This window comes from Sarcophilus harrisii, chromosome 4 (assembly GCF_902635505.1).
Source record: "Sarcophilus harrisii chromosome 4, mSarHar1.11, whole genome shotgun sequence".
NCBI lineage: Eukaryota > Metazoa > Chordata > Mammalia > Dasyuromorphia > Dasyuridae > Sarcophilus > Sarcophilus harrisii.
This window is the reverse complement of record NC_045429.1, coordinates 356,313,554-356,455,270: the sequence shown is the minus strand read 5'-3', so window position 1 is coordinate 356,455,270 and position 141,717 is coordinate 356,313,554. Positions and strand designations below refer to the sequence as shown.

Below are 141,717 nucleotides of genomic sequence, written 5' to 3'. Positions count from 1 at the left end.
TTTTATTTTAATATTTAATGATATATTATACATAATTATGTATTATATTTTAGTATAAAAGATATTAATATATAAAATATTATAAACTGTTGAAATTTAAGTGACTTGCTTTATTTGATGAAGCAAACTGTTAACTGAACTGCTACCTAAACTTCGGACCCTTGCTTAGTCTTAACTGTGAAATGTTCTTTGTTCAATAATCTTAATAATTATAAATTTAAAATGACATGTTAGGAAGATGTACAAGAGCTTGAAGAGACTGTCCATTTGGACATTTTTCTCTCTAAAGAGAAATGCTTAGGTTAAAATTATCATGTTAATAAAGTGCTTCTGCAGCAGGCTTGTGCTTAAAATGCAGAGTACTGAGTTTTCTTTTTACATTACTAGCATTACCAAGTGCCCTTCTGGGCGGGGCACAACAAATGGATGAGACACATCCTTGCTTGAAGAATTCCAGATCAGTTCACCATTAAATTTAATCCAGCAGGTTGATCCTCACCTACCATGGCAGATAATTATAAACTCTAGTTTCTTCACCTTCTTTAGTTCCTCTGACTTTTCAAAGCTTATAAACTCATATTCTAATCTTTTCCTTCTCTAAGGTCAGGAAGGAATGAATATTATCAGGGACAAATGATACAGTAGGGCCATGCATTCACAGACACATGGAAGTCTGTGTGTAAATAATGTGGCTAGTACTGTCCCTCCTTCCCTCCCTTCCCTCTCTCTCTCTGTCTGTCTCTGTCTCTTTGTCTCTCTGTCTATCTTTCTCTCTGTTTGTCTCTCTCTCTCTGTGTCTCTCTGTCTCTCTCTGTGTCTCTATCTGTGTCTGTCTCTCTCTCTCTGCCTCTGTCTCTGTGTCTCTCCCTCCCACCCCAGTTTCTGTCTCTCAGTCTCTCTTTGTCTCTATTTCTCTGTCTCTGTCCCCAGTCTTACAAAATTCTTCCTCCTCCTCTGGAAAGAGAACGTGGAAGAAAACAAGCTTTCATCTCCTTGTGCCTTTTACGAGTGTACTCAGTTCTGGCTCTGCACTCACTTTACATGCTTTTTATCACCTTGTGGTAAGCCCACAGGAAATAATCAGAGAATACCTTTACATGCTCTGAAGAGAGGAAATAAGAGTTACTTTTCCATCACACTCTACCAAAGGCTCATCTGGCTCACCAAACTTACATGGTTGATACTGAGAATATTGGGAATGTTACAGGGACTACACCCACATTAACCACAGTTAACAGAATTTAGGTGAAGTTTCAACGAACATTTTATTTACCACTATTGTTCACAAAACAATAGTCACTTAAATCTGCACACCCGAGGGAATCATTTTCCTAAAATTGTTCAATCTTTTATTAACTATTCTTTCCTAAGAAATTCTTCTTTCCGCTAAGTCAAAGGTGAACTCAAAATACTTCCTCCAACTGAATTAACCAAAGACAGCTTCCTTCTCTTGATGGGATGATTATCCTAATCATTTCTAGAAGGAGTCTTTCCTGGACTGATTGGGCCCACCCTTCAATAGCTGGTTAGGTGTTGATAAAGATGTTATTAAAAAGATTTCAGAGTAGGCCATTGTTTGGGGATTGATAGTTAAAGATGAATAAGTTTTCTTATTCAGGAGGTTCCAAGAACTCAAAGAATTGTTCTAAAGTTATTTTGTAACATATTCCCTAAGGCACTCCATCTCCCAATTCTGACCATTTTCACCAGCTGTTCGTCCTGTCTGAAATTCTCTCTCCTTATTTCCATTTCCTAATCTCTCCTCCTTCCTTCAAGTTCCAACTGAAACCCCATTCTCTTAGAAAAGCCTTTCCAACTGAAACCCCATTCTCTTAGAAAAGCCTTTCCTGATACCTCTTAATTGCGAGAGCTTTCCCTCTTCAATAGAGCCTGTATATATCTTGCTTGCACTTAGCTGTTTCTCCCTCCAAAAAAAAATCCCCCAAAAGCAAACCCAGGTTCTGCTTTCAAGGAACTCAGAGTCAAATGTCTGTGATAGCAGAATCCCACAATTGGAAGGAGCCTTGACTTCCTGCCTTAGTTTCACCTAGACAAGCACATGCTCTCAGGGTCATATGTAAGAAGCCATCATCCTTGCCAAAAAGGGAAAGGGAGAAAGACTCCCCCCTTCTCTCCCAACCCAAGAATTTGAAGGAAGCCTCCAGGCGTCTTGACACACTCAAAAGTTTGGGTTTCCAGGCCGGTGTCACAAGATGTCTCAAAAGAATTTGCAGGCTTGAGCCCATCTCCTAGTCAAGGGACAAAGTTCTATTGCAATTCAGGGGTCCTCAAACTACAGCCCGCGGGCCAGATGCAGCAGCTGAGGATGATCCTCACCCAGGGCTATGAAGTTTCTTTATTTAAAGGCCCACAAAACAAAGTTTTTGTTTTTACTATAGTCCGGCCCTCCAACAGTCTGAGGGATAGTGAACTGGACCCCTGTTTAAAAAGTCTGAGGACCCCAATTAAGTAATTATAACACCATTAACAAAAAGCGGGCTGGAATTCTAGGGGAATTTCAGCAGAGAAACAGAAACATGGAGATATACTTATCCAGCTTTCAATCATAGATATGCTATGGCCCATTAAGTAGGAAGGGGTGGTTCTCCGTTGACCAGATTATTACTGACAAAATACCAATCAACAACGAATTGTGGAATGGTTTTATTCACTATTGTCTCGGGAGTTTGATCTGTGGGAGTTTCCTGAGGCAGAAAAATCTAGAATCACTGACTTATTGCCAGAATAGAAGTCCCCCTAAAATCAGGGAACCACAAAATTGTATTACATCACTACCACCTGCCCAGGCCACTAGGATAGAATTATCTCCATGGGAAGTGCTTCAACCTGTACCCATCAATCAATAAGTATTGGACTTGGAGTTAGAAAGACCTGAATTGAAATCCGGACTGTGACATAGGAAGTTAGAATAAGACAATTTCTAGGTAATTGATCTTTTATTAGTTATAATTAATAAAAGGAGTCAGTGGCACTCTCAAATGCCAAATACCCCTCATGGCCAAGGGCTTACATGCCCTTGGAAGTGGGGATGCTCCATAGGGTGGCATTTAACTCCAATTGTTTAATGAGAAGTATGAATATTATGAGAGGGGGGCTTATTCTAATGAAAAGGGGGAGTTTAACTTTAATCTCTCTGACTCACAGACCACTCCCATCCTCAAGCAATCTAGACAAAGAATCTATTTCTCCACTTAGCCCCACACCCAAACCAGAGAAGAACACTGGGTGGGATCTGGCCAAAACTGAAGGAAAAACTAATCCAATTTCATTATCAACAATGTCCTTCAAATACAGATTACATTAAAGGAATGAGAATCACTCCTGTTACACAGATTCAACCCAGTGATTTAATTTGTCAGGGTCTTTTTGAATCCTAACTTTGTCACCAAACAAGTTAGCAGCTTCTCTTAACTTTGGGTCATCTACAAACTTTAAGTATTTATGCTTTTATTCAATTTGATGAAAAGCATTAAACAACGAAGATTCAAAGATAAATTCCTAAAGCATCCCACTAAAGATTTTCTCTCAAGTTGAAGTACTAGATTATTCTTTTAGTCTGGCCAATCAGTTAGTCAATAAGCATTTATTAAATACTTGTGTGGCTGGTAACATGCTAAGCATTGGGGACACAGTGAAAGACCCAAAATATCCCTGCCCTCAAGGAACTCACAATCTAGTGAGAGACAAAACATAAATAAATATACAATCATACAGAGGAAATGGAAAGTAATCTGATAGAGAAGGCACTAGCATCTGAGAAAACGGCAAAAGACCTCCTGTTGAGGGTAGGATTTGAATTCAATCTTGAATCAAGCCAGAGAGGGTAGAAGAGGAAGGTGAGGGAGCAGAGCTTTATAGGTATTGGTACCAGCCTGCACAAAGGCAAAAAGATGAGAGATGGAGTGTTTTGATCAAGGAACTGCAAGTAAATCTTTATAGCTAGATTTTAGAGTATATGGAGAAAAATTAAGGTATAAAAAGACTGGAAAGGTAGGAAAGAATAGGTTATGAAGGGCTTCAAATGCCAAACAGAGCATTTTGTATTTGATCCTGAAAGTAATAGGGAGTCACTGGAATTTATTGAGAAGAGTAATGTCAGATTGCACTTTGAAAAAAATCATTTAATGGATGAATGGGGAAATTATTGGAGTAGGAAGATACTTGAGGCAGATAGAAGCACCAGGAGACTATTGAAATAGTCCAGATGTGAGAAAATGAAGGCTTGCTAACATTGGGGAACAGTGTCAGAGGAGAGAAGGAGAAATATTCCAGAGGTATTGCAAAGGTGAAATCGACAGACCTCCATAAAAGCTTAGATGTGGGATGGGGATGGGGGCATTTGAGATACAGGGAGGATTCCAGGATGACTGCTAGATTGCGAGACTGAAGGACTAGTAAAGGGCGAGTAAACTAGCCTGCCACAATAACAGGGAGAGTAGGAATGGGAGGGGTCCCATTTTGGACATGCTCAGTTTCAGATCATCGGCTGGCCTTCCACTTCCAGGTGACTAAAAGGCAATTGGAAATGAAAGATTGGAGACTTTGGGACAGGTAAATTTGAGAATCATCAGCATAGAGATGAAAAATCCTTGGGGGCTGACGAGCTCACCAAGTGAGTGAGAAGAAAAAAAAAAAAAAAAAAAAAAAAAAAAAAAAAGGGAAAAGAGGTCTCAGGACCAAACCCTGACGGTTTCTCCTATTAGAAAACATCATCTCGAAGAGAATTCAGCAAAGGAGGTAGAAGAGGAATAATCAGAGGAGAAGAGTGGACACTATTAGTTTGGATAACCTAGGCAGAAAGACTATCTAGATGAGCATAGTAGGTCAACATTTTCAAAGACTGAAGAGGGCAAGAAGAACTAGCTCAGGAGAGACATTAGAAAAAGGGTCATCAGATTTAACAATTAGATCACTAGTAACTTTGGAGAAAGCAGTTTTCAGTGGGATGATAAGGTCAGAAGCCAGGTTTTAGGAGATTAAAAGTCAGATTTGGGACCCAGTTATATTATGAAGCCAGCTTTCTATCTGCTATAGCACAATGTATAGCATGCACATCATATACCTCCCAATCCAATCTGACAAGGAGAAAGAGAGGGAAGAGAAGGGAACAAGCACTTATTAAGTACTATATGCCAGACACTGTGCACTAAATGGCTTAAAATTTTTATTTCATTTAATTTTCAAAATAGTCCTGGGTGGTAAGTGGTGTTAGTATTCTTGATGTAATGTGATTCTGTGGTCCCCTGACCTTGGGGAGGCTTCTGTTCTAATGGGTCAGTGGTCCTGGGTCTTCTGGCTTTGGAATCTGCCTCAGGAAACTACCTGTCTGATTCTGACCACTCCTCAGTCAGATAGCTTCTGGCCTCAGGGAACTCCCACAGATCAAACTCCTAAGACAATAGGTGAATAAGACCTCAATCCACCCTTGGGCTGTAGAATTAACATGTCAATGGTAGACTCCCTAGCCCTGGAGCCATAGAATTAACATATCTATGACTGAAAGCTGCCTAAGCTATCTCTTTACTTCAGTTTGTTGGATTTCCTTACAATTCAGTCCACTTGGTAATGGTACATTACTTTTTTTTTTTAATCTTTTATTTCATTTTATTTTTCTTAAATTTTAATAGCTTTTTATTTACAAGTTATATGCATGGATAATTTTACAGCATTGACAATTGTCAAACCTTTTGTTCCCCCTACTTCCCCCCACCCTCTCCCCAAGATGATCGGATGACCAATACATGTTAAATATATTAAAGTATAAATTAATACAAAATAAGTATACATGGAACATTACTTTCAATAAACTTTTCCCCTTGACTAGGAGATGGGCGCAAGCCTGCAAATTCTTCTGAGGCACCTCAGGACACCGGTCTGGGACTTTTGGGGGTCTCCCTTTTCAACCTCAACATCCTCATTTTACAGATGAGGAAACCAAGGTTAAGTGGCTTGCCCAGAGTTGAGCAACTAGTAAGTGTCTGAAGCTGAATTTGAATTCAGGTTTTCCAATCCCAGCACTCTATCTACTGACCATCCAACTATGTCTCCTATGCACGAGAAACTGATAAATGATAAAAAATGCAAAAAGAAAACATCTGTTCACATAAACTGCTTATAGTATACTGAAAGAAAAACAACATGGAAATAGGCAAATATAGACCCAATAATTTGATGGAGGGAACAACAAGGGAAATCAGTAAAGGCTTCTTGTAAGAAGTAATATATGAGCTGAGTTTTGAACAAATATAAATAAAAATTTTAAGATAGCTAGGTAGTACAGAAGCTAGAGAAGCAGGTCTGGAAACAAGAAGACTCCTTTTTATAAGATCAAAACTGGCCTCGGACACATACTAGCTGTGTGACTCTGGGCAAGTCACTTAACTCTGCCTCAGTTCCTCATCTGTAAAATGAGGTAGAGAGGGAAATGATACACCACCCCAAAATCTTTGCAAAAAAAAATCCAATTGGGGTCACAAAGAGTAAGACAAGACTGAAATCACTGAATAGCAACAACAAAGATTCTAAGAGTCAGTTTGCAGAAAAACCTCTCAGGAGAGGCTCTGTGCTCCCTCTTACTTATTTTTTTTTGGGGGGGGGTTATAATATTCCTGGGAGTTTTCATCTTGGAATCTCTTTCAGGAGATGATCAGTGGATTCTTCTTGTCAGGAACCAACACCCCCTCCTTTAACAATCTTTGTTCAGGTGGCCTTCTCCCCTCCCCAAAGGCAACTGCACTCTTAGTTAAACACACCTGTTTGAAGAAGAATGCTTTTAGAGCACAATGATTCGAGGGGTCCCAGGAAGAACATTAACCACAGAGCACAATGACCCGAGGGGTCCTAGGAAGAACATTAACTACAAGGACCATGTGAATTTTGACACAGAGATAATGGTCTCACGTAGCAGTATAGCAAGACCCTTTGCATGAATAAAGTTGAGCCGTGACAAAATTTGCTCGGTCTCCCTCCTCTTTCTTGCCCGTTTCTCTTTCAGGATGGGTCCCCCTCGATCCCCCGAATAACTGAGTCCCGCTGGACTGGACATCTTCTCATTTCTATTTTACCCTCTGGTTCTAGAATATCAAGATAGTTTTCATTGGTAATTTCTTGAAAGACAATGTCTAGGCTCTTTTTGGTCATGACTTTTAGGTAGACCGATAATTTTTAAATTCTCTCTCCTGGATCTATTTTTCAAAATCAGTTGTTTTTCCAATGAGATATTTCATAATTTTCTCCTATTTTTTTTTTCTTTCTTTCTTTTTGGCTTTATTGTATATTGATCTCTTATAAAGTCATTAGCTTCTATTTGCTCAATTCTAGTTTTTAAGGAATTCTTTTCCTCAGTGAGCTTTTGCACCTCCTTTCCTTTTGCATCATTCTCAATTCTCTTCCTAATTTTTCACTATCCCTCTTACTTTTCAAAATCCCTTTTGAGCTCTTTCATGGCCTAAGACCAATTCTTATTTTCTTGGAGGCTTTGGCTGTAGGAATTTTGGCTTTGTTATCTACTTCTGAGTAGGTGTTTTGATCTTGTCACTACAGTAACTTTCTATAGTCAGAATCTTTTTCTGTTCTCTGCTCATTTTCCTAGCCTGTTACTGGCTTTTAACTCTTTAGGGTTTGTTTTGTTTTGTTGGAGGGAGGTTGGCTTTTAATTCTTTGTTAAAGTAAGGCTCTTTTTTCAGGGTGGAGCATGCATTGTTCCTAGCTTCAGGGATTTTGTGCAGCTGTTTTCAAAGATCCTTTTAAGAACCTGACCTAAAGTACTCTTTTCTGCCCTGGAACTCTTAATGCTGTAAGATCTAGTGTGCTAAGACATCTTCTTCAGCACTGGTAAAGAGACCTGTGAGCTGAGACCTCCAGAAGCTATAACTTCTCTAAGGGGAGAGGATGAGGAAAACAGATCCCAAGTGTATAAAACCCTTAATCTGCTGATGGAGGAAGTCATGAATGAAAATGAAAAGCTTTGCAGATTTGGGGAGGTTAAACATCTCTCACTTGATATTGGAATCCAGACCCAAGGCAAAAATATCTTAAGAGCTTAAAGTCAAAATAGGGTTACCTTTTTCCTTTATTAAAGTCACAGATGGAAGCAGCTGGCTGGTGGACTGAGGTCAAATCCAGCCTCAGACACTTATTAGCTGAGTGATCTTATCCAACCCCAACTGCCTTACCAAAAAAAAAAGTCACAGATAAAGTGACTTCAACCTAGATGTTCTCAAAGAAGTGTCAAGATGGACAGGAATTACAACTTTAAGAATACTAGATTTACCATTCTGGAGAGCAATTTGGAACAATGCTCAAAAAGTTATCACACTGTGCATACCCTTTGACCCAGAAATGTTCCTACTGGGCTTATATCCCAAAGAAATCTTAAAGGAGGGAAAGGGACCCACATGTACAAAAATGTCTGTAGCAGCTCTTTTTGTGGTGGCAAGGAACTGGAAACTGAGTGGATGCTCATCAAGTGGAGAATGGCTGAATAATTATGGTATATGAATGTTATGGAATATTATTGTTCTGTAAGAAATAACCAGCAGGATGATTTCAGAAAGGCCTGGAGAGACTTATATGAACTGATGCTGAGTGAAATGAGCAGGACCAAGAGATCATTGTACAAGGAAACAAGACTATCCTATAGTCTTAATTCTGATGGATGTGACTCTCTTCAACAATGAATTGATTCAAAACAGTTCCAATTGTCCAATAATGAAGAGAGCCATTTACACCCAGAGAGAGGATTATGGGAACTGAGTGTGGACCACAACATAGCATTTTTACTCTTTCTATTATTGTTTGCTTGAATTTTTGTTTTCCTTCTCAGGTTTTTTTTTCTTTCTAGATCTGATTTTTCTTGTGCAACAAGATAACTGTATAAATATGTATACATATATTGGGTTTCACATATTCACATATATAACACATTTAACATGTATTGGACTACCTGCCATCTAGGGGAGGGGGTGGGGGGAAGAAGAAAATTTGGAACAGGTTATACAAGGGTCAATGTTGAAAAAATTACTTATGCATGTTTTGTAAATAAAACATATAATAATAAAAAAAGGTTGGATGCTTTATAAAGCCAAAAAAAAAAAAAAAAAAAAGTACTGGATTTAAAGCGGAGAGACCTGGGTTTGATCCTAATTTTTCTGGTTACTACTTGTATCTGAGCCTCAGTTCCTTCATTTGTAAAATGGAATGTAGAAGATGACCTACCACCATTTTTTCCAGTTCTAAATCTATGATCCCATATGATTAAAGTCTAAAAGTCCATGCTAAAATCATGGATTTAGCTTTCATGGTCTTGCTATGAGAAACTTCTAAAGGCATCTAAATACATGGTCTTCCTTTTGGCCACAGAGTTCTATGGTAAATCAATGCATTTCCTCCTTTCCCTGGCCACCACTTCAGGCCAACTCATCTTGCTGCCTGTCCCCTATAAGGCTTGGGATGGTGGACAACATAGTCATTCCCTCATTCCATCAGAGAAGAGAGAAGGAAAACAGCTGAGGGACACAGTTCTCATCACAGTCAAAATAATCAGCTGACATTCCATTAATCACAAGATGTAGTACAGCCGGAGGAAATAAACAGACTCGCATATATGTAAAGATTTCAAAGAAGGGTTAGATGAGAGCTACGATGGGAAATTAGGAAAGTTTGGGTGGACAATCTCTAACCTTTGAGAAAAACTTCACAGTGAAAAACTGCCAAACACTGCTTACAGAATCCCTCACTACCCTATCAGACCCAGAACATCAGAGACTAAATGGTCTCAATGGACCCAATACTTTCTAGTGCTACACATCGAGGCAATGTGCTTGTACTTGTAGTGAATTTGACAGCAAGTTTAAACCAGTATTCAAATTTTCCCTCTGGTACAAGCTACATGAGTCTGGGAAAACTGCTTAATTTCTCATTACCTACAAAAGGGAGAAAATACCACCTGTATGTCTGATCTCTTGTGAAAATCAGAATGAGAATGTGTGCCAAGTGCTTTGTCAACCTTAAAAAACACTATGTAAATGTTGGTACTCTACTAAAATTCCACAGGTTGGCAGCAGAATGATGAAATTTTTTCAGCCACAGTTCTCAAAGACCACCCTCTAAATTATAGAGGGTTTCAATCTGTCTCAATAGGTCACTAGAAAATTATAGCTCCTTTTAAATATTGAAATAATACATTCTTATGTTCTCAATTCATCAAGGTTTTTTGTGTCTTTTGGGAAAAACCAAAATGAGAGGTCCAATTTGGTGTTTTGAATGTGTGGGTGAAAGGAAGAACAGAAAAGGTAGGTAAATAAAGGAAAAAAGATAATTGGATACTTGGGAAGGGAACAGGAAGGAGAGAACAGAAATGCTGGGGCCGCAGGACAGTTTACTTTGGACTTTCTGGCTTATCTCTTACAAGGTATCCAACCCACTCTCTCCATCTCCCCCCGGCTTGTCTTCAGCACAATGCTTCCTATGCCTACACACAGAAGCTCTGGCTGCTTCACTAACATTTGCCTTGTTCATTCTCTACAATGGTCACAATCGTTACCAGTCCTTGATTGGTAATAGCTTAATCAAACTGGCATTTCTTCCACCCCCTGGCCACTGCTTCAGGCCAGCTCATCTCTTCCTGCAGAAGGTCAGGTCTGGAAGTAAGACTCTGGTGCAAAGAGGGCAGTAAAATAACAGAGCTGGGAGAGGAAAGTCCCACAAGATGAGGGATAAGTTAACTAGCATTTGGGAAAGTCAAGATCCGGGAGGCTGTCAGATCAGCTGAAGAGTGTCTGTAACGTTTCTTCCAGGAGTAACACTCCTACTTAAGATACCAGATACAGTTCAGACCCCACAGGGGGAAGAAAGCAAAAAGAGAATTACCTTGGCCACTGTAATCAAATTTAATCTCTTCTACCCTTGCCTAGATCTGACTTAAAATCTCTTTTCTATCCATGGCAATATCCTTTCACTGTCTTGTTAAAATACCAGAAAAAAAAGACTCAACACACTTCTCAGAAACAGTACTTTTATAAAAGGCTTTCTCTTTATACCCATAAAATGATACAATTTTGCAAGTATAGAAATGTGTCATAAATTATATGGAATGTTCCTTAATTACAGCTCAATGCAACTTAGCACTTCCCCCCTCCCTAAAAAAACAAGAGAGAGAACCAAAAATAATACATAACTGTGTGTGCACACATACACACACACATATATATATATATATATAGACATATATATATATATAATATATATATATATTAGACAAACCAAACATGAAAAAAAAAAATCATTTCCTCTTTGGTATAAAAATCCACCTCTCGCCTTGAGAGAGACACAAAGACAGACATGATGTAGTTTGTAGACTGCATGACTGACAGGGCCATTCTTTTCCAGACTCCATCCACTCTGGGCCCCATTTCCCTTTGCTTTATAGGCCCCAAACCAAATCATTAAAATCCACACCTCCCTCAGGGAAGAGAAGGGGCTTTGCTCAAGATTGTTTTGGTAATGGAGGAAAACTCTCCTTATGGGTGATGAGGGCACAGCACAAAGGGACAGAGCCAGATGGCTCTTGCAAACCTGGGCTCTGTACATGCAAGCCCAGGCCCAGTGAGCTCTTTCCTGGAGCTTGGCCATTGTGGGTCCTAGAAAATCTGTGATGAGGGATGGGGACAAGAAACAACCAAGGAAGTAGTTCCTTCAGAGGCTGCTGGGAGGGGGCAGGGCAGGACTCAGACCTAGGGCATGGCCCAGCCATGCTTCTGGAGGGTAGGGGGGGGGGATCAGGGATCGCCTAATTCATATTTGGGGGAGGAAAGGAGGAGTGGAGTCACAGGGTCAAGTTCCCTTTCTTGTGTTCTCCACAGAGATTGGGACAGAAGCCAGACTTGAGTATTGAAGGAGGGAGTTTAACTACAAAATTTTTTGGATCTAAAATTAAAGAAAAACTCACACCCTTTTCTTCTGGGCCAAACTTGTTCTTGGCTGGAGCTTAAAAAAAGACTCAACTCTATTCCCTGCCATCACCCAGGCCCCAGGGAGCACTGACTGCCTGATGCTAGAGCACGAGGGTGCTGCACTTGAACCCCAATTGAGGGAGAGGAAAGGATCAGTAAGTCCCCTCCAGGCTGCCCTGAAAGTGGCCTTTTCCCACAACTGTCAAATCTGCTAAATGGGCTAAACCCAATGTCCTGGGACAAGGGCTCCTATGGCCGTGTCTCCACACCTTCCTCAGGAGTCAGGATACCAACCAGAACATAGAAGTCACCATAAAGGCCTCCTGCACTCGGCAAATAAGAAAATAATCCAAACCAAACACAAACAGGAATCTACACATGAAACAAGACGGGTGAGGGGCCCCAGGCCCCAACAGCTTCCGGGCTTTCCAGCAGAATACATTCTTGTGTAATTCAGGAGCAGGGAATCTTGCGGTCCCCTCCAAGGAGTAGGAGTACAAAAATAAGGAGATTTAGTGAGTCCCACATTCCCCTTTCATCTACCCAACCTGTGGACTCCCAGGCAGAGTGAGAACGGCTCTCTTTCTGTAATAGTCCTCTTTTTTTGGCTGTTTTGGGCTCCGTGTGTGTGTTCCCTATTGAAACTGGTCCTTCCTGACCCCAATCCTGCTCTCATATCTCCGTCTCTCCACTGGCTACTTTTGAGCCCCCCTCAGCTGAGGATTTTCTCAGCCATTCTTGGTGGGAACAGCAAAAAAGGAAGGGGAAGAATGGTAGTGAGAGACCAAGAGGGATCACCACCCAGTAAAGGGGAAACTGGAAACAGATTCTCAGGAACTGTTTCCTTAGGGCCAGGCTGGTGCCCAGGGGCTAAGTCCAGCACCCAGGCAAAGGAAGTCTCCGCACGTCCCTGGTCACCACCACAGGGGCATCCCAGGTCACAGCCCCTCATCCTTTGAGGGGCTTATCAGCACCCCCACTAGGGCTGCTGGCGCTGTCACTCTTCTTCCTGCGCAGGGTCTCGATCCAGCTGGAGCTGGAGCGCGTGGTGAAGCTAGAGAGTGCAAGAGAACTGAGGCGCATGTTTTTCCCAGACATGATGAGCTCCCCAAAGCCCTCCTGGTGGGAGAAGGCGTAGCCTGAGCGCCGGGAGCCTGTGCGGCCCACTCGCCGCATGCATCGGTGCTGGGCCTTCTGCTTCTTCCTCACTAGCTGTGTGTAGCGAACCTAAGGGACGACAAGGAAGGAGAGAGGGTCAGGACTCCTCCATTAAGTGAATTTAGTAATTAAGTGAAGAGAGATGGGAAAGGAACAGAGATGGGCCAGCGCCTACGGCCAAAACTCTGGGCAGGCCTGCAGAAAGGCAAACAGAATTCAGAGTGTCTAGAGTGAAAGACAACTGACTATCATTGAGCCACCCTGATCCCCAGCAGCCTAGACACTGGGGCAGGGGGAGGCTCGGCCGGCTTGCCTCTCTTTCGTGAGCACCCCACAGCCTTTCCACCCAATGATGGCTGGTCTCTCACCGTGTCTGAAAGCTCAGGCTTCAGGTCCAACTTGAGGAAACGGAAGGCCACCACGGGCATGATGCAGACCACCGTGGTGAGGACAATGGTGAACCAGACTGTGGGCTGGGCCAATGTGTTCTGGGCATTTCCTATGAAGGAGAAAACCACCATCAGCCCAAGGGAGCTCTTCTGGCCTCCATATTTCTATTGTGATCATCTTGACTCATAATTCCAGGATTAGCTCCCTTATTCCCCACATCCAAGGAGTCCCCAAGTCCTGGTCAGTCTTCCTCTGCCATTTTTACACTCACCTTTTCCTTTCCATTCCTATGGTCACCACTCCATTTACAATAGCTTCTCTTACCCGTATGCCCTTTCCCCTCTAATCCATCCAGCCACATTCATCTACCTAAAGCACTGCAATGATCAGATTCCTAATCAAAAACTTATAAGGACTTTCCTCCATCAATGAGTAATAACTTGGACTCCTGCTCCCTATCCATCCCTTGCCTGATCCCACCTCTGAGCCTTTACTCAACCACCATCTCTGTCAAAATCCTACCAATCCTTCAAAGGCCCCTTAAAATGTCAACTCCTCCAAGAAACTTTTCTTCATTTCTCCAGCCAGAAATCTATCACTGTTTATTCTGCTACCATCTTTATTACAAGCTGTACTATAATGCACCTCTTTGTGTGAATTCTTCTCTTTTTTGAGACTGTATATGAAAGTATATGGAGACTATATATGAATATACAAATGCTGTCTTAATTATTTGTACATCTCCCAGAATACCTAACATACACACTGCATGACACAGGGCCGGCAAATGATAAGTATTTAACCAAATTAATTATAAAAGTGATAAGAGCAGACATTCTGGGGTCCTTAGTTGGGCTAACCTTAGGCAATATTGAGCTCCTTTACTTGCTCACCATGGGGCTCAGGGACTCACCCACAAATCGGAACTGGTTGGGAAACATCTCAAAAAGCCCCTTGCTGTGCATGGCGAAGAGGATGGCAAAGTAGACAGCTAAGCTTCCCCAGATGAAGAAGTGGTTGATGGCTGTCCAGTAACCTGTATCCAGTCCAATCTGGTAAGGAGAAAGGAGATCAAAAGCTGAAAGGGCAACATGGACTGCAGACCAGGAGAATGACCCTGGATGCCCAGAAGGATATGTGCCAAGGGAGCGTGCCATGAGAGAGCCCAGGCAGGAAACAGACTGAGCAAGGCCCACCTTCTCCAGGGCAAAGCATGCTGGGATGCTCCTCACCTGCACACTGACCACAATGACCAGGGAGGTGGCCACCGTGACGGCGAAGGACTGGTAATCAGCCAGCTGGGTGCCGTCGTCCCGCGTGGCTTCGGCAAACACCCCGTAGGGGATGAAGAACATGAGCACTGATGTGTAGATGCCTTGGGCTATGCAGATGAAGAACTCCCGCTTGTTAAAAAGGAGGTTGAGCTGGCCGGGTTCGTAGAGTTTGGGGTACTCCATGCTCCGCTGCTCGGGTACATCCTGTAAAAAGGTGACTCGCGCTGGGACCAGAGTTTAGCTTAGAGTTTACAAGGAAAGGAGGCACCCTAAATTCAGCCTTAGCGTCAGTTAACAAAAGCCCCAAGCTGCCTCTTTTCCTCCCTCCCAGATGGATTTAGTTTGAAGTCAGCTGCACACCAAGAACCCTGGCATAACCAATGGTGACCAGGAGACACGGTCTCAGCTAATGGCCCCAGAGTAGCATGCACGTGACCTCCCGGCCAGGCGGGCTCCCCACGACCGGCAGGCAGGCCCACTCCCCCCGAATGACAGGAGGGCCCGCTCTCCACATAAGCAGGCAGGTGTTGATATTATGTCACATTCTTCAATTGTGAGAATTATTCAGGGAATCCCTCTTAATCATTCATACCTGATCAAAGACGCCCATGGCCAGGACTGGGAGCGAGGTGTACACAATGTTGTACAGGGTGATGAAATATTGATCATAGACGGTCTATAGAAAGGGAGAGACGGAAAAAGGCCTTAGCGTACAGGGACTGAGGGATGAGAGGGGACCACGCTGAAGGGAGGGCACCAGCGCTCCCTCGCCAAAGCCCGCCTCCCAAAGCACTCCATACCTGGGCCGAGAAGCCGCAGAAGAAGCCGAACCAGAAGTGGACCATGGTGAAAGCAAAATTCTTGTAGAAGAAATAACAAAGGAACTTGCACATGCGCAGATAAGACCAACGCCCATGCACCAGCAGGAGGCGCTGCAGGAACTTGAACTGAGAGAAGGAATAATCGGAGGCCAGCACGGCCTGGATCCCTTCCTGGCCGCTGATCCCCACTCCGATGTGGGCGGCTGCAGAGAGAAAGGGTGGCAAGGTCGAGAAACGCCCACACCGGCCCAGGCCTTCCCTTGCCCAGAGCTGGAGTCGGGCAGCCAAGCAGGACTCCAGAAAAAGGAAGCATCAGCCAAACACCCCACACCAGCACCAGGCCCACAGTCTTTTTTTTTTTTAATTAAAGCTTTTTAAAATTAATTTTCAAAATACACGCAGGGATAATTTTCAACATCTGCACTTACAAAACCTTGTGTTCTGAATATTTTCCCTTCCTTCCACCCCTCCCCTAGACAGCAGTGATCCAATATGTTAAACATGTGCAAGTCTATGCATAGTCCCACAATTATCATACTGCACAAGAAAAATCAGATCAAAAAAAAAAAAGATGAGAAGGAAAACAAAATGCAAACAACAAAGGACTGTGCTGTGATCCAGTCCAGACACTCACTCTTAATCATGCTGACGTCATTGGCGCCGTCTCCGATGGCAAGGGTCACGGCCTTCTTGTACTTCTTCACCAGCTCCACCACCTGAGCCTTCTGCAAGGGAGTCACCCGGCAGCAAATGACTGCTTTGCAAGCACAGGCCGTCTCCAGAAACTCCAGCTCCATATCCGCTTCCAGGGCATGGGCCTGGGAGGCAAAGGACACGTGTCAGATGCCCCTGATCCTGCCCGAAAACTCACCTCCTGCCCAGCACCACCAGCAATGCCCTCCCAAGTCCTAAGGACAGGCCAGTGGGCGAAGGCCTGCGGAAAGCTCCCAGAACGCTGGGCAGTGACTTTTCCGATGACCCAAACTGCTCAGGAGAGCCTCAGGTCTGCGACGTGGGATGGCATCCGTACCAGGCTATGGCCGTTGATGACCAGGGCATACTCTCCAGCGATGGCCTCCAGGACAGACGTGAGCTTGGAAGAATCGAGTTTCTCCTGGTAAGAGAAGCCATTGCCTACTGTGCGAGATGACTCCATCATCTTCTCCCGGGCTTTCCTATGCAGAGAAAGGTCAGACCAGGTTGAGCACATGCATTTACCAATGGAATAAGAACTTGGAATTCAGTCTAAACACAACTTTGACTGGGGCAGCCTTGTGTCCACTCCCTCACCACTATGGAGTGGACCATGCCATTCCCACCACCACCTCAGGCTTCTCACCTGAGTTCCTCCCGCACCTCCAGAACAGTGTGTCCTGTGACAATAAACACTTCTGTCATATCATCTGTCAGCATCTTGCAGGAGTAGCCAATATTCACTGCAGTCTCTAGCAAGGGAGAAACTCAGTATTTAATAGACAGAAAGCACCGAGCGTGAACAGAATCTCTATTGTCCTGAGAAATAGGAAGGGGATATTCAAGGAGATTTAGACTCATTAGGGGAATTAGCCTGTTTTAAGATCTATAGACTCAATGTTTATTTCACTAGAGGGATCAACTCAGCAGAGAAGAAAAACATAAACCACAAACCTTGAATTAAACAAATATCCAAGACTATTTCCCACAAGGTCTCACCTTGCTTATCTCCAGTTAGCACCCAAATCTTAATATTGGCCAGAGTCAGAAGAGCAATTGTCTCTGGAACCCCTTGTTGTAACTTATCCTCAATGGCTGTTGCACCCAGCAGCTGAAAAAAACCACAATTGAAGAGGGCTGAGGTCTCATCAGTGTTTTCCATCCACAGTTCCCAGATCACAGGTCACTACGCCCCATACCATCATGTCATTTTCAACTTCGTCATAGACACTGGCCAGTCTGTCCTCCCTGCTGTCCTGGGCCAAGCTGGCTCTGAGTCGTCTCTCTGCCCATTCCTCATAGTATTCTTCTTCCAGATCCTTATAGGCTAGGACCAAAGTCCGGAGACCATCCCCTGCATATTCCTGAGAGAGAAAAGCAGGACTCAAAACCTTTGGCACTTAGAATGATGCTAAGAATTGACAGAAAGTTAGAGCCCCCCTTACTCACATTCAGATGATCAGTGGTGGTATTGAGCAGTTCTTGGTTGGATGGGTGAAGTCTCTCCAACAGGATAGTGTCAGCTCCTTTACAGTACAGACGGATCTTGCCCTCTGGATTCCGTACTATAATTGGGAAAGAAGTTCCCAGAAAGTTCAAGCAGGCAGATGCTCCCATAATGTCCTCTCCTGTATTCTGACACTATATTCAAGTACCCCTTGACTTAGAGGGGGCACCTGCTCGGAAAGCAGGATTTCACCCACTCCAGGATGGAACCATCCTCAGCTCTACCCCAGGCTCCTGACCTCACCTATGACTGACATGCGTTTGCGAATATTGTTGAAGTCCAGAATGGCCAGGAGCTGGTAGGTAATGGCTTTGCCCATCTCATGAACGGTGATTGTCTTTGGAGTGCGTGAACGGAACACGAAGCCAAAGTTCCTGGCTGCAGTAACCAGTGCCCCCTCATCTGGAGACTGGGCTTTGTAGTATAGCTCCCCTGAGGAGGACAAAGCAAGGTCAGCCCACATACTCGCTCGTTCAAGGCCCCGCTCACGGCAGAACAGAAACCCCAAGGAAAAACCAAGAAGCCCGCTTGCACAGCTAAGTCAGCTCCCTCCTCACCTTCGTTCTTTTCTTCAGACATGACTGTGTGACATAGTGAGAGGAGCCTAAAGAACTCGTGAGTATGGGGGTCTCCCACCTTCACTGCTTCCAGCAGGCTCGGGTCCCAGAACAAGAACTTCTTGTCAGCCAGGGGGTTGAAAGAGAAGTCGATGGGCTCAGGCCTCTAGAGCAGACATAAGGTGAGCATGAGAGCAGCCACATGGTTCACAATCTGAGACATTGCTCCTCTGAATTCCATGAAGGTGTTGTCCCCTAACCTCTGCCTAGTCACTATGTACCTCGAGCTTCCTGCCAGCAAGCCTTGTTATTTCCCCCTCGGTACCTGAAGACAGGCCATTAATGAGGACGTAGGGACTAATCAACCTTCCCATATTATGTCCCAACAATACTTGCCTCTGGATTACTCTTAGGTCTAACAGTCCATACATTTGAATCTTGTCCACATTTAATGACTATTAGAATAAAAAATGAGACCAGGCCCTACCTCTCCCAACTCAGCCTTGTGTCCCAGGACATCGAAGACATCACCTGCCAACCACACACATCCCAGAGGAGAGATAAAGAGAGCATTAGAGATGGTATTTCAGAACAAGGGACTGGGGTAGAGGATGGAGAGAGGCTTTCCATCATGCACATGGATCCCTGAAGCTAAATCTTTCAAAAAGAATTATTACATCATAAAACTAATACTAAGAGCAACTTGGTCATTCCTACTGACTTTGAAGGAGCCCTTCCATATTCCACCCAACTCACAGCATTCTCCCCATAGACAGCTCATTCTTTATCATATCCATGCTTCCCAAAAAGCCTCTCACTCTTATCAGGTCCATACTTAAAATAAAACAAAAAACAAATCCAAAGGATGGCCATTGTGTTTAAGGTTAGTGCAAGAAGCAGTCACTATCAGGACTTAAGCTCTGCAAAAACATCAGCTCCTCTCATGCTGTGGCAGCAGCTCAGCTATTAAGGGCCACTACAGCCGGGCAGCCAATCTACAGGGCACATCAGAAAACCCAAGGCCATATCCCGGAGACTCACAAGGCCCCTTTGCAGCAGGCCGAAGGAACTGCCTATAGATCCACCTGGAGACTCAGAGTTCAGCCTAGAAATGCCACGGGGTGGCCAATTTCTCAGGCTTCCTACCAGACAGCCAAGGAACTCCCCACACCCAGGAGCTAGGACCAGGGCAACAACAGGAATAGAGGATAAGGGAAGAAATACTCACACCACCCACCCGCAACGATACTTAAAGCTGACCTTTCCATGGGTCTTCACTGCAGCCCACAGCAGCAGTAGTTGCCCAATCAATGAAAAAAACCCTCTAGTCGAGAGCTATCCCCAAGTGCCCTCACTGCCCCACGCCCCAAGGCTGCCAGGGCCTCACCGTAGCTTCGCCCGTAGATGGAACACTTGTTGAAGACCATGATATTCTGTGTGAGGGTGCCTGTCTTGTCAGAGAAGATGTACTCCACCTGACCCAGCTCCTCATTAAGGGTCGTGGTGCGCGCCTCCGCAGGCGTCCGCCGCTTCACACAGTACATCTTCTTGTCCCAGTTGATGAAGTAGCTGTGGCCAAGGCGGATCACTTCCACACTGCATGGGGAAAGGGGGAGGACAGAGAGCAGACTAAGCTCAGGACAGGATGAGGGCAAAGGAACACCCCCCACATGAACCACAGGGCATTCATTAGCTGCAGACATCTGCCCGGGGAGAAACAAGAACGATGCAGGAACCTGGGAGCAGGAGGGGGAACAGTGCCCAGGGATGGGGTTGGCCACTTAACACATGGCAGAGGAACCACTCCAACCCCTGCCCGCGAGTCTCTCTCCAGACATAAAAGTGGAAAAGACCAGAGCAGGCAGGAGGACCACAGGTAAAGGAGGAGGAGAGACTGCTAACTAGAAAGGGAACTTCATCTTACCTCAGGGCTAAAAATGACAGAAACCATGCAGAGAAAAAAACAAGAGAAAGTATGAGAGGGAAGAAAGCAAAGAGAAAAACAGTGAGGTTGTTGGGCATGCCAGGGCAAACTCATTGTGGAAAACCAAAAAGAAGATTTTGGCCAGGATTCCTTGCCCTCCCAAATTAAGGCAGGAATCTAAAACCTGGTTTTAGAACCCTACACCTATTCTGAAGCATTCTGAAATGAAGAGGTAGGGAACAAGAAAACTTAGAGGTCAATATCGCTCAATATACATGTGCCAAGCTGTGGAGATTTGTTGTTGTTGTTGTTTTGAAGGGTGATATGGTTCTTTATCTTATCAAAATGTGTTCACATCTCTGCATATGGGCAATTGGCATTTTCAGAAAAAATCCAATTTCTACAAAAAATTGAGAACTACAGAGATACTGACTCATATCATCCTAGTACTCTACTCCCATCTCTGATTACAGAACCTATCAAAATTCAGTTAAAATACTAGGAAAAATCTGGGTATCAATGAAGTCTCCTAAAAATAAATACTATGGCTCAATTTATCAAACATACCCTCCACCCCAGTTCAACCTGATGAAATTTGAAGAGAGGACTTTTTCTTGACCAGGATCAATGACTAATCTTAAGCCTAGAGGTTTAATGATGAAATATACCTCTCTCTTCTCAATAGAGGTGGAAAATGAGGTATACAGTGTCATAAGTGATCAATTTTTCCATTTTGCTTACACATACTTTTTGTAGTTAGAAGGAAAGTTTATTCTGGGTAGGCTATCAGAAAGAGAGCAACATGAAATAATTTGTTTTACACCTCTGCAACATATACCAACATACACTACTACATATATCACCAGTGATTTGAACAACTTCAATCCCTTTCCCTAACTTCACCAAGAAAGAACCTCAAAAAGAAGGAGCTACTATTTGTTAGTAGCCATGGAAATGAGTATGAGTCCAGAACTCAAACTTAAAAGGCTCTGGTTGAGCAAACATTTGAGTAGCATATACAATCATCCCTCTTCATGTTATTTTATATAGTATTTTGATTTTTAAGTATTTTTAAAATTTATTTTAATTTAAAAATTTTTTTTTAAATAGCTTTTTATTTACAAGTTATATGCATGGGCAATTTTATAGCATCAACAATTGCCAAACCTTTTGTTCCAATTTTTCCCCTCCTTCCCCCACCCCCTCCCCCCTAGATGGCAGAATGACCAATACATGTTAAATATGTTAAAGTATAAATTAAATACAAAATAAGTATACATGTCCTAACTTATTTTGCTGTACAAAAAGAATCAGACTGAAATAGTGTACAATTAGCCTGTGAAGGAAATAAAAAATGCAGGCGGATAAAAATATACGAATTGGGAATTCCATGTAATGGTTCATAGTCATCTCCCAGAGTTCTTTTGCTGGGTGTAGCTGGTTCAGTTCATTACTGCTCCATTGAAACTGATTTGGTTCATCTCATTGCTAAAGATGACTAGGTCAATTAGAATTGATCATCATATAGTATTGTTGTTGAGGTATATAATGATCTCCTGGTCCTGAGCATTTCACTCAGCATCAGTTCGTGTAAGTCTCTCCAGGCCTTTCTGAAATCATCCTGTTGGTCATTTCTTATCGAACAATGATATTCCATAATATTCATATACCACAATTTATTCAGCCATTCTCCAACTGATGGGCATCTACTCAGTTTCCAGTTTCTGGCCACTACAAAAAGGGCTGCCACAAACATTTGTGCACATACAGGTCCCTTTCCCTTCTAATTTTTTAAAATTTTAAATTGTTTTATTTAAATTAAATATTTCAATCTATTGGCTCCTTTATTTTTCTCAATACTTCTGTTAAGTAGGTAGAACAAGTATTATCAATCTCACTTTTCAGGTGAGAAACCTAGTTCACCGAGATGTAATAAATGACTTGCCTGTGGCCACGTGGCTAATGAGTGGCACAGTAGAACTAGAACCCAGAGCTCCACTCATTTCTGGGTTCTCTAAGTCCAGGTTCTTCCTTACTTTTGGATTTCTCATCAACTACACCACTGCCAGAATACTAGTATATGGAAGTTAAAACCGTTCTGATGAGTTAAAACAAAAGGGAGCAGACCTTTTAAAATGCTATCTGCAAAACTGCTTCCAGATAAATTCCCAAGTCCATGGTAGTTAGCAAGGAAAGGTACAGAATCCTAAGTTTTCAAGATCTGAAAGAATCTTGGAGATCGTTTTGTACAAGCCCATCATTGGAAGTGGACCAGACAAGTAAAAAGACTCGCTCAGCTTCACAATGGCAGACAATGATAAAGTCAGGATGGGAATCCAGGCTTCACGGTTGCGCATCCAGTACTCTTACCTTTCTCTGCTCATTCTCACTTCAATCTACTTTTACATGACTGGTTTATTCTAAAGAATTGCTATCATCTATCATTTCACTCTTACAAACTTTCAATGGCTTCTCCAAGCCTGCTGAATAAAGTAACGTGCCTCAGAACCTCACAGCCGATCCCACAGAGACCCTAATGGGTCTCACCTATCTATCTAGGTTTATCTGTCTCTACTGCCCCACCTATCTTCCATGTTCTTGGGATATGCATTATGTGAATAAACTTTGCTCCTTATTGAGCCTATTCACGCCATGATTCCCCACTCTTTGAATACCTTCAATCTTCACTTCTGTCATAACCCTACTCAGTCTTCAAACGCCACCTCCCCCAAGAAGCTTTCCCTGCCCCCTCCATCTAGAAGTGGTCCCTTCTTCCTCTGAATTCCCACGGCACTTTTCTTTACCCCATTCGTGCTCTGTAATGCCACACACCAAAGCTACTCAAACTTTGGTAGGTTAGGGCCTCCTTAAGAGCAGACACAATGTCCTAGAAGGACCCCATTAATCTGGGGTAAAGAATGACAGACTCATAAATGGGAAGAACTGCTGAGGGGACTCGTGATCCTCCCAAGGCAGAGAAAGCACATACCTGACATAGAGTGAAATGGGCACCACAGTGTTGAGGATGATAATGTAGGACCAGAAGGAGAGAAAGCCGGAGAAAAAGGCACTGTCCACCGCCTCGTCCCATGGCAGGTAGACCTGGAAGCGTGCTCCGACCTCGTACTCCCAGATGGCGTTACCGATAGCCAGGATCACTCCCATGCAGACCAAGAAGCCAAAGATCTGTTGGAGACAGGAGGGGGCTCAGTCCTACTCGGCAGAGAGAAGTCACCTGACTGCCATGTCACTACTCCTAGCTAAATGCCAACGAGGGTGAAAGGCGGCACTACTTTCACTCCGACGATCCCGCAAATAGGGGGCAGCTTCCCCGCTTACTTAGGATCAATCTGAAGTTCACAAAGCTGAAAATGTTAAAGAGTGTTCAAGAGCCACCAGGGGGCGATCCAAATCCACTGAGCGCTAATTTCTGCCATATTAACTCGGGCGAAGTCTGCCAATGGCCTGATCAGGACCAGGGTGGAAGCTCCCTCACCACAGAACTTGGCGTCAGGCTCCCTAGAGTGTGTCAGGGGGAGGCAGAGGGGCACAAAAAAGGGAGCAGCACTCAGATTTCTAATGAAGCAAGAAAGAAGTTTAGAAACTGCCAGAATTAAATCCAAAATTTTCCCTCTGGGGCATTATCCTAAGAAGGAGTAAAAGAAAGACCCCATTATTCTCCTCTAAAATAGCAATGTTTTCTACATGACTCCTTCCCCAGTGAAGGTACTGTAATCAGGCAAAGAGAAAAGAGTCCTTAAGGACCAGCCCCGTCTCTGGCTGAAAAGCTGCCCTAGGGCCCATGCCATCCTAGGTTGTCGGGCACACAGCTGGCATCCAGAGGAGGAGAGACACTGTAACTGTGTTGCTGATTTGTGCGTGTCACTAAGGTTCTTAGGACATTTTTCCAGATCTAAAAGATCCTGCAATAAACACAGGCTTTGGCTGGATGTCTTGCCGATGACTTTTAAACCACAGCTCAAAATTGGAATGCTGACTATGAAAAGGAAATCCCAGAAGAGCCAAAAGCCCCAGAAGTGTCCAGCCTTACCCAGAGCACCAGCGTATTCATCAGACGGTCAATGCTCGTCCTCTTGAACTTTGTCCTCCCACTGTTTTGCATCAACTTCGTATCAGGACCTGAAAGGAAAGGGTAAATTGGGAAAGTTAAATGGGAGACTTTCTGCAAAGATTCTGCTCTCATTTCCTGAATGTAGAACTTTAGCAAAAATCCAGGCAAATTCATTGCTAAAATCTGGGTCTGACATCTTTGGCTTTATACATTTGATCAGCCTCAATGTCTTTCCTGCCACATACCTCAAGCACTACACTGAACTCCTAACTGCCTCTCACTCAATTCCTTGGCTTTTGGAAGTCTCACCTGCAAAGATGACCAGCCCAAAGCACCACTCAGTGTTTCGAAGCACACAACCCCGAAGTAGCATGTTCTGGTTGCTCAGAGGGAACTTGTTTTCCTTCCAATAAAGGGTGCCACTGAACTTATCCAACTTGTTGTTGGGGGGTTCACAGATAACTTCACCTGAAGCGAGGAAAACAGTGTTACTGGCCCAGCCATGGTTGACATTCCAAGAAGCAAGCAAACTGGGGGAAGAAAATAGCCTAGTGTTAAAACTCCAAGCCTCTCCCAATACGCAGCACAACAGTAGGAATCTATAACGTTTTCATCAAAAAACCTCCAAGTGATAGAGCTCAGTGGATATACCCAAAAGCTAAAAATATTAATAATGAAAAAAGAAAAAGAAAGAAAATATTGAAACAATTCCCACCAAACCACCCAATTCTGGCCAAAGACAGGCTCTCCTAGTTCTACTCACCATCAAATTTGGCTAGCTTATTGATGTCCCCCAGTTCTGAGGTCACAGGAATCGCCTGTCGTACTTTCATGTTGGTCTCCCTGGAATGATAATTCCTCAGAATTCTAACTTTCTTCTCCCCTACATTCTGCCCATGGGCACCACAGAGGGTCTGACGACTCAACCCTGTTTCCAAAACCCCTCTCATCCCTCAATTCCCAAGTAAGTATAAACTCTAAAACTAAGAACAACTAACCAAATATTTTTTAAAAGCACAATAACAATAGAAATGTGAGGTTTGGAGTAACACATTTTGATGCTACTTACCCATCCAATTCTGCTGTCTCTATGTAACATAATCCATGGGGTTCACTGCTGGAGAGGAGAAGGAGATCCGCCTGGAGAAAGAATTTCATGAGGAGCTGATGGCAATCCTGCAACCCCAATAACATCATCTCCTGCTCTCAACTTAGATTCTATTGCAAAAAATTCTGGCTCCACTCACATTCTTGGATAGGGGAAAAAAATAACTTCATGGGGAAAAAATATAGAAGTCCCATTCAGAAAATAATTCTTCTATTTTTTTTTAAGAGGGAAACATTCAGCTAGTCAACAAGTAAGTATTAAGCATTTACTATGTTCTAAGTTCTGTACTAAGCTCTGGGGATACAAAGAAAGGCAAAAACAAAGTAAAGCTAGACCAAAAAAATAGTCTCTGCTCTCAAGGACCTCATATTTTAATGAGGGAGATAAACATGAAAATAATTAGTTACATGATTTATCCAAAGTAGATGGAAGGAAATCTCAAAGGGAAAAACACTAGCAGCTAGGCATGCCAAGAAAAGCTTCCTGCAAAAAACGGGATGTGAGACTGAGTCTTGAAGGAAAACAAAAGATGGAAGTGAGCATCCCAAATATGAAAGTCAGGCAGTATGAAGGCATGGAGATGGAAGAGGAAAGTGTCATGTACAAAGAACAAGTAAGCTAAAAGAACTGGATCCAAGGGCACGTGAGGGTCAGGGAAGGAAATAAAGGATAACAACTTATATTTAGAAGAAATGAACATTTTTAACCTATATTGGATTGTTTGCTCCCTGTGGGAAGAGGTGTGGGAGAGAGAGGGAGAAAAATTCGGAACACAAGGTTTTGCAAAGGTGAATGTTAAAAACTATTTTTGCATGTATTTGGAAAAATAAAAAGCTATTAAAATAAAAAAAGAAAGAAAAATAAAAGAATTTCAGAATTAAAAAAAAAAAAAGAATAAGATTTAAAAGGTAGGAAGAGGCCAGAGGAGGGGTTTTAAAAGCCAAACAAAAGAATCTATATTTGATCCTTAAGATAACAGGAATCTATTAAGTGATGACCAGGTCAGATTTGTGCTTTAGAAAGATCACTTCACCAGCTTAATGCAGATTGGGCTGGAGTAGGAAGCAGGGGAGGCCAATTAGTAGGCTACTTTAATAATCAGACAGATAGGTGATGAGGGCCTCAACTACAGTAGTAGCTCTGTGAGTGGAAAGAAGGAAACATGTGAGAGATGTTGTGAAGGCAGAAATAATAAAACCTGGCCCCAAATTGGACATATGAGGGATGAGAATGAAGCGTTTCAAAAGTGACCCTGAAGTTATGAGTCTGGGTGACTAAGAGAATGGTCACAAGAAAGTATGGGGAAAAGGGAATAACTAGAGGCAGTAGAGATAACAAATTCAGTTTTGGAAATGATGAATTTGAGATGTCTATGGGATAATGAGTTTAAGATGTCTCATAGGCAGTTGTTAATATTGGGGAGGACAGTATAGACATTAAGGATGGTTATATAATCTGAGTATTATTTACATAGAGATAATAACAGAATTCATGGGAGCTGATGAGATCACCAAATAGGAATATAGAAGGGAGAAGAAAAAGAGCCCAGGACAGAGTTGTGAGGGATACTTATAATTAGCAGGTTTGACATAAATGAAAAACCAGCAAAACACAGTGAGAATCATGAGAGCAATGTCCAAAAAACAAAAACAAAACAAAGCAAAACAAAACAAAACCCAGAGGGTATTCAGGAGAAAAAAGTGATCAATTGAATCAAATGCCACAGAAAGATAAAGATAGATCATGGGAATTGAGGAAAAGTCAGTAGATTCATCAATTACGAGATCAATAGTAAAACTCTGAAGAAGACAATTTCATTTGGAAGAAGCTAGATTACAAAGGATTTAGAAGCAAGTAAAACAAGAGGAAGAAGAGACATCAAGTAGACAGTTTTCTCAACTAGTCACTAGTTTTTCCAAAATGAGGAAAAGAGATAACAGGATTACAAAGAAATAATGGGATCAAGAGTGAGTTTTTTTTTTTGTTTTTTTTTTAAGAATGGAGGAAGACATAGGCATGAAGGCACTAGAAATGGACCCAGTAAATAGGAAGAAACTGAAGGTTAAAAAGAGAGGGGACAGGATAATGGCGGCAATTTTCTGGAGAAGATAGGAAGGGATTGGATCAAGGATGTGAAGGGAGTAGACCCCCTTTTCCATGCAAGACTAGAGTAAAAAAGAGATAATAAGGAGGAACTCTTAGCAAACAGCCTTAATTTTTTCAGTGAAGTATGAGACATGGTTCTTGGCTAACAAAGGGAGTGACATGAGACATATGAGGAAAGACTAAAAGATTTAGAAAAACTGCTGTGAAGAGTGGGATAAAGTATTGTGATTGCCTTGTTACAGTGAGGACTCAGTTCAGATTACAAAAAATAAATATGTAGTGTACCCAATTTCATGATTTCCTCCAGCTCTGTTCAGCAGCACATGAATAGAAGCAAAGGAAGGCAGATGGTAGGAGTAACTCAGGGTTGAGATTTGGCAAAGCATGATCAGCAATGAAACAGGGAAAGAAATTCAAAAAGAGAAGTTAGTGTAAAGTTGAGTTGGTTCTCCAAGAGAGATAGTTAGCATTTGTTAGCATTTAACAAAGCATTTTATAACTATCTCATTTTATCCTAGGAGCCCTGGAAAGTAGATGCTTTTATTACCATCCCCAATTTACAGAGAAGAAACTAAAGCAGACAAGATTACACGATTTGCTCAGGGTCACACAGCCAGTAAGTGTCTGAGGCTGCATATGAACTCAGGTCTTCCTAACTCTAGGTCCAGTGCTCTATCCACTAGTGGGGCCATAGCTAAGGGAAAAGGGGAGCATCCTAGCCACTGAAGGCATCCTTAAATAGAGTAGCCATGCTATTCTGCTAAGGATTTCAGAGAATCTTACATGCCCAGAATGTTATCCAGTTTCTTACCGCCACAAACTGGTTATTTTCTAGCTTTATTATATCACCAACACAGACATTCATCCATTGTTCTTGCTGAAGGCTGCAGAAGACAAAGAGAGAGAGAAAAGCAGCATCAGAGACTAGACTAGTTCTTAAAGAAACACCATCTATGCCCAGATCCTCCTTCCTTAAGCAGGTACTTACATTCCACTGATCAGCACCTGAGACTGCCGGTTATTCACCTGATTATCACTTTTGTGGCGGAACTGAAGAGAAAAGAAAGGCTTGAAATGAAGGAACCCCATAACCCCAGCTCCTTCTTGCCTCCCAATGATCACATTAGATAGTTTTTGGTGATAACTAGAACAAAGACCTCCCAGGATAACACCATTTGTCCCAGGTAGATATACTCTGAATGAACCAAGTCAGGCCTGCCAAGGTATCCGCTAACTTTTATTGGGAGGAGGGCGTAAAGAACAGAGGATGGAAAACAACTCACATAATCATCAGTGGCATCTTTCACAGCTGTGATGGTAAGGACAAGAACCAAAGGCACAATGGTGGTGAACCAGGACAAGGAGGAGATCTGTGGGATCAACTACAAAGGAAAAAAAATGTATTCCTCTTCAGTTGCCTTGCCTCACTCCTCTCTTTTCCTTCTCTACCTTCCTCTGCTTTTCTGAGGTTAGTACAGCATACAGTACAAGGATCACTCACCTGCAGAATGAGGAGGAACAAGAAGTAGGTATTGGCAACTTCCTGGAACTGTTCAAAGAGGTTGACAGGCAGGAAGGTGACAATGTTGTACTTGGAGGTCTTGATGCAGTTACTCTGTGGCAGGGAAAGGGTGGGGGGAACAGATGAGGTGGCTGCATCCTACCCTGCTGACATGTAACTGAATGCTTGAGCAGCATGTGTGTGAAGTAGCTCAGGAAACTGGCCCGCCACGGCCCCAGAATCCCAATGGAAAGACGCGCACCCCACTTGGGTTCTTTCTGTTGGGGGTGGGGGGGAGCAAATGCACTGTAGAGACTGGGACAAGGTCACTCACCGCGTACTGGAACTTCTCATTGTATTCTCGGTCATTGGCCCGGGCCCGCCTCTCTTCCTCTAAGCAGACACAAAAATGAGTGTCAGCAGAGACAGCTTGAGACCCAGCCTCCTATTTCATCAGCCCTACTCCACTTTATAGGGGTCTACTTCCTTTTTTTTTTTTTTAATTAAAATTCTTTTTAAAAATTTTTTACCCATGCATGTATCTTGTAAATAAAGGGTTCTACTTTCTTAGAACACATGCCTCCTTTTGCTTAGGAGAGTTATAACAAGAGAGTTAACTCAGATATAGCCCCCGTTCCTGGAGCAAAGAGCCATCTCCACAGCACTGCACATATTAGCCACACTGCACAAAATGTCAACACAGCCTTCTCTTTTCATCAATATACATTTAAACTGCTGCCACTCAAATTCTTTAACCCCTATTCCCTCTGCAGGGCTCAGCCAGCTGAAAGAAAGCTATGGGGAATCCCCCAGCTCCCCTGGCACCTTTGATTTAGTCATCTTATTCAAGAAGGGGTGGGAGGTGAAGAAATAGTCCCTTTTCCCTTTCTTGACTTTCCCTACTATAGCTACAGTTCAAAGCACTTCCCCTCACTAAATGAGGGCAGGGGAAAGGCACTAGATGAACAGGAGGAGAGTCATAGTGCCCCAAGAAACTACACCACCACTGCCGCTGCCGCCGCTGCTGCAGTGTCCCAGCCCCACGTGCAGTCTCCCCAACAGGAGCCACTGACTGTCACATGTCACCAAGACTGGCTCCTTACTGGCCCACGATGACATCAGCTTATTTCAAAGCTCATCTTCAAGTCCGAGGGAGGGGGGGAGAGGTCAGGGATATGGGTCATGCAGACTCAGACAGGGGCTTGGGGGGAAGGGGACGGCGAAGAAGAGGATGAAGGGAAGAGGAGAATGCAGTCATGGCAGTTATACTCTAGCTCTCCAGCTATAAACCTCTGTACGCTATGCTCCCTCTCTTCCACACATACCCTAAATGATGTTTACCAAAAATATGTCCAACATATAATTATCCTAAACCCTTTCTACAGTTCTTAAATAGATTTTAGGTGTCAAAGGGAACAGAGCAGTCCCCCAAACCCCAGTCCCACTGAGTTGTAGGATTAACCATGCATGATCATCTCAGTTCCAATTTATACCCAGGGGTTACCGTGACCCTCAGGTTAAGAGAGGGAGGGAGTACAAGGGCTTTTGCTCCCTTAGTCAGCGATTCTGGCCTTTTCTAAACCTGAGAGAGACCTAAGCAGGAGGGAGAGGGAGGGAGGGAGGAAGGAAGGAAGGAAGGAAGGAAGGAAGGAAGGAAGGAAGGAAGGAAGGAAGGAAGGAAGGAAGGAAGGAAGGAAGGAAGGAAGGAAGGAAGGGAGGGGGAGGTGTATTGGAACACCACCTGCAGAACACACTGCAGTGGTAAACAGCAACTAAAAATTCCTCACCTCCTCAGCCCCAATCTTAGGGGTTCCTTTTCCTACTCAGCCACTTTCTCTCAACAACTTCCCAATAAAGTCTTCCCTTTTTCTGTCCCCTTGAACTACGGCTATCTGGAACTCTGTTAGTTCTGAACCACTGCCCCCCCATCATTCCCCAAAATAGCAGGGAAAAATAAAGTAAGTAAACTAAGAGACCACAGTACCAGCCAGCAATCCCAAAGACCTGGGGGGCGAACTTTAGAGAATGAGGTGATTGGGAAGGTCATGGGGGTATAAGGGAGTGAAAAGTCATAAAGAGGCAAGGAAAAGGAATCTGAGGGGAGGTATAGGAGAGGGCTAGGGTTAAAGATGTGGAGGTTTGGGAGGAGGAAGAACTGATGCGTTGGGGTCAAAGTGATGGAGCAATGAAGGGATTAATAATATAAGACTCACAGATATAGCATTAGGTGCAGAGAGTCACAGAAATGTGTTAGGGATAGGAGGAATAAAGCAGGGGAATACAGACCTTGTAATGCCACAGAAAAGAGAAGAGGAAGGGGTAACAGTGACAGAGGAAGAGGGGGTGGCGGCAAGGGATGAGTGGTCACAGATCCGGAGAGTGCCACAGTGACAGAATGGGGAGACCAGAGACATGGCATGGAAGGAGCCAGAGGTGGGGTGGAGGGGGCCACAGAAATGAGATGTGGAGGTTACCGAGATGGGACAGGGAGGTCACAGAAATGGAATGAAGGGCTGCAAAGGTGGGATGGGGGGGTCTGAAAGAGGGGGTGGAGGGTCAGAAAGAATGGAGGGACCCACATGGCATTGAGGGGTCCAGACTTAGGTTGGGGAGGATCACAGAGATGGAAGGGGGGGTTCCACAAAGATGAAGTGGAGGACCAGAGAGATGGAAGGAAGGTCACAGAGATGGAAAAGGAGCTCCAGAAAGATGGGATGGGGAAGTTATAGAGAGGGAATGGGGGAGCTCCAGAAAGATGGGATGGAGGACCACAGAGATGGGATGGGGGACACACCGGTGGGTTAGGGACTCACAGAGTTGGGCTGGGGAAATTGCAGAGAAGGGATAAAGAGGGTCCTCGAGATGGATGGGGAGCCAGAGACGGGAAGAGGTCACGGGGGCGAGCAGGGGAGTGGGGGAAGGGGCGGGAAGACATCCTGGGGAGGGGGAGGGGGAGGGGGTGAGGAGCGCTCCCTCCCATTACCTGTCCCCCAGGAGGGCTTCTTCCGGCTCCAGGCGGGGGGCACCCCTGCCCGGGACCACTTCTCGGGCATCTCCTTGGGGACCGTCATGATCCCGGCTGTGGCGAGGGGTGCAGGCGGTTCGCGGGGCCCCTCCCTCCTATCTCCTTAACGGAGAAGGAGGAGGACGAGGCGGCGGGCAGGCGGCCCCCCCGGGAGGAGAGGGAGCAGAGGCCGCTCGGAGGGGAGCCCCGGCCGCCGGGAGCGCGCCGCACCAGCCTCCCCGGCCATCCTCGCGGCCGCCGCGCTCGGTCTCCGCCACCGCCCCCAGCACGCCCCCTCCCCTCGGCCCCGCCCCCAACCGCCCCCAGCTGCGTGGGAGGAGGGCAGCGCGCAGGCGTGCGCGCTCGGAGCCCCGCCCCCCCAGCGGCTGCGGGGGGAGCCCGCCCGCCCGCCAGCGCGCCGCGTAGCCTACAGCGAACGCGCCAGCCCCCCCCCCCCCCCCCCCCCCCCCCCCCCCCCCCGCCTCCCCCCTCTCAGGGATCTGTCAGTAGGCTCCGGGACCGCCGGCGTCTCCCAGGGCAACCGTTTCTAACCCGCTCCGGCTCGGGGAAGCTCCCTCCTGCGGGGCGGGGGCGAGACGGGAAGCCGGAGCAGAGGAAGACGGGGCGGGGATGGCAGAAGGAAAGGAGGGAGCTTGGGGAAAGTAAGGAAAGAAGCAGGGACCCAGAGAGACCGCCTCGTTCCGCCGGGCATGGAACAAGCGGCGGCGAAGGAGGGGGAAAGTGCTGGGGACCCTGGCTGGTCGTTCACTCCGGCCTGCAGCCGCAGAGTAACAGCACCTCCTCTCCGCGGCTGGCGGGAGCATCAAAGGAGTCCATAAAGTCAGCTTAGCACGATGTACGCCATCGATTGTTGGCCACAGGGTTTCAAGCGAAAAGCTTTTATCTAAATCAACTGATCCCACCACCTCATTTCACCGACGATCAAACGGGTTCAGAGTGATTTGGGGTAGTCTTGCCTGGGATGCGAACCCGAATGTTCCGGTTGCCCATGCAGCGTTCTTCTCGCCGCCCTTCCTCCCACAGCAGCAGGAAGTACTCCCCAAGAGGCAGTCGGGAGCCCTGGGGTCCTTGTCTCCAGTCCGCTAGATTTGTTCCCCTAGGGATGCTCAGTACACAGGAACACAGCATTCATGCTACTAATGCCTCACGTTCCTTTAGAGGAAACTGAGACTTATAGGGTGACTTGAAACTCATCCAGTCATTACTTCTGCATCTGTTATGTGCTAAGGTAGTTGTTTAGGGGTTTGGGGTTTTTTTTTATTTTTTTAATTTTAGGATCCTAGGATGGGGAGAGGTCAAGCCCATAACAACTGGCTCCATTTCCCTTTGGTCTCCTTGTTTACTTACTCCCCTTTAAGCCCTGGCAACACTCCTGCAATGCTTTCAAAGAGTGATTCCCGCCCCATCTTCCTTACCTGGGGGTCGCTTTTTTGTACACAATGCCATCTCACCCACAGCAGTCCTGGCAAGCCCATGGGAGATCCTGCAGGGAGGAAGGTGGGGGGAATACATCAAGATAATGACATCTAGAACTGGATGTCCTCTATACATCATAAACTCTACATGACCAAAATTGAATTCATAATCTTTTCCCTCAAGCTCTTCCTGCCTCTAAATTTCTCTCTTACAATTGTAAAATTATCTTCTAAATCCAAAAGATTGAAACCTAAGTATCAACTTTCATTCTTCACTAAAACTCCCCACTTCCAAACTGTTGCCAAAGCTTGATTTTATCCTTTAACATTGCTACAATACTCTTTTCTCCTGATACAATCACCTCCCCTGGTTTTGCACAGACCTTTATCTCACTCCTGAGATATTGCAGCAGCTTGGTGGTTGATGTGCTTGCCACAAATTTTTCCCTTATTCGAGTTAGTGCATGCTCAACTTAGCTGTTAAAGTGATTTTTCTAAAGATCTAATCCTCCTTCCCTCCCTCCTTAACAGCACACACACACACACACACACCCTCAACAAACCTAAAGGTCTCCCTATCACATCCAGGATTAATTATAAAATACTCTGATGGGTATAGTCCTTCTTACTTTCCACACACACACACACACACACACACACACACACACACACACTTTCCCAATCTTCCACCTTCCACCACTGTATAGACATATTCTGCAGTCCACTGACACTGACCTCCTTGTTGTTCTCAAAGAAGACACTCCATTTCCTGACTCTGGGTATTTTCACTGGCTGTTCCCCCTGCATGGAATGCTCTCCCTCCTCATTTCTGTCTCCTGGCTTCCTTCAAGTGCCAACTAAAATCCTACCTTCCCAGGAAGCCTTTTCCAATCCCTATTAATTAGAGAACTTTCCTTCCATGGATTATTTCCTACTTATCTTGAATGTGGCTTGGTTGTATACAGTTGTTTACATGTTATCTCTCCCTTTAGATTGCAAACTTCCTGAGGACAGGAATTGTCTTTTATCTTTCTTTGTATCCCAAGCACTTAGCTTTGTGCCTGGTACACAGCAGGTGCCTAAATCAATGTTTACAGAAAGATTGACACACCATGGATTTCCCCATCCCCCCCCAATACACACATTTTCAAATCATGTCATTATCCCTTAGTCCTTTAAGAACAAATTCCTCCTCAAAAATCTCTTCTGCTGACCCCTTTATGAACTTTTAATTCAGTTAGTTAAACACTTATTAAGCACCTCCTCTTAATAAATACTTAACAAAAACTATGTGCTTTTAATTCTAACTTGTATTATAGTTACTGTTTACATTCTCCTTTCCTATTAAATTATCAATTTTTTGAAACAGGGACTTTTTTTTTTTTAATTTTCAAAATAGGTACCCCTGGCACCAAGCACCAAACTTAAGTCACAAGTTGTAGTATTAGTTCACTAAATCCTGGTTTCCTCAGCTCCAACCCTTCAACCTATACTGCTCAGTGATCTCAGAGAATAATGATGGTGCTTACTACACCTCCATCATTTCCCTCTGTGCTAATCTTGGTGACACTTCACCAGATGCCCCAGATGCCAAAAAGCAAGATATCCTCCAAAGCACTCAGACTCTCCATACATGTGTCAGAGAAATCTGAAGGGTGTATTTTCAAAAGCAGAGTCCCACAAGGAGAAGCGCTGAGGAAGCTTTCGAGGATATGCCAGGAAGCACCTGCCAGAGTATCCAGAAGAGGGTAGGACCTCTCCTTCAAGCCGCAGCTTCCTTTCCTCTCAGTCCAAGAGCTCTGGTTGTTACCTCCTCCCAAGGCTGTCACACCAAAGGTGTGGCTCTCACTTCCTGTACAAGTAGCACAGAGAATCTCTTCCTCTTATAATGGCTAATGGGTTCTCTTTCTTTTGGTTGATGGAGAAGTCTCCAAAGTTCTTTCAGAGAACTACTCCCTCCCCCCAACAACATCTAGTTTGAGAACATGAGTGCACTTTATTCCTGCCCAAAAAATTTAGGACTAGGGTAGCTAGTGAGACCTTTCTGTTATGCTACTTTTTCCTTCTCTGTATCCCAGAGGTTAAATTGGCTTGTCCACCAAGGGGCTGTTGGAAGCATCTCCTCCCTAAAGAAGCCTGGTCCAGAGAAGGTTGCCAACCTAATACCTGCCCCTTTCACCACCTCCTTTTCCTAATATACCAAGGTGGAGGTTTTCCCTCCTTCTCGGTCTTGGAGACACACCCCACAGCCTGTCAGCCCCAAGAGATACTAATTGCCTGTCTACTCAACCTATGTAATTACAGACTCTGGCTGAAGCCCCAGTCACACACATACCATGTTCTCTCTAAGCTGGCTCAAAGTCCCACCTCAAATCCTAAATCAGGGATCAAGTTGGCCAAAAGTTTTGCCCTGCCCCATTTCCTAACCTCAGAAACTAGGGGTGTCTAGCTCAAAAACTATAAGAGATACAGCCTTTATGCACATTTTGGAGATACCAACCCCACCCAGTCTGGGGAATGACTCATGGGTGGGTGGGGTGATGGGGCTGAGGGGAGAGAATGGAAGTGAGAATAGGACATCACGAGGTTCCTGTGACTCCATCAGCAATCTCAGACCCACGCTGAGGTTTAAGTGCAATTCGGAGACCACTATCAGACCCTGGGGAGAGAATCCTTTGGGAGATGGTTAATGAAAGAGACAAAAGTCCTCTCTGGAGCCTCGGATGCCTCCTATTCCTGCCAAGAAAATTGTTTCAGCCTCTCAGACTCAGGGGAGAATCAGAGTGGAAAATTAAACTCCCAGCCCTTGGGAGTCCTCTCACCCCAACTCCATCCAGCTTCAGGGACTCTACACACACCTGGAAGAGATCACGGGAGAGGGGGTCCAGACCTTACCTTCCTCCCAAGCCTAGTCTCTGGATTGCTCAGGGACAAGCCTAGTAGCCAGATTTTCCATCTTCCCCCCCCCCCCCAAACCCTTCTAGAGACACCCACCCTGTATAAATAGCTACCAATGGGAAAGAAGCTGGGTTGCTTTGGGACTGAGAGGGAGAATAGTTGGGATAACTCCTCTTCTTAAGCCAAGATATCACCCTCCCTCCAGACAGAGCCCCTCTCTCAAATCTTTCTTCCCTCCTTTCCAGAGGATTTTGAAACAAAAAATCAGGAATATATCTGAGTGTACCTGGGTTGGGGCGGGGGGGAGAATGGAATCCAATCCATTTCCCCAAGTCAGGAAAAGAGCCCTGGAAGTTCACAGCTCCCAGTTTCATCGCTGGCCAAAAGCTGCTTCTGACCAGCTTTACGCTTTACAAGTGAACAAGAGCTTCATATACGGGAATTTGCCCTCCCTTTCCCATCAGTTCTGCTCTTTAAGCTTTGCGGCCCCGCTCTGTCTCCGTGGCTATTCTTACACCCGCTACACTCAAAGACAAAGTCACCCGGACGGCGCCAGAGCCCCTTTTGGCCGAGCAAAGCCTCCCCTTTCCCGGTGTTTTTCTTCAACACCACTTGCCCGCACTCTCAGCCCCAAATCTCTCCTCCGCACAGCGCGCTTATCTCGCGCGCCCCTCCTCCAGCTCCCGCCAAGCCCTTCCGAACTTCCACAGCTGCTCCCACCCCCCACGTCCCACACACATCTCACCCACCCGGCCGCGGGGGGCTGCCCTTCTCCGCTTTCGCCCCGACCCCGACCTCGCCGCTCCTCTCCCCTAGCCCGCGCTCCTCGGCGGCCCGGGACGCCGACCTTCTCCTCCAGCTTTATTTCTCGGGCCCATCGCTCTCTCCCCTCTCTGTGCGGGAGCAGGACTCCCGCCGTCCCCTCCGCTTTCTCCTCATCACCCGCGAAGCCCCCCGGCCCCCTCCCTCTCCGTGCCCCGGCGCTGCCCCCCCGCGGGGCTTCGCCGCCCCCTCACCTCTCCTCAGCTCTCAGCGCCCGGCGCCGGCCCCGGTGGCCCTGTCCTGCCCATGCCGGGGGCTGGGGCGGGGAGCGCTCGGCTCCCCGCGGGCTCCCGCCCCCCCACCCCAGCTACAGCCCAGCTCCCCCTGGGCCTCGGGCCGCTACTTTGTGTCAGTTTCGGCCACGGCGGGGCGGAAGTGACGGAGAGAGGGGGGGCGAAGAGGGGGGATTTGGGGAGCGGGAGATGGGGGGGGCGGGAAAGGTGGACGCCGCCATCTTTGTGAGGGGCAAGGAGAAGGTCTTAACCCTTGATCCTCTGCAGCCTTGTGATCCGATCCCTTGTACCACCACGGGTCCTCCCTCCCATCCCCTCTCTCTCCCTGTCCCGGTTAGGGAGAGAGGGGCGGAGAGCGATGGGTTAGATTTGGGGGTTTGAAGGACACGAGAAAGCAGCAGAAAACTGCTTCTAGAAAGCCGCCGGAGCATCTCTTTCACGCCGGGGAAGGGGGCGAGGCTAAGGGAGTGGCGAGTGAGGAGGATCTCCACTTACCCCTCCTGCTCATGCCCTGCGGAGCTGCCCCGTGTCCTGCATCCCTCTCGCCCCAGCGCATCTTAGTGCAGTCCTTCTTTTACAGGGAGAAACTCCCAGGATGCGGGGCCTCCCGTGCCTCAGTTTCCCCCATCTCCGGGCCTCGGGTATTGGGAAGGGCGGAACCCCATAATTAGCCGCAGAGGCGGCACCCAGACCGCTCCTTAGCTGGCTCACTCATTCCCTCTTCCCCAGGTCTTCCAGTGTCGGGGACAGAGTCCCCCACCCCTAATTAATCCTTACGGTGTCTGAGTCAAGGGGAGGGCCCCAGGGGCGGCAAGAAAGGATACTCAGATGGCTAGAATTTATCCAGGGTTGAATAGAATTGGGGAAAAGACTCCGACTAATGACGCTTCCTCGGGCGCGCAGCATCCCGCACTCCACGTTTGTTTTCCAGGATGAACTGCCCTTCCGTCTTCCTGGCGTCCACCCGGTATCCATCCATCTGCAGCTCGTCCTCGGGCGGCCACTGTTAAGTACCGACTCCACTGGGGAACCCCCACCCCGCCCTTCACAAGCCTTCTTGAGAAGCGGCATGTGTTAGTAGAGAGAGACTCGAGCTCGAAGACCGCAACTTATTGGGGAGTTCTGCCCAAAGCCAAAAGGAGTATTGTCTCCAGTGAAACTGCAACTGTGTAACCATTCAGCTGTTGGATAGGGTCTTCCTGACCAGTCTGAACCCGTTTTCCAGGCTGTGATCACTCTTCTGCCGAAGCTATTCTACTCCAGAACCTTTCCTCTTGCCTCTCACCTGAAAGATCCTAGTAGCCGGCATCCCTCCCGGGTCTACCTTCTCCAGCCCAAGTTGCCATCCAATTGTCAAAATGATTTTCCTATTGAAACAATTTGAACACCTCAGTTCTCTGTTCCCTAATCTTCAAGGGCTCCCTGTTACCCTGGGATAAAATATAATTTGCTTTGTTATTTTAGGTTCTACAGTCCTGCTCCAAACAACCCTTTTCCTCCTTATTTCATACTAATGCCCTCAGCTCATCAGGACTTCTAGTTATCTCAGACTTTGACCTCACTCTCTCGCTTGCATACATTCCCAGAGACTATCTCCCATACCTAATGCATTCTCTTCCCTCTAGGCCCAGATTGCCCAAAGTGCCACTTCTTCCACCAAACTCTCCCGCATTCAAACCTCATTCCCCCCAGCTCCCAAGTTAGAATCCATGTTTCCTTTCTTAAATTTCCCCAAATGTCTGAATCTCTTCCCTTATCTCCTATAACATTCTATCATATATCATGCTTTCTCTTGATCCTATTGTAAGCAACTTTGTGGTAAGAGACTAATTTTCAACTTTGTACACCTAGTGCTTAGTATTTGTATTACCTAGTGCCTAGTATTATAATGCTCTGCAACATAGTAGGTGGTGATAATAATTATTGGGAATATTTCCAAAAATCACAGAATCTCAGAGCTGGAAGGGACCTCCTATGTCATGTAATCCAGTCAATCAACAAGCATTTATTAAGTGTCTTTTGTGTGCTAGACACTCTACTAACAGACCCTACTCTCAAAGAGCTTACATTCTATCAGGAAAGATAACTTGTACATGTATAAGTATATACAAAAAATATTTTAAATACATAAAAGGTAGTTTGGAGAGAGAAGTTTGAGAATAGAGGTGATTCAGAGAAGACTTTAAGGCACTTGAGCTGAATTTTGAATGAACTCAAGGATTCCAAGATGTGGAGATGAGGAAGGAATGTATTTTAGGTATAGGGAACAGCAAATGCAAAGGTTGAGATGGGAAACAGAGTAATACATGTTCAAGTAAGGCAGTCCAATTTAACCAAATCTAATTTGTAAAATTGAAAATAGTAGAAGAGATTATCAAGTTACTTTTAGTTGCTGTTGGCGTTTGGATATAGACGTATTTGTTGTAAATACCATCCAATATAGTTTTCCTTGTTGGTTTTTGTTTTAGGGGGATTTGTTGTTGTTTAAATATCTGAGGTAACGTTGGAAGAAGAAAAGTTATCATGAATTCTTCTCTGAGCAGGTGAGATGAGACATGAACTTCAATTCAGAATCTTTCTTCTGGGGCAGGCTCCAAATCTTCAGGATGATGCAAACCCACCAGCAACTGGTATGTGGCAGTGCCCAACACAGCACCTACCATGGGAGCCACCACAGGCACCCACCACCAACCATTGCCAGCACTGTAGAAGGACAAAAAGGGAGATCAGGAAACAGGTCCCCTATCCCTTTTTTCCTAGAGGTAGGATGGTGACAAAGTGACACCAGACCTAAAGTTAGGAAGATTCATCTTCATGAATTCACATCTGTTCTGAGACACTTATTAGCTGTGTGAACATGATCAAGTCACTTAACCCTATTTGCCTTGGTTTCCTTATCTGTACAGTAAGTTGGAGGCAGAAATGGCACATCATTCCCATGTCTTTGTCAAGAAAACCCCATATGGGTTCATGAAAAATAGGGAATGACTGAATGACAATAACAAAGGATGAATAGGGAAAGTAGGATGAGAAAGAGGAGAGGAAAGTACATAACTATGCTCTGAAAAGGCAGAAGTGTGGGGACAGGGTAATTTGGGTCAATTTTTCTAGGAGATGGAAAGAACATAGTCTAAATTGTGAAATCCAGATTCTGAGAGTGACCCACTTCTTTAAGGTTTGCAAAGCCTTCATGTATGTATATATATATATATATTACCTTCTTTGATCAATAAAGGCAACTGAGACACAGAGCAGCAAAATGGCTTGTTTAAGATTATACTGTCAATGAAGTGGTAGGCAGTAGAGAGAGGCCTAGAATCCAAGTGTCCTAAAATTCTGATACCTGAGACCCTTCCATTCCATCCTTTCAATGATATGGGAAGTAAAGGAGAAAGTGAGCACTAGAGAAACTGAAAAAAAAAACAGAGACTCTGAAGAGAAAACAGGAAAGAAGTAGGGGAAGAGAGAGAAAGAAAGAGAGAGAAGAGAGAGAGAAAGGGAAGGAGGGAAGAAGAGAGAGGAGGAAAGAGGATGAGAAGAGATGTAAGATAATCTCAGAAAGGGAGGCATTAGAAGCTAGGAGATTCAGGAAGGATCTCCTGCAGAAAGTGGGATCTATCTTGAGTCTTCAGAGAGGCCAGGAGAAGGAGGAGAGGAAGAAAAGTATTCCAGAGATAAGAGACAATCATTGCAAAGACATAGAGAAAGGAGATGGAATGTCATGTGTGAGGAACTGCAAGTGGGTTGGTGTAGCTATATTGTAGCTTTCATAGAAGAGAATATAGTTTAAGACTGGAAAGGTAGGAAAGAGCCAAATTATGAAGTGCTTTAAACACCGAAAGTCTTCATATTTAATCTTAGAGATAATAATATAAAGTCTATAGAGTAAGAAGGTGATATGTTCAGAATTATGCTTTTTAAAAATCATTTTGGTACCTTGTAGTGGAGAGAAGCACTGGAGGAAAAGGACAAAGAAAAACAAAAAGAAAGAGGGGGAAGAGAAGGAGGAGGAGAAAGAAATCTCTCATGAGGGCCTGAGAAAGAGACATAAAGGAAATATCAAGAAATTATAAAAATAGCAAGATTTGTAAAGTCCATAAGAATGAGAAATAAAGGATGATACCAACATTGTAAACCTGAATAACTGGGAAGATGGTGGTACCTTGTATGATAACAAAGAAGTTTAGAAGAAGAAAGAGTTTGGAGGAAAAATCTGAGTTCCACATTTTAGATATGTAGAATTTGAGATTCCTCCAAGACATGGAGTTCAAGATTCCATAAGTCAGTTGGAGATAAAAAAAAAAACCAAACAAACAAAAAAACCTGGAGCTCAGAAAAGGGAGCTGCATGGAGATGATAATAGATTCCTTGGTAATGGATGTAGTCACCCCAAGACATAGTATACAACAAAAAGAGAAGAGATCCTAGGACAAAGTCCTGAGGTTAATGAATATGGCATGGATGAAGATGGAGCAAAAGATGCTGAGAAGGAGTAGTTAGATAGGTGGGAGGGGAACCAGAAGAAAAAACCACAGAAATCTAAAGAGGAAGGAGGTGATAGAATTATCAGAAAGGCCATTAAGCAGAAAGGCCAAGAAGGATGAGGGTTAATAAAAAGTGGATAGAGATGGCAATTAAGAAAGAAATTATTGGTAACTAAGGAAAGAGAGTCTCAGTATGGTGAAGTTGGAAGGTTACAGACTTAACAAGAAAGGGAGAAGAGAGGAGATGGAGTCACTTAGTATGATGGCTTCCTCAATAATTTTAATTGAGACGGACAGGAAAGATATAGGATAATAGATTTGAGACAGTGTAGGGTAGTGGAAGGAAGACAGAACTTGGAGTCAAAAACCTGGGGCAGCTAGATGGGGCAGTGGATAAAGCACTGGTCTTGAAGTCAGGAGGACCTGAGTTCAAATCCAATCTCAGATACTTAAGCTAGCTGTGTGACCCTGGACAAATCACTTAATCCCAATTGCCTCTTAAAAAAAAAGAAAGAAAGCCAAATGGAGTCAAAAGCCATAGGTTCAAGTCCTATTTCTCCCACTTAGTGGCTGTGTGACCTCAAGGAAATGGTTTTTCACCTCTCTGAGACATGGTTTTACCAACTGTAAAATGGAAACAGCCATATACTATACTTCACACAGCTTTGAGAAGATCTTATTAGTCACTTATAAAAAAACACTTTGTAAGGTACAAAATACTATGTAAATGCAAGTTAGTATTTAAAAAGGGAAATATTGGGGCAGGGATCACTGACCTAAAGACCTCAGGTCCCCAGCCAGCCACATAGGTGAAGAGCCGAGGTCCGAGGTCCCGAGCAGGGTTCAGTGGGTAACCGCAGTTGGCACCCATGGAGAGGCCAATGGCCAGAATCAGCAGACCAATTGCTACTGGCTCCAATCCTGCAGGCACTCCCTTGTTCTTGGTGTCTATAATGGCAAAGATGCCCACAATCAGCATAGCAGTACCTAGAATCTTGGGAGAAAGGTTACCCTGTTAGATGCTCCAAGGCTCCCTTATGACCACCCTTACATATCTTTCAAGCTCCATCCATACCTCACACCCCTATCTTTCTATATACACCCCACATTTTCACTTTCCACATCCCCCTTTGATTTTCTCCTTGGTTGCTTAGGATATACCAAGGCAAAGATCAAATAATCAATTCATGTTAGGATAGTAGAAAAGGTCCCAGGAAAACAAGGACAGATAGGAGTTGGAGGTACTAAAGAAAGGGGTAGGAACTTGGGGGATGCTGGAGGAGAGGCTGAAGAACATTGGATAATTCGGTGTGGTCCCCTGCTTCTACTCCCACCTGGTCCAGGAAGCCATTTTCCAGGGACAGATAAGGGGCTGGATAGGTGGCAAAGATGGAGGCTGTCTCCTTGGGGCCAGTCACTGTCAGGTTTCCACCAGTATAGTTCTGGAGAGCATCTGATTCAGAGAGTGGAGGCAATGGACATTCAACTTGAGCTTATTCCTATCCATGTACAGAGGGAGTTTTCCCATTTCCACATGTGAACTGGTTTTCCCATCTCCATCTATAGGGTACCTCCCCCATTATCTGGGCTTCCCTCTTATCAATCCTGAGTCTTTGAAAATGTTATTCTATACCATAGTAGAGGACATATGTTGCTCCCGAGGCAAAGAAGGCAGAAAGTAGCTGTACCAGAATATATATTGGAAATTTGGTCCAAGGTAGGCGACCCATTAGGCACATGGACAAGGAGAAAGCAGGATTCAGGTGGGCTCCTGAGGGAATAAAGGTTATGTCAGGAAGAAATAGAGAAGTGAAACGAGCTCTAGAATGATTTGGGAAGGTGATGTATGCAAGAAGTTAGCATCCCCTCTCCCCCAGTGAAGGTCTCTTTTTTCTCAGGAGGCAGAAGGATTCAGCATAAGAAAAGAGAAATGGAAGCTAGAGCTAAGGAGAAAACAGGGAAGATCTTGGGAAGGTGAGATAGGGAAGCTAGGCAGAGTAGGAAAGGTTGGAGAGATCCAAGGGCATACCAGAATCATGTGAAGTTTCCAATAGATAATATCCATGAGTCAGTGATCTGGACATTGTCTACTTCCTGCCACTCCTCCAATCTGGTACCTCCTCACTCACCTGAGACATTGCCTCCCACATAGATGGCAATCGTTACAGCCAGGGCGCCTGCCAAGAACATGGTGAAGAAGTTGCCTTTGGATTCATCACTGGTAACAGCCTGAGCCACTGCCCCCTGTGTGATGATCTGATGGAGAAAAGTAAGGAGAGAGAAAATGATTGGAAAGAAGAGGCAAAGGGAAGGAATAAAGTAAAAAGAAAAAGGGGGGGGGAGGGAAGGATTAGGGAGAACAGGGAGAGAAAGAGAAAAGGTAGAATTGGTGAAGAGGGGGAGAGAAAGAAAAGAGATATAAGAAGAAAGAAGAGAAAGAGAAGATTGGAAAAGAAATTGGGAGAAATGGAGGAAATCAGGGAAAGGCCAACCTGTTGGGAAATTGGGAGAAATAGAGGAAATCGGGGAAAGCCCAAAGGTTGGGAAGGGGAAAGACAGGGATAGTAAAAGAGAGGAAGGAGAAAAGAGCCAAGGGGGAAAAAGTGAAGGGAGAAAGGACAGGAAGAGGAAAGAAGGGACAGAGATGAGCAATGAACCTTGCAGTTATAGGAGATAATCAGAGAAATTTGAAAAGGTGACAAGGGACAGAAAAAGACAAAGAGAAAAAAAGAATAGAAAAGATGGGGACATAGAGTCATTGATCAGAGTAAAGATTATTTCTTTCCTCACCCTCCCTTCCTCCTGATTAATCCCATTCAGCCCTCTTACCATAAGTACAAAGACACCCAAAAATTCAGCCAAGCATTGTCGCACTAGAAGATTACGGATTCGGATCCGGGCCCTAACCTTGGCCAAAAATGTGAATTGAGTCATGGTGAAAGATGTCAGTGGGAGTTCTAGGGGAAAATCTCCCTGTGGCCACCGATCACTTAATCTATTTGCTCAGCTGAGGCTCCAAGGCTACACAAATAGTCAAAAGATAATAAAGAGACTTTAAGACCAATTAATTTCTGTGCAGTGTTGTTGCTGATAGGGGGTGGGGATAAGGAAAGCTTTCTTCAGCCTTGCATGGACTACGAGCCTAGATTAAGCTAGGCTTTCTCCTCAGCAGATTCTCAGATCTCACCTATTACAGGAAGGTTACTCTGGGGCAGCAGCATCTGATAGTGGAGCCAGTACTTGGTGATACCAGATCTGGGGTTAAGTCTCAGCATTCCCACTTGCTTTTGACAAGTCTGTTAATCTTTCTGAAATTAGTTCCCTTATTTGGTTGGGAAAGGACAGGAGAGGAAAGAAGGTGAGAGAGAGGAGGAAGAAAGAAGGGACAAAGATGAGCAATGAACCGTGCAGTTATAGGAGATAATCAGAGAAATTTGGAAAGATGACAAAGGACAGAAAAAGACAAAGAAGAGAAAAAAAGAATAGAAAAGATGGGGAGATAGAGTCACTGGTCAGAGTAAAGATTATTTCTTTCCCTGAGACAGTTGGGGTTAAGTGACTTGCCCAGGGTCACACAAATAGGACAAAGTGTCTGAGACCGGATTTGAACTCAGGTTACCCTGACTTCAGGACTGGGGCTCTACTCACTGAGCCACCTAGCAGCCCCTTGTTCCCTTATTTGTAAAATGGAGATAAGAATACTTGTTCAATTTATCTCATGGCTTTTTGGGGAGCAAAGTATTTCAAGAATCTGCTGTTGTTCATTCATTTCAATCACGTCCAACTCTTCATGAGCCCATTTGGTGTTATCTTGACAAAGATACTGGAGTGGCTTGCCATTTCTTTCTCCATCTCATTTTACAGATCAGGAAACTGAGGAAAACAGGGTGAAGCGATTTGCTCAAGGTCATCTAGCTAGTAAGTGTTTAAGACTGGATTTGAATTCAGATCTTCCTGTGTTGTTTTTGTTCTTCTTTAAAATAATATGATGGTTCTCTCTGGGAGAAAGCCGGTTTCTTGGGGAGGTTTTCTGGAGGCAGCCTTAGTTTCAGTTACAAGTAAATAATCACCTAAAATGCAGCCAGCTAATACAATGAAAACATTTATTTTCTCCTTCCAAGTCTTGTCTCTTTCCTTGGGCCTGGTTAGCTCAGATGCCTATCTCTCTGCTTGGTTCCAAGAGCTCTTGCAGATTGTCCCTTGCTTACACCTCTGCTCTCTCTCCTTGGTTCTAAGAGCTCTTGCAGCTTTGTCCTTTGCCTCTGCTTTCTTCAGCCTCCAGATGGAATGAATCTCTCTTGCCTCTGAGAGAGGACTTCTAGCTCTCAGTCTCCCAGAGTGCTGAAGCTCCGACCCCTGGGAATGTTCCCAAGTAAAAACTTGGAGTGGGCTCACTGAACCTCTATTTATGCTGCTTCTCCGAGAGTGGAATTGTGGGATATCTCCCAGCATGCTCTCTGCCCTAAGAGCTTCAAGGGAGGTGTGAATTCAGATATCTCATACTAAACCCTGAAATCTCCCAAACGTGTGAACTCCAATGAGTATTTAAATACTTCTTGCTTATAAGAGCTCTCTAAAGGTGTGAACACAAGCATTATTGTCTATCAGTTGTACTTAGTACCTTGTTTCAAGTAATCATACTGAACCATGCTAAATTAGATAATTATTGTCTCTATTAACTCTAATGACTTAACAATTTGTAAAATTCCAACGTCTTCCCAATTTCAGACCCAGTCTTCTCTCCACTGTACCAGCTAGCTTCTCATATAAATGGAATTCATTGTTATATCCTGAGACCCCAGCAAAAATGGAGATTGTATCTGAATCTTCCATTTTATGTACGTGTGGGTGTGTGTGTGTGCGCTGTGCAACTTATCAAAGGCCCCAAATATTTTGGGATTCAGACTCTACATCTTCAATCCCCTATATAACTCTCAGATCTTTTGCTGGCTCTGGGGTTATCTAGAGGATCTTCCTTGGCACTCTTGTCCAAAATGCTTTTCCTCTGTACCTACATCTCCTGGTTTTCCAGACTTTTTTCAAGTCACAGATAAAAGCCTACCTTCTACAAGCATTTCTTAGTTCCTCTTAATTCTAATGCCTTTCTTCTGTTGATTACTTTCAGTTTATCCTGCCTATAGTTTGTTTATACATCCTTGTTTGTATGTTGTCTTCCCCATTGAACTGTGAACTCCTCATGAACAGGGACTATCTTTTGCCTTTTTTGGGGGGAGGAGGGACATCCTCAGGGCTTAGCACAGTGACTGATTATTGACTGAGGTCTAAATCTTGTTTCTCTTCTTGCCTTTTTTTTGCTAATTAGGGTCAAGTGACTTGCCCAGAGTCACACATATAGGAAGTGTTAAGTGTCTGAGGTCACATTGGAACTCGGGTCCTTCTGACTTCAGGGCTGGTGCTCTATCCACCACACCACTCAGCTACCCCTAAGTCTTGTTTCTCTTAAAACTCTGAAACAGGTTTCAAATGGTAACTCAAAATCTCAACATAGCAGAAACCAGATCCATTCTGTTTCAGCCATATTCTTTTTTCCTCAATAGTATTTTATTTTTCTGAATACATATATAGTATTCAACGTTCATTTTTTAAAGATTGTGTTCCATGTTTTTCTCTCTCCCTGCCTTACTCTCACCTGTCCCAAGAGATCAAACAATCTGATATAGCTTAAACATGTGTGATTCTTTTAAACATATTTCCACACTTGTCATGTTATGTGAGAAAAATCAGACCAAAAGAGGAAAAAAATGAGAAAGAAAAAGCAAACACGCAAACAACAACAACAACAACAACAACAAATGGTAAAAATACTATATTTCTATTCACATTCAATCTCCATAGTTCTCTCTCTGGATGCAGATGACATTTTTCATCAGGAGTCTATTAGAATTGCCTTGAATCATCACATTGCTGAGAAGATCCAAGTCCATCACAGTTGAACACATAATCTTGCTGTTGTGTACAATGTTCTCCTGGTTCTGCTGACTTTCCTCAGTATCAGTTCATATAAGTCTTGCCAGGTTTTTCTGAAATCAGACTGCTCATCATGTTTTATAGGACACTAATATTTCATAACATTCATATACCACAACTTATTCAGCCATTCCCCAACTGATGGACAACCATCAGTTTCCTGTTTCTTGCTACTACAAAAAGGGCTAACACAAACATTTTTGCACATGTGGGTCCTTTTTCCTCTTTTATGAGCTCTTTGACACTGCGGATCAAAGGATAGGCACAGATTTTATATCCCTTTGGGCATAGTTCCAAATCATTCTCCAGAATGGTTGGATCCGTTCACAATCCCACCAATAAAGCATTAGTGCCCCATTTTTCCCACATCCCTTTCAACATTTATCATTATCTTTTCCTTTCATCTTAGCTATCTTCAATCTGAGATGTGTGAAGTGGTACCTCAGAGTTGGCTTAATTTAATTTCTCTAATCAACAGTGATTTAGGACATTTTTTTCATATGAATATAGCTGATTTTAATTTCAAATTGTCTATGTCCCCTGACCATTTTTCAATTGGGGAATGGCTTATATTCTTCTTCTTTTTTTTTTTCTTTCGATGTGAAAAGCTCTTATTTGTTGTTGTTGTTGTTGTTGTTGTTGCAAAAATTTTATTTTGTTTTGTTTTTGAAAGCTTTTTATTTTCAAAACATGTGTACAGATAATTTTTCAACATTGACCCTTGCATAGCCTTGTGTTTCAGATTTTCCCATTCTTCTCCCATCCTCTCCCCTAGATGACAAGCAATCCAATATATATTATACATGTTAAGATATATGTTAAATCCAATATATGTAAACATATTTATACACTTCTCTTGCTGCACAAGAAAAATCAGATCAAAAAGGAAAGAAAATGAGTAAGAAAACAAAATGCAAGCAAACAATAACAAATTGAGTGAAAATGTGATGTTGTGATCCATATTCAGTTCCCACAGTCCTCTCTCTGGGTATAGATGGCTCTCTTCATCACAAGATCATTGGAAATGGCCTGAATCATCTCATTGTTGGAAGGAGTCATGTTCATCAAAACTGATCATCGTATAGTCCTGTTTTTGCCTTATACAATGATCTCCTGGTTCTGCTCATTTCACTTAGCATCAGTCCATGTAAATCTCTCCAGGCCTCTAAAATCATCCTGCTGGCCATTTCTTATAGAACAATAATATTCCATAACATTCATATACCATAACTTATTCAGTCATTCCCCAAATGATGGGCATCCACTCAGTTTCCAGTTTCTAGCCACTATGAAAAGGGCTGTGACAAACATTTTTGAATCTTATTAGCTATATGACAATATCTATCTGAGCCTCAGTTTCCTCATATGTAAAAAATGGGGTAATGATATCTGAAGTACCAACTTTATAAGGCCATTATGAGATTCAAATGAAAATATGTAAGAGCAATAGATGTTCCTAATGCCTTCCAGAAGGAGGAATGAATCATTGAGAAAACTTGGGATAGGTAGGAATTATATACCCCACATGATTTTTTTGCTGGACCCAAGGTCAGGAAAACCTAAATTAAAATCTAGCTTTCAAGTCACTTAATCTCTTTTGCCTCAATTTCCTCATCTGTAAAAGAGGAATGATAATAATGGCACTTATCTCCCAGAGTTGTGAAGGTAAAATCAGATAATATTTTAAAGTGCTATGCAAATCTTAAAGCATTATATAAATGCTAGCTATTGTTATTATCATGATCACCATCCCCCACCCCTGAAAAAAAAATTCTTGTCTACCATTTCAGCCCACTCTTTCCATCTTACTGGCAAGGTAAGAGGTCCCCTAACTTCCTACTGCCGGCCACTTGCTGCTGGCCATGGCTGAAGAAGTTATTGCTATTGCAAAGATAGGCATTCCAAAGGATGGGCAGGGGGAGATCCTGAGATTTGCAGACAAACATACACACATGAGGCAAAGCCTGGATCAAGGCTCTATAATGCAGTGTGGTTCAGGGTTCTAAGGCAATCCCAATAGACTTTAGACAGAAAATGCCATTTGTATCCAGAAAAAGAACTAAGGAGACTGAATGTAAATCAACACTTGCTAGGTTCCTTTCTTTTTTCTGCTTTTTAAAAAATCTCTCCCAGCATTTTTCCCTTTTGCTCTGTTTTTCTCTCCCAACACAATTCATAAAACAATGTATATTAAAAATAAATTTAAAAAAAATTTTTAAGGTTATATAATGACCTGGAAACATGGAGCCAACAGGACAAGAGTGAGCATTGTAGTAGTAAAATAGAGTAGGATCCAGGAGAGATCAGCCGAGTAACTGCCTCAGTTGAAACCATCGAGCAGATTGGGCCAAGAACTCAATTCCTATCACCAAAGTTTCCTCCTTATTTGGGATGTCTTCAGAGTCATTTTCATCAGGTTCCAAACAATATGCTATCCCTTCCCTTATTTGTTGCTATCTACTTGATAGAGGTTTGGGAAGGCAGACAGTTGGGTAGAGAAACTTTTTTACAGGTTTGCTGTGCTCGTTTATCATTACTTTACCATATGTTAATAGATCATAAGAACACTTTTATTATGTCAATTATTGTAGAGGGTCACAGACAGTGGGGGAACTCTGGGAAAGTTCAGCCCAGAGGGAACCTGCTGACCACATCTGGTTTGACTCCCCATCTCCCCTTGGGGCATTTCACCCTTCCTGAGAAGTGGGTGTGTGTATGTGTGACCACCTGTGTTCTACTTGAAGCAAGGGATACTTACAGTAAGGATGTATATACACATCAGTAGCAGGGGGCTTGTAGTTAGCACTTGGGCAGTGTGCTGTAGTGATGCAGTGATGTCATGATTCTGTAGTTAGCACATGCTCAGTGTACTGTAGTAATGTAATCACTTGAAATAAACAGACTGCATCTTTGACCATCCTTGTGGGTCTCCTGCCTCATCACTCCTCCACTAAGATCAAAGCCTCGGGCTGGTCCTCCAGAGAGCTAGTCCAGATGGTGTATTTTGACACCCCAGCGTGGGGGCCCTAGGAAGCACACTACAAATCATCTTGTAGATGTATATAACCTATGCCAGATTGCTTGCTGTTTTGGGGAGAGAGGTTTGGGAGAAAGGGAGAAAGAAAATATCTTTGGAATTATTTCAATAGCAGACAGGATGCTGAAATGATATGTACTACTTCCTGCTCTCTTGTTTTTTAAATATCTTCTGTTGGGTCTCTATATTCCAGAAACTTTTCCATTTAGTTTTAATATTATGAGTGTTTTAAAATCAATGTTACATCCAGGTAGTTGGGGCAGTATCTCTGTCTGTGATAATGACTTGGTTCTACTACCATTTATTCGATGAATTCTCAAAGATCTTTTGAAGTTTATATATATATATATATATATATATATATATATATATATATATATATATATTTTTTTTTTGTATGAGCATTTGTCATGTACTTTTTTAGGAAAGACAGAAAGTTTCTGATGTATGATTCTGACCACCAGGGTATTTTGTGGGTGCTAAATTTTCACCACTTTCAATGAGATGCTACATAGTTGCTATCATTTCTTTGCACTAACTGCCCTAACCAGTAAGTTCAGGATTTTAAGGATAAGGCATATGTATTTCTGTTGGCAATGACCTGATATGGAATTGCCATCATAAACTCTTCTATTTCTATAAATAAACACACTATTCACCTGTTTATTTGATATTTCTTTGTCAACATATTTTTAATTGAGTTCATGTAGATGTCACTCACGAAGGACTATTTTATCCATTGTTTGTATCTTGGATAATTGAATGATTAACTGATTAATGAATGACCCATTTCAGAGTCTCCAAATCTCAGTAAATCTATTGGCAGCCTTTACTATTGTTTGGTGAAATAATAAGTATTTGTTCCAACTGTTCTATAAGTTTTTAACCTGTTTATCTTGATGTCATATTTACTTATAACCTACTTTTTAAAGCTCTGCCAAAAAACCTGGAAAGGGAACAAGGAGAGAAAAGGGCAAGGCTTCTTGCTGAAGCCTTTTCAGCATTCTCCAAACTCTGATGTCATTTCAAACCTGACCTAAGGATAAACTTCCCCAAGTTCCTTTGACCTTTGATGAGGTTTGTGGATAAGATAAGCTGAAGCCAAGATAAGCAAACAAGATGTGGAGGGACAATCATGTTGACCTTGGCACACAGTAGGGAAGGGCAGAATTAAGGAGCTAGAATGATGTCTCAGCAGGAATTTTTATGTTGTATTCTGTCATTGTGGATTAAGCCAAGCACCATCAGACATCATTGCTCCCCAGTGACAAGGATGCAGCAAGATAGATGTTGTCACCCTCATTCATTTGTACCTCAGTCTTCTACTTGATGTGTTCTCGTATTTAATTTTATTATCCCAAAATTGAAAGTACTGTAGGGTGTGTTTGAATATTTCCTTTCTAATTAATGCTGTTATAACTTCTTTCTCATTAATTAATCATCTGTCTTGAACCTTCATGCCAATTCATAAAGTATTATTTATTAAATAAATTGTAAAAAATTCATTTTCCAATAGTAGTCATTTATTTAAAATTCATTAACAAATAAAAATAATAAAACAAAATAAAAGATAATTATAATATTTTTCCTATGAGAAAAATTATAGCCAGAATTGCCCCGATTTTTTTTTACTATAAAGGGATATGATTTCATTTCCAGAAATTCAGTTCACTCTAGATACTGATTAAAGTCTCTTATGATTTTTTTTCATATTTCCCAAGCTAAAAATTACATTCAAAACCTATCTCAGGAAACGAGATAGATTTGAGATTGGTTACTCCTTTTTCCTTGTCATCTCTTCAGTCATCAGAGAAAAAGTCATTCCAGAATATACTATACTTACCAAACCTTCACAAACTCTTTAATTTTATAGAAATCTGTTTATAATTTTTCTTTGTAACAACTATTATTTCAATTCTGATAAGAAATTTTTCACTTTCTTTCTCCCTGTATTTTCCACAGTCCTCAGAGAATCTTATATTTAAAAAAAGACACACATTTTCTTACCTCAAAAGGGAGAAGCCTTGTACAGCAAAACCTTTTTCAAATGATTCCCAACTTCCAGCATAAATTACTATATTAAGTAGTCAATATGCCAGAGCCAGACCAGCTACACCTGTGCCTTAAGGTTCTAGGAGAAAATTTAAAAAAAAAAAGTTCTAGGGGTGTCCTGGGGAGCAGGGACAGATTGTCTTTCTCTAATGCCATTTGCTCAAATATGATTGGTTCTTCTCCCACTATTAAATATCATTAACTGGGTAGACCTTAATTCCATTTAACCACTTAATATCACTTACCTGTTACAAATGGACATTTACTTCAAAGATATAGCAAGAAGAAATGTATGTACACACACACACACACACACAAATATATTTCTCTCCGTATCTTAGATGCAAACTTTTCTCTATTCGTCTTCTATTATTCAGGAAGAATGGGTTCCCTCTTCTCACAGTCCCTACATAGCATTAATCTCACCAACTTCACATCTCAGTGTGATATTAAGTACCACATGAAATCATGTTTCAGTTAACAAGACTAGGTCCTAAATATCCCTGTGGACAGTCACTCTTGGCACCTCAGGGCATTGATGCTGAGCAGGCTGCAAAGCCTACCCAGACAGTGGAACATTGGTATCTCATTTCCCTCCAGCACCTTTTAAAACTCACAAGTCACAATCTCCAATTCCTTACCTAAAACAAAAGAACAAACACCAAGGCAGGCAAAGAACCCAGGCCTATATTCAAAAGTGAGGGATCCTCAAGTCTTCCCCATTAGTGAGAGTCAAAGAGATCCAAAAAGAATGACTATGATCCAGTAAGGCCTTTTGAACCCAAGTTATACAGACCATCAATCAGAAAATATTTCTCTGATCAACAGGAGGATTTCAGAAAGGCCTGGAGAGACTTACACGAACTGATGCTGAGTGAAATGAGCAGGACCAGGAGATCATTATATACTTCAACAACAATACTATATGATGACCAGTTCTGATGGACCTGGCCATCCTCAGCAACGAGATCAACCAAATCATTTCCAATGGAGCAGTAATGAACTGAACCAGCTACGCCCAGAGAAAGAATTCTGGGAGATGACTAAAAACCATTACATTGAACTCCCAATCCCTATATTTATGCCTACCTGCATTTTTTATTTCCTTCACAAGCTAATTGTACAATATTTCAGAGTCTGATTCTTTTTGTACAGCAAAATAACAGTTTGGTCATGTATACTTATTGTGTATCTAATTTATATTTTAACATATTTAACATCTCTGGTCATCCTGCCATCTGGGGGAGGGGGTGGGGGGTAAGAGGTGAAAAATTGGAACAAGAGGTTTGGCAATTGTTAATGCTGTAAAGTTACCCATGCATATAACCTGTAAATAAAAGGCTATTAAATAAAAGAAAAGAAAAGAAAAGAAAATATTTCTCTTAATTTCTTAGTTAGAAGATTAGAAAGTTACAGAACCTTTATGGATTCTCAACTTTCTTCAAGGCACTACCGCATGAGGAAATGCTGTCAGAGGCTCCAGGTACTTGTGCTGGTACCAGATACACTTTCCCTGCAATATTTCATTAGGCTCTTAAAAATAAAATAATGGTTCCAAATTATTCTCCAGAATGGTTGGACCAGATCATATCTTGAGCAACAGTGTTATTCCAACCATTCTGGAGAACAATATGAAGCCAGGCCCAAAGGGCGATAAAACTTGTATCTTCTTTGACTCATCAATACCACTACTAGGTTTCTATTCCAAATAAATCAAAGAAAAAAGAAAAATTTTTGAACAAAAATACACATAGTAACTTTTTTGTGGTGGCAAGGAATTGGAAAATGAGAGAATGTTCTCCTCTATTAGGGGATGATTGAAAAAACGGTGGTGTGTGATTGTGATGGAATACTATTGTGTTTTAGGAAAAGTCTGGGAAGATTTGAACTGATAGAAAGTGAAGTGAGCAGAAGCAGAACATTGTGCACAAATAATAGCAACAAAGTGATGATATATTCCCCAATCGATAAATGGTCAAAAGATATGAAGAGGCAGTTTATAGATAAAGAAATCAAAGCGATCTATAGGCACATGAAAAAAATACTTTAAATCACTTTCGATTAGAGAGGCAAATTAAAACAACTCAGATACCACTTCACAGCTATCAGATTGGCCAATATGACAAAAAAAGAAAAGTAATAAATGTTGGAAATGATGTGGGAAAATTGGGACATTAATGTACTATTGGTGGAGTTTTAAACTAATCCACCTATTTTGGAAGTATGCTCAAAGAGGAACCAAACTGTGCATATCCATCCTTTCATCCAGCAATACCACTACTAGATCTATATCTCAAAGGGATCTTAAAAAAGAGAAAAGGACCTACATGTGCAAAAAATATTTATAGCAGTCCTTTTTCTGGTGGCAAAATATTGGAAATTGAGAGTATGCCCATCAATTGGGGGATGGCTGAACAAGCCGTGGCATATGAATGTAATGGAATATTATTGTGTAATAAGAAATGAACAGATCATCTGATTTCGGAAAAAAACTTGAAAAGACTTATAAACTGATGCAAAGTAAAATGTGCACAGTATCAGCAACATTGTGTGATGATCAGCTATGACTGACTCAGCTTTTCTCAGCAATACAATGACAAAGGACAAAGGATTCATGAAGAAAAATGCTGTCCATAACCAGATATAGAAATGTTAGACTCAAAATGTAAAGCAAAAATTATTTGTCTTGTTGTTTTATTCTTTCTCATGGTTTTTCCTCCTTTTGATCTGTAACTAATATGGAAATATGTTTTACATGATAGCACATGTATAAATTATGTCAAATTGCCTACCATATTCAGAAGGAGGGAGGGAGAAAAATTTAGAATTCAAATACTCGTACAAATGAATGCTAAAAGTCTTCTTGACACATAACTGGAAGGGGGATAAAATAATATTTATTTTTAAAAAGCAAAAAAATATATATATGATAATCAACTGTTAAAGATTTAATGGAAAATGGAGCCAAGATGGCAAAATAATGCCTGAGACTCACTGGAGCTCTCTCCCAAACTACTCCAAATTCCTTTAAATAATGTCCCTAACAAATTTTAGAGCATTAGAACCCAAAAAAGACAGAGTGGAACAACTTTCTATCTGAAGAAAACTTGGAAGGTCTGCAGGAAAGTTCCAGATTGTCCAGCACAGTTTTGATGCAGGCCGGGCCAGCACAGTTCCAGCCCCACCCAGCACCAGTGGGTCTTGGGCTTCAGAATCAGCAGCAGGACTGACAATTTCCAAACCTCTCAGCCCAGAGACACCAAAGATAACTTGGAAGGTCAACAAGAAGGCTTTGTCTCATTGGGATTAGAGGACCTTGGCAGACCAGAAAGCCAGGGTGGTGGGAAAAGTGACAGCAGCTTTCTGAGGCCCTAAACTATAGATAGTAAGGGAGTGGAAATGGTCAGAAGGAAATCTCTTTACTAGTATTGAGGAAGGGCTGTATTGCTTTAGCACCCAAGAACTTATAGCAACAATGGAGCAGAGACCTTCCTCACAATTTCAGGGCAGAAAAAAATGGCTGGTCACTCAAATACACTTCTCCTTGGATCATAACATCTTGAAAAAACTGAAAACTTAAGTCCTCCAGAAGGATCTTTGAAAACAGATTCATAAAACCCTAAAGCTTGGATTATACCCTCCACCTTGGAAACAGAGCCCTACTTTAATAAAGAATTAAGAGCTAAATAATGGACTGGGGAAATGAGAAAATAACAGAAAAAAGATTCTGAGCAAAGAAAGTTATTATGGTGACAAGAAAAATCAAAGCACACACTCAGAAGAAGATAACAACAAAGTTAAAGATCCTACATCCAAAAGCCTACAAGAAAAATCAGAATTGGTCTCAGGCCATGGAAGAGTTCAAAAGGGTTTAAAAAATCAAGTAAGAGAAATCATGAAAAAATGGAGAAGAGAAATGAGAATGATACAAAAGGAAATATAAAAATCTAATGAGGATAAAAATGCCTTAAAAAGTGAAATTGGCCAAATGGGAAAGGAGATACGAAAGCTTACTGAGGAAAATAATTGCTTAAAAATTAGAATTAAGCAAATAAAGCTAATGAATTTATGAGAAATCAAGATACAATAAAATAAAACTAAAAAATGAAAAAAAGAAAACAGTATGACAACTGACCTGGAAAATGTACCTAGGAGGATAATTTTAAAATTATTGATCTATCTGAATGCCATAATCAAAAAAGGAGCATAGACATCATTTTTCAAAAATTTATTAAAGAAAATTGTCTTGATATTATAGAACTAGAGAGTAAAATAAAAACAGAAAGAATCCACTGATCACCTCCTGAAAGAGATCCCAAGATGAAAACTTTCAGGAATATCATAGCCAAATTCCCAAACCCTCACATCAAGGAGAAAATATTGCAAGCATCCAGAAAGAAACAATTCAAGTACAGTGGAGCCATAATGAGGATAACACAAGATTTAGCAGCTTCTACATTAAAGGATCAGAGGACTTAGAATATGATATTCCAGAAAGCAGTCAGAGCTCTCTGGATCACCTACCCAGTAAAACTGAATATAATCTTTTAGGGGAAAAGGTGAATATTCAATGAAGTACAGGACTTTCAAGAATTTGTGATGAAAAGGCTAGAGCTGAATAAATTTGATTTTCAAATACAGGATTCAGGAGAAGCATAAGGAGGTAATCAGAAAAAGGAAATCATAAGGGATTTAATAAGGCTTATCTGTTTACATTCATAAACAGATGATATTTGTAACTCATAAGAACTTTCTTATTTTGGAACTTAGAAAGAGTACATATAGACAAAGGGCACAGGTATAAATTGAATATAAAGGGATAATATCTAATAAATAAAATAAATAAAGGGATGAGAGAAGAATGTACTGGGAGAAATGGAAAGGGAGAAGTGAAATGGCACAAATTTTCTGTCATAAAAGAGGTAAGAAAAAGATCTTAAAGCAGATGGGAAAAGGGGGAGGGGAGGAGAAGTAAGTGAACTTTATTCTCATCAGAACTGATTTAAAGAGGCAATAACATACAGATTCAATATAGAACAGAAATCTATCTTACCCTGCACAAAAGTAAGAGGGGAAGGAAATGTGAGAAGGGGAGAGGATGATAGAAGAGAAAGTATATTGTATAAGAGTATATTGTCAGAAGCAAAATACTTTTAAGGATAGGGTGAAAGGAGGAAAAGAGTAGAATAAATGGGGGATATACAGTTAACAATCATAATTGTGAAAATAACTTAGAAGGAAGTTTCTCTGATGAAGGTCTCTTTTCTCAAATGTATAGGGAACTGAGTAAAAAAATAAAAGGCATTCTTCAGTTGATAAATGATCAAAAGATATGAATTATGCCCAAAGGGCTATCAAATTATATATATCCTTTGACCTAACAATACCACTACTAGGCATGAATACCAAAAGAAATTTAATTTAATTTTTTTTCTCACATTAGTTTTTTATTTTTTTAATTTATTTTATTTTTTAATAACTTTTTATTGACAGAACCCATGCCAGGGTAATTTTTTTACATTATCCCTTGCACTCACTTCTGTTCCGATTTTTCCCCTCCCTCCCTCCACCCTCTCCCCAAGATGGCAAGCAGTCCTATACATGTTAAATAGGTTACAGTAGAGCTTGGATATAATATATGTGTGCAGAACCAAACAGTTCTCTTCTTGCTCAGGGAGAATTGGATTTAGAAGGTATAAATAACCCGGGAAGAAGAACAAAAATGCAAGCAGTTTACATTCATTTCCTAGTGTTCTTTCTTTGGGTGTAGCTGCTTCTGTCTATCCTTGATCAACTGGAATTAAGTTAGATCTTCTCTTTGTTGAAGAAATCCATTTCCATCAGAATACATCCTCATACAGTATCGTTGTTGAGGTATATAATGATCTCCTGGTTCTGCTCATTTCGCTCAGCATCAGTTCATGTAAGTCTCGCCAATCCTCTCTGTATTCATCTTGCTGCTCATTTCTTACAGAACAATAATGTTCCATAACATTCATATACCACAATTTACTCAACCATTCTCCAATTGATGGGCATCCATTCATTTTCCAGCTTCTGGCCACTACAAACAGGGCTGCCACAAGCATTTTGGCACATACAGGTCCCTTTCCCTTCTTTAGTATCTCTTTGGGGTATAAGCCCAGTAGAAACACTGCTGGATCAAAGGGTATGCACAGTTTGATAACTTTTTTGGGCATAGTTCCAAATTGCTCTCCAGAATGGCTGGATGTGTTCACAATTCAACCAACAATGTATCAGTGTCCCTGTTTTCCCACATCCCCTCCAACATTCTGCATTATCTTTCCCTGTCATTCTGGCCAATCTGACAAGTATGTAGTGGTATCTCATAGTTGTCTTAATTTCCATTTCTCTGATCAATAGTGATTTGGCACACTCTTTCATATGAGTAGTAATAGTTTTAATTTCATCATCTGAAAATTGTCTGTTCATATCCTTTGACCATTTATCAACTAGAGAATGGCTTGATTTCTTATAAATTAGAGTCAGAAATTTAATTTTGAAAAAAGGAAAAGGACCTATATGTATAAAAATTTTTATAGCAGCTCTTTTCTCTGGGTAAATTGGAAATTGGAGGGGATGCCCCATCAATTGGAGAATGGCTAAATAAATTGTGATATATGATTATGACTGAATGTTATTGTTCTATAAGAAATGATGAGCAGGATGCTCTCAGAAAAACCCAGAAAGTACTCCGTGAATTCAAGCAAAGTAAAATGTTCAGTATAGAAAGTAATAGCAATATTGTGGGATGATCAGCTGTGAATGACTGCTACTCTCTACGGTGATCCAAGACTACTCTGAAGGACTTATGATGAAAAATGCTATCCATACCCAGAGAAAGAACTGATCATGTTTAAATACAGATTAAAGCATACTTTTTTTACTTTATTTTTCTTTAGGGGCTTTTTTGGAGGGGAAAGGGAGATCTATGTTTTTTTTCACAACTTGACTTTTATAGAAATGTTTTGCAAAACTTCATATGTGCCTTCTTAATACAGGAGTGGAGTGGGGGAGAAGGAAGAGAGAGAATCTGGAACTCAAAGTTGTTGTTTTTTTTAAATAATAGCTTTTTATTTTTCAGAACATATGCAAGGATAGTTTTCACCCCTGCAAAATCTTGTGGAAACTCAAAGTTTTGAAAACAAATGTAAAATAATGTTTTAGCTGTATCCAGGAAAAATAAAAAATATATGTTAAATTAAATTTTAAAAAAGACTTAAATGATGATCTACAATGATCCACAATAATTCCAAGGGAATAATGATGAAAAATGCTATCCTTCTTCTTTATGGTTAAGAAAAATAAAATAGTTGTTTCAGAAGCAAGTTGTAGAAATTGGGAACAGAATCCAGAGGTGACAGCAACCATCCAAGATAAAGGCAGGTACAGGGTTGTTAATAAGCCTGACAACTTTATTTTCAGGGAGACTGAGGGAAGGGTCTGAGAGCTACTCTCAAATGTCATACTTTGTTTCTTGACTTCTGTTTTTTCCCATTCCATAGTGAAAAGCTGGACGCTGGAGGAACCAGAAACACTTTTACTTCTCCTTCCCCTGTCCCTCTGATGTCACACTATGGCTGATTATAAAAGTATTGTCTTTCCAAGTGATTTTGTTTTAAGAGATTTCTCAGTATGGGTGTGATGGTGTATTTTAGAGCAGACAGTCATTCAATCCAGTGATAATTCACTTTATTTGAATTCTGACAAGGAGATTAGGGATAGAGTGAGAATATCCAGAAGGAAGCTGATTTAACGTTTTAGACTGGAAATTTAGAAACCAAATTTTAGATTTGTTACTGTGAACTGGATCAGAGATCAAGCTGCACATTTAAGAGGATAGTGTCTCAAGGCCAGAGTCATCCTGAGACATGAGCTGGTCAGCGTGCATCATGTGCTGCTAAGGAAGCAATATGCAAGTAACTTTTGAACACATTTTAGCTGATGTGGGTACCATAAGAAAATTCTGCCCCTAAGAGAGGAGTAAGCTGAAAGAAAGCCTCGAAGGAAGAAGGAGAGGAATTTCCCCACACTAACCAATTGGCAACTCATTGTGTTTTGCTCACCAGTAGCACCTGCTGTATACACGTGTATATTAAGTGATTTATAAGATGTTTTGGCATAAAAGGAGAAAACACGAACAATTATGTAAAATGTAAAAATTTTTGTACAAATGAAACATTTAAAGTTAAAGGAGAAACAATCAAGTGGGAGAAACAAGTTTCTCTGATAATAAAATATATAAGGAACTGATTCAAATATATAAGAACAAGAACTATTCTCCAGTAAATAAATGTTCAGAGAATATGTGAATAGGTAGATTTCAAAGGAAGAAATCTAAACTATCATTTGTAAAAATGCTCCAAAAATCACTAATAATTTTTGTTATTCAGTCATGTTCAACTCTTCATGACCCCATTTGGAGTTTTATTGGCATAAATACTGGAGTAGTTTGGCATTTCCTTCTCTAACTCATTTATAGATGAAGAACTGAGGCAAATAAGGTTAAGTGATTTCCCCAAAGGCACAGCTAATAGGTATCTGAGGCCAAATTTGTACTCATGAAGAGGAGTCTCCTGATTTCAGCCCTGGCACTCTATCCGCTTAAACAGGTAGCAGCTCCAAGAATTGTAAATTAAAGAAACTCTGAGGTTCTTCCTCACAATCATTAGATTGGAGAAAATGACAAAAGTTAGACAAATTATAGAAAAATCTAAAGTAATGTTGGCAGAGCTATCACTTGACCTAACCACTCTGGAAAGTAATTTGGAACTATGCTCCAAAAAAACCAATAATAATAATCACTGCATTGTGTAAAAAATCCTTTGATCTAGTAATATCATTACTAGTATTATGTCCCTTCCCCCAATGATAAAAAAAATTTAGGAAAAGGATCTATATGTACAAAAAATTGGAAAAGAGGGTTTTCATTAATTGGGCAATGACCAAACAAATTATGGTATATTAATGGTATATAGTATATGGTATGATGTGATGAAATGTTAATGTGCCATAAGAAATGATGAAAGGGATCATTTCAGAGAAAACTGAGAAGATATGTATAAATGATATAGTGTAGTAGAACCAGAATAATTTCTAAAAAGACCACTAGGTAGTGCAGAGTATGGAGCCCAACACCTGGAATTAAGAAAACTTTCAAATCAAGCCTCAGATTTTTAGGCAAGTCACTCAGCTTTTGTCTACCTCAGTTTCCTCATCTGCAAAATGAAGAAAATAATAGCATCTGACTCCCAAAGTTATTGTGAGAATAAAATAATATTTGCATTTTGCAAATCTTAAAAGTATTAAATAATACTAACTATTATTATAATCAACTCTCCTGGACTCTTTTTTTCCTCTACACTATCTTGTATGGTGATCTCATCAGCTTTCATGGGTTCAGTTATCAGTTTTGTGCAGATGACCTCCATATCTATATATCTAGCCTTAGCTCTCTCCTGAGTTCCAGTCTTGAGTGTTTTCCAACTGTCTTTGGAACATCTCAAATTAGACATGTTTTAAGTATCTAGGGTAGCACAGGAGTGCAGTGGATAGAGAATTGGGCCTGAAATCTAGAAGAGTTATCTTTATGAGTTTAAATCTGGCCCCCAGATACCTGGACAAGTCACTTATCCCAGCCTCAAAGCTGGAGAAAGAAATGGCCAAACAGTATATCTTTGCTATATTCTGCCCTGATCGAACAAAATATGGATTATTGTGTTCCATAAAACATATTTTATTTTATTGAGGAATATGTTTATTTATTTTTATTTAATTATTTAGCTTTAATTTCATTTTGCTTATTTTCAGTAGGGAAGTAACCCTAGGCATTAAATGAATCTTCTATATGGGAATCTGTTGAAGAAGAAGTAAAGCTGATTGACAGCTATATGACCCACGAGAATAACTTTTGACTAGATGTCAGACTGCAGTCTAACACATATTACTGAGTTGCACAAATCTCAAATTACTTGTTTTTTAACTTTTTAAATTTTTTAAAGATTCATTTTAAATTAAAAAAAGAACATTTCCATGTATACAGCAGAACATAAAAGGATTCAGTAAAATAAAAAAATTTCTGTTTAATGAAAATCTATGTAACAAATCCTACACATTATTTTCAAAGCATTGTTATATGCCCAGAAGAACATGAGGGAAGATTAAAAATATGTAATGATAAATTTACATTTCAAGAAAGCACATATGATATTATATTCATGACTGTCCACCCTTTCTTTTTTTCCTTGTAGGTTATTCTTTTGTTCTCTGCTGTTGCATTTTTTGTTTTATTGTTTTTTTCACCTTTTATCCCCAAGCAGGCCTATTTAAGCACATATATATATTTATATGTACATACATACACATACACATATTACATATATCTATATACATCATACATCTAAACAGACATATATGCATATATACATACATACATCAACATGCATCTAAAACAATACAATTTTAAAATTTGAGATCAATGATTACTAGCCCTACTTTTTTCCTAATAAATTCTACTCCTGACCCTTGTTATTGTGTTTGTATCAATCTCTTATTTCCTTTCTCTGCTAACTCTTCTACTTTAGTAGAATTGCTTTGCTATTACTAACTTCCCCTCACCCTTTCCTTCCCTCTATCCATTCCCCTTAGTCTACACATTTTCTCTCATTCCTTTAATCTAAACACCCTTCTGTATCCTCACTCTTCCCCCTTATTTCTTTATAGGTTTTGGAGGGTGCAATGCCATTCTTGGCTTTTTTTTTTTTTTTTTTTACTTCACTGTTCTCCTCTGAAGAAGAACCCTGGTTTTCCCTATGGATCCTCTAGCTTCCCTTCAGCTCTCCCCTCTGACCTGCGACCCCAAACCAAGTGCCTTTCCTTCATCCTCCTTCAAGTGCCTGCAACCAGCAGCATCCCTGCCTCCCTGCCTCTGCACTCACTAGGTGTGCGGGTTCCTTCTTACCTAGGGCCCTATCTGCAGCACAGTTGGGTCAGACATTCCTGATCATCAGAGGTTCCCTGATATTGCCAACTCAGAACCTTGACTCTCCATGCTATTCAGTAGGAGAAAGTTCCTATGGTTCTAGCTGAGATTACAGCCAAATCCAGCCAGAACCAGGGCTTCCTGCTTGCTTTTTCTGTAAAGCTTGGCCGGAGTATTTACATTTCATACTGGTAAAAATACCTGAATATTTCTTCCAATCTTCTTGGGTTTTTCCAGGAGGGGCAATCCCTGTTCTACCCCAGGATTTTTTGTTTTTCACTCGTTTGTGTTCACTCAGAGGCACAATTTTGCATCGAAAATCTGGAGAGCTTGGAATTTTCTGACCTGCTGCACAATCTTCCACACACCCTACCCCATTCTATCACAATCATATACCACTGATTATTTAATCATTCCTTAGTTGAAAAGCATCTATCTTTTTAGTCAGTCTAATAAGTATAAGATGATATCTCAAAGTTATTTTAATTTGCATTTCTCTAATCAGTAATGATTTAGAGCATTTTCTCATATAATTATATACAGTCTTGATTTCTTTAAGAAATTATTCTTATCACTTGACCATTCATCAGTTAGGGTATGACTTGTATTTGTATAAATTTGACAAAGTTCTCCATATATCTAAGAAACAAGATCCCATCTGAGAGATTGTTTATGAAAGTTCATACACACACACACACACACACACACAATTTTCTATTTTCCTCCTAATCTTGGCTACATTGATTCTATTTAGAAAGAACTTTTTAATTTAAAATAATCAAAATTATCCATTTTATGGTGCAACAATGTTCTCTATCTATTGTTTCTTCACATATTATTCTCCTTTCTATGAGCCTGATAAGTAACGTGTTTCATGCTCTACTTTTCTTATAATATCTCCCTTTATATCTCAAGAATCCATTCTGACCTTGTCAAATGATTCAATATATTGATCTATGCCCAATTCCTAAGATTGTTTTCTAGTTTTCCCAACAATTTTTTATTAAAGAATTCTTATTCCCCAAACTTAAATCTTTGTTTGCTAAACACAAAGTTACTATAGTACTTTACTAGTATATGTTGAATATCCTTCTGTGTCTCATTAATTCATCTCTCCACTTCGTAGTCAATACCAGAAAGTTCTATTGTTTCCATTTTATAGGTAAATTCATTCCATTCACATTCTAAATTATAATTATATGTCATGTATTGCTCTCCACCCTATTTTTCCTCACTATCCTTCTCACCCCATTTATTCTATACCTCCTCATATGTCTAATTTACTTCTGCTTGCTACTCTGCCCTAGATTCCTTAATCTATCCAACCCTCTAAAAGTTCTTCCTTTATCCTTTCCACTCACCCTCTCACTTTAAGCTTGTTATAATCCACCCTCTAAGATTCCTTCCTATATCCTCTTTCCCAACCTTCTACCTTAATCTACCCATTTTACTAAGAGTTTCTTCTATATTTCTTCCCTCCCTTCTAATTCTTAATCTACATGCCCTTCTAAAAGCTATTCCTTTATCCTATCCTGTCATTCACTTCTTTCTAAACTTAAAAGTTTTTTATATCCTTAAAGATATAACCTATGTTCCTTCCCTAACCCATTTCCCATAAGATTAAGGTTCCAGCAATACCTACCCTCCCCACCACTTCCTTCTTCTATATCAATTCTTCATGCCTCATTTGAATTAGATAATTACACTTTTATCTCTATGCAATTCTATTTTTTTAAGAATCACTCCATCATATAAAACTCAGTCCAAGCCTTTCTTTCAAATTATACAAATAATGATGATAGTTATGAATACTGATAACATATTCACATATAAGAAGTAAACAATTTGAGTTCCTTATAATTGGTCTTTGATGCTTAGTTTATATTTTTCCTGGATCTTATATGTCAATTTTTCCATTAACTTCTGCTGTTTTTGTCATAAATACCTGAAAATCTTTCAGTTCAATAAATTTCTATTTTTTTCATTCATGATTATATTTAACTTTGCTGAGTAAATTAACCTTGGTCATAATCCTAGCTCTTTTGTTCTTTGAAATATAATGTTCTAAGACCTACAGTTCTTCAACCTGTTAGTTCTTATGTAATTCTTATTGTAGCTCCATGATATTTAAGTTATTTTTTTCTTGTTGCTTATATTTTCTCTTCAACCTTGGCACTTTGAAAGTTGGCTATGATATGCCTATACATTATCCTCCTGGAGTCACTTTCAGGTGGTAATCAGAGTATTTTTTCTATTTCTGCTTTGCCTTCTATTCAATATTTCAGGGCTATTTTCCTTAATAATTTCTCATAATTTTTTTTTTTTTTTTTTTTTTTTTTTTTTTTTGCTGAGGCAATCTGAACTCAGATCTTCCTGATTTCAGGGCTAGTGCTCTATCCACTACACCAACTAGCTGCCCCTTAGTCTGACTAGTCTTTTATTGTCTCTCTTCAATCTGTTCTCTAGATTAGTTGTTTTTCTCATGAAATGTTTCATATTCTCTTCTATTTTTTCATTCTTCTGAGTTTGTTTTATTCTTTTTTCTTGGTGTCATTAGCTTCCTTAATTTTTTCTTTAAGGTTTTTCTCTATTTCCAATTGGTTAATTTTCTTTTCATTTTTTTCTTTTTTTTTTTTTTTTTGCTGTCATAGATAACATGCTAATTGTTTTTGCTGAGGCAGTTGGGGCTAAGTGACTTGTCCAGGGTCATACAGCTAGGAAGTGTTAATTACGTGTTTGAGGCCAGTGTGCTACCTAGCTGCTCCTCACAATTTTCTTCATTTTTTTGGGTTGCCTTTGATTTTTTCCCCTTAACTTTTCTTTGATCTTCCTTATTCTATTTTTAAAGTTCTTCTAAAAACTTTTTGGACTTGTGACTATTTTATGTTTTTCACTGAAAAGGGAGGTTTTTCAACTATCTTTCTCCAAATATGAACCTAAATTTTTTGTCTCCATAGTAGCTATCTATAGTTCTCTCTCTTTTGCTTACTCATTTTTATTTTGGTTTTTAGCTGCTATTATTATAATTAAGTTCTTGTCTAAAGATGTAGAGAATGAAGCCCTAACCTTCAGGTCCTTCTAACTGTTATTTTCTGAGCTCTATCTTGGGGCCAACCTTGAGTACTCCTCTCTACTCCTAGCCCATGACTAAGGCCCCCAACATTTGCCCTCCAAATATTCTTGCCCCCTGCTGTCCCTTTGGTGACTACAACTTCAACTGTCTTCTTTGCCTTGGATCCAAAACCAGGGACTATGCAAGTCCCTACAGCCAACAGGTATTTCCTCTTCCGCACTCACTGTGTGCTAGCTACTTCTCACCCAAACTGCAGCAAAAGACCAACTCTAATAAGCACAGCTGCTTAGCATCCCTCAAGAGTGACAGGTCTTTCAATTTTCTCCTATTCAGGACTCTCATAGGTCTTTCTGTCTTCTATGCACTTGTTTACAGTTCTCTTCCAGGAGGCTCTGCAGTGTTACCGGGCTTTTCACAATTAGCATGTTATCTATGAACAAGAAGTAAACCGTTCATAAAATCTCTCTTTTACTTGAGCTCTGCATTGTATTTCCTCTGTTAGCACCAGTCCTGAAGCCAGGAAGATCAGAGTTCAAATCCAGCCTCAAACACTTATTAGTTGTGTGACTAAGCAAATCATTTAACTTTTATCTGCCTCAGTTTCTTAATCTGTAAAATGGAAATAATAATCTCCCAGGGTTATTATGAGGAACAAATTAGATAATATTTATAAATCATTTTGCAAATCCTAAAGTACTCTATGAATACTATTATTATTATTCATGAACTATCAAACATTCTGATATATGCCTTAATTGATATTAATGATCATTCAATAATCATTGAACAAACTTATAATTGTTATATCATTCAAGTAATCTTAAATGTACTTTTTGTACATTTTTTTTTATGTAAGGATGAAAAACTCTTGTTGAAAAAGACCCTTTAAGGCAGCACTTTTCTCAACCAAATCAAATGCTTTTTCATAATCAACGAAGGCAGTAAAATCTTGTATTCGCTACATTTTTTAGTCAATTGCATGATAATAAAGATGTGGTCCATTGTAGAATATTCATTATAAAAGTTTACCTGTCAAAATGGACAACTTTGATTACATTAAATTTAAAAGTTTTCACAAACAAAACCAACAGAAACAAAAATAACATCATTTCTAAAATACAAAAAGAACTGTGTCAAATTTATAAGAATTCAAGTCATTCCTCAATTGATAAATGGCCAGAAGATATGAACAGACAATTTTCAAATGACAAAATTGAAGTCATTTATAGTTATATGAAAAAATGCTCTAAATCACTCTTGATAAAGAAATGCAAATTAAAACAGCTCTGAAGTACCACCTCACATCTCTCAGGCTGGCTAGGATGACGGGAAAAGATGATAAATGTTGGGGGGATGTGGGAAAACTGGGACACTACTGCATTGTTGGTGGAATTGTGAACTGATCCAACCATTCTGGAGAGCAACTTGGAATTATGCCCAAAGGGCAAAAACTGTACATACCCTTTGATCCAGCAGTGTTTCAACTAGGCTGTATCCCAAAGAGATCTTAAAGGAAGGAAAGGGATCCACAGATGTAAAAATATTTGTAGCAGCCCTTTTTGTGGTACCAAAGAATTGGAAAATGAATGGATACCCATCAATGGAGGAATAGCTGAACAAGTTGTGGTATATGAAGGTAATGGAATTTTATTGTTCTATAAAAAATGATGGACAAGCTTATTTTAGAAAGGCCTGGAAAGATTTATATGAACTGATGTGAAACAAAACAGGCAGAACCACGAATACATTGTACACAATGACAACAAGAATGTGTGATGATCAACTATGAAAGACTTGGTTCTTCTCAGTAGTAGTTCAGTGGTCCAAATTTTGGACTTTGGACAGAAAATACTGTCTGCATCTAAAGAAAGGACTAGGGAGACTGAATGTAAATCACCACATGCTATGTTAACTTTTTTTTTCTGCCTTTTTTTTTATCTCTATGGTTTCTTTTCCTGTTTGCTCTGATTTTTTCTCTCCCAAAATGATTTATAAAACAATGTGTATTAAAAATAAATAAATTTATTAGAAAAAAATAAAAGTTTACCTGTTTCCTATTAATATAATCATTAAAAAAACTCATGAGGAGAACTGGGTGACATTTCCAGTCCATAGGCTCATTTCTGCCTGAACTCCGTGAATATTGACCACCTCACTGACTTCTAACACTAGCAAGAAGTTTATTTTCAATTTGTTAAACAAGAATATAGCCAACATTGCACCTTCTGCCAATTCATACTATTTTGTCAAAGAAAGGACTAGAAAAAAATTTTGATGATCCAAAAAATTGGAAAAATAAATCAGGCACTGCACATACTTTGGAACAGTGAAGCTACAAGAGTAAGGAAGATTTACATAAATTTTGGTATGTCCCACTGAAAGAAATATACTAATATTAAAAACTAATAATAAATATACTAATGATAAAAAACACATTAGAGCTGGAGGTCAAAGGACAGAGATTGCCAATGCCAAATCCAAAACACTGAGAAAAATTGTCATGAATGTTTAAATAAACATGTTCAAGAAAGAGGCTTTTGAGACTTCTTCAGACAGACCAAGAAAGGCTAAGACCAGGTGCCTAGGAAAAAAAACATATTTGGATATATTATCTGGCACAACAAGAAGTGGTACCAAAGAAAAAAGCACTTTGCATATGCCTTTTGTGGAATAGTTTGTCAGAAGCTTGAAAAGCTTTACCATTAGTGGTAAAGTGGAGAAGAAAAATTTAAAGAGAAAGAAAGAGAAATTGCTTCAAATTTTCCACATGTCTGTTGAAGCTCAACACTGAATCCCAACCAAGGATATAGTGAATTCTTTCTTTTCTTAGTTCTATTTCACCCTAGTAAAGTCAAACTTTTTCATTTAAGTTGTAACTGAAGGCTGGCTAGAAAATATGTAAATATAAACTCATGGTAATTGCTTTATTTAAAAAAAAAGAAAAAAAGTATCTCAACCTTATAAGGTTTGAATATTCCTTCCTAATTCTGACATATGGCTGTGCTCTTCAATGTTCATGACTAAATCTTAAATTGTATTCTAATTTCTAAGTGCTTCTTAATTTCGTCCTGCTATGTAACCCTAAGCAAGTCACTTCACCCAGCCTCAGTTTTTTCATTTGTCAAATGACCTAGAGAAAGAAATGACAAACCATTCCAGTATCTTTGCCACAAAAACCCTAAATCATTATTTCCAAATTAGTTTAGGAACAGTATCAATCACAAAGTTTTAAATGGGATCATGAAATTAGACATGAATGAAAATGATAAAAAAACAACTACTATTTAGTTTTGCAAGAAGGAAGTACAGATATAGGCAACAAGTTTGACTAGTCGATTAATATCAATCCTACCAATCACTTGAAAATCAGTGTAGTGATCAAAGCTGAAAACAGTTTAATGAAAGGAAAATACTTAGAAATAGTAGATATTTAAACAATATAAAATGCTCATAGGAGCTGATGCTTTACAAGGAAGGAAAAAAACCCCAAAAAACCCAACCATTTATTTTAAGTTTTATGACCAATTACATAAAGCTTTAAATTTTTAAGCTTTAAAAAGCTTTAAAATTTAAGTATAAATTGAAGTATGCAAAAATGTATAAATATTATAGAAGAGATGTTCACTTTTGTTCAGGAGTATACTAAAGCTGTGAAACAAAAGGGATCCCAGGAAAGACCTTTTTTGTTTTTGTTTTTGTTTTATTTTCAGAACTGGCTTCAAGACCATTTCCTTGAAACCTTGAAACCATTTTCCCAGTTTTCCTCCTTGTGCATATTCTTGCTTAGAAAGTCACATGTGTTGAAAGGTACCACATGTGAAATCAGGAGAAAGAAACATGTAAAAAAAAACAAAACCAAAAGTTACTAGCTAATTGCTTTTTTTTTTTTTCAAATCCTGTTTCCAGCTTTTAAAACCTCATAGTTGATACTGTCCTTAAACTAACTTGGAAATGACCAACCACTAGTAAGAAAAATAATGTTGTTTTTCAGTTAGGTCTGGCTCTTCATGATCCTTTTTGGAGTTTTATTACCAAAGATACCAAAAGTGCTTTACCATTTCCTTATCCAGTTCATTTAACAGATAAGGAAATTGAGGCAAGTAAAGTAATTGCCCTGGGTCACACAGCTAAAAGACATCTGAGGTCATCATGAAGATTAATTTCTCTGACTCCAAATCTGTCACTCTGTGAACTACCCAGCTGCTCTAAGGAAAATATGGTGTAGGGTAAAAGGAAACAATTTAAATCTATTTTCTCCCATGTTTTTACTCTAGGCTAGTCAGATAGAGGTAATCACTTAAATTGCTTTTCTTCATTTCAGGCTACAGAGATTGCTAAAGACTTCCATAGGGGCCCATATTCTGTCATATTAATTAAGGATACATATACTTAAGTAAGTATGATCAATGGCTTGGTATCAACCTAGAGACACAAAGTAGGTAGGATTCTGGGACTAAATGTTCATATTTACATTTATTAGAATCTAAATTACAGGAGAATTGAGAAAAAATTTTAAATGCTGTGACACATAAAATTGCTAAAATCCTTAAACATCAAGAAAATTAAATGAATTATTAGAAATCAGAGAAGTCATTAAATATAAAATTTGCAAAAGTGGATGTCAGAAGTACATGAAATTGCCAAACTGCACAATCAGACCTAAAGAAATGAATGAATGGCAGAAAAAGATCTAAGAAAAATGGTAAGATGAAGGAATCTAGTTTACATCATTAAAAAATAGCTAGGATACTGGAGTATATTATCAGGGATATGACATGTAATGATTAGAACATTAATAGAGAAGCATATCCAATTTGATATTAGATTATCAACCGATAGATTGATAAAGACAGGAACAGAATTGTTTAAAAAGAAAGGAAAAGGATTGAAATAGAAGCCAGAGATAATTAGTATGAACAAGAAGAGTTTAAAGAATGATTTTACATCTCTTCCAGAAGATAATGAGCAAAGAGCTTTGGGTTTTTTTTTTTTTTTTTAAGATATAGCCTCTAATGAAGTAGAACTTGAGCAAGCAAAACATTTAAATGTAAGAAAGATTTAAATGTTGCATATAATTAATCTAACAAACTATTAACAGATTGTGTGATTTCTGTATCCTTTAAAAGGGTAGATTTTAAACTAGTCTGTTGCATGCTTTGTGTATTATGGTCACATCTTAAAGTTGCCTGTGCCAACTCTAATCTGAAAAGAATCTATTTTTTAAAATCCCTTGATGGATGTGTACAAGTCTTTTAAAGATTTTTTGATAGGAAGATAAACATAATATTTTCTCAATTACCTTTTTTCAATGAGATCTTCCTCTCCACTCCACTCCCCCCAAGACTTTTGAGTGTCTTTCCCTCCAGATACTTTGTGAATCAATACACCAATAGTCAGTAAGTCAATCAATATTTTAAGCATCTCCTCCCATGCTAACCTTCACAATTATGTCACCTCCAATACAGTACACTCATCGTCCAATCTAACTGCTTTCCCCGTCTTTGTTCTCATTGGTGCAATTTCTATTTCCTCTATACACCTATCTAGAACTGTGCCTTTGAGGGTTTTTTAAAGCATTTATTAAGTGCTTACTATGTTCTAGGCACTGTGCTAAACATTTTACAAATATTACCTTTTAATCCTTATGACAATCCCCAAGAGGCTTTTTATAATTACCCTCATTTTAAAGTTGAGAAAATTGACACAGAGATTAAGTTGCTTGCCCAGGGTCACAGAATTAGTAAATGTCTGAGCTGGGTTTAATTCCAGGTCTTCCTGGTTTCAGACCTAAGGCTCTATTCATTGAGCCACATTGTTGCTTTGCTCCACGTTACATACTCCCTCAAACTGGATTTTCATTGGCCAGTCCCCCTTTATATATACTTTGGGACCTTTGAATTCCAAATTGGTTGAGAGAGATAAAAATCACAGAATCTGAATATTTGCCTATATATTAAAATTTGGTTAATAAGGGGGACGTGGGAGAATCTTATCTTTTTTTTTAAGTGTCCATGGAGAAAATTTTGTTATAAAATTCTGAAGATTTTTTCCATTTTTATTATTTGCTACCCTCTTCCCATTTTCATTCTTAAATGCACATAGGATAACTTGCCTTAGTTGAATATCTTGCTAAGCTTATCCTATATTGCTTTTCTGCTTTATATTAATACTGCTCACCATCATTTATCAACTTAGTCATAAATTTTGACAAATGAAATTATATTCTAAATTTGGCTTTTGGTGTTTTTTGACCACCATCTCTTCTTGGCAAGTGAGTTGTTGATTAACAAGTGTTTTAAGGCTCTTTTTATCTTCTTGCTATGACAACCAATTTACATCAGTTAAACTTCTGTATAAAATTTATTATATCAGTCATTTCTACTATTACCTTTTATTATCAGTAGTCTAGATAACTCATTATTGAGTTGTTCGAGGTATGTGCCATATCTTTTTCTCATTTTTATTATTCCATCTAGTTTTTTTGTTTGTTTTTTACTAATTCCGATTCTTTAATTCTGACAAGTTGGTGGGTTGGTTGTACATATTTAACTCACCCAGTAATTGTAGAGGGCCAATATTGAATAAGTGCATGAACAGCAAGAGTCTGGTCCAGCTCATACTTAGGAACTCTGTTAGGGCAAACTATTCAAACTATATGGGCTCACTATCTCCCTAACAATTGTAAAGATATACTAGGTAAATTCAGGATAATATTGATGGAGAAGGCATGGGGCAGGAACAAGGCATTTTAACTATACAATGAATCAAAGATATATTTGGTAAAATTAGGACAGGAACAAAGCATTCTTTACTATACAATGAATCAAAGACATACTTGAGGTAAATACATTAGTATGACAATTTCTGCTAGTTATTGATAAATATCACAACTATTTACAATTTTGTTGATGCTGATAAGCTTCATAACTATGCTATTTACAATTCTGTGTTGATAAGCATCTTGGTATTGACAGTTAAGGTGGATATAGAAATGCTCTGGAAGCAATTTTGAAACACTAATTTAAAAGGTATATAAACACTAATACTCAGATTAATAAACGGAGACTGCAAAGCATTATCTTCTACCTGGCCTCAGATACTCATTCACACTCTCAATATTTCACTGGAGGTGAGCTCCAACAAGTAATAACTTCGCTGCAGAATGGAAAAAAATGCTGAATGTTGAGTCAGAAGACTTGGTTTCTAATCCTGTTTTTAGTACTTACTACCTCTGTGACTGAGCAATTTATATAATCTCTCTGGACTTCATCTTTAATTGAGAGTATTGTGTTAGACAGCTTCTAAAGTTCTAGCTCTACTCTTCTACCAATAAAAAATCTTTCATTGTCTGCTAAAATGCAATACTTTCCATTTTTTTGTGATGGCATTGTGATATGCTCACCATAGCTAGTACTTGCCAGTTCTTTTCTCAATGAAATTGTTCATGATATAAATTCACATGTTTTCTGTACTGTCAACAAGTCATTGCCTTTGCATAATCCTTCCTGACCCAAGCTTTCCATTGTATTCCTCAACTATTCCCAATTTTTCACTGACATCATCAAGTATCAAGGTGTATGTTGACTTAATTTGTGGGTTATTAGTGTGTTCTTTGTAAAATGTGTTTACATCTTTATCCTCTACAACTAACTTTGGTGCATAAATTGCAATGTTTTTCATGGTCATCTTTTTGCAAACACTATAATACTAAAGTATTATAATAAAAATAAGCACTATATATATGTGTATATATACATACATATATACATATGCACACACATATAAAACTATAATACCATAAGCACTATAATACCAAATGGTTAAATTTTACAAAATAATTCTTATTGTCTCTGGTATAAAACCAATTCCTCCAATAACTTTTTTTTTTGGTGGGACTTTTTGGTTGTTTTGTTTTTTGTTTTTTGCTTTTCCAAAAAGCCCCAGTGTACCAGCCTTCCAATTAGTTGCAACTCCGTTTTTTCCTTCAAGCTTCAATTATACCAAAAATGTAAAGATGAACATGATTCAGCTCCTTCAAGAGTACAGCCATTCACTGGTCATATATAGGACAAGGATCTCACATTTAAAATTCCAGCTTCTAAAGTTTATAGACATCTAAAAATTGCTCAATTATAAGCATTCTCTTTTTCCACTACATTTCTGCTCTGCCAATGTTTGTAGATGATGTTTATTCATTCATATATACATTCAATCTGTCACTGAGGAATCTCTGCAGAAGACTGAGGACCATTTTGTTTTTTTATTTTATGGGTTGCCAGGGTCAAAGAATTCATCACCTGAATTTCCAAGGCAGCCCCTGTAAATAAAGCTAGCCTTCACAGTCCTTCCAACCTTATTTCACCAAAAACAAGATTTTACATCACCTGGTATTTTCCAGCAACAAAACATTTTCCTCACATATTAATTATTCAATTATACCCTGATTACATGCCTACGCAGGAGATGGGGCAGGCTAATTTCCATTCTGTATGACCACTTCTGGTAACTCTACATTTATGGGAAGACTGTCCCCTAACCCTCACTGACTTTTTTAGTTTAAGAAGTGATAAGCTAGTCATGATGACTCAGATGTAATAACAAGTGATAAATAAGGGAAATTGATCCTAGGTTTTATTGAGCTCAAAATCATTCTGATACAGAAGGGGAACTGGGGCAGTATTATTATGGGGATGCTCTTATGGCTTCTCTTCCACCTTCCACTCTGGCTCTTAAATCTGATTTTCCCTGAGTATGGACCACAACATAATATTTCCACTCTTTCTGTTCCTCTCTTTCTTGCTTGCATTTTTGTTTTTTCTTCTCAGGTTATTTTTACCTTCTTTCTAAATTCGATCTTTCTTGTGCAGCAAGATAACTGTTTAAATATGTATACCCATATCGTATTTAACATATACTTTAACATATTTAACATGTATGGAACTACGGGGGGGGGAGGGGAATGGAGAGAAGGAGGGGAAAAGTTGAAACAGAAGTTTTTGCAAGGATCAATATTGAAATATTACCTATGCATATGTTTTGTATATAAAAAGCTATAATTAAAAACACTGATTTAAAAAAAAATCTATTTTCCCTGTTAAACCTTGTCTCTTCTCTAATCCTTTATCCACTACATTCCTTCATTTTTAACACTAATTGCCTTATCTAAGAGGAAGTATGCTCCAGTGAAAAATAAGTTAGATTTACAGTTAAAGGACCCAGGTCCACCTAGCGAGCTACATCACTTAACCCCATAGGGTAACCTTGAACAAGTTATTTCCTTTCTGCACCTATATTTCTTTTTATGTAAAAGGAAAAAATGGATGCCTGAAAGGAAGGCAAACTGCCCGGCTCCCAAATGTTTATTCCAGTAAAGCCCTGAACTTTATGCCAGTCCAAATAATCAAGAAATCCAGTCAGGAACTACCATGACTTCTTATATCCCAAAACTGCACAGAAAAAAAGCCCAAGATCACTGCCCAACTAGAGTCATCTCAGGACAGCCTCCCAGGGAGGCCAGAGAAGCTCTGAATAAAGAGGCAGCAAAAGCAGAGGGCTCCTTCAGGGAGGTCAGAAAGCCCCAGAATGAAGGCCTTAGAGGCTCAGAGAGCAAGAGCCTGGTGGCAGCAACCAGCAAGGCAAGGGGACACTGCAGCTAGCACTCTGGAGACCCATCTCGGAGATGTCAAAGAAGATCTTGAAGATCCAGTGTTCTGCATTTCAAAAACCAAGTATACTGACCAGTATACAAAAATTATCACAAATCTAAAGAGTCCCCCCCAAAGAGAATGACAACTCTGTAATAAAGATCCAGAAGAAAAAAATAGATTTTCCACAAGGATTATATGAACATTTAGAAGAAATGAAACACTGAATAAGGAAAAATGAAATCAAAGCTCTGGAGAAAAAAAATTGAAAGGAGAATAGGTTAGAAGAGAGAATAATAAGCCTTACCCAAGAAATGAACTCCCTAAAAACAAGAATAGACCAAAGAGGAATCAATTGTACCATGAGACAGCAAGAAATACTAGAATATTAAAATGTTTAAAACAAAAGTATGATAGCCAAGATGAAAAATAAATGACCTAGAAAGTGGGCGAAAGAGAGAGAATTTAAGAATTGTTGAACTTAGAGGACTGAAGATCAAACACTACACTCACCTCTTACCAAAGAGGCATTGCAGTCACATATATTTTTGGATGTAGGCTCTAGAAATTTGTTTTGCTGGACTGCATATATTTGTTGTAAAGTTTTTAGTTTTGTTTTTTTAATTGTTCAAATGGTGGAGGAGTAATGGGTAGAAAATTAATGCCTATAAAAAGAAATATTTTTTTGGATTAGGTAAAAAAAATTAACATTTTAATAAAAACTTAAGTTAAAAAAAACTTTTTACTAAAATTTACATTTTAGTAAAAACTGTACTTCAAGACATAAATGAAAACTTCCTGGATCCATTAGAACCAGTGGACAAAGCAACACAATTGACCAACTACTTCTTGAAGCTACAAAAGAAATACAAGATATGTCATAGACAAGATAGAAATACTAAAAACATGCAGAAAGAAGTAGTTCAAGTACCAAGTGATTAAAGGCAATTATTTAAAACCTGGAAATCTCTACAATAAAAGAGGAGACTTTGGAATACAATATTCCAAAAACCAAAAGAAATAGATTTATAACCAAAAATAATTTCAAAAAGCTCAACACAATACTAAAGAGGAAAAAATGGACAATTTAAAATTATAAGATTTAAATTTTAAGCATTTCTGAAGAAAATAAGTAGAAACTCTGAAATGCAGAAATGAGTCCAGAGAAACATAGAAAGGAAAACTTAATTTTTAAAATTAGAAAGAGCTGTAGGATGATGCAGAGCTAACAGTGCAAGAAAAGTATCCCTACAGAAATTTAATGTCTTCAAAGGGTTTTAAGGGAGTTAAAATAAGAAAAACAAAGGCAGTCAGAGTGAATCAGATCTGTTTTGAGAGCTTAAAGGAAAGAAATGAGAATAAAACAAATCTAGAAAAGGCAAAACGAATACAGAAAGGAGGAAGAAAGGGATAGAACTTCCTATTTTGCATGTTTGAAAGGCAAGGGAATATACAAACATGGAGGAAGAAGTGGATGAACTGTGTATCATCTCTCATTTTTATATTAAATGGAAAAAAGGAGGGTGAAAAACATAGTTTGGTATAGAAATATATATATAGAAATACATCAAATTCAACAAGGTAAAAAGTAGGGCTAGAAGAGTGGTTAATACTGTTTTAAGAGCAACTAATTCATTTTGACTATTGTACACAATTTAAAAAATAAAAGACATATGGGGAAAAAATGCTACCTGCAAAGAAAATACTCACAAATAGAATGTGCAGAAAAAATTTACATATATGTACACACACACACACACACACACACACATACACGAATATCTATTTGTGCCCAGCCATCTTTAGGGCAGTGGGAGTTTAAGAGGGAAAAAAAATCTCATATACCTTATACCTGGGAGGGAATAGCTATAAAAAAAACAAACTTCTAGCTTTAAAAGGGAAAGTAAAAAGTGAGGGGATTGGGGGAGGGAACGAAGAACTAGAATCAAAGGAATACTTTAAATTGCCTCCTAAACAATTGTAGGATGGATCAACAAATTGTGACATATGAACCTACAGGAATATTATTGTATTGTAAGAAATAATAAAAAGAAGCAATTCAGAATTCAGAAAATCCTGGGTAGTATGAACTGATAGAGTGAACCAGGAAACCAATTTATTTTATTTTTCCAAATACATGTAGTTTTCAACATTCATTTTTAAGATTGTGTCCCAAATTTTTCTCCTCTCCAAGACAGCAATCTGATATAGATTGAACAAATGCAATTCTTTTAAACATATTTCCATATTTGTTATGTTTTGCAAAAAAAATCAGACCAAAAGTGAAAAACCCTGAAAAAGAAAAAGCAAATAAAAGATGAAATACTATGCTTCAATTTAAAACTCTCTGGATGCAGATCCCAAGTCTATTGGAATTGCCTTGAAACACTATATTAAGAACCAAGTCCATCATATTTGATCATCACATGTTACTGTGTACAATGTTTTCTTGGTTCTGCTCACTTCACTTAGCATCAGTTCATGTAAGTCTTTCCAGGCTTTTCTGAAATTAGCCTGTTTATTATTTCTTACAGAATAATAATATTCCATTACCTTCATAACTTATTTAGCCATTCCCCAATTGGTGGCCATCCACTCAATTTTCAGTTCCTTGCCACTACAAAAAATTTTTGCATATATGGATCCTTTTCCTTCTTTTATGATCTCTTTGGGATAAACTCAATAGCAAATCTGATGGATCAAAGATAGGCATAGTTTTATAGTTCTGTGCTAAACTGAGAGATATGAAATGGTACTTTAGAGTTATCTTAATTTGCATTTTTCTAATCAATAGAAATTTAGAGCATTTTTTATATAACTAGCAATGGCTTTAATTTCATCTGAAAATTATCTGTTCATATCCTTTGACTAATCAACTGGGAAATGACTTGTATTCTTATAAATTTGAGCCAGTTCTCCATATATTTTGAGGTCTTTATCAGAAATACTGGCTGTAAAAATTGTTTCCCAGCTTTCCGTTTCCCTTTTAATTTTGGCTAGGAAACCAATTTATACCAGGATATATTATAAAGAAAAATTCTGAAAAACTCAAAAAATCCCTGTCTTCAGAGGACTTATAGATGAAATTTGCTATCTATCTCCTGATAGAGAGGGGTTGAACACAAAGTGCAGAAATAAATACTTTAAGATCAAGTCATTGTGTGAACTCATTTTGCTTGACTATACTTGTTTCAAGAATTTTGTAGTCTTCTTGTTAATAAAGGATGAGGAAGAGGTTAGCATTAATAATGCATTAAAAAGAGAGCCATTAAAACTTTTTTTTTTTTTAATGAATGCACAAGAGAGGAAGAATTGACAAGGACAATTTTGCAGTTAATTTATTTTACGCTTAAAAGGACAAGCAGTGTACATGGAGATTTAGGATTTCAGAGACTCCTTTTCACAATCTGCTATGTGTATGTAGTGTTCCAGGTTAGAGTATAAAAATAAATAAAACGAAGAGGTTAGTCTAATGGCCTCTGAAATCTCTTGAAACAGCTAAAATGGAATAGACTACCTCCCTTACTTTCTTTTAAGTCATGGGTCTCCTTCTCTGAGGGTCTTATCAAATAGCCGGCATTTGATAACATACTAGTTACTTCTCACTAAATGAGCTGGATTAGGACTGTTATGATTGTTTAAAAATATTGATCCTGACAACTTTATTTTCTATTGAGGGATTTTCTTAACTAAGAACACTAATAATTCATTCAAGTACAAGAATGCAGGAATATTTATACTTGATTCTCATTCATTATGAAGTGAAGACTGATCAAAGAAAAACAAAAGGCCAAGCTAGGCCTAGAAGAGTTAGACATACCATGAGACTGAGGCAATAGCATAAATAAAGATTTTATTTGGGAGGCAGCAAGGGCAGGGGAGAAAAGTGTAGGGTACCTTTTTCTTTATCTATCAGCCCCCCCCACCCCCCCAGAATACCCTCACTGTGGCAGGAAGAGCAGCTGAGCCAACTAGTGATGTCAGGAACCAGATGGCAATGATTGGGGCAAGGACGGGAGGGATGGAGTCCTCCATGGTATCAACTTGGGACTACCAAGATCGGAACCATCGTCCTAGGAACGAATCCAGGAAGGAAGAGTTGTCCCCCAAATTTGGAGGCCGTGGGGTGCCTGAATCTAGAGGAGAATGATACATTCAGATAGGAAGGCATAAACCAGAAGTGCTCAGATGGGAGAATCCTGTATTCCAGGAACACTGGCCTGTTTGCTGTTCCCTATAAAGTACTTTTTACCTCCCAGCTCCAGGTCCTTGCAAAGGCTGATCCCCTGGCCTGCCCGAGTTCATCACTTTGATGAATAAGTGTAGGTGCTTTTATTCACTTATCTGTATAGATGTGGTTTCCTTTAGAATGTAACCCCCCTTAAAGCCCTCGACAAAGCCCAACACAGTATAAGTGCTTAATAAAGGCTTGCTGAATGTATTTAATTTAAGAGGGAAAGGGAAACCAGGATAAAGCCCGACAGAGTAGAATAAAATTGGGGAGAGAGAACAAAAGAACAAAAATTAAGAGGGGGAGTCAGAGATCAATCAATTCGGCTTCTTCAAGGGGTTCTCACTGCTGCAAAAACTTGGGGATGGTCTCACCATTGCTTCTCCTTCCCCACTCACCATCTCTAGAACTGCTATCTGCTTCTCGCCGGGTTACTGTGGTTTCTTTGCGGCCCTCACTGTCTACGACAGTGCGTCGCTCCTCTACTGTCTGTGGGAACAGCCACCCCACTCATTCATAATCAGAACATGGCATCTTCCATAGACCCCAGCCCTTTATGGTTTCCCCACCCCCAATTCATCCCATCTGGCTCACCCCATCTGGTCCAGTTATTTTGGTCACGGACACACTTCTGAAGTAAGATTTAGGCTGGGGCTGTAGGACTTGACCCAGGCCCTCCTGGGAGACCTGGGAATCAAGATCTGGTAGGGGAGAGAGATGAGTTGTTGAAAAAAGTAAATACACAAGGCAGGGAGGGGGAGAAGAATTAGATACTCGCGAGGCAAGTTGGAAATGTTCAGCATTTCCAGAAGCAAATTTGAGTGTGAGGGTGAAGGTAAAAACTCACAGCAGGTAATCAGGGACCCCTTATGGCTCTCAGACTTACCCTTGTCCTCTCTCGGTCTAGTATCAGGGGTCACCGGCCACATGTCATCAAACTGCAAAAGGAGCCACAGCTGATGAAAGGAGCGCCTTCTGAAGAGAAGTAACCCATCCCCTCCCCAGCTCCATCATCTGCCTGGTCCCACCTTCCTGAACTACCCTGTCTACTTAGGTGCTCACTATGATACGGTGACAAGGACACTGGACTGGAAGTTGGGTTTGAATTCTGGCCCTGCTGCTGACTATTTAACGGACCTTGGAGAAAGCACAAGGCCCATAAAGGGCAGTCTAGGTGATCTCCGAGGTCCTTCATTGACCATGCCCCACTATGGTCCCCACTCTGCCAAGCACTGCTCCCCACAATCCTCTCCTGCCCCGTGGCATGGCACCCTGGCCTAATGTGCCAATGTTTGAAGTTGTTTGCCCAAACCTCCAGTCCTCCAAAGTGTGTGTGCTCTGGTCCCGAGTCCCTTTGGCAGGGGTTACTGGGTCTGCAAGGGCAATGGGACTCACCCCTCGCAGAGGCCTCTTGGAGTCCCAGTCTGGGACTCCTTTGGGAGACGAATGCCCCTGATCACTGTCCGATCCCCGATTGAAAATCCTAGCCTGGTGACTATCAGGATACTTGAGCATGGAATCCCGGATGGTCTCTCCCTCCCTCCGCCTCTCAGTGGGGGGCTCTGGCTCTGGGCCTGGGAGCTCTGCAAAAGGGAAATGGAGACTCAGGGCTGGCAGGGGAGAAGCCTCCCCTCAGCCTCTCCTTTTGGCCCCCTTACTCTCTCTCCCCCGGGGAGGCCCCTTAACCAAGTGCAAGGAGGAGGAGGGGGCGGGGCCACACCCACCAGGGGGACGGGAGGGCAGGGTCCAGGCCCCTAGGTCTCCGAAAATACGGTTGAAATCCCGAATCAGTTCGTCAAAGCCAAAGTTATCGTGGAATCGCATCTCATCTTCCGAGCCAAAGCCAAAGCCAAAAGTGAAGTCCTCGGAGGAGCTGGGGCCTCCAAACCTGGGGCCCCAGGGGGCCCCCCCTCTTCCTTCCTCGTCTTCATCTTCGTCATCCTCTTCTCGAGTCATCCCTCCAAAGAAGGGATCCCTAGGTCTGGGAGGCAGAAGGAGAACCACAAAGATGCCGACAGGAAAGGCACCAGCAGCTCTGGGAGTCAAGGGACTAGGGGGAAAGGCTGGGGATGGGGCCGCTGGGAGGCTGCCCCGCCCCGCCCCCAAGCTGGCCACTCTGCTACAGCTTCCGGGAAGGTAGCGTCCGCCTCGGGCGGGCAAGCCCTCCCCTCCCCCTCCCCCACCCCACCCCCGCCGCTTAGGGTGACCTGGTGACCCTGAAGAGCCGGGGAGCAGGGGAACGTGGACGTGCATGCAAGTGTGTGTGCGTGTGCTTGTATAAACACTGAAGTGAATGCTGCTGACACCGAAACCGTCACTGCCACCTCCCCATTTCCCCATCTATTGGGATACTTGGGCCTGGAGTAAGATATAGTTGTTGGTGGAGGGAGATATTAGGGACCGAGGCCCAAATCGGAGGGCCCACTATTACCCACCCCCCGCTTTACCCGTCTGGGTCTCATGTCACCTCTGAGGCCCCGGGAATCCGAAAAAGCCCCGGAAAATGTCGAAAAGGCTCATTCCTCAAGCAGAACTCCAGTTTTCTACGTCCTGGAAACCCCAAGCCCCTGCGGGCGCCAGACGGCGGAGCCCCGCCACACTGCCGGAAAGTGACCGTAGGTCAAGGAAGGCTGACTCAGCCACACTGCCGGAAAGCGTGAGGGCAGCCCGACCGCGCTATGGAAAAGCGCAGCCACCCTACTGTAGATCGACATACACTCTAAAAGGTAGTTCCGACACCGATGGAAAAGTGGTCATACTGTCGTAAAACGAACGTGAGAGTGGGCTTATGGGAAAGTGGGAGAGGCGGACCGGCAGGAGGCGGAGCCCGGAGACGATTGGCTGGAGGCTGACGGAAGCCGGATGAGGCCGAGCCGAGGCGGAGGAAGACTGGCTTTTACTCCCGTGAGATCCGTGGTTTGATGCGGGGTGGTGGTGGCGGCTTCTCGATTATGAAGGTATTGGGAGACATGCTTATAGAAGCAGAATCCCTGCCTCCTCTTCTCTGTCGGGTCCTTTAAGGGTCAGTCCCCTGGGGAGGGACCGGCTCAGCTCTAACTAGCCGGCACTACTCTTCCCCCTTCTATCCACGCCCCCTTTATCTGTACCGAAAACCCTAGGCACCAAAGCCTTCCGAGGTGGAGCCCCGAAGCCCTGTGGCCCTGGAGGGGAGGAGGGCCGAAAGCAGTCCGTGCGGCGGGAAAGCTCGGAGCTCTGGGGTTGGCGCTGCGGAGCTCGGGCGGAAGGAAGCGGGCTGGGGCTCAGTTTGACCAGAAACAGTGCCGGGTCTCGGGCACAAAGCTATCCCGTTGGCACCTCCCCACGGCCACCCACGCCCCGCCTAGCTGCCCCAAGCGCTGCACGGGAAGCTTGGCACGCCAGGCCCTCGGGGAGAGCGGAACCAGAACAAGGGAAGGGGCAGCCTCCTCCGTGGAAGAGTACGGGGTATACTATGCAAACGAGACAAAAAGCCTCAGGACCACGGGGCCTCGCATTGGCCGAGATCCAGGTGACCACCCCTCAGATGCCTGTCAGCTCGGACGTTCTAAAGTTCTGATTCTTGCCAGACTGGTACGTCTAAAAGCAAGATGGACAGGATGTCTCTTCGAGACACTTTCGATGTTTACAAAGGCAGATGCGGAGACATGACACGGACTTCTTCCGTCCTTGCCCCAATTATTAAACTTTGTAGGAATAGGAGGATGGCTCCTCTTTGGCCCCTAGAGTAGGGTAGATCCTGGAAGGGGAGCAGTGATGAGATGGAAAGGGAAGTTGGAGATGGGTGGTGGCCAGGCGAGGGGTCAGATGAGTTTATTGCTATCTCCCCCTCCCCGTTTCCACCCCTTTACCTAAACAAGACCCCCAGTGGGAAATGTGGGAGAACAGGAAGAACTGGTATGGTTCTTTGATCACACCACACCAAACACAAACTGGTTCTGCCAGTGTCGTGTACCCTACTCCTGGATAATTCCCAAGCAGTTTGTTTGGAGCAGCCCATGTTTCATTGCTTTTCTGTCTGAAAACATTGTTTCCAATCCAGTTTCTCCCCACTGCCCTTCTCACTCCCTAGTTTAACACTAAAGGTGAGGTGCTTCTGAGAACTGAGCTGAATGACTCTCAGGGTCAGGAAGAAGGGGACACCGGCACATCATAGTTAGGAGTTGTTAAAGGGCGAAGAGTTCATTTTATTCCACTGCCTTCGGAGCCTGCTAGTGGAGGCCCAGTTGGTACAGTAATACTTATTCACCCAGCTGGTCATCAGGGAGACTGAGGACATCCTAGACGAAGCAAGAATGGGCAGAGGCTGAAGGTAGAGGTTTTCTTTTTATATATACAAGACACATTAATCCATTAAATTTGAGGACACAGTACAAAAAAAAACCACTTCAACTAATTCATCTGACAATTCTGTTCATATTCATGACTTTTTTGTTTTGTTTTCCTAATAATAAAAAGGGAGACTTAGGACTGTTGGGCTGATGATATCTATTTGGAGTCAGTCCTCTCCCCCAGCTACTTCCCACCACCAGGGTGAGTAGGAAGAGGAAGAGGAAGGCCAGAGCCCACAGCAAAGAGTTTCATAATCTTGAATGCAGGGGTAGTGTGGGGAGAGAAGAAAAAAGAGAAAGGAAAAAATACAAATCCTATATTACATACAAGAGGATAGGTAGGAGAGGAAAGAAATGGGCCTTCAGAAGTGAAGCTGAGGCCTGGGGCAGGCTGCTGGGGGGCAGCAGGACCCTCCGCTCCACGTGCTTTTGTGTTGTAGCTGTTTCCTTAGGTGCCAGGCTGAGAGGCCCTCTCGGCAGGTAGGGGGGCCAAGGAGGTGAAGAGAGCCAGAGCCTCAGTTGGCCCCCCAGCTGTAGCTGTTGTAGGCAGACTTGCTGCTCTGGGGCTTCTGCGGGATGGAGCTGGTCTGGCTACGTTGCCCGCTGCCCGTCTGCAGGGGAAGGGATATTGGGGGGGAGGGGAGGAGGGAAGGGGAGGACAGGGAGGAGAAAGGAGGCCAGTTAGCAGGGACCTTTGGGTGGGAAGGCCTGGGAACTGTCATGTTCCTCCATTTCTCCTCCTGCCAAAAGACCATTCAAAGGCTACACTTTCCCTTAAACCCTTAATCCAAAGAAGTTGTCTGCATAATCGGTGGAACCTTTGGAAGTTCTAGTCCCTCTCCAGTCAGCAAAAGCATAATTCTGATTTCAAGACAAGAAACGGCAGAGGGCAGGATACCTTCAAAGCTCATCTAAGAGACTAAATTAGTTTCTGATCATTCATCTTGCCCCTCTAACCTCACCAGAAAGGTCAATCATCTGGAAAGAGCTTCTCAGATGAGCAGTCAAAAAAGTTAGTTTAACAGATTTTGATGCCTGTGACTAATAGCTGCCTTAAAAACAAAGGAGCACTGCTTTCTGCTGTGGAGACGGGGAGAGTAACTAACAGAAGGCTCCACTACTACACCTCTTCCGCCCACATGCCTCCCCCTCCAGGGGGTCATTGGACCCTTATATATTTAGCAGGATAGAGCAGGGAGACATGGCTAAGGCCTCCAAGATTCAGATGCTTTCCCAAGAACCCTATCCACTCTAGTAGACAAGTGCCTTCTACAGTTGGGAAGAGAGAAAAGGAGAGGAGGAGAAGGGAAGGGGAGGCCGGAGAGCCCAGCAGGGTGTGTGAGTGTGTCTATGTGTGTCTGTGTATCCCGATTTGTGGCCGCGCAATCTTTCTTCTCCTTGATTTCCCCGGGGCTGTGGCAAGTGGGGTTTGGGACTGGCAGGGGGTAGGTATAATTATATCATTCAGAGAGTTTCATTACCTGCTCCTCCTGCTGGCGCTGGCAACAGAGAATCATCTGCAAATATGGTAGCTGAGGCAGAACCAGGATATATGGAAAATAAAGGGACAAACTTTGACAATAGAAATCCATGGTTAGAAGGGAAAGCTATAGTGGCAGGACTGGGGAGGGGTGGGGCACGGTCTAGGGCATGGTCTAGGGCTACTGGGAAAATATGGGGGACAAAGTGTGCCACATTGGGGAGGGGACTCAAACCCCCTCCAGATAACCTATCGGGCTGAGCAAAGAGCTCCCCAACCTGGCCCCCTCTCTGTCAACTCCCTTGCCGGCCGCTTGTGTCGTGTACGCTTGTGTCTGTGTGTGTTGTGTGCCCATGGCCGGCGCTGGGGATAGATGGGGAAAGGGAGGGGAAGAGGGAAGGGGGAGGCAGCTTTTAGGAGTGGTAGGGAAAAGGATCAGTGGGGGAAGAAAGACAAGAGGGGAATAGTGTGTTACCTGGCCATCCTGCTGCAGGTGATGGTGGAGGATCTGGGAGTGTGGCTGCTGATGGGGGGTCAGGATGTGCATAAATGGGGCTGGCGGATAGGCAGCGGCTGTGGCCGGATTGATGGGCCCTCCACTCCCCAGGGCTGAAGGCAAGTTGAAGGAGGCAGCAGGAGTCCCAGAATGAAAACCTTGTTTCTCAAAGGACTGCTGTTCAGGGATGGGGGAAAGCACAATGGCATCAGCAGGGCCATTCCTGACTACTTCCAATTCTCAATACTACAAACTTCATCCTTCCTTCTTGATAATTCCTTGAACTAGATTGAAAACTCCAAGAGCAAGATTTCCACTGTCTTTTATTCTTGCATGTATACAATGTAACTACAAATTAAAAAGTGCCAGTGACACTAAATGAATTTAGGATTGTTATACCTAAAGGTAGGTATGATTCACAACTGATTTTTAGTTCTTAGAAGAAATAGTAGAATAGTTTGAAAATTCTTGGGTACTAGAGGCCTTGAAAATGGATATCTCCCTGAAATCCTTCATAAATTATAATAAACTCTTGATCAGCTGCCATCATAATGGAACAGTAAGAAACCAAATCTGTGAATAATCTCAAAAAGCCTTACTAAAATCCTACTTCTCTCCTACCATTCACTTTCTCTACTCGTCCATCTTGGGAATGACGGGGACCAAAAACCAAGGTGCCTTGTGAGGGCCAAAACAATCCATTACTGAGCTGGCTACTCATTTTTATATGTCATTTCCTCTCTTCATTCTGAAGCAGGGAGAGATAGAAATGATAAACCTATAAAGATAGGGAGATATCTTTTTTAAGATCAAAAGCCCTTATCTTAGAATCTGGGTCTCTTGATACCTAGACCAAGGCCTACTCTGTTGTCAAAACACAACATCTTCACCAGCAGTCTTTCTCTACCTCTGCTGAGTGAGCTAAGGACCTACCTGAGTTTTGGAGTACACAGAACCCGAAATATCTGGCACGCCTGTATTACTGGAGGTGACTGATACACCTGAGAAAGGAAGAAATAGATAGCAGGATTAACATAGCTAACTGTCCTTTTTCCCTGGTCCTTGAGTCAGTGGAGGTGAAAGTTGATTGGTAGGGGGAGGTCAAAGTGAAGGTATCTGAGGCTTTTCCAACTAAATTATTGCATGGGAAGCTTCAGTCCAGTGCTAAACAGTAAAAGCCATGATAAAAAGGCTTCTTAAGAATTAGCTTGGTTTGTTCCTGGGTGTAGGGTAAAAGGCTGATAATCCAGCTTCCAGTGAAGCCTACATCCAAATCAGAGTTAACACAATTTCCAGGACCATCTGTCCCAAATCCCAATAGGAATCCAAAAGCTTTTAAAAGTTAATTTAAAATCATTTTGCCCTTCCACCTTCCCACACCAATTATTTCTACTTCAATAGGCACCAAAACAATATCCAAACACCAAAGGAAATGCTGGGTCCTAGAACCATATTGTCAAGGTAAATGCCAAAACAGTAGAGGCCAACTTGGATCTATAGCCAGTCTCCCTTACCTGACCTCCATGCTCACTCAGAAGTCGTCACAATCTCAATTTACACCAATTTTCCCAGAGGCCTTAAAAGTCTCCTAGAGATATAAATGAGGCTGGCACCCAGATCACTATGTAGGCAATGGCCATAGAAGTCACTATCCACATGGAATAGAGAATCCAAATGCTATTTATAGTTCTGTCATCTCAGTTGCCAGTTTTAAGTCAGATATCCTGTCTTACATCTTCCGACAGGAAGTCCCTCCTACTGCCACAGTGCCAAGGGAATCAGAGAGGGATACAAACCATTTTCTACAGTAATCAAACCACAGTTGAAGATCCCTCCACCTGTTATCCTTATACATAGTTCACATTCTATCTCTTGACATTGGAGGTACTCATTCCAGACCTATAATAGAAGTCCTCCTTTACATTCAAACCCATCTTGTCAGCTTCCAGTAATCTCAAAATGGAGGCTGTATATATCAACTGAAACCTTTCGAGTAGAGAAGGGGAAATCCTAGGCAGAAAATCCTCCCCCGTACAAGACCAAGCTCCCAACTGACAACAAATATTTCCTGATTTTCAGGGTAGCCTCCATTCTCTATCTCAAGGCACCACAGATATGTTAAGGGGGGAAAAGGACAAAGAGTACTGTCAGTAGTTAGTTTCTTTTAATCCCTAGGTGTTTCTCTTGGCTAAATTTGTAATGGAAGCAAAATTTCTAAGGTCTCAGTCACAAGGACTTAAAACTTGGAGAAAAAAAAAAAAAAGTATCCATATATATGAGGGCAGCATTGGTACTAGATTAGATAAGAGTAATTTTAGAAAACAAACCCGAATTCAACACAGGTTTGCCTTTACTAGAGATAGCTGGCTGATAATGCTAGGGGGAGCCCTTGGGAAATCAGGGGTCATTGACATAACAGAACGAAGGGCTAGGCTTTCCATTTGTGGGTGGGGAGAAATGTGGGTCCTCTATAACATTTTGTCTTATTATTGGGGCCAGAATTCCCATGATAAATATCCTTGTGGGGAGAAGAGGCAGAGACAGAGAAAGAAGAAAATCCTCAGTCTCACAGCTATGAAGTAAGGAAATAAACAACTAGAAGGCTCTTCAGTCCAATTCAGGGATTAGGCAAGATCCTTTTCAAGATTGCAGATGCCCTTCTCCCCAAAGGAACATTTATAATCATATCATTATAGCGTGAGAGGCTATCAGAAGAAACAGTTAAGAATACATCTTCCAGGAAGTATGGTTAAACCTCAAGCACCTATGATTGGGGAAAATTGACCAAATCTCCATAGTATATCATTTAAGGGTTCCAACAATCAGAAAAAGATCAAAGGAGAGGTAAATGGCTAGGTAACTTGATAGCCAAGAAGAGAAAATTGGGCAAGAGACTATTTAATGAATTTGACATCCTTTCTCCCAAAGAAAGGTCTAGCTCCACATACAAAATGACTCCATCAAAAAGAAGGCTGATATGTGCAAACTGAATTGGGAAGGGAGGCAAGGAAAAGACACTGACAAAACCTTACCCATAGGCCCTTGGTTTTATCCAAAATCCATGAGGACCACTAAAGAACCATGTGTCCTTGAAAGAAAAAAAGTAGAGTGCCCTACCTCTAAGTAGAGAGGATTCATAAAGGGACCAAAACAAAAGTTAAGTGGATACTAATGACCAAGTCATATCTGAGTCAACCCCTTGGTCTTCAAGAGGCAGGAATAGCAGTTAAGTCAATGAAAACATTTCCCCCAAACTCTGGATCCCCAATGCCAGTTCTTCTACCTTTCTTAACATGGGTACCTCAATGCTACCCAAAATGCCTTGCCTTAGAGTAGAGACAGAGAGGGATTAATGGAAAAGTAAACAGAGATTAAGCTTGGGAAATCAGGAGTTCCCTATAAATTTAACTTTCCTCAATAACCAATAGGCTGGGAACTGAGACTGATACCCTCCTTCCTGAGAAGGCCACCATGTACCAAAAAGTTAACCAGTGGCTTCTCTGGCTGTGCTGGGGTTTAATTGACAAGATCATCCTTCCACCCTTCCATCCCCCATATCCACAGCACAATATTAGCTCCTGTTGTCCAGAGAGACATGCACGGAAAGAACGCCAGAGTTAGCTAAAGAAATACCACAGTTTATTGAAGACTACAAATATTTGTTACAAGTTGAAACTACATGCCTTCCAGAAATCAAAAGCGACAGCGGGTGTGTGCATTGCGGCTTCGGAGGCGCTGCACCGCTTGTACTCGAAACGGTTAAGACGGGGTCAGACACACTGGGGAAGGGGAGGGGAGAGGGGCAGGTTCAAAAGCCCAGAAGGTATCCACCAACTCATTCCCCCAAGCCACGAAGGCCTTGGCCTCAGCTCAGCAGGCTCTCCTCAGTGGTCTGGTTTCTGAAACAAGACTTCAGTGCAAATTCACACACACACACAAAACACAGCCCCCAGCCATGGGCCAAATTAGCTCTCAGCCGTCCAGAAATGCTTGTAAGGGGGTGGATATTTTCTTCCTAAAAGGAATCAGATACATAAAAATAAATGAATTTAAGAGGTTGATGAGGGAAGGGGAATGACCAGAATCCCCTATGGGGTTGGGGAAATGGGGCTTCTGGAATAAATCACACCAGGTCTCCACACTCTTGGGTTAGGTAAAGGGGGAGGAGGGAAGGGATAACAATGCTGCCCCCACTCATCCTTGTTTTTTGTAATCAGACATGACCATAAAACCCCACGTATCTTGTTCTCTATTTCTGACCCTGGCCCAGACAGTATCTACAGCTAAAGCTCTGATGATAGGGACAAGGGTTTATAAACCTCCTCACCAAATCACACCTCTGAGGTGTGTGGAGTGGAGAATCTCTGTTCAGTACAAGGGGACAAATGGGCTTAGAACCTGGTTCAGGAGGGGCACGACGGGGCTTCCCCAGAAACAATCAGCCCTAATCCACAATATAATCCAAGTCACACATTACAGCTTCACGCCTCCACCCCACTAGTAGCTCCTGAAGTACCCATGTGTCCCGTCCCTGTTCTTAAAAAAATCTGGGATAGTTTACCCACCTGGTGCCCAAAGAGAAGGGGAGAGCACAAAAGCTGCTGCCTCCAGATTATTCTGGAGCTGAGACTGAGCTGAAGGCTCTAAAGGACTCATAAGGAGGCAAACCCCACTCCCACCAATGCAACATTCTCCTTCCCATACACAACTGAACCTGCAAGGCTGCTGAAAAGAAAGAATAAGACTGAATCTCTCTTGACTCAGAATTTCTGAGGGAGTTAGAAAATCAGTCAGGTGCCAGGCAGAATGTCTTTTACCCCAATATCTATTTCAGGGACCATCACCACCTCCCTAATCTACCTTTTTTCTGAGTTGTTAAAGAGCTGTCTCCCCAGCACAGAGATGCATAACCAGGCTTGTGCAAAGAAAACGGCCATACAATTGAAAGAATCATTGAAGATACAATTCTCCTGTCTCACTTACCCTTGTTCTCACTGTATTACTTACTACCTCACCCTCCACCCCTAAACTTTCCTCAGTATTCTCTTATCTAGGAATGGAAACCACAGGAAAAACCTAAGCATATAAAGAGACTAGTGCTAGCCCAGTTAGTCTCCTTAGGACATAATAAATCCTATGTACAATGAACTTTTAGCCCCTTCAACTTTACTGATGTCACACAAATTGCCACTTATCTCCACTGACATCATCTCAAACAAGTCTCAGCTACTTTTGCCCAGCAGCCCTGTCCTACCCCAACACCCCACACTACTGCCAGGCATGCTATCTGACAGTCAACACATGCCCTGAGCACTGCCCGGCTGCAGACAAGTGGGCATTAGAACACAATGCTAAGTTTTCTTGCTGGTGCTGAACAGAGACTGAAGGCAGCTAAAAGCTGCCAATGTCTACCATTTCTCCCTCATAGGTTTCTTCACCCCCAACCATTACCCCTCCAAGACTACTCCCACAACCAATTCCCCCTAAACAGCTAGACATCTAACTGGCTTACCAGTGTTGTATCCATGAGATCCATACCCACTTGGCTGTTGGAAAGGGGTGGCCGATGCGTTCACACTGACATTCACACCATGCTGCTTGGAAGAGGTAGGAGCGACCTGGAAGGGAAAGGGAGGGGGGCCTCAATGACCTTATGAAGATATCCTTGCACTCTGATTCTGTCCCATGGGACTAACTCAGAGCTGTATATTGGTCAGCTCAATGGGGGAACTGAACTCAGTTAAGCAATGTGGGATGCTCACTTTTACTACCTGAATGAAAGTCTTAAAAACCTACTAATGCTATCAGTGATGAATGGTCAAGTAAAGGTAAAAGGGGAGAGGGAATATCAGGCTAGCAAAATGTCTACAGAAAATAATGTCTACATGAGAATACATTTCTGATATATTCTACTTAGAGATAAACAATCATTCTCTTTTCCACTGCTTGGGATTCCCTCCCCCCATCCCCCAAGCTGTGGGGTCAGGAATGCCTTCCTACCTGCTAAGAATCTAGCCAATGTACTGGAAAGTCAGGGTGAGTGATTATGGATCTGGAAACCTGTCCTCTAAAGAATGACCAAGGCAAGGTACTCACAGGGAATACAGCAGGCCCATACTGGAAGGTGCTGGGGAGGCCCGGGACCCCTGTGTAGTATGGCAGGCTGGTGTAACTGTAGCCAGGAGGCAGCGCCGGGTTCAGGAATGTCTGCTGTGTGGTGTGGTGAGTCTGCGTCTGATTCTGCTGGGGCTGTGCCAGAGTCGTGGCTGGGGCTGGGGATGAGGCATCTCCACGGCCGAACTTTGAGAGGTCACCTGTGCCAAAAGATACTTAATGTCCACGGGGCCCTTTCATCTCTTGGGCAGTGGAATCACATGTTTCCAGGATTGCCTTTTCAAAGCTGTAAAATCTCAGTAATAGATGAAATAACTTTTGTGCAGTGTCACATTTTTGTTAGTGGGTGAGCTGGGAGGAAAAAACAGGTTTTCTGACTTTTTTTCAACTACACATGCTGGGCCTGCTGAAGACCCTGTAAAGTTTTCACTGTGGATCTCTGGGTACCAGTGACTTAGACAGGTATCATTCTCTCCATCTGGAATTTTTATCTGCTATACTTTCTTCTTTTCCCAGAGATTAAATTCTGTCTCCAACACTCCCAAATATCCTGAGCAGACAGCAGGCATTTGTCAAAACCACAATCACATTCAGAAAAATTTCCTGAACTCTTACTATGTGGAAGACACTGCAGAGGAGTTGATGGTAACTTTGCAATAGCTAGCACAGTGGGCAAGAGTAAGGGACCTCCCAAGGTACCTTCCCCAAAATTCTGCACAGCTCTCTTCTGCTACACTGCCACTCTGAAAATGTGGTTATTTTAGCACTTGTTCTCTAGGTATGTGCCTACAATGAGTTATCGATCACCTGTGTCTCAGAGAAGCTAGTTTCCCTTTCTTCTTTAGTGCACAACACATTTGTTTAAGACATACTTTTATTCAAGAGAAGAGGCCAATGAAGGGGATGAAGGATAGAATCATAAAAGCTACATTCACACAGCTCTTCATGGCTACAAAGCACATTACATGTATTCTCTATGGAGACTTAGCCCTGTCGCCAGTAGGGAAAGACTCTTCTACATAAAGACAATAAAGCTCAGAGATCAAGCAACTTTTCTGTATCACTCAGCTAATGATCACACTCAGACTTCTAAGCTAGCATGTCAAGATTACAGACCAGAAAAAACAAAGGCCAGGGAAAATGGATTTTTAACAGCTAACAAGACTGCCACCAAAAAGAGGACAAGAAGGAAAAATGAACTCATGAAATTTAAGAATAGAAAGTGAGAGTCAAAGTATTTTCTCAGAAAAGCTGGTAAACATTAGCGTTACAGATATAACAGAAAAAGCAGAGAAGAAGCCTCAGCAACAAAGCCTGTTCCACTAGGAGCCAAAAGATAACATCTTATATTTTTTCCAACCCCTTCTTGCTGCTGACAGAACACCCCAAAGAAGAGTTCTATAAGCTCCAACATCACGTTCAGCCCCAACCCAGTCCTACCAGAGTAAGGGTTGCTGGCCAGGCTACCATCCCTCCCGGTCAACGGAGTAGTAGGTGTAGGGAACGGGATGCTGTAGTAATCCTAGAAAACAGAACAAGGAGGTTGAAAATCCATACCTTAATCCCCATCCTAGTGATCCTCAATAGGTTAGAAACAAAATGTTAGAGTAATGTATATAGCCAGCCACCAATAGTGCTGGCCGGCCATAGATCACAGAAGCTCTGTTTTCTCTGGCACACACTGTCCCCCCTGCTTGACTATTGGCAGAGTCAGGCAAGGTCTACGGGAGTGCCCATTTAAGTTGCCCAAGTACCTACAAGTATTTTTTGTCCTGATCTATCTCCCATCTCTGCTGAAATCCTCTCTTCAAAAGTCATGGTCAAGATTATTCTCTTGAACAAACAGATACTGTTCTCTGGGTTTGCCAGGGGAAAAGTAAGGCACCCTAAGGGCCATAAGAAAGTGCTTAAGTGAGCACTGAGGATTGTCAGGTAGGGGGGTTCCAACTTGACATATAATTTTAATTTTTTTACACTAAGAAATTACCTCTTCCCCCAATTCTCAGCCTCCCTAAACAGCTTCTTTTGTCATGATTGTATCCCACATAACTCACCAAGGGGAATCTTGTCTGAAGCATCTGCAAGTCGTCATAACCATACACTTGTGGCTGAAAGATACAGAAGTATCTGTGATGAGGGAAGGTTTGTCACTAGATCCTTCCTATACCATACTCAAATATGGTAAGAATAGACCAAAGAAAACAAGTCAAGAGAAGCCAACAGCCAACTTCTAAAGAGAAACGTCCCTTCTCCCCTCTATACAAAAGTACCTTTAGAAGACCAGAAAAGAACACGTTGGATTTCTTCCATTTTTAAAGGGGAAAAAAACAAAGGCCAAGGTAATTTGTGCAAAAAATCCACTCATCAACTTTTATCCACCTTTTTCAAAATCTGGCTTAAAATCTCTCTCCTGAAAGCTATGAGTTGGTACTAAGTTTTTGTTTTAGGTTTGTTTGGTTTTTTCCCCCACTGGTAGAAGCTTTAACATTCTTAAAGTCAGGAAAATGCATCTGTAAAGTCTTCCACTAAGTTTAGAGTCAACAACCATAGCAAAGAATCTTGAAAAACTGAATTCCAAGTTTACCCTGAAGTGTTCTAAAGACATGAGAGGAAAATAACTTTTCTCCAGAGAAATTGAGAAAGATACCAAATTTATATTCACACTACTAAAAAGCCACTCCAAGTATGGATGATGGGATAGTTTGACTACACCCCATTTTTCTTCCTTGTTTTATGCTGTAAAACCCAAAAAATTAAACTCCCTAGTTTATATGTGGTTCCAACAAACTCATATCCACTCTGTGCAGAGTCAAAAAGCAAAAGGGAAGAGAAAAGGAGAAGGACCATCTTACTTTTCGGAGATACCCCTCAAATCCCACTTACCGGGTAGGCATGTAACAGCCCTGGAGCCATGATATATGGATTAGGCAACAACGGTGGGACCCCAGGAGGAAGATTGGGGGGAGCTTTTCCTGAAAGAGAAAGGACACTTCTAATATGATAAATAACCATTCCTTTTCCTCTTTACCCTGAAGTCTTACTACCCACTTCCCAAGTAGGGTTACCTGAAGTTGTGGCAACTGAACTTCTGGTTGAGGCGGTGACGGTGGAGTTACTGCCCAGGCTGAGGCCTAGACTGCTGCCACTATTTAGGCTGGATGAGACGCTGACCACAGGGGGAGGCGCCGAGACTGTGCTGGATGCAGTAGAGAAAGTGCTGGAGGAAGAATGGAGACTCGCCTCACTTTCAACGCTTGTGTGCTACAAACAAAACAAAAAACAAGAGATGGGGAAGAAGGGAACACAAGTTGGCACATTAGGTAAAAAGTCCAAGATCCTGCTACTAACCAAGCAATGAACTCTGGTCAGAAGAGCTGGGAGATTACAAGAGTGTTCTATGCCAATATAGTAGGGGGAACAAAACCCTTTTCAAACCTGAGCTGTTCCTCTAGCTGAGACCTGTTCCTCCAAAAAACAGAGTAGGAAACTGACACAACCAATATGGAAACTTCATACAAGGTACTGAAAAGCTATGCTAAATTAAGCAAGTAATATTAAGACCTTAAGATATCATTCCTGATGGACAATATTACAGTCACAGCATTATGGCTTCCCTTTTTGTTCCTTTCTCCTCTAACAAGAGACAATGGGGGTGGGAAAAAAAGGATCTAATAATAACTCATAAACAAATTCTTTTAAGCTTCTAAATATCATGATAATTTGAAGATAAAGAGAGGTAAAAGAACTTAACCTCAGGCCACACAATAAGACATCAACAGGAATTTTAATTCAGATCTTTTGATCACCAAATTGTTCTTGCTTTCATTATACCACAATCTAAGCCAAGGATTTGAAAAACCACCTTTGTCCAAATAATTAACTCCACCAGACAAAGACCAGAAGATGAGTATGTGGCCCATAAAACATCGTTCATATCCAAGAGAGTCCTGGAACACAAGGTGCTGGGTTATCCCATCACATGAAAAATAGGTGTCATCAGGTCAGAAATGAAATGCCCATTCAGATACAAGAACATTAAGAATTAGCATGATTTAATGGAAAAAGCACAGATCTGATCAGAAAATCTGAGTTCTAACTGAAATATATGAAGGGGCTGTCATGTGGAGGGGGATTAGATTTGTTTGTTTTGGCCTCAGATGGCAGAACTAGGCAGAAATTACAAAATACATTACCAAATTTAGAATTAATTTCAGGAAAAACTTTTTAACAATCAGAGCTACCTGTTAAGTAGAAAAAGCTCCCTTGAGACATGCTAGGTTCCCCTCTCTACTGTCTTCAAGCTGAAGCCAAACAACCCTCAGTCATATGTCTTCTGTTAGGGATTCTTTTAGAGCATGAATTAAGACAAGATGCCTGCTGAGGTTCCTTCTAATTTTTAAATTCATTTTTTCTGAAATCCTAATTTTTCAAGTAGCATGACCTTGGGCTAAGTTCCTTAACTACTTTGGGACTAAAGTTTCCTTATCTATAAAATGAGGAGGTTGGATTAGAGAAAGTCATTAATCCTTTAGAACTCTAAATACTATGGACCTTTGACCTTAAGGTACAGAAGAGAAAACTATCTTCATAATCACAAGAATGGCAAAAGGATCTTAAAGCCCAGTATCTTAAATTTAGTCAGTGAATCAATGTTTATTAAGCACTCAGTATGTGCCAGGGACTATTCCAAGCACTTAGAATGCAAAAAAGAAAAAAACAGTTCCTGCTCTCAAGAAACTAATAATTACTTAGGCTTCCCAAATGTAACAATGGGTTGGGAGTTTTAGAGATTCCCAATAAATTCAAATTCTTAGTAAATTTAGCACGACTGAAGGGTTAAACAGTAGCAAGCACTAGACAAAGGCATCAGAAGGTCAGCTTTGCTACCAGGCAACTTAATTAGCCAGTTCAGGCCTCAGTCCTACTAGTTGAGTTCCAGAATAGATTGAAAAAGGATATTTGATCCTGCCATTTAGGGGAGGGGGTGGGGGGGGGTAAGAGGTGAAAAATTGGAACAAGAGGTTTGGCAATTGTTAATGCTGTAAAGTTACCCATGTATATATCCTGTAAATAAAAGGCTATTAAATTAAAAAAAAAAAAAAAAAAAAAAAAAAAAAAAAACCTATATTCAGAGATTTAAAAAAAAAAAAGAAAAAGGATATTTGAAAGGCAAGCCTGAAATATCTACTCAAATCTTTCTCTCTAGGGAACCTAAGGATCCTAAAATTTCTGTTTAACAGTCCAAAAATGAAGTTGAATTAAAAATCAATGCCCTTCCTATTTTTTATTATTATTTCTGAGCAAAGCTACCTTCAGTAAAATGCTATAAAAAACTGATGAGATTCAGTTATCAGACATTCCAAATCTGGCCTCCATTTTAATTGTTCAGATATAGATATAATATACATGCCAGGCCAAGAGAAAAGGAAGGCATTATATAATGGTAGTAATCACTTGAAACTATAGTGAATCATAAGGTCATATAGTCTCTGGGGTATCTCCTACCTCTGACACTATGACCTTATGATTTAACTTCTCAAGACTACAATCAACTAAGTTCAAGAAAAGGTATCCATTTGCACTTGTAGAGAGAATTCCCTGTACCAATAAAATCATAGGTTCAGTCCAAAAAAAGGGATAACAATGCTTTTAGAAATTTTGGGAGCCATCCAAAGTTATTACAACAACTATAGCTCAGTGGCACAGGACAGAGAGCTGGGCCTAAAGTCAGGAAGACTCATCTCCCAGACCTCAAATTTGGCCTCAGACACTTACTTAGTAGTTGCTGGACCTTGGGCAAGTCACTTAACCCTGTTCACCTCACTTTCCTCATCTATAAAATGAGTTTCTCTGTCAAGAAAACCCCAAGTGGGGTCACAAAGAGTCCACACCACTGAAGCAATTCAACAATTACAACACTGACTTATAAATGTCCATGGTTGAGGTTTAAACCATTGGTACACCACTCAAATTATTATCAGGTTCTATTCTCTCACTCCCTCGCTTCACTTTCCATCATTCTGTCACTTCTATTTTCTTGTAGTCTCCTAAACCCTTAAGAAAATTTGTAAGTTTGTTATCCTGAAGAAACGTTCTTCAATATAAAAATTTGGAAATCAGATGTGGGGCTAATTGGCCTATTTAGTTCCACATGCATTTAACTTAATGCTTATTATAGATAAAATACCTTTTTTATGCACATATTTATTAGTTTTATCACCCCCCCCCCCCAATTAATCCCATATCTTAATGTTTTGGCTTTTGACCATTTTTATTTCATAGGAGTTGACTAAGGTCACAAAATAAGTGTGTATATGTGGGGGAATGAAGAATTTTCTCCTAATAGATGATAAATATAAGAAGTCTTGTTCCCCACCTACAGCATTCAACTTGCACTCACCAAAAGAGTTGATGTTGAAGTGCGCCCAGAAGATGATGATGACGAAAGTGTATTCTGTTGGGTAGATAATGTGCTAGAAAGATACAGGGAAAGAGAAAGTGTTTTTAGCCAAAGGACTTCAACCATCTATTTCTTCTTGGGATTCAAAAATCAGACAAGGTGTCATGAAAAGGGGAGGAAGAGGGAAGGAAAGAAGAAAACAAGAGAGCTACCAATTATTCCATTTGAAGAGATCAGTAAAACAATTAGTTGCTGAAAAATGAAAGAAACACTTTTTTATCTCCAATGTTCTTAAGTCATCTTATTACATCAAAGCCACCAGGACTACAGAAACCTATAGAAATAATAATGGCAACAATCACTGATTTACATAATTTTAGGATTTTCAGAATGTTACAAATTAGACTAATGTTCGGGCTAGCTTTCTGGAGGACCTCAATGGAGGAGTGCAGAAGGCAGGAGAACTACCACAAGGTTGCTAAAAGATAGAATGTCTCATTTCCAGTCCTTCTTAGCCCTTATATACTTTAATACAATTACATCATTACAGCATACTGAATATGTGTGAACTAGAGATTACATCACCATACTAAGTATTAAGTATATATGTGAACTAGAGAACCATCATCTCATCAATTCCACTGAGTTAACAGCTTATTTAAAGTATACTTCTCCAGAGTTCTGCCCCTCTATAGACTACCTTCATTTGACCTTAATAAGATCCTTTGAGTAGTAGATGTTTAAAACTCTTCCTGTCTTCAAATCAAATACTCCATATGCCAGCTATTTAAGTACACCTGTTGAATCCCAGAGGACTACAGTAATTAGCAGTATCCCCATTCACTCACCTGCTGTGTTGAGTGGTGGTAGTATTTGGAAGCTCCTCACTGTGGCTCAAGCTTCCCAATGCAGATGAGTGCTGATTGGCTGTGGTCAGCAAGGAAGCTGCAGATACTGTATCATTGAGAGGGGGGATGCTGGGAGCAGAGGGTGAGTCCGATTTCACCGCAGGGCCAGTAGCACCTAAGAAGAAAGGAAGATTGCAATTTTAGAAGCCCTGAAGGGAGAAGCAGGAAAGAGTAAAGACCTTAGCCAATATTCAAAACTGCCTCAATTATAAGCAAATAAAATTAGTAATAACAGTTCACTTTGATTTCTATAGAACCTACTTTTCTTTAAAAACTCCAAATATTAAGGGGCATCTAGATGGAGCAGTGGATACAACACCAGCCCGGAAGTCAGGAGGGACCAGAGTTCAAATCTGTCCTCAAACACTTAATACTTCTTAGCTGTGTGACCCTGGACAAATCACTTAACCCCAACTGGCTCAAGGGGAAAAAAAAAAAGCTACTCCAAATATCTGGAAAATTATTATTTTCATATCATCTTTATAAGGGGAGAGTATCATTATCTCCACTACAAAAAAACTAAGGCAAAGGAATATTTAGGACTTGCCAAGATCATTAAGTCAGAACATAAGGACTAAAACTCCTGACCCCTGACTTGGAATTTTTTCAATAGACTGTAATGTTATTATGTACTAAAATGATTTGCAGATATTTTACAATGAAAAAAACTTGCATTTTAAATAAGATTTATGAAGAACCCTTCCAGTAAACATTTAAAAATATTTGTAAATAAAAAAAATTATAAAAATCTACTATTACCAAATGAAGTCAATTTTTAAAAAAATTTCTATCATTAATACACTGTGTCAGAATCACCAGAAGGCAAACTCAATAAAACATTTATCATATGTGTATTTCTTTTATTTCTGAAGTGGATGTTTATTTTTACTGTCCATCTTAGTTAAACATTTTTACTTTCTTTTCCCTTCAAATTCTTTGATTTTATTCACATTTTTGCATAAAACATAGTTTAAAAAAAAACCATTAATGGAAACAAATTCCTTCTGTTAAAACTGATAATCAATTGATTATGTATTACATGGTAGCACTGGTTATGCTTAAAGACTAATTCTACATGTTTGATTTATAGACTTTTTTATAAGAGAATATGAGACTCATTTATTTATACTCAGTATCCACTGAATCTCTCTTTTGGGCTGAATAAATATATGTTCTAAGCAAATGAAAAAAAAAAAAAGACTAATTCTATATGAACAAGAAATTTTATTCTTTTACATCGTTCTTCATCAGTATCTAATGATTTTCTGTAATGATGGAACATATACATATTATACGTATATACATATATGGACAGCAAAACAGATGGGCTGTCAGATCTGCTATGTCTGCTTATAAAAACTCTTTTTCATGGATAGCCTTCTAATAGCTTTGTGAAGTCCAGTTTGAGATAAGTTCATCATACAGATACTAGAACAGAGGTTACAAAATAAAACAAAATACCTTTAATTAGAAAGAACACTCACCTTCAACAGATTGTGTGGTCTGTAACTGTGTGGCCTGCACAGAGCTGAAGCCATTCTGGAGCAAAAAATTGATAGAGATCTGAGTGAGTAGAGCAGGTTAGCATTTGCCCAGGCTTATTCTCTATCAGCAAGCCTTTTCTTCAAAAATTCAGAGGAAATTTACTGGATTTAAATAATTTAAATTGAAGGATTAACACTCCCCACACCCCAAAAAAAAAGAAATTTATGGGAGTCTTAGAGGATAAGATATATGTGCATTAAAGGATAGCAAGTGATAACCCCCAGTCTACTAAGGAAACCCAGAGCCCTAAAATAAGATGCTGGAAAGACTTACAGACCCAGATCAATGATCCTTAGGGGGAATGTCTATGGAAGTAATGCAGTTCAGCCAAGCCATTAATTTGGCAGCCTGTAGATCTGGCAGTCACTCCACATTTCCTCTTGCATACACTGTCCCCCCCAACTGGCCATGAGGCAAAGCCAGTTGAGGTCTACTGGTATGCACCTAGCACTCTAGCAATCAGATATCCCAATGAGATGGGGCAGGCACTGGACTAGACACAAACCCTGCTCCATCAGCTGGGATCTTTACATTTATTCCTCCAGGGAGAATGATTCTTTGGTGCCAAGAGAACAGTCAGCTGGGCTTGGCCCAATCGCAGAAATGTGCTCTCCTTTCCTGCTTCTGCCCAGGTGCTCCCCAAGGACCCTCTGCAGCATTTGTGGCAAAGTGAAATGTTGAACCATGAGGGATTTTGTCCCCTTGTTCTCCCAACCACCTCCCAGGAGCTGCTAATCAACCTACCTTTGCCTGAGTCAGGTCCTTCTGAGGAGATGAGGAGATGGAGTTGGGGTACCGCCGAGTCTGTGTGGATCTCTGTTCATAGAGCGGGCCCTGAGCACTGTTTTGGGAGGTATAGGTTGTCGACTGAATTGGGCCGCTCTGATAGCCAGACTCCTGACTCTGGTTGGATGAAATTGTGGATGAAGACTCACTATATGGGATAAACAGAGAAACACACAATCATGTGTGGAATAGATCAAACTTACTAATAGATCAGGGTTGTCAGGAAGGATCCTACTAAGATACAGGATCAATTCAATTATAATAAAGAAATCCTGTACCACCAAGTTAACAAATCTAAATCTCCACCACTGCCTCCTGGCCACCACTTGGATACAACATATGTCTACAATACCAGTAGTACAGGCAACAATATAATTCAGAAAACCCAACTAGAAACTTTGAGTAGACGACTTTACAAAGGAGGCACCCAATTGTAAAAATAATAATAAATATTATTTATTTTAAAATAAAAAATAAAAAAAGAAGGACCTTATATGTCCAAAGTTCAAACTGTGAAGCTACAGAGAAACTTCTACAACCTCGCTATCATTTATGCAGTTTTTTTGTGGTTTGCAAAGTAACACATTATCTCCTTTGATCTTTAAAACCACACAGATTAAATGCTATTATTATTATTATTATTTTTTTAAACAAATGAAGAAACTGAGGCTGACAAGTCAATTTAAGTGACTTGTTCAGGGTCACATAGATCTTATAATTACGATTTAAACTAAGCAAGATCTGAGTTATAAATCCATTCCATCAACTATGTCTTCAACTTGCAAAGTACTATGCTATAGTCTTGCAAGTTCCCTGACAAGTACTCATCCAGCTGAAATTTACCTCTCTCTAATTTATACACATCTGGTTCTAATTACACCAAGCAGAAGCACTTTCAATATTAAACCACTTCCTGTTCACTCAATAGCTAAGTTACCAGAGAAGATAAATTATTTATCTGTTTTGTCTCTCTGCTCCTTGAGGAGATAAGCTCTTCCAGATCTTTAGTTTTCACACATTTTAGGAAAAAAGAAAAAACCATGAAAAATCTGAATGGCAATAGTGCTATCCAACATGGATACCCCAATGAACCCCAGATAATGAATCCTAAACAGTGGATTCATCTTCTATTACTCAACTTAAACAAACAACTTCAATATCACTCAGGACTCCACTAATTCAACAAACACTAAATAATATAACTTTAAATACCACAGAAAGGGCATCCTTGAGATGATCTAGTTTCATTCCCCAGGAGCCTCATTTTGCCCAATATTTTATTCAACTTCATTCCTTACTTTAGGCCTCCAAAGTTTAATAGTCAAGCTGCTGGTTATCAATGGGGGAAGAAGTCTTTTTACATCTGTAAAGTGAATGGTTTCAGGAAGACAAGCTCATATAACTTTAAGGTTTTCTGTTACATACACTAACCACTCTCCTTGAAGTCTATAAAAAGATCCAGGAAGGAATCTACTTGTTTCCTCTGGAGCACACTAGCTTCACCCAACTCTTTTTCCTGATCTCTTTATTCACATCTTTTATGTCACTTATATTATGCAACTGTACTGGCACCTATCCATATTTACCATGTATGTATCTTACATTAGTCCCCTTCCCCACATACCCACTTAAAATAGCACTTAAGTGGGGAAGGGAACAAGCACTTATATAGGACCTACAATCCAAAAGGCAATCCTGTAATATAGGTGCTTTTTGAAGTAGGTTGAGGAAACCGAGGCACAGGTTAAGGAACTTCCCCAGGGACACACAGCAAGTGTCCTCTTGAGTATGAATTTGAATTCAGGTCTTCATGGCTTTAGAGATGCAAGGTCCTAACCCCCATACCACCAGACGCTTCCAAAAAGCCAATTGACAGCAAGCTTTTCTGGTGTTTTGAAGCTCATACTTACCATATCATCTGAATTAAGTCTGCACACTTACCAGGAGTCAAATATGCACATATTAATTACTACTTCCTTAAAGAAAATAATAAATGATCTTGATAGTGTTGATTTAAAGCACCATGAACATAAGAAAATCAACAATAAAATACACAAGTCTCTCTAATTTCTGATAGAAAACATATCCTTAATGTTTTCTTCCCTAAATAAAACAGATTTAGGCTAGTTTTGGGTCAACAGTCTCAAAAGTGACATGAACCTAAACCACAAGAGAGCAGGCAGCTCTATATTATACCTTGCAGTGCTGGTATAGAGACTGCTTGGAGTCTGACTTGAGGAGGCGCTCGTGGTAGGAGTGGACTCATACTCTGAGAGGACAGGCTCTGACCCAAACTGTAATGCCCCAAACTGCAGGTTTAGCCCTGAGATATCCGCTGAGCCAGGCATCTCCACTGCCAGAGCAGGAATCTATAGAAAGACAGGAAGGAGAATGTGAGATTTAACCTTTTTTATATTGCTTTATAGTTTTTTAAAATCTCACTGTCACATATTACCAAATTAAAAGATATGTAATTGTAAATTAGTCCAATGATTCTGGAAAAAACTTTGGAACTGATAATCAAATGATTAAAACATCCTATATCTTTTCATCTAAGCATAAGGATTAAAATAATAATAGCTAACACACACATACACACGCACAGCTCTTTAGAATTTAAAAACATTATATATGTTATCTCATTTGATCCTAATCACAATTCTGTGAGGTTGATGCTATTATCTTTTTTTTCCAGATGAGAAAACTTTGGAGGCTTTCAGAGAGTATGTAAGTTGTTCAAGTACTGCCTGAGACTAGATCTGAAATCCAATCTTCCTGATTCTTTATTCCAGGTTTCTACTAATTACACCCTCAGGTAGCTCCCACTGTTCAGCATAAAGCAAAACATTTATGTCAGCACCTTTTATATTATCAAAAACTAGAATTAAAGTAGATGTTTATTAATTAGGGATGGATAAGTAAATTATGGTACACAAATATTATGAAATATTCTTGTGCAGTTAATAAGCAACAAATATAACAAATAATGACAACTTTGGGAAGTCTTGTAACTTAATACAAAATGAAGTAAATAGAACTAGGAAAATAATATGCACAAAAATTATATTGTAAATGCAGTGACACCAAAGTGAATGCTGGGAAATGATAATAACAATAACCAATCTCTAAAGAGATTAAAGAATGCCCTTTCCTCTCTTCTCTGCAGTTGGAAATCATAGCTGTGAAATGTTGCTCCTAACTTCAGAGTTTGTTGATGTGTTGAAAATTTTGTTTCTCTCTTTGCCTTAGTTATAAAGGATGACTCTCTAGAAAAGGAATCAGGGAGGGAGGGAAAACAAAGGCAATGTAAAAAAAAAAAAAAAAAAATTGATAAAATTTAAATAAAAATATCAAACGAAGGCAACAAGTTAAGGATGTAACCAAGTGTTCTGTGACTTTTGAACACAATTTGCATTAAGTGAGTGCCAATGATGTAATAGGATTCTCTGGTCCCCGTCCCCTAAGCTTTAGGCGGGGCCTGGGTCAGGAAGCCCTGAATCTTCTGGTATAGGAATCTATCTCAAAAAACTCTTCTGATTTTGACCACTCCTTAGCTGCTAGCCTCAGTAAAGTCCTAGGATAATCACCATCAGAGATTGCTCCTTAGCCTGGAGTCACAAAGTCAAGAAGTATTCCTTAAGCTATAGAAGATGGGATAAAGCTGTGCTCTGTATTTCAATGCTTTGCTATTCCAATCAGGAATCTAGCCCACTAAAAATTCTTAGTGTCAAAATAAATTTTTTTTGGCCAACTTAACTTGGAGACTGGGACTGCGAATTCTTTCTCAGTACTGCAACACTGACCTGGAGTCCCACAAACTCTGTTAGGGTGTCTCATCCTTCAACACCTCTATCTACCTTAAAAGGCCTACATAAAACTATGCCAGGTCCCATAATCCAAAGTACCTTTGAAGTCAAAGAGGCCTTTTTCTTCTGCTGCTTCAGTTTCTGCTGAGCGGGCTGGGGGCTGGAGGACTGGTTGTCTGAAGAGCCCGGGGACATCTGTGGAGCTGAGGTGGACTTGCTCGGCAATGGAGAGGAAGGGGTCGGAGGTGCAGCTGTGGAGGTGGTCACTGCAGGTGGTTTTTCCGGCAGGAACACCTCCATCATGGTTGAAGATGGGGTGAAGGCCTGGCGCTTTGTAAATGGGCTGTGGACTGTTGAATCACTTGGGTTCTTCAAATCTGATGGAGAAAAATGTATATGTGTGAGACCATGCAAAGGATACAGAACAAATTCTAAGAAAACTTGTCTAGAATCCTAGATTGTGTTTAAGGGGTAATCGGCACTTTTTCAATGCAGACTAAGAAGTTGGTTTCATTCTGATTGGCACCATCATCATTCTAGGGCAGAGATATAAAACAGAGAAGCTCCTTGGGGCCGATTCTTTTGTCAAGTCAGAAATAGTCCTACCCCTGGTTCTGAACTATCCAAAGTTGGAAATATTTCCTTTTCACAATCAACCCAGGTGAACCAGAAGAAATTCTGTGAAATCTCCTGGTCAATGCAGGACCTCTAGGCCAGGATATAGGAATCCATTGAATCAGATAAAATTAAGATTTATAGCCTCATAAATTCCTGTAAGTCCCGAACTGCCTGGGCTCAATCTATCTGGGAAAGGGAAAATTAATGTGGGAAATGAGTCATTTGGCTGCCCCTTTCATCACCCCACCATTCATCTCTACCTACCCAACGGCAGCAACATTCTAACAATAATGACTATAACCTCCTGTCTTCCCTTACCATACTGCACCAGCGATGGGGATTGTGTTGTAGAGCCCATGTCCCAAGAGGAAGTGGTGGTGCTCCCACCCGACTGAGAGTGCTGAGCTGCCAACTGGGCCAAAGCCTGGGCTGTCTTGAACTGCTCCAAGAATTGGGAGCCTGTGGTGCTACCACCTTTAGCTTCGCCGACATCACCAAACCCCTTTCCTAGCATGCTCACCTGCAGATCAAGACAGAATCACAGAAGTTCACTAAGGAATTCACATGGAATTACTAGCTTAGAGTGACATAGGCCAGATGAGTCAAGCCTATATTATACCTTCATACCTCCTGCAGGGAAAAATGTCAACGGCTGTTTTTATAAAACAACCAACTTGATTATCCATGATAATGAGGGACAAAAAAACCACAAATAACTGAAAATAAAATACCATTTTAGCCAACAATGCAAGACTCATTTCCACTTTTAGTTTTTTCACAAGAAGCCAAAAAAGACATCTTGAGAGTTTCTCCTCTCTGCCCCTAAATAGATAAGATGAAGAGATCATGAACTCTACACTGGTAAGTCAAATCTTATGGCTTCAGTAATAGATGTGATCAGATGTTTTTACAACAGAATAGATGCCTGAGTCCAAGTCTTATCAGCTGTCCAAGCTTATACTTCAAAATTTATTGTTGCCTTGTGGATAAAAGAACTAGTCTACTGATTATGCCCAGATAAAGCTGCCTTCAATCCATTCCAGACAATCAAGTTGTCTCATTTATTCTAAAAGATTTCTAGGGAAGGAAATTTATCCCAAACTTCCTTTAGCATTATTCACCACATAATGCAGTCTTCCTCACACCTAGAATTTATTAGGCTTCAGCTTCACTTACAATTTCTCTTACTCTACCTCAATCTCTACCAAGAATAGCAAAAATAAATAAATAACAGAAGTTCTAGTCAAAATTAAAGAATTATTGGAAAATAATCTCATATCAAGAGAATTTTAAAGAGCTAACCTAGAACAAGGTACAAGACAAATGCTTCACAATATTTCATTATCCCAACATACCATATCATAATTAAATGAAAATAGTAGAATCGTAAAGTTGATTTTAAAACAAGCCAACACTGAAATAGAATTTATAAAAAATCAATTTAATTCAATCAACAGTAAATATCTCACTACATGAGATCCTAGTGAAAATATAAAATTTAAATAACAACAGATAAGATCAGAAATTTAAAACTGGAATGGATCTAAGTCAACCCCCCTCACTTTACAGATGAGGAAAATTAGGTTTGGAGATCTGAAGCAAGCTTTAGTCAAATAGGTAAGAAGCAATGCTAGAATTTCAACTGAGATCCTCTAACTCCAGATCCAATACTCATACTATACCACATGTTGACCTCAGGGAGTTGATAATCCAATTATGAATTAAACTTATAGTTCTTCTCTTTAGGAGGCTATGAAGCATGAAGTACATATAGAACCATTTCTTAATCTGAACAAGGGAGGGAATCAAGCAAAATACCCTTAATCTAACACAAAATATGTAGGGTATGAATCTGAAGTTATATTAATGGAAAATATCATAGGTTAATACCATTAAGAATTTCTCTAGCACTTATCTTTGACAACAAAAAAACCTAAGCCTTTTAGGATCAGGAAAATAAATAATATTTAGAATAAAACAGCTTTGATTCTAGGTACAACAGGGTTCAGCTCCAAATGCAATTATTCCCAGCTCTAGTAAGTCCAAGGCTTTATTATATTAAGGTTTAGTGTGTGGGAACAAGATTAAGAAGGACAAGCTAACATGATTTTGGACAAAATACTCAATCATGGCCCAGGATACTATCTTCCCTCTCCTAAATATCCTCTTGTACCATTCTGCCCCCATTAGGGAAAGAGTATTAGGAGTGAACCTAGCCCTAGCTCTGATGCTTAACTAGCTTTGTGACCTTGGACAAGTCATTAAGCTTTGATTCCACGTGATCACCTGATAAAATGAAAAGGACGGACTAGATATCTCCAAGAAACCTTTTAGCACAAAGATTCTCTAAATTTTAACCATCCCTCCCTCCTCTCAGACTCCCAGAATCATTTGCCTCAATATTTGATGAATTTATTATCAAAGACACCTGCTTTAGTCTCTAGCACAGGGTATCATTTTTTGGCTTAATTTAACTACCAAGATTTTTTGGAACCAAGCCATATGGTACATAGTGTAGAAATTGAAGGTTTGGGTTTATAAAAACAATGCAATTTCTGCCTCCATTACGAAAAGAAAATCTGTTGCCTATTAAACATGTAATCTCATCAAGCATATATAGAAGGAAAAAAAGGTTTGTTCACAATTTGAGTTGAAGCAACCTCATTCTCATCATACCATTAACTATTTCAAACTTAATACAGGACCCAATATTTGAGTAGAGACCAACATTTTATCTATAGTTAGCTCTGCTTCATTTCTATACCTAAGAAGCAGAAAAACAGGAACTAGAAACTTCTTAATTTCTAACTATTTGAAGGGAATGGAACAGGAATAAGTGAAGGGTTCCCTCTGCTTACCATGCTGTGATGGGAGAAGGTGCTTCCTGATGCAGGCTGTGATATGGTGTTCTGCTTTGAGTTGCTGAACACCAGAGGCTGGGCCAGAGAAGGAGCCTGAGATGGATCCAGATTGGTTGATTCATTCTCCATTGAAGAAGGCGTCTTCCCTAGTAAAACAGCAAGGTCGATCCTAGCAAAGACAGGAATAGCATTTGAAAAACAAAGGCAGAAACTTCCTAGTATTCCCTAAATAATCTTGGCTTAGTTACAGCAACATAAGTGGTAAAAAGCATATCAGATAAAAAAATCTGAATCTGAAGTCTATATTCTTCTATGGAGAATTCAACTGTACATAGGCAGTTCTGAAACAACCAGCATGTAAAGTAAATATAAGGGGCAGTAAACTCTATTCACTTTACAGTTTGAGAGAATACTACAAATTTACCAAGTGAAATGAATGTTAAAGTTTTTCTAAAGCTTTGTTTTATAACAATTTGATGAATTGATAATAAATTTAATGAATTTGATATTTAATAAATTTGATGAATGAGCACTTTGTCTTGATTTGATATGGTAGCTTCACAAGTAGATCTAAACTTGCTAAAATTTGGCAATTTCAACCAAAAGTTTGAATACACTTTATCAACAATATACAAAAATTTAAAACTCGTTGAATACAAAGCATAAGAGGTTCTTTCAAAAATTAGTTTTATATCTCTTTAAAAGCTATTCCTAATAACATCATACTTTTCATCATCTCTGGGCAGCCATTACATGTCAAAGAATAGAATATCAAATCCAAGAGCTGAGAAGGTTGATTCAAGGAACAATGAGAACTGTTGAACAGAAGTGCCACACCAAAACCAACCTTAGGATATGTTAGCTTAACTTTGGCTATTCTGGAGGACAGGGAATGATAGTGGTCAATCAATACCTGTGGAGGACCTAAACCATATTAGACTGACAAGACTAAAATCAGCATTGTAAAGTAAATGGATAGCCTACCAAATTTTCAAAATTCAGAATAGTATGGGAAAATCTTCACTTGAATTCCAATAATAGCATTATTTACTTTGAAAGAAATTAGGTTTAGGTAGATTGTAAGTATGGTAAGCCTTACTTAATGCCAGGAATATTGAAAGTTAAACTGAATAAAAAGCAGAACTTAACAATTTCAAAAGAAAATCAGAAGCTCAAAGCAGAGCACCATATCACAGCCTGCATCAGGAAGCACTTTCTCCCATCCCAACATGACAAGTAGGGGAACCCTTCAATTATTCCTGACCCTTCAAGAAGTAGTTAGAGTAAGAAGTTTCTAGTGTCCATTTTTCTACTACTCAGGTATAGAAATGGAGCAGAGATTAAAAAACTGGCCTCTAGTCAAATAGGATCCTGTACTCTGAAACATGTACTCTGTACATGAAAAAAATTAGGAAAAGCCATGTGTAAAAGATGTGTAAATAAGCTGAGCTTTAAAGGGAATTATGGATTCCAAAAGGAGTATGTGAGAAAAGAAAACATTTCTTATAGTCAGCCTGTACAAAGGCACAGAAAACAAGAGACAGTTACATAAGAAACATATTTATCAGAATTCTAAAGTGGATGTAAGGCCAGGATTTATACATTATCAAAAGCTCGTGGCTTTTGGGTTATATGACTAACATAACAATCACTTAAAACTACAGGAAAAGTACAGGAAAAAAGAGATTTATTCAAAATATGTCCCTAAAGTCACCTTATCCCCTAAGACAAAGTTTATTATACAATTTTCTTACCTCTGACCAGCAGTGATTGTCACATTTTCTGCAGGCAGAGGCACTGAAGACACATTAGAGGCAGTGAAGATCTTGGTCTCAGAAAGCTGGAACGGAGATTAAGGAGTGAGTCATTATCAATTCCAAGTAGGGCCACATTCAATGAGATGATGCAGGGAAAGGGTAATTTAGTCTCAAAGAAAAAAAGCCTGAGCTGTCTAAGACCCTTAATAAGCCAAACAGCTTTCAATAGATTTGAGGTATTTTAGTCTGGAATTAAGGAAAAGAGATTAAATAGATATGCTTCTTCCACCTATATACTTTGATTTCATTCATAATAAGCGTTTAGTCGAGGAATCCAACAGAATAAATGATCAAAAGTTCATAGGATCATAAATTTAGAAATTTCAAGAGGGGATAGAGTTGCATCTAATCGACCAGAAGATGAAACCAGGATTGAGAGGTGAAGCCACACAGTAAAGAGCACAACTGGCATTCAAACTTGGATCCTACTGACTCCAAATTCAGCATTCTTTTCACTGTCACTGACCAATAGTTTCTACAATTAGAGAATCTGGCTGTTTTCATTATAAAAAGCAGAATTAAGGAAAGTATTTGACATTGCCATTTTCTTGGCCATGAAATCACACACAGTGAAGGCTTCACAAATAGGAACATGAGTAACAATTACTTAAAAAAAAAAAAAAAAGAAAAAGAAAAAGAGACTCACTCTTAGAAATCAACCATGAGGTTCAAAGCATGAAAGTTTCAGTTCACAGCAGGGATAAAGTTATTTCAACTCAGGTAACATTTACCTAACAATTCTAGAAACCTTCTTTTATATGTAACTTTATGTCACTGCAGTTTGAGATAGGTATGCTAATGGAGTCTAGCAACATTAAACACAAAAAGAAAGAGGCCATAAGATCAACTTGATTATCCACTTGAGAATAAGGATTCATTATCATCTATCCTACTTCCTTCGTCTCATATGTAGCCTATTATGGAGTTAGACAAGGAGTAACGTGTCTATGAAATTAAAGTATGACTTCATAAGGTCATGGCATAAGAATATTGGTTATACCGAGTCTCAGGAGTTGTTAAATATAATTTAATTCTGCCAGAGTTCCATTTCCAACATTACCCCGGACTTGTCACTTGCCTGGCAATAAGTTCTATAGCATGCTGTCATAGTTATGCATGTACATATAATTATATGATACAACCTATATCTTGTAGTCCTTTCCACAATGTGACTTCTTTGAATCTTACTTATCTCTAGGGATGTCTTCATGTGCCACCTGAAATGTTCACAGGTCAATATCCTGAAGTTGTCCATGGGTTGCAAAGATTTAGACTATTACTGGTAAGTGGAAGCCCAACCAACTTCTACCCTTGAGCATTCAGTATAAGAGGACTTTTAGGAACACTTACATCTTCATTCCAATCTTCGGTACCCCATTCCTCTGTTGCAGTCCTCCATGCACCTAGGAACAAAGGGAAGAATTGAGAAGTGACTTAAAACACTATGAAGTAAAACACACTTAAGAAACAATTATAAAATATTTTTCAGGCAAAAAAGTGGTAATGTCTAATGGTCAGAAAAAATTCCCAAGTACAAAATCATGAACCAGACCTTCCCAAAGTGGCATCTCATATGAATATAAGATTTTACTGAGATTATGATTTCACATTCATCACCATTGCCTTCTACAATCAATTCAGCAGCAGCCACAAAAAACAACCATCCACCCCACCTCCCACTAGGCAATATCCTTTATAGAAACTCAGTCCTCTGGCATAGTAGAAATTACCAGGTCATATAGTAGGATGGTAAAAGGCAACATAAACAAGAGCATGCAACTGAGCTTACTTAACTGGGATAAGGGGGGAAAAAAAATCCCAGGTGATCTGAAGATATGGCAACAATGATTTAAGAGCACAGTTAAAAAAAAATTGGTTTTGATGATGGTTCATGACAAAACAGTGAAGGAAAGATGGGAAGGTGAATCTAGAGCAGTAAAATAGAGGGTAGGGTATTGAAGTAAAAAGTGCTGGATTTGGAAGTCAGAAGAGACCCGAGTTTATATCTTAGGTTCCAAAACTCCCGCTGATATCATGGTCATATGACCTCAATGAGTTTTCCTTTCCTCATCTGTAAAATAAGGATATTACTTTAAACTAACTCCCTCACAGTGTTGTTATGAGGAAAAAAGCTCTAAAGAAACGTAAATAGTTATTACCTGCCATTTATTTAATTTCAAAGTAAGGACATATCCAAGACTAACTCAGCTAGAAACTAAAAATAGAAGATCTGATCCCTCTAAAAGCCATACTGTGGAAAGACACAGATAACCAAAGTCAGGAGTAAAAGCCACAATTTCAAACTCCTATTCATTCAGAATAGGTTTATCTATTGAGTGGGGAAGAGGGTTGAAGGGAAGGGAAGGGAAGGAAAGGAAAGGACAATACAAAAACAAAAACCCAAAACCCCTTTATTCCTTGGTTCTCGTATTTCTCTCAGTTCAACCTGGGAATCTCTAGCTCCTCCCTAGGAACCCCCTCTCTATTGACTAAATTAAAAAACAAACACTGGTTTGAGGTAATGGAGTTTGTGGGAGAAAAGACTAAAGCACAAAAAGGTCCATCTATATCTTCCATCTCTTCTGTATCTCTATCATCTTCTCTTCATATCTATTCTCAAAAGATTTGGGAGTGGAGAGGTGTTTTTAAAAATTAGGTGAATTCTACTCTACTCTAAGAGTAACTAAAAAAATCATATGGTACCTTCCTAGAAAAAGAACTCCCTCACTCTCTCAAAGCACCACCCTAACTTAATCAACAAAGTTAGATTTCTCACAAAAGAGAAAGATTGTTAGAAATAAAGCCTGTAGGCTCCACATGTTTTAGTCTTTGAAGAAAAGCATTCATGTGACACTTGGAACTTCCAACTGAAATCTTCTCAACATTCAACAAATACTAAAAAATTTATTACTTGCAACAGGAAGATTGATACAAGAACTTTTTCAGCAACATCTAAAAACTGTCCAACAAGAGAACAGATGTTCTTCGATCAGAACAGAGGTCCAACTTTAACCTACCAAAGCAGAAAACTATATCCTAATCTCCTTCTGGAAACACAACTTCCTCTTTCCTTCCTCCTCTTTCTTCTCCCACAAATTTCTACTCTAACCTGGGACAAACCATAAGGAGACTAGCTGGCAGAAAATCTTCTGGTGATTTTGGTGGGCAGGGAAGAATTCAAGACTGATACTGTTACATATGAATCGCAAGGTCATGGAAGCAGGTGGTTTTAGAATAGAACTGTGTGGAGAGAACTAAGGAACAGTGGGAGTTGAAACATTGACAAAGAATTATGGTTTCCTTCCCATCAACAGAAAACACAGAAAGCAAACATCAAATATTCACTAAATGAAAAAAATCTGAGAAAGACAGAAACAACAAGAAATAAGTGACATATCCACAGATATTTCAGTTTATAAAAAGCTATAAAAATAATATCCGGGGCAGTTAGGCGCCTGGATGTATCATACCAGGAGCAGTCTCAAATTTTCGGGGATAATTTGACCCCTCAACCCCCATGAAATCAAGTCCTGAAACAAAAAAGAAAAGAAAAGAAAAAACAAACAGTGAAATTTTGCTTATGAATGAGAACGTTTGCCCCCACTACACAACTCCCACTGTACCTGTGGATATTTGGGGGTAGATATTTTTCCCCCTAATTCTAAATTGAGAAAGGATGCTGGAAGTTGCTTTTAAATGGAAACACAAAAATGTATCATGCATGAGGGTTCATATCATGAATTAACAGTGATGGAAAATGCATGAATCTATACCTGGAGCTTTAACACTAACAGAATGATGGATGGTAACATCACATGCAATTTCATTCAACCACATATCATAGGATCTTCAAATCTAGTCTCCCGAGTCAACCCCCCACTTTCCCACTTTAGCAAATAGAAAAATTGTCCTCTGCCAGTCAGTTTCTTGTTGAAGATATATTTACTGTTTACAACTTAAGGCTGAGATCCTGCATTTGATTCCTCTTTTTAACCGAAAGAAAATTTCTTTATAAGTTTACCCTTTGCTCTGTCAATTAAGACAGAAAACACCAATGGGCTAAATATCAAATTAGTGCTCAAAAACATTATTTTCAATATTCATATTAAAAAGACCCAAACCAGGCACCTCTACCTCTCAAAGGACCCCAGAAGAATGAAGATTTGGCTATTTCACAGCATGGAAAGTTAAAATAGGAACAGGACATTTCATGGCAGAACGATCAGGCATAAAGGGAATTAATTCTAGGGATCTATCTGGCCAACATCAACTTCAGCCTCCATTCATTGGGGCTAAGTAGACTCATATGAAATAGCAGCTGAGTATATGGGAAAAGCTTAAAGGGAAAAATTAAAGGAATATCTTTTGGATGAGAACTTTGGTTCAGGCCAAGAAGCTTCCAAAATCCCAGAGATTAACCCCACTTAGATTTGAAGGGAATAGTAATGATATGGTCTTTCAAGGTGCTAGAATCCAAACATTCCCCATCAGTAGAAAAATGATAACAGCAGGTTTTCATATTGGAACACTACTCATCCAGGCAAAGGATAGCTTCAAAAATAAAAGGAACTCAGAACAAGGAGCCCAGATTATATTTAAAACACCCACTCACATACCTCTCTTCCCCACCACTTAAAACCAAAATTAAAAAACAATAACAACCACCACCACCACCAAAAAACAAAAAAACAACAACAACAAAAAAACATATCTTGTTAATGTCACCCAAACTTAGCATCTACTTTTACATACATATCCATTCTGCAGACAGGTACCAAAACTGGTTCAGGAAAACATACATGTAACCCTGGGTAAAGGCCCTTAACGCTTTATCACTCAAAAGAGAAGACTGAGTGCTGAAAATCTCTTCTTTGTCTGCATGTTGCTCAGAATCCCTTATAGAAAAAGGAGTGAAGGGTTTTTTGTCTTGGTGCTACAAAGCAAACCGGCAGTAAAGCTTTAGATTAGGATACTCTACTCTTCAGTAGACAGCAATTTAAATATGCCATTCACTCTTCTCAAAAAACAGAGTTGTCCAATGAACACTCAAATGCATTTTAGAAATCCAAATAATAAATTCTAGAACCAATCCTATCACTTATCCCAAATATTTTTTCTACATTTCTCTGTAACTCAAAAAGATTAGTGCCCAAGATTCCCAGAGGATAACAACATAAAGAAGGATAACTCACTCGTCCCATCATCTGGCTCAAAACTGCCAGTATTGTTCCACGTATTGCCACTACTATTGCCATAGTTTTCATCGGTGTTGGTTGGTTCTGCATAATCAGCTGGGTTAAAGGTTCTAAAAAAGAGGAGTCAAGAGTGAAAAGATTCTCAAATCTCTAAGAACATTCACCAAAGAGCACTATAATGAAGACACAGACTCCTGAACTCTACTGATTCCAATTCCAGAGCAGAATGGCTCCACTTTACAAAACCCACTTCTGTCTGTTGTTTCCTTAGTGGCCTACAATATTTTGTAATTCAGCCTCAACTTCACACTTACTGCCTATTTAAACTAACATGGTACTATCCATCACAAAACTTTTATGGTATTTCAAGAAAGTAACAAACATCTGCATTCAACTGAAGTTGCCAAGAGATAACAGGAGACAATCTAAGCAGCAACTACTTTTTATAGCAAAAAAGCAGGTTTCATGTCCTTCCTCTTATTTATCTCAGGAATGCTCTTTGTGGAAACTGAAGCATAACTAGGAAGGAATTTCTTTTGATATTATTTTGGGATTTCTTCAATTATTAACCTAATCTAGAATGGGACAATGAATGTTTGTTTTAAGACATTACAATATCCTCATCATTATGGTAACATTATGGTAAAAGGATAGAAAATAAAGGATAACTTATTTTTTAATTTCTAATTAATGAAACTTACCCCATGCCTTGGGCAGAAAACCGTCCTCCCCTCCTCCCAGAGCCACCTAAAAATAAAATGGGGGGGGGGGGGGAGTTTTAAAACATATACTCACACCATATAAACTATTGAGGCAGCCTTGAAATAACAGATGTTAAGTGGATAATCTAATAAAACGTACTCTCTACAGTTTCATGAAGAGGACCGTTAACATGGCTCGGGCATTACAAATTATAAAGACCTCATCTTGAAATCATATAATTATCTTAATAAATGCAGAAAAAGCCTTTGACAAAATACAACACCCATTTCTAATATAAACACTCAAGAGCATAAAAATAAATGGAATTTTCCAGTTTGCCTTAAAATAATAAGTACCTCAATTAGTTTGAGGTAACCTTCAGCAAGCAGGGATATGTAACAGGGATAAGCTAGAAACATTCCTAATAAGATCAAGAGTGAAACAAGGTTGCCCATTAACACCACTATTATATAACATTGTACTAGAAATGTTAGCTTTAGCAATAAGAGCGAAATTGAAGGTATTATCATAGGTAATGAAGAAGCAAAATTATTACTCTTTGCAGGTAATATAGGGACTCAAAAAACTACTAGAAACAATTAACAACTTTAGCAAAGTTGCAGAATATAAAATAAACCCATATAAATCATTAGCATTTCTATGTTATCAAGAAAGCCTAGCATCAAGAGATAACAAGAGAAATCTGTTTAAAATAAGTATAGATCATATAAAATTTTTGGCAATCTACCTACATCACAAAGCCAGGAACTATATGAATGCAATTACAAAACATTTTTTACACAAATAAAGTTAGCTCTAAACTGAAAAATATTGATTGTTTATGGTTAGGCTGAGCTAACATGATTAAAAATTCTCCTAGACCTACTTATTCAATGCCATACCAATCAAAATGCCCCCCAAAAAGTTACTTTATAAAGACAGAAAAAATAACAAAATTCTTCTGGAAAAAAAGGGAAAAAAAAAAAAAAACATCAAGGGAATTAATGAAAAAAAAAAAAAAATGCAAAAGAAATTGGCTTAGCCACCTACCTATACCAGGCCTGAAAGTATGCTATAAAGCAGCAGTCATCAAAACTATTTGGTACAAGAGTAATTTATCAGTGGAATAGGTTAGGTACACAAGACAATTGTCAACAACTATGGTAATCTAATATTTGATAAACCTTCAAAAACTCAGGCTTCTGGCATAAGAACTCACTATTTAACAAAAACTGCTGGGAAAATTAGAAAATTATATGGCAGAAAGAAGTAGGCATTGAGCAACAACTAACATTCTTTAAAGATAGGTCAAAATTGGGTCATGATTTAAACATAAAAGATGATAACATGCAAATTAGTAGAGGAAAGGATAGTCTACTTGTCAGATCTGTGGAGAAATGAGGAATTTATGGTCAAAGAAAAACTAGAAAACATTATGAAATGCAAAATGGATAATTTTGATTATATTAAATTTTAAAAGTTTTGCACAAAGCTAATACAGCCAGGATTAGAAAGGAAGCAGGAAACTGGGAAACAATTTTTACAGCCAGCGTTTCTGATAGTGTTCATTTCTAAAACATATAGAATAACTTGAAATTTGTAACGCAAGTTATTCCTCAATTGATAAATGGCCAAAAAATATGAACAGACAATTTTCAGATGAAGAAATTAAAGTCATTTGGAGTCATATGAAAAAATATTCTAAATCACTATTGATTAAAGAAAATACAAATTAAGCAACTCTGACATACCACTTCATACCCCTCAGATTAACTAAAATGACGAGAAAAGAGAATGATAAATGTTGAAGGAAACAGGGGAAAACTGGAACACTAATATACTGTTGATAGACATATGAAATGATCCAACTATTCTGGAGAGCAATCTGGAACTATGGTCAAAGGGCTGTAAAACTCTGCATAACTTTTGATCTCGCAATCTCACTACTGAATCTGTATTCCAGAGATAATTTTAAAAAAGGGAAATGGATTCATATGTGCAAAAGTGTTTGTAACAGCTCTTTTGGTAGTGGCAAGAAATTGCAAAATTGCAAAAGTGAATGCCATCAGAAAGGTAATGGAATGTTTTTGTTCTATATGAAATTTTGAGAGGCTGATTTCAGAAAACCCTGGAAAGATTTACATGAACTGATACTAAATGAAGTGAGTAGAACTAAAAGAACATTGTACACAGTACAAGAAGAAACAGGATGATCAACTATGGTAGTTTTGGCTTTTCTCAACAATGCAGTGATTCAAGGCAATTTCAGTAGACTTGGAAAATGCCATCCCATTCAGAGAGAGAACTATAGAGACTGAATTTGTATCAAAATATAGCAATTTTATCTTTTGGTTTGTTTTTTTCTCATGAATTTTTCCCGTTTGGTCTGATTTTTCTGGCACAACATAAGAAATATGGAAATGTGTTTAAAAGGATTGCATATATTTAATCTATAAGAAATTGTTTGCTGTCTTGGGAAAAGGAGAGGGAGAAAATTTTAGAACACAGAGTTTTACAAAAATGAATGTTGATGTATTGGACTACCTGCCATCTAGGGGAAGGGGTGGAAGGAGGGGAAAGGTTGGAACAGAAGGTTTTGCAAGGGTCAATGTTGATAAAACTACCCATACATATGTTTTGTAAATAAAAAGCCATAATAATAATTTTTAAAAATGTATGGGAGATTAAGAAAAACTATTTAGATCTAGAAAAATTAACAGAAAACAAGAAATGATGGTTTAAAAATAAAAAGTGACAATTCAAGAAAATTAAAAATATGAATGCTGAGAACTATGTATAATTGGAAAAATAAAATACTTAAAAGAATCCCTTCTTTTCTGCCTTATCTATTGGATACTCATTTAAGAGCATTAATGCCCACTATAAAAAACTGTTTTGAATGTATTCCCCACCCAACAATCCTCAAATTCTTGCAAAGAACTTCAAATATGATGGTAAGGAGATCAGATCTTATGTCTTTTTTTAAAAAGAATTAAGAGAAACTTCTCTGAAAAAGCAAAGCAAAGCAAAATAAAACACTGCAAAATAAACTTCTTTTCCCCAATCTATCAAGATGCTCACCTCTGCCTCGTCCACGGCCCCTTCGGCCTCTTTCTGTGCCTCTTCCAGATGGACCTCCAGCCTTAGCACCATCCAGTCCATTTTCTTGACCCCGAACTAAAATATAAAGATGCATAAACAAATAATTACATCAAGGTCAACAGGACATATTCAGTGTAAGAGATGATCAATTAGGCTATAAAAATAATCTTAATTTCCAGGATATCTGGGGGAAAGTTTACACATTTACACTGGCTATATATAAACAAAGAAGTTCCCAATCTCACTGACAGAAAAGCTGTGGGTTAATTCATTACTACAAATGATTATGGGATGGGTACAAGAAAATTTGGTAGCTACATATATGAATTTATGCAAGGGGAATAGATCTTCATGAAAAAAAAGTGACCAAGAGAAAGAGTGGTTTAAGACTCAATTCCTCCCCCCTGGAAGGACACTGCTATGTTCCTAAAGACCAAATATTTTAGTAATTGACATTAATTATTAAAATTTGAAAAGTACTTTACATACATTAACTTGTTTGATCCTCACAATCTAAAGAAATCACAATAGGTTCTATAGGTAGGTATTCTTTCAATTTTTGGATGGAGAAACCAAGGTTTAAAGAGTTTACATGACTTGTTCACTGTTCCATGGCTATATAAGATATAAGTACTGAACTCAGGTTTTCCTGACTCCAAGTCCAGCACTCTATCCACTATACCATGCTGCCTTGATAACTCAGTAAGTTTTGATAAATCCATAATGCATACACTCTCGTCCACGACTGGCGCCTCTTCCCCGTCGTGGTGGTCCACCACGTCGCCTGCTATAATCCCTGTCTCGGTCTCGATTCTCTTTGCCTTCCTCATTGGATTCCATCTGTCCACCATCCTTCTGTCCCGAGACTCCCTTCTTTTTCCCAACCATTTCCCAGGAATGCTTTAAAAAAAAGAGATGGGAGGAAAGAAGTTACTAACCTGCAAAATAGACTGTTCATAAGACAGCTTATGAAATAGCCAGACATTTTCCCACTCTTTTTTCTCAATTGCAAGTTCTAGGTATATCCCTATATATATTATCTTCCTTCCTGTTCAGATGAAACTCATGAACAAAATCAGAAAAAATATGAAGTTATGTAGTTATAAATAAATAAAATATAGTTAATAAAGTTCTTCCTATAGGGGAAGCATCTATAGTTACTGATTAGCTAAAACCATTTCCAAGATCAATCCAAGATCTGTATATCTAAGATGCTTAAGGTGGCTGGCCAAAAGACCTTACTTGTCCTTTTCTCTCATGTTTGTTCTGAATTGAGCATCAATTATCTTTGAGCCAGTGTCCCTCAGCTATCCCGAAAGATCACATAACTTACTCTAGTCAACTAAAACAAAAAGTACACCAAAAAAATGTGGTATGTTTTGTTTTTTACCTTATATACTTTAAATTTTTAAAATAAGTTTTATAGATGACTTTTGTTCTCATATCAGTCATTTCTAGAAATAGTACCCTTTCCACTGGTTCCATGAATCTTTTCTTATAACAAAGAAAAACTGAAGCAAAAACTACTGATACTGAGACTATGTGTGATAACATTTAACACTGGAGGGAAATATATTTCATTATTGTTTTAAAGGCCCACTATTAGTTTTTTAATTACTTAAATCAACTCTAGAGTTCAACAGTTTTAAGAATTGTATATATTTCTCTGCTTCTGTTTATTTACACAAATCTTCCCAAGTTTCTCTCAATTCTTCTTAACTGTCATTCCTTTCTGTATGATAACTTTTTGTTATATTCATTTTCTGCAATTTACTTGATAACTTTCCCAATCAATGGGTCCCTTCTGTTTCCAGTTCTTCATATATATATATATATATATATATATAAAAAAAAACCCAAACCAAAAACCTGAATATTTTGGGATAGATAAAATCTTTGTTCTATCTTTTTTTTTTTTTTTTTAGCAAATGCCCAGCTATGGAATTCTTAGGGCCAAAAATATAAACAGTTTATTCACTTTTCTTTTTTCTCAGCTAAGGCTATAGTCAAAGAACTTTTCAGAATGAAATTTAGATTTGAAGAAAAGACTTAAGCTAAAAAAATCAGTTAAATGACTGTAAGCATACACCAGAGAAAGCAAACTTCTTAGAGATATTAAAAGTCTCAAATGCAACATATTCTAGTTCACATAGTACTATATACTCAAAAATCAATCACAAATGAACATTTTAAAATAGCTGGGCAGGCGAAGATTCCATTTCATATACCAAGATGGTGAGGAGACAGCCCCCCATTCATTCCACTTAACTAAAAAATAATGGCCCCATGATCTCAACAATTATCAAATAAGATCATTAAAATAAAAAATGTCCTTTCAAGAAAAATGTTCCCTCCACAATTCCAAAGTGTCATTTCATTTTCCAGTCCAAGTTAGCTTTTAGGACAGCACATTAAACAAGCAAAATCATTTTATATTCAGGATAGCTTCAAGGCATCAATAACTGCCTACTGTTAAATAGCCTCATTATTACAACCACCTTTAAAACACAGAAAATCCAATTCAAGTAAAACAAAACAAGTAGTAGACATTGATCACTGGATTTTCTGCTAAATTTTCTGGTAGGAGAGTATGGGGAAGAGGAGGAGAGAAGACTATAAAGGAAATACCACCTCCCTTCTTTACTTGATGGCACTATCATGGCTGCTGACATCTACAGTTAAGTCCTATAAAATAAAGGGTTGCTACAATTTTCTCAATATCACAGTTGATCTGTTTGTATCTCAATTATCCAACTTAATTCAAAATCAATGCAAAATGATTTTGTTTCCCACTAGTTCATGAAGGATGGATGAATCTATGGCATAATTCTCCAGAGACGTGTGGAAAAGATAGCTTGGGTTAAAAAGCATATCACAATACCTTAAGCCAATGACTCTCACCTTCATAAGAATCTCAATCCTTGAACTCACAGCCTTGAAATCTGAACTTCTTCAAAATTAATCATTGTTCACAAACTCTTTGAGTAGAAAAAAAAAAAAAAAAGCCAGGGAGAGGGGGGAAAATTCCTCACTAAATATTTTTGTTCTTTTAAGTCTTTTGCTCAAGAAAAATTAAGAGAATTTCTCTTCCATGCTATATATCCCTCCTTCCCTCATTACCAAGATAAGGTCAGAAAATCTACAAAACTTACTGTCCCTGTTTCTTCATTAGAAATAGATTCAAGAGATGAAATAGCACTGTATGATCTTCAGTATGTTGATGAGAATGTACTGAGTAAAAAATGAGGCATAGATTGTGACTTTAATTCTTCAGCAATGAAAATGACCAATCCACTCTCATTATAGGGAAGAGTATCAAATGCTGCCTCTTACAATTCAAATATAGCCTTGAAAATAGTCACTTGCCTAGAATGAATTACAATTTATACTGAGCCAAACAGAAGAGACACATTTTATCTGTTTACCTCCCAGTGTTATCTCCTCAAAGGAAGGCTAACTGGTTAAAAGAAAGGACACCCCACACAAACATACACAAACACACAGAGAACTATTAATTTTTTTTTTGCAACCTTTTAATAATGCTGTAATCTGCTATAAACTCCCAAGAAAATTCCCTACTACCTATAAGGGTTATGCTTTCTTGAAAATAATCAATCCCATTTAGCATTATACAGGGATTATTTTAAAATTGTATCCCATAAGTAAAAGTGATAAGCACCCCTACCGTATCTGGGTTCCCCTCCAGCAGCACATTGATAGCTCTATTGACATCTCCATTGCAGTCATGCAAAGCAATCACACATTCATCCTGGTTTTTGCCTGTGATATCGATCAGCTGCAAAGAAAAAGATATATAATCATCAAGAGTCAATCTGCATCTTTCACAAAAATAAAATTGCAGGGCAGGAGAAGAGAAGGAATGAAAGTAGATGAGAGATGGAACAAAAAGAAAATAAGACCTTGAAAAGCAAACTATGTGAAATTTTGAGGTTCTAAATCCAAAAGCAAAATATCGTCAATCCCATTTTGTGCTATATGTTTAGGATTATAAATAGGATTTTATCTACTGTATTTCAAAACCAACTCAGTGACAAAGAGAGAACAAATCTTCAACATGCATTTATTACTGAAAAACTCAGTATATCCAAGTCCACCAAATCTAGTGCTTTAGGGCACCTTCATCTTCATTAGTATTTGTGTGGCACTTTAAGGTTGCAAAGCACTTCACAAAAATTATCTCATCCTATCCTCACAATTCTGATAAGTGGTTACTAATTCCATTTCATAGATGGATAAACTAAGACAAAGAAAGGTTAAGTGATCTGTCCAAAGTCACAAAGCTAGTTAAGAATGCAACTATAAATAAATAAATAAACAAACAAACAAAAAGAGCGCAACTATATTTGAATTGAGGTCTTCCTGATTCCAAGTCTGGTGTTCAATCCAATGTGCCATCTAATGTCCCATTTAAATGTATTATATATTTCTATACATGCAAAAATATAAGAGATGTTACTATAGTTCCATATGGCAGATCCATCAGCACTTATTCCAGAAATAATTAAAAGTTAAAGGTCAGATATCTCAGAACAATGAAATTGCCCAAAGGAGTAATTCAAACAAGGGAAAAAAATTGTTTCTTGCCATAGGTCAGTCACATTTCAGGCTATAAACATAATCCTTCCAATGTTCCTGGAAGAATCAGCATCTTGAATAAAGGAAGTTGCATGTATAATTACTTGATATCAATACTCTTGACCATCACCCTCCCCTAAAAAACACCACACACACAATAAATTGGCATACTCACTTGCTTTACCTTCTCCTCAAAGTCAGCATCATTGTGGTCCGAAATCATCTGTGCAAGTCTAATCTGTTCTGCAGTAGCCTATGAATTGAAGTAAAAATCAGTAAAGTATGGTCAGGGGAGTACAATGAGAATCAGCGAGGACAGTACCTGTGTTAAATAATTTCCAATCTCTTTTTCAAGTTCTTTTTTTCCTTACAAATAGGGCACCAAGGACTAACACCAAATTACTTGTGACAGTGTTTTATTGTTCACAGGGGATTTTCACATATTAATTTAACATGTTGTTTCATTTGATTCTCATAACAACCATGAGGTAGTAGGGGCAGGTATCATTACCCCAATTTTATAGATAAAACAAATTGTGGCTCAGAAATGTTAACTGGCTTGCCCAAAAACTCGAAGGGGGGGAAAAAAGGTAGGATTAAAACTTAGCATTCAACTCCAAGTCTTCTGAGGTCTAGTGCTCTTGTTCATACTAACATTGAAGCAGCATGATAAACACTAAATAGAGTACTTGGAGAGGGAGAAGTAGCCATTAATAGTCATTTCAGTAAAAAGAGGAAGCTGCTTAGGTTTTGCTCCTTAGGAGCAAACATTTCTAAAACGCTATCCCCTTAAGTAGCTTGGTCACAATTTTAAAAGTATTCTCAAATGTAATTTTTATTAGAAAAGCCCATCCAATTCCCAAGATTGCCTTTTTGTTTCTAAGGTTGGAAATAGCAGAGTCAATCTGAGAATAGAAATAGCCTTCCTACTGAATGATCATTACAAGAATATAAAAGAACTAAAATGATTTGCTTGATAAACTCAAATGAGCACCAGATTCCATTTGCTGAGAAGAATCTTGAGAATAGAGGTGAAAAAGAAAACTAAAGGGAACTCTTTCTGGGCAAAAGTCTACCCCAACTAAATAATGAAATATAATTCATTTACTCATGTTAATAACAAAAGCTGAATTATTTACTCACAGTAGAGACTAATCAATAACCAACTGGCTATTGAAAATAGATCTCATCTAAACCAACCTTCAAAAGATCCTATAAAGTTTGGGAACCCCAGGGAAAAAGCCAAATACTTATGTAAAGAAAAACCAGATAAATCTTCCAAAGGCCCCAAAGCAACCTGACCAAAGGGAAAAAACAGATTAAACCCAGGAGTGGGAAAATGGAAGGATATGTACGGCTTAAAGAGTGGAAAATATAAGAAATTAGGAAGATACTATTATCAGAGGCCCAGAAAAGGAAAGGAAGTGCTATCAAATTTTAGCCATAAGGGGTCTCAAAGACAGAAGTCCCATAATCCCTTTTCTCAATGCCTCACCCAGCAACATTAAATGGCAAAAGAAAAAAAAAAAAAAAAAAAAAAAGGCAGCTCTTTGTAACAGCACATAATATTAACAAAGCATCAGGAGAATAAGAGGACTAAGGTCTAATCTTGAAAAACAGAATACAGAAAGAAAAAAAAAAAAAAACAGAATGAAGCTATGCAGGATATAAAACTTTTATCAGCCATTTAAGTTGCTCATACTCTACTTTCCTGCAGATTTCTTTACCTGTGGCCTCTGCTTGTGCTGTGTCTGGTTCTGTGTCTGTGTCTGCTCCCAGTTTCCCCGGGCTCGGTTAGTGCCCACTGATGTCATCATTTACAGTATATACAAATAACAGTATTTACAAGGTAGAATGCTGAAAGATTAAAAAAATTTTATTAGAAATCAAAAATGATCAAAATATATTCACACTCTCCTCACTCCCCTTAAAAAAACAAAAAAACCCACCCACAACTCTTATCATTCTTCTCTAGGCATAGCAAACCAAGAGAATATCTGCTTTCAAAGAAACATCATATTTAGACCGATAAGCATCTTAAGAGATCATGGCTTTTATTACTTGCTTGAAGATGGGCAGCCACATAAAAAGTACAAAAAAGTTAACAGCTCATTCCAGTTCTACTAGTCCTGGACAAGTGGGGCTATCTGTAAGCCAATGCAACCTGCTAATACACACACACACAAACACACACCCTCCTTAAGATTCAAAACCCCTTCAAACAGATAAGAGTCTGTTCAAGTGCTTTTTACACTACAAAATTATAAAGAGTAAAAAGTAGAGATCTTCTATGAAGGGGATTACTAACCTCTTTACACTACAGAGAATCATAAAAAGTAAAAGTAAAAATCTTCTATGAAGGAGATAATTAATCCAAACACATACTAAGGAAATCAGTTCAAAAAACTCCTAAAGAAATACATAGACTTTATCTCTGAAATCCAGGCTCTCTCTCCAATACCCCTAACCCCCTTTAAATTTTTATCTGTATACATAATATGGAAGCTTTGCTTAAAAAAAAAAAAAAAAAAAAACTAGAGCCTTCCAAAAAAGACATTAATTCCAATGACTTTGCCTGGAATTCCAACTCCCCCAGCAGGAATCCTTGTTTCTTGTCTTTGCAGCTGCTCCTCCATCTAACCTGCTGGTCAACAAATCCGCAACTCTTAGGGCTCACAACTGCTATTATTATCTTCCACAGCTCTTCTGAAGCAGAACATCCCAGAATTGCAGAATTAGCCAAAGCCCAAAGCACCCAACACAATGTCTTACTTGTAAGGGGAAGCATTGTAAAATCATCTCATGACTACACAGATAGGAGTTACAGAACAGCATATTGGAAGTTCACCCTAACCTGAATATAGAATTAATTCTAACAGGAAACAGTACAACTGGAATACCACTCATGCATTCAGCTTGTAATGCAACCTCAGCTGATGTTTTAAAACAAAACAAAACAAAAAAAAAACAACTTTTCTTGAGAGCAAGGTAATTTTGCCACTACTTTATTCTTTTTAAAAAGCGCTCACTTTTCTAGTAAGTTTGGAAAAAGTCTAATCCATATAATTTTGTCTAATGGAAATTTACATTAGTCAACTCTGAGTTCCTGTAATTGATACAATATGGTTACAAATAGGATGCTGAATTTGGTAATGAGGATCTGATATTTCACCTCTTTTCATTTTCTTGGATAGTCCACAGAATGATACTTCTCTTTGAATTACTAATAAAACAATTTATTTGGGACAAGTTTTTTTTTTTTGTTTTTTGTTTTTTTACAAATTTGTGACACTATGGTTACATGCATCCTTGTTTATTACAATGTCATTAAAAGTTTCATTTTCTTCCATTTCCATAAAAGTAGTTAAGCCTTTAGGGAACATTTTAAGGGAGAGTTAGATACCAAATTTAATAACAATAACAAAACAAATATGTTAAGGGAGTACAGGCTATATATGTTACACAGTAGTCTGTCTCTCTAAGCTGGCATCACAGTCAAGTTTTAACATTCCATCTACAAAAACACAAATATCATTTAACTAACCACCACTGCCTGCAAAACAGCAGTGAAGATAAAGTCGTATCAAGACAACAACAAAAGTATTCATATTGGATATATTTTAAAATTGGCTTGTCTCGGGTTTCTAATTTAATGAGTTGGCACTTCCCATCTCAACCTACAATTTTTAAATGTTGACTTCCTTCCACCACACATTTGATTTCAATTTGAAAAGTTAGGAGACCGTATGCTAGCTACACAATAATACTGCATAGCTACAGCTATTTGCCCAATTGTCTGGACTTATTGTTTGGGAACACTTAATGGAAAAACACTACAGATCCAGATATCATTCAAGATATTCTTTTGATCACCCCAGACTGAATTCCCTTATCTTCCTTACAAATGCCTAGTAAAATGTGATTGATACAACTTGTAAAACAAGTGAGCAAGGTTAGCAGGAAGCAACTGAGCTAAAGGATTACTTGGAACACAAGACAAGGTACCTTCAAGTAGTAGGCAGGCAAACACACCCACGGTTAGCAGGGAACAAAAGAACTATCTTATATACTGCCTTTCTTAGACTATAAGGATGTACTGATGGAGAGGGAAGAGAAGAAATCTCAAATTAATTGCTGAAGCTTAAAGAATAGCATGTCAGTAGGAAGAGTGCAATTTTCAAAGGAGCTATGAAACTTTCTTTGGAAAACCACCAACTTAAAAAACAGCCACTGAAAGGTTAAATATATATATATATATATTTTTTTTTACTGAAATCAATCTATCAACAAGCATTTATTTGCATACCTATGTGTCCAGTACCATGGGGTATACAAAAGTAGAATGAGACATGGTTCCTGCCCTCAAGCTCACAATCTAATTGGAGATACAAAATGCAATTAGAAAATAAGTGCTATGAGTGCACTAAACTAAGTGCAACAATTCAGAGAAGACCACACTAGAGCTAGAGCCTGGCAGATACATCTTTTAGCTTCTAATGTGAACTATAATTCATAAGTAGCTGACCACCTGACTATGTTATTCTCCCCACATCCAATCCCACTCTGACAAGGCAAAATATCTCCCTGTAAAAGTATGCTTAATACACCTTTAAAAACATAGAACTTATTTTTTCATAACCTTTTTATTAGTCCACAAAACTCAGCTAATTAGAAATAGAATTCTTCCATTTTGGAAGCAGCCAATCCCCCTGAAAAGCTTGGCTCATATTAAAACCAGGAAGCTAAACTAGACAACAAAGTAACTATTAAGATGCTAACCATGTTAATTCTATAGTAATGAAGAATGTCAATCTGGGCTGAACATATCTCAGCCCAAGTACATCACGTTTCCCAAAGCCAGGATACAAGGGGGAAAGAGGAGACCTCCTTAGCATTACTAGGCTAATAATCAAGTATTTCCGAAGGCAGAAAATGCCCGTTACTGTGCTCTTTTTCTTTCCCTAATATTGCACCTAAGACATGGCCGTTTCAGGCAAATTGGTCACTGCATTAGTTTTCAAGGCAATCTGGAACTCTCCACAAGGTGAAAGAACTTGATAAATTTGGAATTTGTGCCCCATTATGGGAAATGCTTTGCACATAGTACGGGCTAATGAACAGTTCTTGAACTCAATTGAGAACACAGTGATAAAGACAGTCGGTGCTCCGGTGCAATATACCCAAGGGGCTTGAAGCAGTGAGGTCAAGCTCCCCCACATGCTTTTGATTGTTGAAAGGACCCAGGACTCCACTGGGCTAAGAGATGAAAGGTATTAATTAAAATGCCTTCAAAAATCCAGAAGAGGAGACAAAGTGAGAAGAGCAACCAGAGCAGTTGACAAAGGGGCTAGGAGTGGAGAAGAAAACAGGGCGGGGGATCGACGAGAGGAGATTTCAGTCCGAGAGATTCACGGGGAGCCGGTAGGACCAATCGCCCACCTCTCCCCCAAAAGATTAATTCTTTGCACTCAAAATAAAAAACCCACAAGGAAATAAAGGGGCGTGGGCTACTTCGTCCCACGACTCCTCAGATCTCTCCTTGCTGAAACCCTGGCTGAGTCCTAGCTCGGAAGAGAAGAGGCCCCATGGAGATCCTAAGGCTGGAGAGGAAGAATGCCGCGGCCCCCAATTACCCACCCCCCCCGCGGCCTTCTCTTCAGGAACAGGGTTATAAAGAGGGAAGAAGGGGGAGCCCTACCTCAGGCCCGGCCCAGACCGCGCTCGCTCCCTCGCGCTCTCTCCACCCCCCAGGCCCGAGCCGCATGGCCCCCCCCGGCCACCCCGCGCCCCGCCCGGCCACGCTCCCAAATCTAGGCCCCGGCTCCGGCGCGGCCCAGTAGGCCGCAAGCCCGACCATAAACAAAACCCCGGCGGCTGGCCCAGAGTGGCGGGGGTGGGGGAGGTGGGGGAGCCTGGGGCCCGCGCGACTGGAGGGGGGGGGGGCACAGCGCGCGAAGGGGGGGAGGGGAAGCCCGCACCGCGCGAGGTGGGGGGGGGGGCAGCTGCTGGGAGAAGGGGCCACGGCGGGAGGAGAGAAAGGGTGAAGGGGAATCGCGGATTTAAAGGGGCCGCGGACAATACCCGGCCCCGCCGCGCTGCCGCTACCGCCGCCGCCGCCGCCGCTGCCGCCGCGCTCCCAACTTTACCTCAGTCTCCTCCACACTGACACCCCGGGCCGCGCCGCCCCTGTCACGTGATATAGACTCCCTCTTCTCTCTCCACCCTCCCCCTTTTTCCTCTCGCGCTCGTTCTCGCGCCTTTCCCCTCCCACTCTCCTTCCTTCCTCCTTCAGCACGTGACACGCAAAGAGGCGCGCGCCCGTCGTCCTGCCACGAGCCACCTTCTCCAGATCCGTGAGACGGCCTCCTCCGGTCACGTGACCTGCTCCGCGACCTCCTTTTCCTCCTAGCCTCCGAGGCCCCGCCTTCTTCTCACGGGCTTTCTCTTTCCACCTTGCCAGTGTCACGTGCCGAGGGAGAAAAGGAACTCGTCACGCTTCCCTCCGCCCTCTTTCCCTTCCCGTCCTCAGTCCCCCCCCCCCCCCCAGCCCTAGTCCCCCGTGCTCCCCCCACCCCCGGCCGCCATGTTTTCTGACAGGGCCCGGCTTTGGCTTCCCCCATAAGACATGGCCAAGGAGCACCAAAGAAACCTAGGGCCGTCGCTACTACGGAGCCCGAGCTAACGAAGCTGGAGGGAGGCCATGGCGTCCGGCAGTAACTGGCTGTCGGGAGTGAATGTTGTGCTGGTGATGGCCTACGGGAGCTTGGTGAGGAGACGACCCCCGCCCCCGGGGCCAGCCCCGAGGCCGGCCATCCACGCCCACTCCCAGCTCCTCTCGTGCGGCGCCCCCAGCTTGCCGACCCGCCCCTCCGCCCCCCCCCCCCCCCAGGGAAGACCCAAGCCTGCTTCTCCGGAAGCCCGAGTAGGGGGTCAAGGAGCCGGAGCTGCCGCGGGGCTCAACGGGGTGTCCCAGAGCCCCTGGGCAGCTGGCTTCTCGCCCGTCTTTCCCGCCAGGTATTCGTGCTGCTGTTCATTTTTGTGAAGAGGCAGATCATGCGGTTTGCTATGAAGTCTCGAAGGGGCCCTCACGTCCCCGTGGGGCACAACGCCCCCAAGGTGGGTTTCTCCTCTAGCCCTGTTTGCCTGGTGGGGTAGGAGTTTCTCGATCTCTGGGCTAGGTCTTTTAATCTACTTACGGTCTATCCACCTCCTCTAACTTGGATCTGTGGAAAGACCCCGGGCTTGGGGAGTCCGGATCCCCTGCGTGTGGATAGCTATCAGGTTGCTCAGTGCCAGTGCTGAGTGGTTCTGGATGGTTTGGGGCGCTGGGCGTTGAAGCCACAGACCAGCAGTCAGGCTCTGTGCTTGCTTCCTGCTCCTGACCCCGCTGTGTATGGCCTTCGCTAGAGATTACTGCATTTTCCAGTTGGTGGGAGGTGCAGAATAAACCAGACCGGGGAGATCCCTTTTTCCAAGCTTTTTTCTTCTCCATGGGAGCAGGATCTGAAGGAAGAGATTGACATCCGACTCTCCAAGGTCCAGGATGTAAAGTATGAACCCCAGCTTCTTGAAGAGGATGATGCTAGACTTTTGCAGTTGGAGACACCAGGAAATCAACGTATGGGGCGAGTTTTCCACCTTGGGAATGAGTAAATGTGGGAAGTCAAGGGAGGGGAGTGCGCAGAATTTTATTTTCTGGGGGCTGAGGGAGATGCTAGGAAGTCTGAGAAAGTAAATTTAATAATGAAAGGATTATGGTGTGGGGATGATTGGAGGGGTATTACTGATTCAAGTAATTATCTTTACAGATTGCTACAATTACCTATACAGGATGAAAGCATTGGATGCCATTCGTGCCTCTGGTAAGAGTCTGCCAGGTATGGGGAGGTCTCTTCAGGAATTCTGCTTCTCCAGATAATTTAAGAAATTTAAGGCTCACATCATGGAGATAAGAATAATTTGGTTTCTCTATACTTGGACAGACCTGTGTTACGAACTCCTGTGAGTATAGAGAATGTTTCCTTCCATTAGGGAAATGCGTTAATAAGGAAATGAATTCTCTTTAGAGATATTTTGCCAGTGATTACTTTTTGTTTCTGTTTTGTTTTTTTGATTGGTAGGAAGGAATTTTCTTGTTTCTCTTTCAGCTCAGATTAAGGCAAAGCCAGATAGGTGATTCAGTGGATAGAGCACTGTAACCTGAAATCAGGAAAATCAGTTCAAATCCATTTTCAAATACTTAGTAAATTATGATCATGAGCAAGTCACTTAATATTTTCCAGCCTTAGTTTCCTTAGCAAAATGGAAATAATAGTAACATCTGCTACTTTGTGTGGTTGTGAGAATCAGATGAGATTTTTGCAAAACTTAAAAGAGCTACAAAATGTTAGCTTGTTATTTAGTTTTTAATTCATACATTATATGACTTTAAGGGCTCATACAGTGTTATTACTAGAAAAGAATAAACATCTAATCTTATTTATTTTATAAATAAGGAAACTTGGTTAGAAATATGAAGTGAATATATAAAGGTCATAGGCTAACTAGTGAATGGTAAAAACTGAGTTTCTTTTTTTTTTTTTTAAACTGAGTTTCTTGACTCTTCATCTACTACTTAACAATCACCTTAGCTGCCTTCTTTAGAAGTAAAAGCATCTGTAAGGTTGGTTCTTAGGAAAAGCATCTGTAAGGATAGTTAATCCAGTCCTAGAATCTGTCCAAAAGAAATGAAGGAAGGAAAGCTTAAGAAAAAGAAATATTTGCAGGGGAAGGAATTGTCCTAGAGTTCAGAAGTAGATAAATTTGGGAGTAGGGGAGAGGAGTGTTTTAACAAAGAAAGAACAGTTATCCCAAATTATTATGTTCTGGACCCTAACTTGAATTTTGTATTCCCTGGGTCTTAAATCCTGCGTTACCATAACTAATCAGGCTGAGAAGTGGTCAGAAAAGCAGGTAAAGGAAGAAATAGATTGGGCCAAAGCTGTTTATGCATATATACTTCCTAAAAAAAAATGCTCGTAGACTCTTAAAGGACATAAAATAGATAAATGATGTTGAGGAATAGGTCATCCCTTTTATGTAATCCACCATTTGCTACCATTATCAAACAGTTGTTGAGGCCTGCGTGTCTGGTTTTTGTTGCTGCCTCTAAAATTCCTAATTTAGAAGTAATTGGAGGGGCATTCTCTTGACAGGAAATACATGGAAAAAATATTTTTTATCATGTTCTTGACTTTTCAGAGATCCCGTTCCATTCAGAAGGCCGGCATCCTCGTTCCCTGATGGGCAAGAACTTCCGCTCCTATCTGTTGGAGCTTCGAAATACAAGTACCCCCTTCAAGGGTGTCAGAAAAGCTCTCATTGATACCCTGCTAGATGGCTATGAGACAGCTCGATATGGAACAGGCGTAAGTCAATTTATCTTTCTGCCACAGCTGGATTTTCTTTAATTTCAAGTGGGAAGGGTAGAAAATGGAGCTTTAAAGATCCTTATCCTCTTTTTCCTCCTCAGGTCTTTGGCCACACTGAATATCTACACTATCAGGAAGCACTAAGTGAACTGGCTGCCGCGTGAGTCCTGGGTAAAATATATGAAAATGGGGCTGGTTTCGAGTTCCTCTTTTTTTCTTTCTTCCACTAGGATGGAACCATCACCCAAAAATAAAGCAGATGAAATACCTGTGATGCCAAGCAACTCAGAGTTGTATCTTTATGTATTTTTATATACACCTCGGAACTGAAAGGCAGGCACTTTAGTAATCATTTGATCTAACTCCTTCATTTGACAGATAAAGAGACTGACAGAAGTGACTTGACCAAAGCTACTTAGTAATAGACCTAAGATTCAAACCCAACTCTTCCCATTTCCAAAGTCAGTGTTTTTGTATTATTCCAAACTGCTCCTCTCTTCCTTTCTCTCTCATCATCAGCATAAAAGCTATTTTTCAATCTAAAGAAAAATTCCCCTAACCCTGGGGCACAAACCTTTGTTTAATCTAGTTCAGTATAATTCCCTATTCCCCAAGACCCTTATGATTATTGCTGTCTTTTTTTATTCTTATCATAGTTCCAACTTAAGTCACTGCCATCCTTAGTAGCTAATCTGCCAGTAGCAACCCCATTAGAGGCAAGAGGCAAAAACATCATAGTTAAGCATAGTTAAGTTATTTTAGAGAAGGGAACTCCAAAGTTTGGTTGATTCTTCTTGATTGATTTGGAATATGTTGTTCCCCTATACGCTCTAGATTTAGTTTGGTTATGTTAGACTTGTACAAATGTTCAAATGAAATGTTTTGGGTGGTAATGGCAAATAACTCTCAGATTTTAAATTAGCATTGTTAATATAGAGCTAACTAGAGAAATACATTAAGTTCCCTTCTGTCTTAAAATTTAATTTGGGTCTTTCCTAAAGGACAGAAACTGATTGCATATCTCTTACCTTTCTCTTTTTTGGTCTCTTGAAAGGAATTGTTTTGTTCTTTAAAAGAACACATAGTTATCACAAATAAAACATCAAGGTTAATGGAAATCAAGCAACAAGTCTAGTAGATGTCAGCAAACCTATAAAATTCATTCTCTTGGATCACAGAGTTTAGTTTTTTTTTGTATTGTCATAAATTCTGTGTTGTTGAAACAACTCAGTCTGGATGGACTATAGAATAAATGGAAGGGAAAAGAACGTGCTATGAATACTGGAAAAGGAGAGTGCTTGAGATCTTGGTGATTTGAATGGGAAGGGAGTGTTTGGTTCAAAGCTTTTTGTAATAAGAAACAAAAATCTGGTAAGGGTATACTAGGGAAAAAAATGCTCTGAAAATTAGGTTGAATTTTAGCAACTGATAAAAATATTTGGTGGCACAGACCATTGGTTCATACTTAAATGAGTTAAATGAGCTCTGACCCATGACCTTTCTCTTCTCTTATGTTGCTCATAACGTATTCTCTCCTTGGATTCTTCAGTGTCAAAGTCCGTGGTGGGAACTCCCAGCGGCAGCATCAATCAGCAGCTAAGGATCTAACACAGTCTCCTGAAGTTTCCTCTCCAACAACCATCCAGGTCACCTATCTGCCCTCCAGCCAGAAGAGTAAAAGAGCGAAGCACTTCCTAGAGCTGAAGAGTTTTAAGGATAACTACAACACATTAGAGAGCACTCTCTGATTGAATTTGTGGATAGCCATAGCCAACATGGTTCCAGTAGGAGACTTCAGTCTCAGTACCCAGGAATTTCCCTAGGACAAGAGAGACAGTTGCACTGGGCAGCATTAAGATCATTGTACCCAGAATTCTTGGAATGGGTATCTGAAGATCTCCTTAGCTTATTATTCTGGTCTCTTAGAACTAAAGTTTCATGAGGCCGTCTTTCCCTCTGTAATAGCATTTTTATGGAGTTGAATCCACATATTTTTCCTCTCTCTGTGTTACTTCCTCCTTACCCCAACCTGTTTTTGATCATGTTTTTTTTTTTGTTTTTGTTTTGTTTTGTTTTGGGTTTTTTTTTTTTTTTTTGCCCTTTCCCAAAGTCAGTTTTATCCTAAATAGGTTAATGGGAGTGGGGGAGGGACACTTAACGATGTTAGCAATGGAAACCACAAAGCCCCTATCCTACTTATATGGATGGGAACTCCTAGCTAGCCCATGGACATGTCATTTAAAGTTGGGGAATGAAAAGAGCAGACGGGAGGTAGGGTGTTATATTTAAACCAAGCCCTGTTGAGATTTGTTTTGTGTTTGGTGCACACTGCCTTGCCCTTATCAAGACGGGGCTAAGGAAAACGGTTGTGATATAGGCACTAATTCCATATTCCCAGTAAGTCACTGCACTGGTATGACTTTATAAACTGGTTATTTAATAAAAACAGCTTAAAAATAATCATATTATTACTGTTTACTGATTTCTCCTACCTATCTTAAGTATAGATGGGAAGGGGAGAGTGTGGGTGTATACACCTATGTGGGCATGATGGAGCCGATTCTCCTGAAATTATAATTTAACGGAGCTGTTTCTGGAACTTAATATAAAGTTCTGAATTTGGGCCTGTGGCTCTTACTAAATGTGACGGGATCACTTTTAGAAGGCTGAAGAACTAGAATTCCCTTTCAGGTCTCCCAGGCAACAAGTCAGGTAACCAATCAGGGTCTAGGCCTAGGGCATAATTGGAGGCATGCCTAGTAACCAGGGTAATTGAGATCAGTGAGGGACAAAAACAAGAAGAGGAACAGTCAAGAATGTCTGCCCAACCCACTAACTCTGTGGCAAGCCCGCAGGTACCCCAGTCCCTGGATGATGTTATAAAGATAGAAGAGGTATGGCAGAGATAAAGCTTAATTGGAAGAACTTTTGATAGGGTTACCCACATCTGTTGCCTCAGTATGGACATGGGGAAGTACCCAGAAAAGGGCTTTGTAAAGACTACTCCTTACCCCTGCAATAGGATGTTGTATTCTATGTAAGTGTTGAAATATTTAGAATGATGTATAACCAGTCATTACCTGGCCTGTTTCTGATGAGCTAAGTGGGTGGAAAAAGGATTCCCCAAGTTCCTCTTAAACCAAGAATAATGAATAGAGGGCTAGGGTGAGTGATTTGATAACTGGGATGACCAGGTACATAACTTTTCCTTGCAGAGTTACAAGAGGATAGTAGCATTTGAGAAGGCTGTTGAGAGGTAATTTTCTGTGTCCTCTACCCCAGCATTTACCTACTAGTATTGACTACAATGTGTTCTTCATGCCCAACCCTATATGGCAGTTCTCCCAAAGGTTCAAAGAAAGGCAAGAATTAGCTTTGTTTCATATAACAAATATAAATACATACCTGTACATTCTTGCCCCCCAGATCAGACTATACCCAATTGTTTCATTCCTCCTTATTTCTGTCTCCCACAATGCCCTGAATGTGAGAGAGGGTAGTCATTAAGGGGAAACCTCTATTGTGATCTCAGTCTATGCCCAGCAGTATAATAAATACAAGAGAAGTTCCAGAGAGTAGACTGTACCTACTCTTGAACTTAAAGATTTAATTCATATAAATTCTTTGGGACAGTTGGAAAAATGCAGTAATGCGGTGCCTGTGGCAGGAAACAATGACCCAGAGGAGGAACCCATATGCCATCTTGAATATGCGAAACATCATGGAACAAGAGATGGTACTAGCCAACCAGCAGCTGCTGACTGTGAGTGGGTCAAACCCACTATTATTCCCTTTGTCCACTAAGATTCCCAGGGCCACCCATGATCTCTATCCTGAACTAATTTGCTTGCTATCAACTAGCTACATTTAACATGTTCTCATTTCACCAGAGCCTTTTCATTAAAAATGAAATTCATTCTAAATAACAAAGCTTTGTATTCAACAATTGCATCCTACTTGTGTAATGTATTTTGATATCCAAAGGTGCTAACAAAGATTCTCCAGTGCTTAACACAATGACTCACTTAGTAGGCTCTTAATAAATGTTTGTTGACTGATTGATTCTCTGACCTGTTTCCCTTAATACTTTTCTAGCTCCTGAGACTCAATGTCTTCAAGTTACTCTTATTTTATTTCCCTAATGCCCCTTAAATCCCGTTGTACCATATTAGACTCGCCCACTTTAAGAAAATAGTCTGTTGTGCTACACGTCCATATGTTTGAAATAGTGTGTCCTAACTACTTCCTGTCCCCTATATCCAGGTTAAAAAATCAAAATCCAAGACCCAGGGAATTAGCCAGGGGTAGAAGTGGTGAATGGGTACTCTGAAGGTACATGTCCACACTTTATTCTGTTCCTTCCTCTCCCAGGTTCGTCAGGCTGCCTTAAGTCAGCTATTTGAGAAGGAACATCGACAGTACCAACAGGAGCTAAATCAAATGGGCAAATCCTTCTATGTGGAAAGACTCTGAAGGCATCATAGGCATTGTCCCTTTTTCTCTTAACAGTTCATACTTCCAGGGCTCCCCAAGGCCTAGGATTTTTTTCTCCTAGAATATGTCTAGGCTATTTGCCTAGAGCCAGACGTCCATTTCTCATCTATAACCTTTTATTGTGTTGGTTTTTTTGTTTGTTTGTTTTTGGTAATGATGTATTAAAAGGCTGATGAGGCAAGAGTGACCTCTTGTGATCAATTCAGGGACTGTAATTCTGATGAATAGTATTAGCTTGGGTGGGATAGAGGGGAATTGTTTGGTGCAAACTATGATTCTGGTTATTAATAGTTTAAATATGACTCTATGACTAGGCCATTTGGCTCAGTACTTTAAGCTCAACCCTTGGGGCCCATCCTTCAGATCTTTGTCAAACAGTCATCCAGACTCAGTGATTTATTCTCTTTCCATCTCCAAACTTCCATTAAATTTCTCTTAAATAAGCTTTTTCTGTTTAAACCACATTTCTTCACTTGCTGTCACTAATTTTCAATACCTGACTTATCTCTGCTTACTATATTTCCTTACATATTAATTACTGCCCCAGGAAAGACTTCACTTGAATCTCAGTCATAAAACACTGCCATTGGGGGATAGCTCATCAAGGTCCCTAATCTTTCACTGAAACCCCAATATTGAAATGCCATGAAATGGGAGTGAAAAAATCACTGGGTTTGAAATCAGGAAAGATCCAGATTCACACTGAGTCCAATACTTAACTCTGTGACTTATCAACAAGTCACCAAACTCTCCAAGTTTCAGTCTCCTTTTTTTAAATGGGATTAATATTTGTACTGCCAATACTTAATAGGTCTGTTGAAAGATTTAAAATATTTAAAGATCTATAGAAATACAAACTACTAATACTACCACCACCACCACTGACCGTCTTGATCACTTTATCCAGGATTTCTTGCTTCTGCTGAGCACTTGGGTAAGCAAACCCCCCATTCCCACCATGGAAGTCCAAAACCCTCGAGCTGTATCGTTCACCACCACTCCTGCCAGCAAACAACTATCTGCTGCTAAAGGCTTGGGCTTTGATATAAGAAGCTCATCTTACCCTCTAAGCCAGTGGTTATTGGTGTTATCCAGGGGACACTGAGGGTCCCCCAGATCTTTTCGTGGGGTCCATGAGGTCAAAACTTTTCAGAATGACATGTTTTAATTTCTAACATTATTAATATTGATAGATATAATTCACATAAAAATTCTTTGGGTAGAGAGAGTCTAAATATTTTGAAAGGTATAAGGGGATCTTGAGAACTGCTGATTTTAATAAGCCATGGGCGGCAGGAACTTTGATATAATATCTATCCCTAGTGTTTCTGCCACATAGTAGGTGTTCAGTAAATGTTTAAGGGTGAGTTTGGTAGAGGGTCTTGGAATAAGATGTGTTTTTATGCCTTGCAATTTAAAATTCTAAAAATGTACTTCCTAAGAAGTATTGTTTTAAATATTGGTTCACTTCTATCAAACTAGACTGTAGCTTGAGGGTGGGTATGATGAAATCTGATTTCATCAGTGTAGAGAATTAACTCCTATTGAGGAAGTTCCCTCAACTAGCAGATAAACAGCAACTGTTTGGCAACTTGGATTAAAAAAAAAACAAACTTAAAAGGTTTACTTGAATCTATTTAAACTGGCTTTAAAAAGCCAATTTGTGTCAGGAACACACTGTGATTGTGAGGCTAGCTTATCATCTAATTGGCCATACAGCCTCTTAATTCAAGTAAGCTGTAGTTTTGTAGACTAATACAGAAACCTAACATTTCATCACATTGTTTCTAAAGGGAAATGAGTTCCAAACTAACATAAAGAAAATAAACAATTGAAACACAGTTCTTTAAAATAGAGATGTCTATATTCTTCAAGCTACATCAAATTATATGCTGTTTATTTGTTCCCCATATTTTCTCAACAGTTTTTTTTTTTCTCCTTGCTCCTAAGCTGGGTGAAACTCCCACTTCAGTGGTAGAACATCATGAACATGTTTTCTAGCTTGAGAATCAGTTCTGATAAGCTCTTTGACAGCAGGGAATGTTTCATTTTTGGTTTTGTATCCCCATTAT

At 40.3% G+C, this 141,717-nt stretch overlaps 6 protein-coding genes, 1 long non-coding RNA gene, 2 other non-coding genes and 1 pseudogene across 32 annotated transcripts; 4 read left to right on the top strand and 6 right to left on the bottom strand.

Annotated features, from left to right (window-relative positions):
• Positions 1-11,780: 11,780 nt before the first annotated feature.
• Positions 11,781-37,625, bottom strand: ATP8B2 (ATPase phospholipid transporting 8B2). Of its 4 annotated transcripts, XM_031966660.1 has the most exons (29): positions 37,438-37,625; positions 33,524-33,591; positions 32,067-32,162; positions 29,418-29,476; positions 29,084-29,197; positions 28,866-28,964; positions 28,571-28,632; positions 28,394-28,466; positions 25,438-25,508; positions 25,132-25,211; positions 24,678-24,836; positions 24,348-24,436; positions 23,286-23,482; positions 19,760-19,968; positions 18,860-18,903; positions 18,373-18,538; positions 18,059-18,247; positions 17,758-17,873; positions 17,508-17,672; positions 17,308-17,419; positions 16,955-17,060; positions 16,646-16,790; positions 16,250-16,433; positions 15,595-15,818; positions 15,387-15,470; positions 14,753-14,998; positions 14,434-14,572; positions 13,499-13,629; positions 11,781-13,199 (listed from the first exon to the last, which is right to left on the bottom strand). In XM_031966660.1, the coding sequence occupies exons 2-29, from the start codon at positions 33,552-33,554 to the stop codon at positions 12,921-12,923; spliced, it is 3,669 nt and encodes a 1,222-aa protein (XP_031822520.1). In that variant the 5' UTR covers positions 33,555-33,591; positions 37,438-37,625; the 3' UTR covers positions 11,781-12,920. The 4 variants fall into 4 exon arrangements, with proteins under 4 accessions (XP_031822520.1, XP_031822522.1, XP_031822523.1 ...); XM_031966662.1 differs by lacking the exon at positions 29,084-29,197; XM_031966661.1 differs by lacking the exon at positions 32,067-32,162 and having other exon boundaries at positions 12,921-13,199; positions 37,438-37,624.
• Positions 37,626-39,467: 1,842 nt separating this feature from the next.
• Positions 39,468-44,946, bottom strand: AQP10 (aquaporin 10). The gene is made up of 6 exons (XM_003768048.2): positions 44,790-44,946; positions 44,090-44,216; positions 43,594-43,731; positions 43,295-43,413; positions 42,737-42,954; positions 39,468-40,179 (listed from the first exon to the last, which is right to left on the bottom strand). Exons 1-6 carry the CDS (start codon positions 44,892-44,894, stop codon positions 40,044-40,046), a joined length of 843 nt encoding a protein of 280 aa, XP_003768096.1. The 5' UTR covers positions 44,895-44,946; the 3' UTR covers positions 39,468-40,043.
• A 24,309-nt stretch (positions 44,947-69,255) lies between these two features.
• Positions 69,256-70,264, top strand: LOC111720496 (annotated as a pseudogene).
• A 10,324-nt stretch (positions 70,265-80,588) lies between these two features.
• On the bottom strand, positions 80,589-83,679 carry HAX1 (HCLS1 associated protein X-1). Of its 2 annotated transcripts, none has more exons than XM_003768029.4 (7): positions 83,455-83,679; positions 82,712-82,968; positions 82,383-82,570; positions 81,874-81,925; positions 81,582-81,688; positions 81,386-81,476; positions 80,589-80,892 (listed from the first exon to the last, which is right to left on the bottom strand). In XM_003768029.4, the coding sequence occupies exons 1-7, from the start codon at positions 83,505-83,507 to the stop codon at positions 80,807-80,809; spliced, it is 834 nt and encodes a 277-aa protein (XP_003768077.1). In that variant the 5' UTR covers positions 83,508-83,679; the 3' UTR covers positions 80,589-80,806. The 2 variants fall into 2 exon arrangements, with proteins under 2 accessions (XP_003768077.1, XP_023357989.1); XM_023502221.2 differs by having other exon boundaries at positions 83,435-83,506.
• Positions 83,680-83,823: 144 nt separating this feature from the next.
• LOC116423338 lies at positions 83,824-85,590 on the top strand. The gene is made up of 2 exons (XR_004233907.1): positions 83,824-83,944; positions 84,107-85,590. It is a non-coding gene; the product is annotated as an uncharacterized LOC116423338 (long non-coding RNA).
• Positions 85,147-132,098, bottom strand: UBAP2L (ubiquitin associated protein 2 like). 17 transcript variants are annotated; one of them, XM_031966643.1, is made up of 29 exons: positions 131,888-132,098; positions 127,469-127,598; positions 125,917-125,994; positions 124,831-124,941; positions 121,877-122,045; positions 121,125-121,220; positions 118,043-118,088; positions 117,339-117,451; positions 115,617-115,676; positions 113,497-113,549; positions 112,084-112,169; positions 110,327-110,498; positions 107,787-107,988; positions 106,950-107,227; positions 105,241-105,413; positions 103,003-103,192; positions 102,198-102,252; positions 100,654-100,828; positions 99,806-99,878; positions 96,471-96,666; positions 96,289-96,377; positions 95,460-95,513; positions 94,846-94,927; positions 93,388-93,605; positions 92,804-92,909; positions 88,225-88,292; positions 87,271-87,468; positions 86,797-86,847; positions 85,147-85,264 (listed from the first exon to the last, which is right to left on the bottom strand). In XM_031966643.1, exons 2-29 carry the CDS (start codon positions 127,556-127,558, stop codon positions 85,226-85,228), a joined length of 3,321 nt encoding a protein of 1,106 aa, XP_031822503.1. In that variant the 5' UTR covers positions 127,559-127,598; positions 131,888-132,098; the 3' UTR covers positions 85,147-85,225. The 17 variants fall into 17 exon arrangements, with proteins under 17 accessions (XP_031822503.1, XP_031822506.1, XP_031822510.1 ...); XM_031966638.1 differs by lacking the exon at positions 85,147-85,264 and adding an exon at positions 85,298-85,926; XM_031966640.1 differs by lacking the exon at positions 85,147-85,264 and adding an exon at positions 85,298-85,926 and having other exon boundaries at positions 87,271-87,465.
• LOC111720500 lies at positions 95,003-95,140 on the bottom strand. Its single transcript, XR_002770161.1, has one exon. It is a non-coding gene; the product is annotated as a small nucleolar RNA SNORA58 (small nucleolar RNA).
• On the bottom strand, positions 102,562-102,702 carry LOC111720501. The gene has a single exon (XR_002770162.1). It is a non-coding gene; the product is annotated as a small nucleolar RNA SNORA58 (small nucleolar RNA).
• A 45-nt stretch (positions 132,099-132,143) lies between the features above and the next one.
• On the top strand, positions 132,144-138,819 carry C4H1orf43 (chromosome 4 C1orf43 homolog). Of its 2 annotated transcripts, XM_031966657.1 has the most exons (9): positions 132,144-132,507; positions 132,756-132,857; positions 133,242-133,359; positions 133,550-133,603; positions 134,982-135,148; positions 135,253-135,311; positions 136,701-138,188; positions 138,367-138,407; positions 138,785-138,819. In XM_031966657.1, the coding sequence occupies exons 1-7, from the start codon at positions 132,442-132,444 to the stop codon at positions 136,897-136,899; spliced, it is 765 nt and encodes a 254-aa protein (XP_031822517.1). In that variant the 5' UTR covers positions 132,144-132,441; the 3' UTR covers positions 136,900-138,188; positions 138,367-138,407; positions 138,785-138,819. The 2 variants fall into 2 exon arrangements, with proteins under 2 accessions (XP_031822517.1, XP_031822518.1); XM_031966658.1 differs by lacking the exons at positions 138,367-138,407; positions 138,785-138,819 and having other exon boundaries at positions 135,253-135,322; positions 136,701-136,806.
• C4H1orf189 (chromosome 4 C1orf189 homolog) lies at positions 137,889-139,832 on the top strand. Of its 3 annotated transcripts, none has more exons than XM_003768028.4 (4): positions 137,889-138,045; positions 138,367-138,407; positions 138,785-138,914; positions 139,523-139,832. In XM_003768028.4, exons 1-4 carry the CDS (start codon positions 137,968-137,970, stop codon positions 139,622-139,624), a joined length of 351 nt encoding a protein of 116 aa, XP_003768076.1. In that variant the 5' UTR covers positions 137,889-137,967; the 3' UTR covers positions 139,625-139,832. The 3 variants fall into 3 exon arrangements, with proteins under 3 accessions (XP_003768076.1, XP_012403609.1, XP_023357990.1); XM_012548155.3 differs by having other exon boundaries at positions 137,924-138,006; XM_023502222.2 differs by lacking the exon at positions 138,367-138,407 and having other exon boundaries at positions 137,975-138,188.
• The last annotated feature ends 1,885 nt before the right edge of the window (positions 139,833-141,717 follow it).

Excerpts from the sequence above, each read along its gene's own strand:
- C4H1orf189 (XM_003768028.4), top strand. The coding sequence starts at position 137,968 with ATGTCTGCCCAACCCACTAACTCTGTGGCAAGCCCGCAGGTACCCCAG. Across the intron at positions 138,046-138,366 it reads ATGTTATAAAGATAGAAGAG|AGTTACAAGAGGATAGTAGC; the intron begins GTATGGCAGAGA and ends TTTTCCTTGCAG. Across the intron at positions 138,915-139,522 it reads CCAACCAGCAGCTGCTGACT|GTTCGTCAGGCTGCCTTAAG; the intron begins GTGAGTGGGTCA and ends TTCCTCTCCCAG.
- C4H1orf43 (XM_031966657.1), top strand. The coding sequence starts at position 132,442 with ATGGCGTCCGGCAGTAACTGGCTGTCGGGAGTGAATGTTGTGCTGGTG. Across the intron at positions 132,508-132,755 it reads TGATGGCCTACGGGAGCTTG|GTATTCGTGCTGCTGTTCAT; the intron begins GTGAGGAGACGA and ends CTTTCCCGCCAG. Across the intron at positions 133,604-134,981 it reads GGATGCCATTCGTGCCTCTG|AGATCCCGTTCCATTCAGAA; the intron begins GTAAGAGTCTGC and ends TTGACTTTTCAG.
- HAX1 (XM_003768029.4), bottom strand. The coding sequence starts at position 83,507 with ATGAGCCTTTTCGACATTTTCCGGGGCTTTTTCGGATTCCCGGGGCCT. Across the intron at positions 81,926-82,382 it reads CCAAGAGGCCTCTGCGAGGG|TTTGATGACATGTGGCCGGT; the intron begins GTGAGTCCCATT and ends CTCCTTTTGCAG. Across the intron at positions 81,477-81,581 it reads AAATAACTGGACCAGATGGG|ACAGTAGAGGAGCGACGCAC; the intron begins GTGAGCCAGATG and ends CTGTTCCCACAG.
- UBAP2L (XM_031966638.1), bottom strand. The coding sequence starts at position 127,558 with ATGATGACATCAGTGGGCACTAACCGAGCCCGGGGAAACTGGGAGCAG. Across the intron at positions 110,499-112,083 it reads ACAATCACTGCTGGTCAGAG|GATCGACCTTGCTGTTTTAC; the intron begins GTAAGAAAATTG and ends TGTCTTTGCTAG. Across the intron at positions 102,253-103,002 it reads AGGACCTGACTCAGGCAAAG|AATGGCTTCAGCTCTGTGCA; the intron begins GTAGGTTGATTA and ends TTTTTGCTCCAG.
- AQP10 (XM_003768048.2), bottom strand. The coding sequence starts at position 44,894 with ATGACTCAATTCACATTTTTGGCCAAGGTTAGGGCCCGGATCCGAATC. Across the intron at positions 42,955-43,294 it reads AAAATGGCTTCCTGGACCAG|ATTCTAGGTACTGCTATGCT; the intron begins GTGGGAGTAGAA and ends CTTTCTCCCAAG. Across the intron at positions 40,180-42,736 it reads TGGGGACCTGAGGTCTTTAG|TGCTGGCAATGGTTGGTGGT; the intron begins GTCAGTGATCCC and ends GTCCTTCTACAG.
- ATP8B2 (XM_031966660.1), bottom strand. The coding sequence starts at position 33,554 with ATGGCATTGTGTACAAAAAAGCGACCCCCAG. Across the intron at positions 17,061-17,307 it reads GCTAACTGGAGATAAGCAAG|AGACTGCAGTGAATATTGGC; the intron begins GTGAGACCTTGT and ends CTCCCTTGCTAG. Across the intron at positions 16,434-16,645 it reads TCATCAACGGCCATAGCCTG|GCCCATGCCCTGGAAGCGGA; the intron begins GTACGGATGCCA and ends TTTGCCTCCCAG.